Source organism: Centropristis striata, chromosome 7 (genome assembly GCF_030273125.1).
Source record: "Centropristis striata isolate RG_2023a ecotype Rhode Island chromosome 7, C.striata_1.0, whole genome shotgun sequence".
NCBI classification, from domain to species: domain Eukaryota; kingdom Metazoa; phylum Chordata; class Actinopteri; order Perciformes; family Serranidae; genus Centropristis; species Centropristis striata.
In genome coordinates this window covers 18057013-18187891 of record NC_081523.1, presented here as the reverse complement: position 1 = coordinate 18187891, position 130879 = coordinate 18057013, and the positions used below count along the sequence as shown (strand labels likewise).

The 130879-nt window shown below is 39.4% G+C and overlaps 5 protein-coding genes across 12 annotated transcripts; 1 reads left to right on the top strand and 4 right to left on the bottom strand.

Moving 5' to 3' along the window:
• Positions 1–230: 230 nt before the first annotated feature.
• On the bottom strand, positions 231–28179 carry LOC131974873 (pikachurin). 2 transcript variants are annotated; one of them, XM_059337369.1, is made up of 24 exons: positions 27831–28179; positions 21919–22028; positions 20282–20368; positions 19635–19661; positions 19246–19363; positions 19010–19145; positions 15458–15624; positions 11774–11886; positions 11448–11695; positions 10629–10816; positions 10423–10523; positions 10230–10330; positions 9093–9237; positions 8617–8806; positions 7607–7732; positions 6942–7185; positions 6733–6844; positions 6202–6318; positions 5803–5983; positions 3954–4032; positions 3638–3781; positions 3135–3218; positions 2005–2108; positions 231–1906 (listed from the first exon to the last, which is right to left on the bottom strand). In XM_059337369.1, the coding sequence occupies exons 1-24, from the start codon at positions 27934–27936 to the stop codon at positions 1755–1757; spliced, it is 3180 nt and encodes a 1059-aa protein (XP_059193352.1). In that variant the 5' UTR covers positions 27937–28179; the 3' UTR covers positions 231–1754. The 2 variants fall into 2 exon arrangements, with proteins under 2 accessions (XP_059193352.1, XP_059193351.1); XM_059337368.1 differs by lacking the exons at positions 5803–5983; positions 6202–6318; positions 6733–6844; ... (14 more) ...; positions 21919–22028; positions 27831–28179 and adding an exon at positions 4248–4267.
• Positions 28180–35780: 7601 nt separating this feature from the next.
• Positions 35781–38386, top strand: LOC131975021 (glial cell line-derived neurotrophic factor-like). The gene is made up of 2 exons (XM_059337548.1): positions 35781–36434; positions 37695–38386. The coding sequence occupies exons 1-2, from the start codon at positions 36203–36205 to the stop codon at positions 38261–38263; spliced, it is 801 nt and encodes a 266-aa protein (XP_059193531.1). The 5' UTR covers positions 35781–36202; the 3' UTR covers positions 38264–38386.
• A 16557-nt stretch (positions 38387–54943) lies between these two features.
• ndc80 (NDC80 kinetochore complex component) lies at positions 54944–64098 on the bottom strand. Its single transcript, XM_059337207.1, has 17 exons — positions 63948–64098; positions 63327–63425; positions 62237–62320; positions 61557–61683; positions 61008–61180; positions 60609–60711; positions 60372–60461; positions 59878–59971; positions 59095–59195; positions 58778–58922; positions 58045–58250; positions 57703–57852; positions 57464–57553; positions 57157–57249; positions 56757–56887; positions 56420–56522; positions 54944–55385 (listed from the first exon to the last, which is right to left on the bottom strand). The coding sequence occupies exons 1-17, from the start codon at positions 63953–63955 to the stop codon at positions 55257–55259; spliced, it is 1926 nt and encodes a 641-aa protein (XP_059193190.1). The 5' UTR covers positions 63956–64098; the 3' UTR covers positions 54944–55256.
• An 8196-nt stretch (positions 64099–72294) lies between these two features.
• Positions 72295–98850, bottom strand: nipbla (NIPBL cohesin loading factor a). Of its 4 annotated transcripts, none has more exons than XM_059336309.1 (49): positions 98421–98850; positions 96786–96857; positions 95205–95351; positions 94855–95020; positions 94424–94524; positions 94214–94325; positions 93725–93891; positions 92186–92334; positions 91176–91266; positions 90654–90875; positions 90210–90455; positions 89352–90097; positions 88071–88284; positions 87775–87951; positions 87469–87642; positions 86998–87159; positions 86794–86900; positions 86606–86692; positions 86205–86436; positions 84925–85076; positions 84748–84828; positions 84448–84548; positions 83958–84087; positions 83758–83840; positions 83371–83503; positions 82850–82993; positions 82669–82755; positions 82125–82345; positions 81891–81993; positions 81607–81705; positions 81252–81398; positions 80164–80298; positions 79864–79962; positions 79683–79736; positions 79477–79585; positions 79215–79345; positions 78838–78978; positions 78622–78715; positions 78196–78350; positions 77831–77921; positions 77463–77636; positions 77116–77306; positions 76663–76770; positions 75919–76119; positions 74897–75043; positions 74440–74795; positions 74141–74315; positions 73701–73898; positions 72295–73609 (listed from the first exon to the last, which is right to left on the bottom strand). In XM_059336309.1, exons 3-49 carry the CDS (start codon positions 95266–95268, stop codon positions 73247–73249), a joined length of 7620 nt encoding a protein of 2539 aa, XP_059192292.1. In that variant the 5' UTR covers positions 95269–95351; positions 96786–96857; positions 98421–98850; the 3' UTR covers positions 72295–73246. The 4 variants fall into 4 exon arrangements, with proteins under 4 accessions (XP_059192292.1, XP_059192291.1, XP_059192293.1 ...); XM_059336308.1 differs by having other exon boundaries at positions 95205–95354; positions 98421–98849; XM_059336310.1 differs by having other exon boundaries at positions 93731–93891; positions 95205–95354; positions 98421–98849.
• Positions 98851–101062: 2212 nt separating this feature from the next.
• On the bottom strand, positions 101063–117294 carry slc1a3a (solute carrier family 1 member 3a). Of its 4 annotated transcripts, XM_059336314.1 has the most exons (12): positions 117160–117223; positions 116805–116864; positions 116611–116669; positions 116324–116530; positions 115161–115298; positions 106391–106595; positions 106214–106256; positions 105113–105381; positions 104797–105030; positions 104363–104557; positions 103651–103785; positions 101063–102967 (listed from the first exon to the last, which is right to left on the bottom strand). In XM_059336314.1, exons 4-12 carry the CDS (start codon positions 116505–116507, stop codon positions 102760–102762), a joined length of 1611 nt encoding a protein of 536 aa, XP_059192297.1. In that variant the 5' UTR covers positions 116508–116530; positions 116611–116669; positions 116805–116864; positions 117160–117223; the 3' UTR covers positions 101063–102759. The 4 variants fall into 4 exon arrangements, with proteins under 4 accessions (XP_059192297.1, XP_059192296.1, XP_059192295.1 ...); XM_059336313.1 differs by lacking the exon at positions 116805–116864 and having other exon boundaries at positions 117160–117294; XM_059336312.1 differs by having other exon boundaries at positions 116324–116669; positions 117160–117222.
• Positions 117295–130879: the final 13585 nt, after the last annotated feature.

Below are 130879 nucleotides of genomic sequence, written 5' to 3'. Positions count from 1 at the left end.
AAAATCTTTTTAATACCAGAGTCTAAACAGGGTCAAACTGTGTTTTATTGATGTTTTTGAAATTCATAGATTTTGTGTTGTTGCTACAGTGATCTGTAAGATTTGCTTTTGTTTTTTCTTGTAAATATGACATGACTTGCTGTTTTGTTTCTTCAAATAAATGTAACCTTAATGAATAGAAATTGTGTCCATAAACTGTTTCTATGAAAAATACCATATGAAATGTATTAATTTGCCTTATAAATATGAACTGTTCAGGAATACAGACAGGGGGATTGTGATCGAACAAGTACAGTGAAACAGGTCAGTTCCTTCAAAAATCTTGTATTATCTGGCTTTAGTAAATGTTAAAGTTGGCAGCAAGCATAAACCTTTGAATGGATCTTCAGACACGTGCTCACATCACAGATGCTACACCAACATTTCCCTGCAGTCTATGATTAACAGCTATTTAAGATACATGTTTCAACAGTTAATATGTGCTATATTCTTTACAGTAGATGGCCAACCCATCTGATCAGCCACCAGTCACACAGTGTATTTCATTGACTGCACCTCGTTTAAAATGCTTGACTCGCTTGTTGAAAATGCCACAGACTTTCTTTTTTTCTCCACAAATAACTTCAAGATGTAGAGCCATGTAATAACTGACTATTTATTAGTGGATTTGTTCTGAGCTCAAACTTTGAAAGCAGGGTGTAGCTCTCATGGTGTCACTTTTGGAGGGCAACAACAGTTAAGCAATAATTTAAAAAAGAAATGCAAAATAGATGTTGGGACATCCGCAGAATGTCCCTTTTAAGAAGTAAAGTTTCGGCATGGAAAAGCACTAAATCTTGACAATCTTGCACTGCAAATGCTTAAATAACAGAAAAGTTCAATTTGAAGGCTGAAGTCCACAGGGCTGTGGTATGTGTCAGATGACAGACTGTCATGCACAAATTCTCCGGGATTTTGGCTTTTTCACCGTGTCAGACTTTCATGTGACTCTAAGAGTTTCAAATAAAGGAGTATGTAAACTAAAAGAAGAGCATTTAAAGACAGAAATATTGTGTGCAGATGGTATTTTCACCTTTCGGAACTAGCAACCTTAAAAAACTGACATCAATCAGACTTTAAAAAATGTTTTCTACAGACTGATAATACATCACGAACAAGAATACGATGCCACAACAACAGAAACAACAGAAATCCTCTAGAGCCACAACCAAAATCCTCTACAAAGAAGTTTATCTCTGCTAGCTGCTCTAGGTCAGTTCATGAAAAACTTGATAACTCTTGATCCCTTGGATCACTTTGTTCTTCCAGCAATCAAATAAGGATTTACAGTAGAAAAAATAAAGATACGATTGGAATCATCCCATGAAAAAAAAAATGTCCTTCAAAGACCGCCATTACCCATAAAGCTAAGCTTTTTTTCTCCTTTCACAGAGTACTTGTGCTTTGAAATATCCTCTGGTCGTTTTTGCTGTGTCCAAACTGTTTTTCAGAGCAATACATGTTGTTAACATTAAAATAAAATGTACAACTTGGCAGTTTAGAGTTAGTTTAAAAACTTTGCACACAGGAGCCATTTTAATCTTCTTGTGACTCAAAGTAACTTTGTTGTTTGTCTTTTCCCACTTTGAGTTCATACCGTGTCAGCCCTGATTTGGTAAAACCAAAATGTAATAGTTTAAGTCACTATTCAGCTGGTCGAGGTGTTGGCTCCAGTTGAAAATGTCAAACGGACCTTCGTGTATTGAAGCCATTTTTTAGTTAGAGCAGGTGTTGATGTTCTTGCCATCAGCAGCATCCTCCACCAGCGCTAAGTGATAATCAGTGGAGAGCGTGAAGTGCGACACGCAGCCCACCAAGCCTCCAACGTACTGTCTGTTTGTGTGAAGAGCTATTTCTTTCATGCCACCTTTAGGAAGAAGACATAGAAAGACAGACATCATTAAATGATTGTATGATCTACAGTACACTCACAGAACATACTGTACTGCTGTGAGCACCACCTACCAACATATAAGGGTCCGTTGATGTTGAGTTGTCTCATCTTTCCTGGTGACCTGCCTGTTTTTGCTCCATAATCATCCACTGTCAGCTTCCCTGACTGGCCATCCCTGAAAAAACAAGTGATCATGGTAAAGTTACTAATAAACCTACAGTAAGTGATAAAATAAACCACTTTTTAATTCCTTGAAACGTTGTCTTTATGTTTTCCAAATTTCCACATGGTTTGAATGTTTCTGTATGTTCTGCACAGGGAATGATAGTAGAAATTACTTTCCTTAAACCTGCAATCGACATTTGTATATCAACAATGGATCAAATTGGATGCTGGATGGCGTCCTATCAGTGTATAGCATCCTTTGAGTGCACAGGTATTGCTGTATCCATTGGCGACCACCTTAACCTCTTCATCTCCTGAGTGACATTGACGTCCTCAGATGATATTATTGTCCTTCAGAGCCTGTCAGTTTTAAAGCTAGAGTGAAGATACTCTTAAAACTAACTGGAAAATCTATATTAAGCTAGCTTGTCAGGAAAGAGACAAAATAGAGCTCTGAACATTTTGGCACGGAAGTAACTGGCATGCCCATTTTAAAAAGGGATCCCTTGATCTCCGACTTCAAGATATCTGGATAGAAATGGGTTCTATGGGTATCCACAAGTCTCCCCTTTACATACATGCTTTATGCTGATCCCATGCAGTTGGAGCAAAAATTATATGCAGTTTTTTGAAAGCAGTAAAAATGTGTTATTTTTGCCTATTCTAAATATTTCTGCATACTCGGGTCTCTTAACAGTCTTGGAATTGCACAAATTGGATATATCTTTAAAGCTGAGACTTTTGTGGATTCAATGAGCACATGTATTAATGTGTAATGACGTTAGTCCCCTTAGCATTTCAATTTCATTGTAGTGAGAGATTTTTTGAAACTTGACTTCATTCTATAAAACGTCACTGAGAAATGAGAACAACAGACTCTCAAACTGAGATTCCTTGCTTTAGATGTCAGCTTGTTCTGCTGCCCCCAAGTGGACCAATGAACCAATTGCTGCAGCTTAAATGTCTTGAGTTGTCAATTGAAACCAAAACATAGCCACAGGGTTTTTTTTTATGAAGTGAGATTTTCAAAGCTTACCTCACAGCTTTGACTCTGTGCCATTTTCCATCTGTAAAGGTCCCGTTGACAGCGATGTTGGCCGCACCACTGCCCAGGTTAAAACTACAACAACATGGAAGCACATACAAGGAGTTTACAAAGGGTGCAGTGGGTTCACGTTTGTATGGTGCTGCCCAGATAAATCCTGGCTCTTTTACAGCTTGTGGTACTGCTGCAGACTTCAGGTCTTTTTTTAGCTCTGCCTTTACTGGGTGCTTAGCTCACCCTGCCCCTTGGTGGGATCAGCGTCCTTTCCCATCATCATCATCCTCTTCTTATACTAAACTTTCTCCACCTGCTGAAATCTGCCCTTTTCTACCTCGCCCTAGTCTTGTTGAAGAGCAACCATGTAGCAAGGACTTGGACTTTGACTAGAAATACTTATTTGTCAGAGAATTATGTAAGTCAGAATGAGTAGATACACTTACATAGCTGTTGTTATAATTTTCCCTTATGTGATACACAAAAAAATAAACAAATACCTGAAGATAAGTGCACCATCCTGTAGCCCCATTGACAGGAAGTCACTGTTCGGTCTCATTGGACTGTCTCCTCGCCAAAGTAACAGTCCATCCTTAGCTGTGCTCTTAAAACGCATAAAAAGGTTTGTCCTGGACCCAGAAACCCTAAAAAAAGACAGATTTACTTGCAAGTGCAATCAAAACAAGGATCTTTAATTTCATGTCACAGTAATAGACATCATTAACATCTTCAGACCCCAATTCTCACTTAAAAGCTGATGCGAAGGCCCCCAAAAACCCCTCTGCAACGCTATTTTGCACTCACTTAACTACAAACCTTTTCAGGATGTCTCTGTTGTCATATGTCAGGTAACTTCGGCCGATGAACTGCGGGATCTCAATGGCTTCAGTCACAGCTGGGTAGAGAAAACCTTGTATTTACTTTAAATCACCACAAGGTGGAAGCACCAGAATGCATCTATTGAGTCAGACAAGCTAGAAGACTAAAAATGATTCCTGAAGGAGAAATGCATTATGGGAAAGGGGTAGATATATTTGCAAAGGTCATGTTAGATTATGGTTATTATGATGTGGAGGTTTTAATTTTTTTTTTAATGGAAGAAAAACTTACTGTTCAAACAGTAATTCCCACACTCTGTTCAGTGAAAGCATTAAAAGAGAGAAGGCATAGATAGGCTTAAGAGATTAGGTTGTCAAATACATCATTTTATATGACATTACATGATTACAGAAAACACAGTTAATCCCTGAGAAGACTGAAGATCATGCTACGTGGTTAAGGGGTTAAAGCCATATATTACACACGATCACAAACATTTTTAATTTCTTTACAAATGATTGAAAGTGAATTGACTCTTTTTGTTCTTCACTAAACGCTAAAAACCATTCAAATCTCTCAAAACTGACAGTTTAATGAGCAGTGTGTGAATCACACATTGCTTTGCATTAACTGTATCATCTGATACCTTTTTATGTCTGATGCTCTCCAATTAAAACGCACCAAACTTTGAAATGACAGTGCTTCTCCTTCACTTAATCAGTGCAGTGTGTCCTCAACTTGCACCCATTGTATAACTGTACTAGAGAGAGTATGTTAAATATGGTTAAAAGTCTCCCCTGCCTACATCCACACTATCCACCTGCCATGGAGGAGATAGAGGCGTGGATGAAGGTCAACTTTCTTCAGTTAAACAACACCAAAACAGAAGCCATCTTAGTTGGTACACCACATCAGCTCCGCTCTTCCGCCATCACCAGTATCACCTTCTCTGGCTGGCCAAAACATTCCCCTTTCCACATCTGTCACCAACCTGGGTGTTAAAATTGACCCACAACTAATCAGGACCTCTGGCAAGACCATTCAAAGATTGCAGTATATCCAAAACAGCGCTGCCAGGATCCTGATGAGGGTGCGAAAGTACATTCACATCACCCCCATCCTGAAATCCCTTCACTGGCTACCTGTCCCACTCAGAATTGAGTACAAGGTTTCCCTCCTCACCCACCAGTGCATTCATGGACCCCCCAGCACCCCAAGGTACTTGTCACCCCCCAGACCTCCTCACGCACCCTCCGTTGTGCAGCCACAAACACTCTCCAAGTACCCAGAACAAAGCTCCACACCATTGGTGATCGGGCCTTTTCCTCTGCCGCTCCGAGGCTGTGGAATGGACTACCTGACCACCTGAGGGCCCAACCGACTATCGATGTCTTTAAACAAGACCTAAAAACCTTTCTTTTTATGAAAGCATTTTTCTCAATGTCTTTCTAGTTTCTGCTTTTAATACCTGATTATTTTATTACTGTATCGTGCTCTTCAATGTTTTTCTTGTTTGTTTTTTATTCTCTGTAGCACTTTGAGATTGTTGAAATGTAAAGTGCAATACAAATAAAATATATTATTATTATTATTATTATTATTATTAGAAATACCTCAAACATACAGAAGGGTGACAATTTAAAAGAAAAAGTGTCTAATATGCAGATAGAAAGAAGCAGAGAGAAAGAAACAGAAACGCAGTCAGACATAACATCAGAGACATCGTTAAATAAATCTGAAGATAAATATTTTTATAATATGATTTGGTGTTATACAGACAGGTTGGAGAGCATTGTCTTACATGTTACTAAATTATAATTCAGTTCAGAAAAAAATAGAAACTGACCTTTCTGGCAGTGCCTCCCGTCGTACCCTAGGGGGCAGTCACACTCATAGCTGTCCCATTTCGGCCTGCAGGTCCCTCCGTTGGCACAGGGACTCTCCACACATGGGTGGGCTGAATTTGCTACATTAACTCCATCTGCGGAGCCAGTTGTTATCGGGATAGTACGGTCATTGAGTATCAGCTGGGGAGGTGAAAAGAAAAGAAACCGACAGGGACGAGGAGGAAGAGGAGACAAGACAAGGTTTAAAAATTAAATTGCCGTAAAGATGATTTGAATATTATAATTCACTCATGACCACTCATACTCATGACCAGTGTGATGAATTTTTAATAGAATGGTAAAATAAGTTTACCGCCAAATAAAAACATATATGTGTTTGGGTGTGGACATGGAAATACCTTCTGGATAACTCCAGTGAAGGGCTTTATTACACCTGCAGTCCTCTTGGTTTTATCATATTCTGGCACTCCACCGATATAAAGAGGAGAGCTGCAGTTTATCTGAGTGAAAGCTCCCTGAAGAGTAAATCAAACAGAAAGACATCAGTTAATTATGTCAGTTAATCATAAATGAAGTTAAAGACAAATGTTCATATAAATATAATAAAATGAACGTCATATATGTCAAATACTTTAAAAAGTGTCATTTCAATTTTGTCTTAGTAAAGGAGTTAAATTCATCATGCTCAAATCACAAAGTATAAATGTGTTCATGCAGATAAAGGGATAGTAAAGGTTGACATTTTATATGACATTTTTGACCACTAAGAACTGCATTTGTTTTTTGTTTTTACTTCCTTCTGTGTTCCTGCTATTACTCGAGCCACTAGTCCTTAAAACAAACACCTACTGTATATGGGTCAAAATAACTTAATACAACCCATTGCTGTCCTCGTGTGGTCAAACATCACATGATTGGACACAAAATACCTCAGCGATTCCTTCTATTGGCCTTTGGCTGTCCACCTGAAGAATACCGCTCTTTGCTGTGCGTGACACCCTCAACTCATGCCACGTGTCCAGACTGATCTGCTCTTCACTCCTGTAGCACACATTATCACACAAAGCATCTAGTTAGAAAACATACTAACAATGTGAAAGTGAAGGTGGAAGAGTAGTAGAGTATATTCATTTAAAACCTTATTGTAGCTCCTCCAGATCCACAGTCAAATCTGAACTCTACATATCTGTCCACCAGGTTGATAGCCAGGAAGTCTCCGCTGCCTGCATCATCACTGTAGAGCAACGTTCCGTCGGGCATCGAAGGCCGAAATGTGAGCTCAAACTCCATGAAGGACAGATAACTCTGAGAGGACTGAGGCCACGGGATGACAGCGTATGAAAACACTGTCTCATTAAAGAGAGGTGAGGACAGTAGGAAAGCTAAAGACATGAAAAGAGCAAGAATGAAAGACAGAAGAAGGCCACAGGGGAAGAAGAGGCGTGGGCATTAAGATGATTAACAGTGAAAAGGAGGACGAGGAAGAAGTTGATGAGGACAGAAGAAAGTGAGAGAAAGGACATGGGGAGGAGGAAGAGAAAGTGGAAGGTTATTTGTGTTAAAGCGTGTCTTGAAATAAATCCCTCTGCTGCTATATAAGACACAATAATGCTCATCTCCACCAATTTTCCTTAATAGTGCACTCAACTGGTCAGAAATTACCTTAAAAGGTTCGTATGCCAATTTATGACAGCCATCAAGTAAGACGAAATCACAAACCACATTCAAAGACACACAAAACATACTCTTGCCGACATGACAAGTGTGTGGTCTTTTGGGTGAGACAAAGGAAAGTTGACTCACTCTCTTCACAAAGAGCTCCCCTGAAGCCGAGCGGGCACAGGCAGATGTAGCCATCAGCACGGTTTGCAAAGCAGGCTCCACCGTTGGCACAGCTGATCATGTCACACACACTGTCGCTGCACTCACCTGCAGGCAGATATGAGCTGATTAAAGGGACAGTTCACCCTCAAGTCAATCTCTGTTAGAGATATAGGCCGTAGAGATGTTTACCTTCCCTCTAATATATTTCTATTTTTTACTTTTGGGTGAACTGTCCCTTTAAACACTTAAAAAAAAACATGCATCCATCTGGTTGTATAAATAAAAAGAATGAATGGTTAGGTAATGAATGCAGCATCATTTGCAAAAGTTGTCTGCTTCATGGCAACATATAAAAATGTTTGTTTGTCAATTTTTATGCTAATTTAATGGTCTGCCTCCAAAGAAAGAGCTACTGAGCAGCGGCTGTCACAAAGAGGCCAACAGCAGCACAGAGACAGCAGAGAGACAGCGGGGTAAAACATGTGTAGAGGTGTAGGTGAGATATTTTTACATCTCAGTTGGTAAAATTAAGTAGAAAACTGTTTTTGTTTTGGTGATTTTTATTTTGTTTCTGCCTAGTTTATTTAAGTGTGTCTTAGGGGAGTTGACAAGACACTTAAGCTAGTCTTAATTTAGAGTTAGAGAGAAACTTGAATTAAAAAGGTTTAGGTTTGTATTTTTCTCTTTCATAACGAAAATAGGTGGAAGAATATTTTATTTCTTGATATTTTCTCAATTGTTTCCTCAAATGTAAAAAAGAAATTGACATATAGTACATCCCTGCTTCCATTTAAATTTAAAAACAGCCCTTTTATTTTGTAACATTATATAAGTACACAGTTTAAAATAAGTAGTTTAATTCTATCTAATTAGTTTAATACAGAGGCATAGCTTCTCTTAAACTCCTTTTATCAGCCTGAGAGGAAAACCAGTGCATCACTGTTAACATGGGTAAGAATCATAACCTCACACACTGTATGTTTCCTTACCTATGTCAGCTCCACTCAGAGCTCTGCCCAGAGGCCAGGGTCTGATGTCTGTGGCCTTGTTATTGATGGTCAGACTCTGAATGCAGCCAAGAAAGCCACGATTTGTCCCTGTCGCCCTGACCAGCCAGTAAGCACTCGGGGATCCACCCACATACAGCGGGGAGCGGAAAGTGATTTTAGTGTACTGGCCCTGAAAGAGCAACGAGTGAAGAGAACAAGATGTGTTTGGTCCTTTATTACTGTAAAAAACACTTTGGAGCTGCTCAACTACCCACATGGACTGGAAGGCAATAATGCATCATGCAAAATTCATACAAACCAAACTATTAAAGTAATTGTTATTACAGCAAAAAGCTTCACTATTTTTTATTTTTGTACAAACCCCTCATCTACAAGTCTCTATACTAACCCAAATAATGTGTAAAAATAATACAGAGATGGTACAAGAGCCTTTATCCTCCATGTGTTATTGTTACCTGAGAGCGCCCAGATATGGGCGTGTCGTTATCCATTCGCAGCCAGCCGCTCATGCCGTCCCTGAAGACTGTGACTGTGTGCCACTGACCCACCACAATACGACTCTCACTGACTATTTGAGCTGCTCCTGTGCCACAGTTAAACCTGATGGAAATCACACCAATTATCCAGTTGTTATATATGCTGAAAAGACACTAATAATGAGCATATGCAACGGGTGAAAAAAGGAGCTGACCATTTTGAGGTACTTTTACTTTATGTGAGTATTTACATTTTATGTAACGTTATACTTCTACTCCACTACATTTAGCTGCCAGCTTTAGTTACTTTTAAGGTCAAGATTTAACATAAAAACATGACAAATTTAAAGTATTGTGAAATTTTTATATTAAACCTGCTTACAGTATATTTAAATGAGCCCTATCTGGACAAGATTAAAACACTGCTTACATAAATGTATTGATGCAAATAATCCAATAATATATTTAGAATATATAAAACTATCCGAGTGGGTTGATTCTACATAACAAGTACTTTTACTTTTGAAACTTTGAGTACATTTTGATGCTGATACTTTTGTACTTTTACTTAAGTAAATATTGAACGCAGGACTTTTACTTATAGTGGAGTAATGTCACAGTGTGGTATTGGTACTTTTCACTAAGTAAGGGAAAACTAATACTGAATACTTTTTCCACCACTGACATGGTGGCCGTGATGGCTTCACAACGGCTCTTGAGTAGCCTCTGGGTGACAGTCTGTAGTATATGGTCCAAAAGAATACTTATCTACTACTTATTTCCACACAATATCACATATCTATTTTCTATCTGCTTGTTCTAATATGTCACTAAAGACTTATTATGCTTACACAATCTGAAATATTTAAGAGACCCTTAAATGAAACGGTATTATAGGTATTAGCAGTGTTATCTTTACATCCCCTGCTAGTGTCAGTTCTCTCTTTGAAGAATTGTTTTCCAGCATAAAACTCTTTTACAATCCAGTTTCCTTTTAGCCAACAGTATGTGGCAGCTAACATTATATTAAAGTGTACTTTCTGTCCCTGCTTTTATTCACCAGCCGAACCTTTGAGAATCACGGCCCTTAAGTAAGCGAATCACTGTTTTCTTCACCTGTAGTGCAGCTTGCCTCGCACCAGAGCCAAAGAAATAAAGTCTCCGCGGCCGTGCTCATTTTCTCCACAGTAGAGCAACAAGCCGTCCTCAGAGTCTGCCTGTACCAAAGAGAAACAGTTTGAAAGCTCTTTTCATCCTTTTGAAAGAAAAAAAACATTCGGGGAAAGCAAGCAAACACATGGTGCTTTACCTTGAACTCTAAAGTGATCTGAAAGGTCTGATAAGAGTTCTTCAAGGGTTCAAAGGTCATATGAGAGTAGCCAAAGAACCTCGGAAAGTTCACCGACACCACTGAAGAAGAATAAAGTCATGATAACATTATGTTTGTAGCAACAAACGTTGAAAGTAACACAATTGAGAGCTGTCCCATCCCAACACTTTTACCAAATCTCTCACCCTCAGAGCAAGTGTCCCCTCTTCGTCCGAGGTTACAGTGGCAGCGGGAGCCTCCACCTTCATAATCGCTGAGACAGAAGCTGTCGGGGGGGCACACGGTATCATCGCAGGTCAGGTCATACACACGAGGCACCTCACCTTTCCAGGGGGACATGGTTGGGGTGGTGGTGGTGGTAGGCAGAGTGATGCTAAAGTGGATCAGAAAAGGAAGAAAGAGAAAGAAGTTTGTTTACAGTTCATAGTCAGTGGTTCAGCTAATAACTGTGCTGGCCTTTCAAATGCAATGTTGTCATGTATTTTACAGTTCTGTCTGTTTTTCCTCTGCATTTAAGGGGGAAGAATCAAACAGACCAAACAGCCAAAAGGAAAAATGTAAATCTAAATGAAATGCAGCAGTAGTTAAGAACAACCTAACATTTGCTGCAAGTAAAGACATGCTGCACATCACATCAAGGATGACAGCTTCAATTGATGTGATATTTCACTGCTCCAGTCTTCATACATTATCAAACTATTAAGTGGAACAGTGTGAAAAAAAAAGAAATTGTAGGTGGCTTTCAGGAAAAAGCAGAAAGTCGGGAGAGACAGCAATCTAGAAATCAAAGAGCAAGAGAAACCGCAATAAGAATCGTGATTTTGTTGATATAAAGGAAACCTTTTAGATACCCTGTATTCATCTCTCTCTATCGGGAAACATCTGTCACTTTACTTTGCATAGAAGAGAGAAGCCATTACCTCCTCCAGTTGCTGATGAACAGCAGTGACATTCGTCTAAAACAGATTCTTACAGATATCAAGGGAAAATAAGATAAATCTTACATGGTAGTGGTCAGTGGGGCAGTAGTTGTGGTGTCAAAAGTGGTACTGGGCTCTGAGGTGGTTGGAAAAATCAGATCAGTGAAGTCTGGGAAGACGGATGAGGTGGTAGTGGCTGCTGGAGAGGCAGTGACGTTGGGAGGAGCTATTGTGTTCATACGGTAAACAACGTTCCGACCAGATGGCGGTTCAGGGCGTGAACGGAGCTGGGACTTCCTGTTGTCCTGATTGATACCTGGGAATGGCTTCAACTAGAAAGAATATGATTGATTTACACGATCAAATAGGGCTAAAATGTATAAGTATCTCTATGGTATTTAAAAACTCACCTCTTCGATAAAGACATCATAATCAGAGTCATCAACGTCAAAGCCATCATCATCTTTGATCCCTGAATCTGTGATGTAACGCCCGTAATCACCACTGCCCACATCCGATGCACCTGTTATGGATGTCAATAACGACACATGATGGTTATCATAAGCTTTTAAATTCTAGTCTAATTCTTTAATGACAGATTCTTTTTTTTAAATCATAATGACTGCAGGTTGAAGGGTCAAACAATTATGGTCAAATGATGAAACACAATAATCAATTCTGGTCACAAAATGACGATGAAAATGAAAATGGCTCCAACAACAAACAACAATGGTGTCCAATACATATGAAAGTTGCACAGATGGAGAGATTAAAGAATGATGACCTCATCCTCTGTGGCTATGACTGTTTTCCTATGATGTGTGATCATGGTTGGGGGAAAGTAACAACATTTCACGGATGCGAACACACAGACATTAAACAGTAGTATCAGCTTCTGGCCTAGCAGGTCTACCTGTGAGCCTGTACCAAGGCTGCTGCACCACGTACTGAAATGTGTTTCCTCGATACCGAATGGCAGCTCAAAATGTACAGAGACAAAGCCACACAGTGAACACACATTTTTTCCCCTTAGCTACTGTAAGTGAAGCTGCAAAAAAAATCCTGTAAATGGGAACTAATTTTCAATGTATTTATGCCTAAGTGACTAATGGGAATAACAATTTTTTAAATTGGTCCAGTATTGAGTGAGAGCACTTCAATCGGCAGCTGTGAAAGGAGCAGTAATGTAAACGCAGGTGGCATTGTGTACTGTCAATGTACGTCCATGTAAAGTGCTTGTGTCTGAAAAGCATCATGGAAAGATGGAAGAGTCTCTGAAATCTCTTAAACGAACCCTTACATTGATAATGCGTAATTGCATTTGCAGCCCACATACATCATTCTCACTTACTACTGTAACAAACTGGTGTTCCCGTTAGTCAATGAGACACAAAATGTGGTGAAAAAGGGTCCAGGTTGAAAAATACTGAAGTTCTCGTTGAATTAATGAATGAATCAGTTAGTTGTTTATATATATATATATATATATATATGTATACTCTTCCTGTAAGTCGCTTTGGATAAAAGCGTCTGCTTAATGACTAAATGTAAATGTTAATATATATATATATATATAATTAGTTATCCCTCCCTTCATTTAAACATTTAAAAAGACCATAAATTATTGAATGTATATGTTGGATGATTGAACAGAATATGTAAAGTTAGCATTTGACTCTTGACAATGTTACATATATTTAGGCATATAAAAATAAAGAATTATAAATCTTAAGATGCTCAAAAATTATTTTTTCAAAAAAACTGTCCACAAAAAAAAAAGATGGAAAAACAAAAGTGTGCATGTTCAATGTGAAACCTCTACCACGACAAACCTTCATCTTAGTTTACATAACAACATCCCTCTTGTCTTCTTGCTCCTACACCCACCCACCCCCCACCCCCACCCCCACAAATACTTTACGTTTATGTAACGGCAAGTTAGGGGTTTGAAATATATTTTGTCATTGTAAATTGATATTAGACAACTTATAAGCAAACTATAAGCAACTTAGCATGTGTGTGTAACCTGTTTAAAAAATCAAAGATGTCATAGAAACTTGACTATTAAGTCTGAATGGATTCCAAGATTAAAGTGCTAATTAGCACAGCCTAATGACATTAAATCCTGAATACTCAGTGCTGGCATACAGGGGGGGAAGCCCTCAGGAAACTAATCTTCTGTTGTGTAACAATCCCCCTCAGTCCATACCACCCAGATTCCGACCGCTATAAACACAAACACACACATGTATGCGCGCGCGCACGCGCGCGCGCACACACACACACAGACAGAGTCGCAGAGAGAGCAACAAGAAAAGTATGTCAGTCAGTCAAGCTGACCCCTGCTGTGCACTCAAGCAGCGGTGCATTGTGTATGTGTGTGTGCGCGTGTGTCTATCTGTGTGTGTGTGTGTGTGTGTGTGTGTGTCATCAGGGGTATGGATGTGTAGAGAAGGGGTCTGGCATCCCGTCCTTAATCCTGTCTGATGAGACTCGAACGTAACCCGCTTTTATCCCCTGCTAAGAAACCACGCTTCTCTATCTCTATGTTTCTGTCCGTCTGTCTGTCTGTCTGTCTGTCTGTCTGTCTGTCTGCCTGTATGTCTGTCTGTCTGTCCAACTGGCTTATTTTATCCTGTTCCGTGTGTCTTTCATTGACATTCCTCCTAACAAGGTCTTTTGAATATTACCTCTCTTCCTGTCTGTCTTTCTAGCGCCGTCTCTCTGTCTCCGAGCAGTCTTGCAGGACTTAAGGGCACTTAATTCAATCAGAGCAGTTTACAACAGTTTGACAGCTAACATAGCGTGTGAAGCACAAGCCGTCTGGCCACATGGCTTTCTAGAGTCAACAGTGTGCTCTGTAGGTCACAGAAAACAGTCAGGATAATGTGATTGTATCTACATGGCTGTTTGATTTTAATAGTCATATACAGTCATACTCCTAAAGCCTGATCTGCACAAGCACCCACTCAAACAGAGCATAACATTATACCCACAAAGCTATAGGTAAATTATTTTAATGTCATGGTCCTACATCCATTAAAACATTGCGTGTGTGTGTGTGTGTGTGTAGTACACACCTGTGTGACTGTATGTTTGTGTCCTTTAATATCAATCAGACCAGACTGTCCCCCTCCCCCATCCCCAGCAGCCACAGCAGCAGACTACATCAAAAATAATAAAGTAAATGACTCTTTCATCCAAGGCTCCAGTGACACACTGCCAGGTGCTGTCCTACATTTAAGCTTAGTGAGGAAAACTGTGAGTCTGTGTCAAAATTAGAATAAATCAAACTAGAATCAACTGTATTCACCCAGTTGAGGCAGTTCTTTGAGCCTCCAAAAGACCAAAAAAACACAGAAAATATTCTGAATTTGAATTTAAAAACATATCCAAAATGGTAAGTTTGCAAGCCTTTGGTATGTATGAAATATTCACTTTTACTTTATTTTAACGATGTCGTATGATCTTTGAGAGTTGTGTCTTACATCCCTGTGCTTAGGGATGGGAATTGATAAGATTTTGATATCAATGCCACTATCAGTTCTGCCAATCGGTCTGATTCTTTATCAATTTCCTTATTGATTTCTGGTTAAATTCTGTTGGAGGAAGCCTACACAGGTTTTTGCTATTGTGGAATAACGTGTGATGAGACTTTTATAATGGCAGAAATATGCTTAAATTACTAGCTTTATATCTTCATTTAGAAAGGCAGGCTAGGAGAGGTAAAATTAGTTGAAATAATAAAGTTTGCATGTTATGCAGTCTTTATAGAAGATGCCTCGACTGTAACTCTGAAATACAGTATCATTGTTTAACATTGCTGGGAGAAAAACTGGACTGTCTCTACACTAATGTTTGGATTTATACAGTGTGGTTGAACATGATAAATGTTTTATTTTGAGTATAACTTTGGGGATGCAAAAAAATAAATGTAGTCTGTTTAGTTTTGTGTGGGTGTATTTTTGAAACTAAACAGAAACGGACTTTGTTTAGAGATGCGGTTATAACCAGACTAACGAGGGAGCTGAGACTGAGCTTTCCTGGCTGTCGCTTCACAGCACGTTGGCTCAGAGATCAACATTTAGCCTTACCCAGAGTGCGCACAGGGTTGTTGATGTGGCTGGGTGGGCTGACTCCGTACACGTTGGCCGCCCTGACAACAAACTGATACTCTGTTTCCGGTAATAACCCCTTCAAAACCATGGAGCTGGTCTCAATGGGCTCACGGATATATGTCCACTCCGTGTCCATTTCTGGCCTGTGAACGACAAGACACAAATTATTTAGGGTTTTTTTCAGATACTCTTATTAGAAATTTCACAGTAATTGTTTTGTTGGTAGGTTTTTGTGGGGGTTCTTTTAAAATTCTGACGTGATCTTTCACTTTATTGTGTTCCCCCTGCTGTTGTCGCTATGAGTAATTTAAATTCGCAAAAATGCAGAATAACTTTTCAAACAAAACAAAAAGAGCAACTGATTGAAATGTTGTTGTTGTTTTTTCTTTTTAATATTTTTATGTTTCTATTTTTGAGGCCAGCTAAGTCTTAAAGCATTATTTTCTGCTTTAATCAAAGTGTTGTTTTGAAAAGTAGAGCCAAAAAACAAAACAAAATAATGAACTCCTGAACTTTATTTTTTCTGCCTATCATCTCCAGCTGCCATATTTGTGTGCTGATTCTGTACGCCTGGAGCCACAACTATCTGTTGAATAGAGTCATCTTCACCCCCAATCAATGTCTCTCTTCAGCAAGGCCTCTTTTGATGTAAGGGGAGAAATATTTGCCTCTGAGATGGCCCTTTTGTGTGGAAAATGGCCCTGCATGCAAAAAAACAGACACTGATTCATGTCTACTCTGTCACAGCAAGTGACAGTTTCTCTGCATCCGTCTCTTTCTCTTTGTTCAGTCTCAGGGTGTTAACTCTGCACCATGAAGGCCAACACTATCATGCTGTTTAAGCTTGTTTCCTTTTATATCATTCCTATGTTTTCTTTTAAACAATTCGTATGGGGGCATTTCAAAATTCTATCTGCTTTCTTTAATTTGTGTCTGGCAAATCATCAGACTACTTGGGGCAAATGATTTCAGACTTCCTTGACATCGTAGCCCGAGGACTCGTCTGGACATGGGAGGTCCTTTGTATGTGTGTGTGTGTGTGTGTGTGTGTGTGTGTGTGTGTGTGTGTGCGTGCGTGCGTGCGTGCGTGCGTGCGTGTGTGTGTGTGTGTGAGGCTGGACACTACTATGGAGAGAAACTCCTTCTTTCTCGTTTCCCAACTGATCCTCATGTCAAAACACAAATGGTTGGATTAAGCAGACGAGAAAAAGCCTCACAAAATTCTCTGTAAAATAGAGCTCTGTAAACAGCGTAGTAATGTGCTGATGGGTGGATGCAAAGGATGTTATTATGGAGGTTGAATGTGCAACTACATACACCCATTAATGCATGCAAAAATTTCTATCATTTTAGAGTGTAAACGTGACCCTGTTGAGCAGTATCTCCATCTCCTTTGCATCCAGCCCACCGGCTGTAGTGAACTCAGGGGCATTAGCAAAGAATGGATTGCGGCTGCTGATAGCACCAAGGGCACACCAAATGTATGCATATTACCTCATTTATATATGTGCAAATAGAACCATAGCACCGAGATGCAATGTGCTTGGCAGTGCAGTTAGGGGTGCAAATCACTTTTTGTGGGTGTTTTGAGAATTTACACAGTTTGTTTTTGCCTTATTTGCACATGTTTAGCAGCCACAAAAGTCTTGCAATCCTTTTGAGAATTCACCCTTCAGTCTAGCATTTGAGCTTTTCTTAAAGCTCGACCTCGCTGTATAAAATGACCTTCTGTGACCTCTAAGATAATCACAGCCTCATGAGACTTTACAAACAAAAACTAGAGACCTGGCTTTCCTATGCATATTGACAATAAGGAGGTTTCTCAGCAGTTTCCAGAACAGAAATGCTCACCATCACAGAAATCTAACTTCTTACATTTAAACCAAATCACAGCATGGATTTTTCTACAGTGTTCTTAAAGTTTGGTGTCTTGATGTGGTATTCTGGAGGAATTGCTGCAACAACTTATGAGCCCTTATACAGCATGGCAATGGACTGCATATGATCATATTGTGTTGTTGTAAGCCCTTATACACTCATCCTCATTTAAATTAATTTAGATTCATGACTAGAACAATTTGACACAGTACTAAGCTGCATCTGAAGCTCTTGTATTCTGTGTAAGCTGGGTGGAATAACAAGAGGTCAGCATGCCATTATTTAGATCATTCAGGTGATCTGTTACATCTGAAACTCGTCTTCATGGAAGCTGGATCCTAGCGAGATCACTAGATCACGCGGAAATCCCCGGATCACAAAATCACAAGAAAATTCATCTTGTCAGGATTGAATGCATTTGTGTCTGAACCAATCAGCATCCTGTGAGGAGCTACTGCCAGTTACATGAAGCACAATTAAGATGTGTGTGATAACAGCACTGAAGGCTTTTCTAAATGGATAAGACATTTTCATTCCTCCTGAACATATGGTCTGTTGACCTGATTGTCAACCAATCAGGTCAACAAACCAATCAGCCCACTATAGGCAGATGGTTCAATACCCAACAAGTATTTTTATGACATTACCTGACCTTTTCCAAACAGTTTCCAATCACAGCTTCTCAGATAATTACGTGTAACAAACCATCTGACGTGTCAGGTTACTTGTCTCATATGTAATTTTTTCGCAAGAGTTTTCACAATCAGTATCTGTAGAAACCTTGTTATTATAATTAGTTTGATCAATGTTTGGCCCCACTACAGGCATTTACAGCTATGAAAAAAAATATTCGACCATCCTTGTTTTCTTCAATTTCTTGTTCATTTTAATGCCTGGTACAACTAAAGGTACATTTGTTTATATATGCTATGCCAAATATAATGCTTACAACAAAAATAGCTCATAAAGTTTAATTTAAGAGCTGGCATCTGTCCATTTTCCATGGTTTTCTTGATACTAACCAAAATCATCTGTGTGGTTGTAGAGCAGGCATGTCCAAACTATTCCACAAAGGGCCGTGTCGCTGCAGGTTTTCGTTTCAACCAAGCAAAAGCACACAGTTTGACCAATCAACTGTCTGAAGACTGAGATCAGTTGATTAACTGAGTCAAGTCTGGTGTGCTGCTGCTTGGTTGGAACGAAAACCTGCAGCCACACAACCCTTTGTGGAATAGTTTGGACATGCCTGTTGTAGAAGATACATAGGAGCAGCATTCTGGGAAAAGGCTATCTGAATTGTCCTCTTCATCAAGTTTTGTCCAAAGACAGATGGCATTTCAATTGAGAGAATGAACAAGAAGCTAAAAAACAGTCAGCCTTTTCCTATCCCTCTAATAGCCAATGATGGGACAAGGCTTTTCCACTTAAACCGGCTCTTTTCTCTCTGATGTATGTATCTGTGCTCTCTCTCCTTTACGGGCTGGGCTGATGGGGTTCGTATGTGTGTGACCTTTATGTAATTGAGTGCATGTAAAAATGTATACGTCTAAGTGCCTGAGTATTTGCTGCCGGTGAGGTCGTAAAAAGGTCAGTTTATTAAACATAAGCTTCAATAACTGCTTTAATGGAGCAGATATCTCCTCTACTTACCTGATGTAGGCCACGAGGAAGTGGAGGACAGGTGCACTTCCCTCACTTTCGCCTTGCTGCCATGACAATGCCAGCTCCGTGTCAGAGACAGCCATAACGACAGGCTGAGTTGGTGGCGATGGGGGCATGCACATGTCTAATGTCAGAAAGAAATTTAATATAAGATGTTAATAATACTACAGTAGAAATAAATGCATCTTGTGGGAAATGGATTCCTACTACTCACATATTCTTACCATGTGAAGCAGTGCTGATGTCTCTGGGCATGCTGGGTCTACCCTCCCCTGCCCAACCATACGCTCCTACGGTGACCCTGTATTTAGTGTTCATCTTAAGGTTACCCACGTCCACGTCCTAGAGGAGAGCCCATTCAGGGATACAGATACAGATAGATATGGATGAATAAGCGAGAGCATATCAGCAAGGGTGATTAGAGAAAAAAATGCAGTAAGAAAAAGAAAAAAGGATGGTAGGAGATGAGAGGGAGAAGACTGAATTACTGGTAAGGGGCTGTTTCACAATCCGCCAGGAAAGTAAGTAAAATCCAGCAATAAATGTCAAGTGTGATAAGAAAGCAGTCACATGATGCAATTCAGTCAAATAAATAAAGCATAATGATACTCACAAAGCTTGCCTGTCCATCAAATTGCCCCTTTAGAGAAAATAATAACAGAAGTCAGGAATGTCTGAGTGCATCACAGCGTGGACATGTTTGTAATTGTAAGGTCCAAATATACATATAACAGTCAACATACTGCAAGTACAGTAGTTTTATATTTTTGGCAGAAAGTAGAGGGAAAGGTTTTCTTAAAAGATTTTGATTGATTGAGTACCTGTCTGGTTTTGGAAGCCCTGTAATTCTTGTTATTAAAGTTTTCTCGTGTATTTAAGCCGACTTCTGATTTCACCTGCAACCGGCTTGCATGCACAATGGTGTGTGACACTCACCAAATATTTAAGGTTTCGGCTCCAGTTACTCTATATGTTTGCGGGATCAACTTTAAATAAACTACCCCATGAACTGGACCCATGTATTGTTATTGGTTTCTAGAATTTCACCATGAAATAGCCATCTGAATAAAGGAAGAGCAACCTAGAAGATTTTTCTTTTTGAACTTTGTGTTTCCTACCGAAGAGCACCTTTTATTGTTTTAAAACTTCCAGGTACTCCAGCCCCCCCCCCCCCCCCCCCCCCCCTTTAAATACAGTGCAGTGCCCCTGTTTATCATAATGAAGCAATATGTCACACAGGACAACTGTCAGTGTACTCACAGTGGTCAGCATGTCCAAGCTGAGAGGCACCTCCATCAAAGATGCTGTACCCATTGGGCGGCCATTCCTCACCTCTGTGTAGAAAACCTGAACATACAAAGAGAAAAACACAAACACATATTTAGATGAAAAAGTCAGATTCTTACTTTTTCATTAAAAGTCAGTATTGGGTTTGGCAGGCATTTATAAATTTCATGTTTGCTACGTTAGAAAACCATTTATTTTAACCTTTCAGCTCTTCTATTATCAAGTCATGGCTGTAACAATGAAAATTGCATAATTAAGAGGAAAATGCTACGAGGAAACAGGATTATTTATGAACTTCCACAGTGATTGGCCAAATGAATGCAGAAGTTTATCTGTGAGTCGTGGGGAAGCTAGGTAGCTGACTAATCCTCTTAGTGTAGACATATGGTCAAAAGCAGAGAACACACAAACACTCATACTGATCTACGCTTTGTTAATGGTTGACTCAAAACAAACATAAGAGAGGACGAAAGGAAGGAAGGAAGGATGGAAGGAAGGAAGGAAGGAAGGAAACTGGATTCGGGTGATATGTCATGGAAAAATAATTAAAAACATTAAACATACAGGATGCCATGGGCACTTAAAAGTTATGACAGAGGACATTTCATTTTCAAAATATCTGGGAATATTTGTTTTATGTTTGCCATGTCATGTAATATATAAATGTTATATTGTCAACGGTTCCATAATATTTGAACAAAAGCATCTGTTATGATATCTTTTCCAAAAAGTCAAAGATATAAATATAAATATAATAGTTTATAGTCTATTTGAAGCTTGAAAAAAGGGCAATTTAAAATGGCATAACCTGTAAGTCTATAGGCTGCATTGATGGTGCATCTAATGGTGCTTCAGTGACACTTGAAGGGATTGTGATTGCACCTCTCGTATCCAACTACAGCATGAAAAGCCACTTTTAGAGGAAAAATAGAGAAAGAGGTATAGAGGTATAGATACTCAACGTCCCTGATGACTTGCTGTCTATTCATTACCTAAAGCTTTAATGGAGAAAAAAATGAGCATAGAAGAAACCAAAATAAAACATAAGAGAGGACAGAAGGAAGGAAACTGGGTTCAGGTAATTGGGTAATATTATATGTAATTGGAAAAAAAATTAAAAACAAAATTAAATATTCATGAGGACGATGGGCACTTCAAAGTTTTGACAGAGGACATTTGATTTCCTAAATATCTGGGAAGTTGTGTTTTCTGTTTGCCATGTTGAAAACCTTTTGATCCATTTTGAAAGTGTCCTTGAAAGGAATCTGTAGGGGCGTATATTTAGCCTGCTTTTTGTAAAGATACATTTTTTTCCTTTCCTCTTGGTTTTGAACTGCTTTCAATGTTGGCTAAAATGTCTCTGAGTGGTACCCAACAAGAAGGCCATTACACAGAAATGACTCCTGGAAAACCATGATTTATGGAGCACCAAACCTTACTATTGTGGACAAAATGGAAAATAACAGAAATTGAAAATATATGTAACGATAAGACATTACCAATTGCTAATGTTATTGTAAGATCCTTTTGGTTCATCATAAATTTAGCCATCACATTAAAATGAATATAATACATATTTTTTTCACGTAAAAGTCACAGTTTGTGACTACCTTGTATCCGGTGATGGTGCTGACGTGTCGCCGGGGCATCTTCCATCGTACTCTGAAGGTGGTGCAGTTGACTGTCTCCAGCTGGATGTCTAATGGAGGACTTAGACGATCTGGTTTATACAAACACACAAAAAGACACAATGAGTGAGGGGAACGAAAGATGTAACTCGAGGGGGAACGTGCAAAAGGGCAGCCATAAACTGTTTGAACCACAGACAATTAATTTTAGATTTACATGCCAGCTTGTGACCAATATGTATAAAGTTAGATTATTTAGCATCCCAGTGTCTCAGTCTTGTGATCATAACATTTTAAAGCTAATTCAATTGAATAAAACCATTCTGATTGATATTCTTATAATAACAGTGGTTTAAATGTGAAAGGAAGAGAGTTATAAGAGACAATTATAACACAACTCTCCAGTGGTTTATCGAATATCAGCTCTGGTTTGGCGTTCTGGTTCACAGCTTTTGTTCACTCTCACCACTCTCATCAGCATATAGTTTTCGGCCCAGTCACCGGGAAAAAATGTTGTTCCTTTCTGAAAACCACAGATATGTTGGCAAGGCTGCTAAAGTCAGATGACAAGGCATATGGGTGTCACAGTCAGCAGAGGGAGGATAAATATTTTCCTTAAACTAACCAAGTAAATTTGTTTGAATTCACAATGTTCACCACATTTAACAAAGCGACACCAAAGAGTCCTGACAAAGCATCAGGGTGTGATGAGCTGGGAATGAGAACAGGTTGTAGCAGCACATAATCAATGTCATCGGTGGTATGGAGAAATGTACAATGCATTTTATTCTGGCGACTGGATTGCAGTTTCTTACAAAAAATACAAGCCACTAATAGCACCAACAGTAGAAGTGAGTGACGAAAGCTGGAGTCAGATATTTCAGGTAGAGGTGTTACGGAACCCTGAAACTAAATATAAGACTTAGATTCACCTGGTGGTCAGAAACTGGACTTCAAAAAAAGACTGATGTTACTCTGTAAATTCTAGAAGTCTATAAACCTCAGTAAAAAACAACTTCATCAGTGCAAATACTTGTTAACAGCTTGTTTCTGGTGCTCCCAACTTCAATTGTACACTTTCGTACACTCTTTTAGATAAAGTATATACAAAAAATAAATATAATATATAAATGTTATATTGTCAATTATAGTTCCATGAGGTTTGAACAAATCTACACTGTATTTCCCAATATTATCTATTTGAAGCGTGAAAAAGGTCAATTATAAATGGCATAACCTGTAGTTCTATAGGCTGCATTGATGGTGAATTTAATGGTGCTTCAGTGACACTTGAAGAAATTGTGATTGCACCTCTGGTACCCAACTACAGCATGAAAAGCCTCTTTTAGAGGAAAAATAGAGAAAGAGCTCTCGAGGTATAGCTACTCAACGCCCTGATGACCTGCTGTCTATTCATTACCTATAGCTTTAATGGAGGAAAATGAGCATACAAGGACCCTTATAGCCTCAGAGTCATACATTTTATGTCATAACATTTACTCAAAGTGGAGGATTGTTAAATCCAGACCACAAAAAAGCTCTTTTATGCTGGGAAACTAAACACAGTAGCAAAACCTTACATATTATGAATTCATTTTAGTTGAGACTTAATTGTTATGCCATTTCAGAGTATAGTTCTATATGGCCTGATCTGGAACAGTTGACCAAAGGAAATATTTCTCTGGTATGCACTGACACAAGGATAAATTGAAATCTCATGTAGCTATAGTGTTGCTCTTTTCCACTTTCCTTTTTCTCTCCTCTTTATTTCAGGTGACTCCCTTATGTCAACTTCACTCCTGTCCTCGTGAATCCTCTTAATGTCTCTTCTGCTTTCTCAAACCCTTCTCCCTGCTCTTCCATCCGAGTGGTTAATTCAATATGTCAGCTGAATTCCCCCGATCATCCATATCTCCCCAGGGGTGCAGCCCAGCGAACTTACGGGTGAGCTGTACTCACAGAATTAGAGCAGATAGAGAGGGAACTTCTTAAATCACCGTTTTTGTGTCCGTCAACATACATCGGCTTACAGTGGCGCCTCATCTGTTATGTACGGCTGGCTAAAAATCTGGCTAAAAATTTTAATACTCAGAGGGACTGGAGAGAAAATATGAATTTGATTCCTGAAAATCTCGACATAAACCCCTGAAACTGCTGGATTGTTTTTGGCAGATTGGCCTGGATTCTGTACTGCTCCTGTCTCTCCTCAGGTAGCCTTGTAGAAACCAAAGAGGTTTTTTTAGGCAAACAAAAAAACATTTTTTTTACAACATTGGCCTGAAGCTGGTGACACTTGAATAACACACTGAAAAAGAATGAAAAAATAATTAATTGCTACAAGGTTGATGTTAAAAACTCAGTTCTGCATCCAAAACTGGTGACCGGTTAATTCATGATCACAATGTTTATGATCAGCAGAGATGCTGTGCATAATTAGCCATACTGGATTGTTTATGATCAGCGGCGGACGTTAGTCCCGTTAGCGATGACGGCCACAGTTGCATCTCCCGTGTTGAATCCGTCGCATACGTGATCACGGATCACGGTCAAAACTGTCGCTAAACGATTACACGACGATCAAAAACCATATGTCACCTCCGGAGTCTCGTAAATCCCTCTGAGGCCTTTTTTGTAATGGAGACAGACACACAGAGTGAGCGAACATTTGAGAGGGCGTGGCCTGAGACTTTCCCAGCGGCCACTCTTCCCCCTAAAGGAAACACAGCTAATAATCCTATTTTCATCAGTCTCTTCACATACACAGAATATATGACAAAAAGACAGTATCAGAGCATTTTTTACAACAGAATCACTGTCTTTCCTCTTCCTGTAAAACCAAGGAAAACTAAAAATGTTTGATGACTTAACCTGCACTCAGAGGTGTTTACAGAAATAAATCAAGTGAAATGAGACTTTGGGCAAGCCACGCAGGTCATACAGAAATATACTTTACGGCTAATACAGCAATATGGAGAGAGATGTGACATCAATGGGCAAACACAGTGGCGCGATTCATCCATCTACACTGCAGTGATGTGGATCCAGTTGAAAGTTCAATTTCTCTCCTTCATCCTTGTCCCAATCTAACAACAGGTGAAGGAGATGTGTTTGGAGCCAACAGTACTTTGTGGCTTGTATCATGCTGAACTCTTAGCCCGCCCACTTTTTAACGCTCCAATCAAATGCAAAGGATTTGATTCAAATCCTTCTTGTAAATGCACACCACTCAAATATTCAGTTTCACTGGTGAATACATCACAGCACAAAAGATAAAGAAGCTCAAATTTCTGTTTTACTGGGACTTCAACATTTTTCATCGGATTCAGTTGACACATCAGCTGCCATTGCTACTGTGGCTGCCACTGTATAACCCTGAAACTCCACTCATCTGGGATATTGCCCAACCCGTATATGACTGGGACAGGTGAGGCCAAATCTCCCAGCTCAGGTGCAAACTTCTGCAATGTAGACTGGAGATCACTGTTTAGAAGAAGCCCACAAGGGGCCACAAAGTCAGGCAACCGTGCCCTTTAATGCTCTCTTGATTAAGAATAAAGCAACAGCTGCAGAATATGCAGAACATATCAAGAAACATATAAAGCTTTTTCAAACCCATCCAAAACAAGTAGATAAGATCAACATACTGCTATGATTACACACTACGCAGTTCTGTTTATTTACTTTGAAATTACTCAATACCCTCTAAATCTAACTTTGATGTATAGTCCAAATAACAACTCAACTAATAGTGATTTTTTTTTAATATTAAAACCTATCTTAAAATTTTAATCTTTGACATTTTAAAAAGTCAAATAATGGCATTGGCTCTTGGCTGAATGATCTGGCTATGCAAGACTACATGAAACAGAAGTTGTTGTGTTGCAACCCAGAACAGACAAACCAAACACTGGCTCCAGAGAGGTCCTTTTGCTTTTTGACATTACCTATAGACAAGCGTGTTGGAAAGGCAGTGGTAAGCAGAGGGGTATTCGGTTTGTTGCAATCAGTAACCTGCATGCCACTAAACCTTACACTAAACCTACACACTGAACCCTTGAAATACAATTTGTGTCTGTTTCAAACATGTAAACGTAGAGCCTTTTACCAACTGTTATGTGGAGTTAAAAAGAGCTTTCAGGCTATTTCGGGCATCAAGATTTTCATTCATGTTGAGGAAGCAATACTCCAAAAATCAAAAATGTGCTCTCATAATACTTGCTCTCACTTGATCAACAATGGTCCGAATTTCCGACATCTTCTTCCTGAGTAAAGCATTTTCTCTATCACTCAGATGTTACAACTCTAAGTGCTGCTCTTTCAAGGTCTGAGTCATCCAAAGGTGAATGACCTTGAAGCTGAAGAGCAGAAATACATGCTGTTTCCCTGCTCTTCAGCATGACTTAGGGTATGATAAAAATAAAAAAAACACTGAAAGAGAACACAGAACGTCATCTCCTGGAGATAAAAACTGCTTCTCATAATACATTTTTTAATCTATTTATATTTCCTTCAACAATATTGTTGACATGATAGAAATGGTTTAATTTAAAATGCAGGATTTTTATAACAAGTTAATGCGTTAAGAACCCAATACAGTAAGTGTAAGAAAAAAGCTTTTGAATGATTCTATAAATAATGCAATAGGTTGTTCTAACCGGGAAGAAAGCTGTCAAAATCCGGAAAAAGTAACACCACCTTTGGCGGAAACGTCACTCAATCTTAACCCTTTCCTGGTGCTACCAGCTTTGTTGTGTAAAGGCTGATGTGATTCATCTGGACACTGAGCCCTGTTGACATCCCCCCTCCCCGCAGAATAAAGCCTGAAAGACCTCAAAACAAAGAAACAAGTACAAATGTCACTGCAAGTCATGAGGACAGAACTACAGCCGTCCTCTATATGGCAGTCCCAACTGTGGTGAGTTTTCTGTGCTGACAGACAGATGTAATAGTCAGCCTGCCATAGCCTGTGGCTCCAAAACAGTGAGGAAGAAATACGTCAGACAGTCAGAGAGACTGACAGCGAGAGAAAAAGGAAGTGATAGAAAGAGGAAAGGAGGAGGAAAAGGGGCGGAAAAAGTGTTCAGGGTGACAGGATATGAGAGAAAGGTAGAGACAGGGGAGAGAGAAGACAGTGTGGAGATGACGAAATCAAAATCCAGGGATTTTCTGCCCAAAGGAGCATAAGTTTGTTGGTGGATATTCTGTTGGTCTGAGGCTGAATAATTTCCTTTCTGTCTTTTTCTTTTACAAAATGTACACATGCTGGAAAGTTTATATATATATATATAATATGTGGAGAGTTTTTATGAACATAAAACACATATTTTCACCATGTAACATCCTTCCAAAGTCCTGCCTCAAATTGATCAGGATTTGTAATAAAATAAGTGTTAAAATTTCAGCTAGTGTGGACAATTTAGTAAAAAGCACCTTACATATAGGGAGGTGGAGACGTTTTTTTAATAATCTACCTACCATGCTGTTTTTCATGTAGAATAATCACTTGAATTCTATGAATATGGATGAATTACAGATTACATTATCATAATAGTGTGTTTTCCAAAAAGCAATATTTTCAAGTCTTTATAGCAATAAACTAGAGCTTAAAATACTGTAGAAGTTAAAAATTGGTACTTAGATTAAAGTGAAGTAAAGCCTAAATATGAATGTTCATGTTATATGCATGTAACAATTCAAATGTGACGTGACTAATTTTAAAAGCTGGATTTACTGGTTTAATCAAACAAATGGAAAGATGTGCACACAAACATGCTGCCTTTATCCACAATGCCTCAACGTCAAAGTACTATCAGTATGTTGTTATTAATATTATTATTATTATTATTATTATTATTATTATCATTATTATTATCATCATCATCATTATAACTCACCAGATCTCCGAGCATTTGATCTTCTTGCACAAAGGCAAACGCTGGCTGTGCATATTGCAAAGAGAAGTAAGTATAAAAGAGTCCTTTCTTTACATGTAGATTCCATGTCTTCTTCTGGTCGAAAGTTTAAACGGTCAAATGTTCATTTTATCACACAGTTAACGCGCCTGTAACTGTCAATGTAACTAACTCCTTTGCTGATAAAAGTTTTCTATGATAAAAATCGTTTTTCTGATCCAGATTTAGGCGGAAACGCCATCCAAAGACAGGCAGAAACTGCCCGAGAGGAAAGGGCAGCTACGGTTTGACACTGATAAGATTACAGTCTGCAAAAGATCAGTGGGTTGGACACATTAGCGGACGGACAGACTGCCACTGTGCCCCCAACAGGCGCGCTGACAGAAGATGGAGACGGAGAGGGCTGTCCCAACGTTTCGCGCGTAACGCGCAACGACTAAAACAACGGAGTGGTGGGCAAGATCATTTTTACGCATGGATCTCGCTTTCGTGTCACGCTTCGGTCCGCGTCTTAGACAGCAGATGAGATGGACAGCGAAGTGCATGAACGTGGGGCCATTTAGAGCTAAGAGGATAACAAGCCTCTAATCCGCACACTGGACACAGATGGAGAGCATGTCTTGGTCTTGACGCAGAAGCAGGGGAGCCGCTCAGGCAACAGACACTGTACACTCACTATGTGTGTGTGTGTGTGTGTGTGTGTGGTGTGTGTGATTGGCTGTCTGAAAAACAATGAATCCATTAATTAATGTCCCCCAAAACAATTGCTGCACTCATTAATGTGTAACTGCCCAGCTGATTATGCGTTGTCCTCTCCAAAGTAAAGTTTGAACAGAAGAGAGGAGTGGTGAATGTGTGTAAACTCAAAATGTGCACGTTGTGTGTGTGTGTGTGTGTGTGTGTGTGTGAGAGAGAGAGAGAGAGAGAGAGAGAGAGAGAGAGAGAGCAGTGTTTGCAGGAGAGCTCAGCCATGTTTCTTATCAAGGAGGACCAAAGAAAGAGAGGACTGGGAACAATGGATGCACAAATAGGACTGGGCCCTACTAACACAAATAAAGTACATTTTCCAAGTTAAAGTCTACTAGGGATTTGGTGAAGATGCACGTTTATCTACACATCCCACACAAAATCAGAATCATACAAGGATGTAGCCAGAGACACATACAATTTTTTTTCTGAATTGTATTACATTATTATATTATTTTAAAAGCTACCACGGCAGGAAAAGCCTACCCAGTGACCAGGAAACGGGTTGAAGCTATTGTCATTTTTTACTCTGCTATCTACTTAGACTTAATTTCCTGAACCAGGCATATTTTACCTTCATACAAAACGAGAATATAAAATCCAGTAATTACTCAAGCCATCAATTTTGTACAGAATAATTTGAAAATCCTTTTATCTCTCTCTCTCTCTCTCTCTCTCTCTCACACGCACACACACACACACACACACACACACACACCAACCTACCATGCATGATTCCTAAAAGCAGTATATCATATTCAATAAACCGTACTTACTAAGTAGTTGTGAGCTGCATTAAGGATATTTTAATCCCTTATTGTTCTGCCTCCCTTTTATTGAGAATTGGGGTTTGTGGTCAGTGGATTTTTAGGGGGAGACAGCAGGTCAAGAATAACAATAAATGCCACATAGAAGTGGTGTACATCATCTGAAAGCTGGGAACCTGAGATCTAAAAATGACTTAATTAATCAATTAAGCCTGCAACAGCATCTGAAACTAGAAAATGGGAAAAAAAAATAAATGCCAAGGCTAACTGTTTATAAATGTATTTGGAGGCTAAATTTGTTTTTTACCCTTCATAGATGAGAAAACCAATGAGCAGTACACCTTGGTTTTACAGCTTGCTGCAGATGACCAAACCTAACAGCCAAAGCGGTACACCTCCCCACTGCAGATGTCACAGTGAGATACAGTGAGTGAAGTATCATGACTGTTTCAGAGAAACTCTACACTGTGTGGACAAACAGAGGCTGGTTTAATGCAAGATATTACAACATTGTTGATACATGCTCTAAAACAATCATGCTCTAAATCAGTGATTCCCAACAGGAGGGGCCCGACCCCCCAGGTGGGCCCCAAAGATCCATGGGGGGTCGTGAAGCCCTATTTTTTTTTAAGGGATGTAATAAATCTAATGTGTTAAATATAGATGAGTCAGCATTTACTTCATTAGTGGGACAAAAACAACTAAATAAGGGTTACATTAAACGTTTATTCATTTATTTAAATAGAAAAATCACTATAGAAAAGTTTAAAAATAAATGCTATATCGCGAGAATAAGGACATGTGTAACATCCCTCCTGCAGTATACACAGGCAACCTCACCTAGCGGTAACCTCACCTAGAGGTAACCTCAACTAAAAACAGAAACACAGAGCTAATGGAAAAATGGCGAAGCGTCAGGGAGACGAAGATACTGAATGTCTCAAAAAGAAAAAGAGAGGGTACCATGAAAGTCACATTGAGTTCGGCTTCATAGAAGCAATGGACAATGGGGGGGTCGCCAAAGTTTACAATGGTAAAAATGTGGGTCCCTCAAGAAAAAGGTTGGGAACCATTGCTCTAAATTATGTAACTTTCTCTGTTTGGACAAAAGTTACATTTTTGGTACTGACTGATCCTGTGTACTGTGTTTTGTAGTTGTAAAATTTAAAATATTTAACTTTATGATTTAATTTTAACTACAGAATGCATCTTTGGATCTGAAAAACTCAGTCAGATCAGCAGGACTGATTCACCAAACTATGGAGAGCTTTCAGGGATCTCAGGGAGGCTGACCGTGAGCCAAGACTGACACACGAAGGTTTAGTGAGATAATGAGCAGTGTCTGAGATGACTCACTGTGTCACCGTGCTGCACGAATGGACAACCCACTGGTTCCATCTCCTGGTCAAACAGAAACACACAGGAGGAAACGGAGAGGCTGAGGAGAAACAGAAACAGAAATCAATTAGTCACTCTTGCAGCCAAAATCATTTATTTTCACATAACAATATCACACAATCAACCACTCCATCTGTCTCCTTTTCTGGGGGACAGGCTTTCTCAAATGGGGAAATAAAAGAAAGCTTTCATATAAGCCTTTTTCAACTAAATCAATTATTTCTCACTTTTTAATTCAATTAAAAACAAGCAAATAAACCAGACTGATGGTTCAGAAAATTGTTTCAACAGCCTGTAGTCAAAGGCATGTGACATGATTTGTTGGATGTCTGGAGAAATAATTTGTTCTTTCTCACCACACTACAAAGATCATTAAAAAACACTAAATAAATTGATTTTAGTCTTTTTTTTGCTTCAGTAGTTTTGTTCTTTCGCACGCATTTATGTTATGCTGTCATAACCCAACCACAAAAACAAAAAAGTCATGTTTCATGTTTTAGTGCTGCACAAATATAAAGAATAGCAATTAATTAAAAACAAAAAACTGCATTCATTATAAGTCTGTAAGTTGTCATGATAAAGAAAGAAAAAATGAAGTGTAATTAATTAATTTGAGAGAGAAAAAAATATATTTTGTTCATTAGGGATTATTGCACACAAATACCAAAATTCTGCTAAAAACTAACTGTTAATATATAAGATATCGAATGAGATGATTGCAGCAAAACTCTGCAAATGAATTAGTGAGTGCTGTGTAAGGCTGTAAATGTGTAACACATTGATAATACCGGTGGTAAACAGTGCCTACTAGTGGCAGCATTTAAACCTTACATGCACATGTGTGTGAGCAGACAGCACATCTGGAGGTTTAGTGTTTTCAACCCTGTTTCTAATCTGCATTAAAAATCACTGAATATAATATTCTCCACTTGAAATCGGACATTTAGGTTTTACACAGCCACCTAGCGGGCAATAATGGCACGCACATTACAAAACTGGAGACAAACATGGAATAAATGGACTATTTGACGTCATCTTAACATTTGAGAGTCAACTCCCAGCGGTTCAGCTCACCAGACGACATCCACTCTCACAGCTCCCGTAGCTTGATCGCTCTCCCCCCGAGGCTCCAGCAGCACCAGCGTACACATGGTGTGGATTACTGTCTAAACACCACAGCAGCTTCCCACAGTGATCCAACCAACACACAATCTAAGAAAAGTGATAAAATCATTAGCAAGGGAACTTCTTACTTACTTAATTACTTTTTATTACCTCTTAAAAGTGTATGTCCAATGAATAACATGATAAAGTACACCAAGGTTATAGACTAGTTGATTTGCTAATGTCTGGGTTAAAGATAGCAAAATGTTAATTTAAAGCAAGTCCAAATCCTGAATTGAGTGAATCCAAAAAGTCCACCATGGTTAGAGCTGATGTTAAGGGGTTGAGGTGATCATTTTCTCCTGCCCTGAGCCATAACCCTGGCAATTTCTGGGGAAATGAACAAGCTAGCACTATTGTACATTTGCCTGGCAGAGCTGTAAGTTAAATGCTGGCATGCATAGGCAATGCTTACATGCTGATATTTAGCAGGTATATGTTTTTCATCTTAGTTTAGCAGGTATCACGAGTGGAAACGCCAAAAAACTGTAGTTCCTCCAATGAACACTTGAGGCTGGCTCCAAAGGCGAGTCAATCACCATCGACCCCCATGTTGAAATGGTCAATATTACAGCAGAAAACGTTTACAGCCTGGTACAAGAAGCAGTTTTGGTCTCTATAGCTAATTTCCTCCTTCATGACAATTGTTAGAGGGTTGAATTTTTATAGTTAACTGTGTAAACTATATTGAGGTTTAAAGTTATGCAAAGTTAAGTACAGGGCTGCTGTGAGTGAGACATCTGTGCCATCACAGGTGGCCGGTTTGAGCAACCAGGTTTCATTCAGCCCGCCTCAGCTCACCCAAGATCTACGTCTTTGCGTAGCTGGGGCTACCACATCGAGCTTTACAATGACTTTTTATAAAACTATGGCTGACGTCACTGAGAGTATGTCTATGTTTAATACAGTCTATGGTATTCATGAACAAAAGTATTGGAAAACATTTTTTTTGATGTAAAGGAAAAGTTAAGGAATCACTAAAATGAATTTTCCTCAAAATTTCATGGCAGTTCAGTCTGGACACACCGACCAACATGGTGGAGCCAGGCTTCTAGCTCAGCTAAAAACACAGATTCTCCTCCCCTCTGTGTGACATTAAAAGGTGCAAATGTAGAAAACAGGACTACTGGACACATTATCACCAATCTCCCCACTCTCCCTGTCACTGTGGAGAGTCAGGATATTCTTTTTTTCTGCTAATTACTACACCGGCAGCAGCGTCCCGAGTCAGACGTCCATTTCAGCTGTCAACTCCTCCCTCCCATAAGCCACTCTGGGGCAGCAGTTTCTTGCTGGCTGATAATGATGGGTGAAATGACCTGTGCAATTAGCCCCGTTACGTATGAGTCAAACTGAGCCCCAAAAATGGCTGACAGATTCAACTGCAGATCGGCCCCCGATTAGCCCACATGTCTTGCAAGAAGAGGAATGGACATCTGTTTGGTGTATTTGCTGCTTGCGAAGTTGTAATTGCTTGTGAGTGGGTCAGTGGGAAGGGAAGCCTCTTCTGAGTGATTAGCAGTCAAACTTGTAAAAACACAAGCGGAAGACAACTGTTATTCTGTATGACTTTACAGTTACAGCATATTCGTATGCTCAAATGGTTTTTGCATGTTCAGTGTAGTCAAGTGATTACAATACAATGTGGCTAACATGCAGTGACACATACATGATTCACTATGAAACACTACACTTCAAGGGTGCATGTGTGTTTATACATTTACACACCGTACACACGCATGTCCAGTATGTATTTCACATCAACCTTGCAAAACTACCTGAGAGGAAACAGCTCTATTAAGTTCTGCTGGAGAGGAAAAAAGTGACATCTCTCTTCTTCCTGGAAAGATTTTGCTGGAAAAAGGTTTTGTGCACCCGAACCACAGTACATTTTATCCACAATAATCACTGCAGAAGAATAGAGTAAGTGGGGGATATGGCTGCTTCTTAAGAACAAATGTTTGCAGGGATTTGATATGTCTTAGCGTTTGATAACTGAAGTCATCTTGCTCGTCTTCATATAACTGAACTGAACCTTATTCCATCTGGTCTCTGTATCAAATATGATCATGTGGCATACATTATCGTAGATATATACTATTTGTTCTGCTTACCCTGAACAAAACGTCTTAAAGCATTACAGCTGTGTGGGTTCAGTTAGTTTGCCTGTGCTGCTGACTAAAATAAAGGAGAACATTTGACACGTTCAGCCCTGTTTATAGAGACAGATACAGCATGAGAAAGAAGTAAAATCTCTCAACAATATTTCTGTTCTTCTCTCTTGAGTTTTCTCTTTTGTTTCTCTCCATCTGCACTCTGTTTGTCTTTCTTTTTCTCCCCCTTCACTCTTGTTTTCCGCTCCTTTAACCTTTTTTTTTACTACTTAAATAAGTGTATGGACCACCATTAGCTCAACAAGGAAATATGTCCCACACAAAACCATTCAAAAATCTCTCCTGGTCTATTATGGGCATTCAGACATGCATAATTTTGATTACTATATTTTACTAATATTTTTCTCTTAGTTGTGTTTTGAAATATAAACTTGAAATGTGGCTTTGACAAAAAAGAAATTGCTGTTGGTCTTAGCCACCAAATGTCACTGGTGTTTTTGATTTAAATATTTGATTTTGATGCCCAACACTTAATTTCAGACAAATAAATACATTTGGACCAACAATCAGCTGAGCCAACCTTAGATTTTCAGGCTATAGGGTGCAAATGAAGTTTCATCAGTGCATCAGTCCACTGATTTACACCAAACAAAGCATTTAATATTACACAACTGTAATGCAACTTTTATTTTATTTTTTATTTAATTTAATTTTCAAAAACAAACAACTGACAAACCTGTCATGATTTTTTATGTATTTATTATTAAGAGATTATTTGTGTAGCTGAATTTTGTGGTTTTATCTGGATACGATAATAGCTTATGTTTGTCGAAAGTAAGTGGACACCTGAATAAACGGTTCAGTATGCAGTAATAGGTGCATAACCTCCTCAGATTTCTTTCACTCATCACATGTCTGCCTCTCTAATAAACAATATAAGAGAATAAGGATGAACAACAATGGTATTTGACACACTGAATACATTAGAATATTGAATTTACTTACAGTCCCATTGACATTTTCACTGGACGCTGTTGGGGTGAAGCCAATCCCAGCTGACATTTGGTAAGAGGTGGGGTACATCCTGGAGGAGTCACCAGACTACCAGGGCAGAGACAGAGAGACAGACAACCATTCACACATGTGCACTTCATCCATACACAGTTTGTTGTGTCTCAGAAATATTATATCGTCATAACTCATAATAAAATGACACTCCACATCTTGGATTCTGCGAAAAAAAACAACCAAATTAACAAATCCCCCGAGTTAAACACCCAGTTGCTGTAATGGATATTAGCTCAGACTCCTTTAATGTTAAATCTGCACATCAACTGCAAAACAGTGTTGATTTCCAGCACTGTGGTTATAAGTAGCAACACAATCCACTCAGTCTGTTTTGACTGGCTGATTAGAAACACGTTTCCCATCCAATATCACCAAACAGAAAGCAGAATGGGGAATCATGGGTATTGTTAGTGGAAAGTGTGAAACTTCTCTCTCCCTCTCAGCCATCTGAGTACACAGACTGAGCCTCTTTCAAAACACAACTCCTCTACCCTCACCATTTTGGACCTGAAGTTCAATCTTGAATTTGGACTCCATCCCTCCGTGCAGTCTGCATGGGTGGAGACAGGAAGAAGCAGAGGATGGACCATCAGACGTCACCGACACTTCCCACCTCTCCTGTTAGACCTCTCCTCCTCACGGCTCAGTCAGGATTGATGGTGAGTGGGGATGTTCAGGAGTCACTATATTGTGCAATATGGACCGCGTGCACTGAATGACAACCTGTAGATTTTTAAACTGGGAGTATTTTTTTTTGTCTTCCAAACGTCGTTGGATTTGCAAACAACTTCTGAGGGAAGTCTGCGCTTTGCATTTTGCGCCTCTGCATTTGGTTTCGTGTCTCCTTGGATGTTGCGCCACGCTGCACAGCGTCTGCCAGCTGGCATGTGAGTGATAGCGTGCAGTTTACAGTGCACGCAGGCAATAACACATTGATCTTGACTATTTTCAGTGGCCGGAACCCGAGCTGATGAGTGCGCCCCACGTTTTCCTCTCCAACTATTGAACGTCTTCAACATGCTGTTAATCGCGTTTGCCAGATGATACCTGTTGATTTTTCATCGCGCCATGTCCTTCTGTCGGACTGAAGTGGACAATGAAGTTATGGGATAGCCTGACCACTTGTTTGATACTGCTGAGCGCCGTGCACGCCAGCCGGCTGCTCCGGAGCCGACCGCAGCCCACGACCACCAAGAGGAGAGGGCGCGCCGCCGAGGGTCCCCTGGAGCTCCCGCCGGTTCCGATCCGCCTGTCTGTCACTTCCCCGGGCATCAGCGCTGAGGCGGATACAGCGGACTGGGAAGAGACGCTGATCGGAGAAGGAAAATGTAAGAGCCTGTGGTTTTATACGGAGTGCCCAGAATGCCGAAAAAACACAAAAAAACTAAGAAGTACTTGTCTTTAATTATTTTTATTTCTGAAATAAATAATAGCATTGTTATCTGTGTCTTATAGAAAAAAATACTAAAAAAACAAATTAACTGCTTTATTGAAAACACATGTAGCTGGCACATTTTCACTCCAGAGAAAATACAATGTTAAGACTGAAGGTGATACCAAAACAGCCTATCTGAATGGAAAAAATAGATATGTTCCAGTTGTTCATCCTCCCTCATTCAGAACTAGTGGATTTTGATGTCACTACTTTCTTGATACATTTCCCTTAGTGTAACAACTATGCACTCGCATAAGAAATGTTAAGTAGTTTTGAATTAGAAACCGACCGTTATGGGATTTTAGAGTCCAATACAGATGGAAAAAATAATAGAATACTGATAAGGTGTCCCACAGGCTTGTCTATGTGGATTGTGTATCAGAATCACTCTGCGGGTACTGGCAAATAACTTTATTTTTGAATATTTAACATTATTATACATTATATCAACCAATTAGCTATTTGACACCATTTTAAATCAACCCATGTGCCATTTCCTGCTTTAAATATCCTATCAGAAAGATTTAAAAATCGCACAACATTCACACCAATACCAACAGATATAAATACATCAGCAATAAGCCAATATCAGCCAGTAACAGCAGGCCCAATATTATTTAGAAAATGTGTTTAGTTTAATAAATGTTATAATAGAAATGTTAAAATATCCGTCAAAATATCCTAAAGCCCAAAGTGACATCTTGAAATGGTTTTTGCCTGACTAAAACATTATGATACTCAATTTATTTATCCCAAAGGACAAAGAAAAGCAGAAAATCTTCACAACTGGGAAGCTGGAACCAATGAATGTTTGGATTCTTTGCTATAAAAAAGAAAATAATTGCCAGTAAATTTTCTGTGAGTTGACTTATTTAGCTCTGCATAGTGGCTGCTGTATCTGCAATGCAGCTAGTTCACTCAAATATACAATAGTCAGCTGTATAAATAAGAACATTTGTAACTCTGATGAATCATCTCAAATGGAATTCCTCTGCAGTAAAAAAAACCAAACAATGTGTACTATTTCCGCATTTGCATGTGACACAACGCTCCATCTGTTCAATAGCCAGAGTGATGAGTTAAAGTGAAACAATATGTGCTGTCCAATATGATACGCCCCTGTCTGAGTGCCATTTCTCTTGATGGGTTTCAGACACCATGGAGGAGTCCCCCCCAAACGAGTTTGAAGACGTGGTAGACTTCATCAAAGTGACCATCAGTAGAATACGTCGCTCCTCCTCCTCCACCATGTCCTCATCTACCTCCTTCACCACCACCTCCTCCCCCTCTGAAGAAGACTTGAGCAGCAGGACTCGACACAGACGGGAGAGAAAGAAGGGGGCAAGCCAGGACAGTGGAGGAAGAAGAAGAGCAAGAGGAGGGGAGACTAGAAAGAGGGTTCGGGGAGGAAGAGGTAACGGACGAGGACAAGGCTGCGCGCTCAAACAGATCCACCTCAATGTGACGGACCTCGGCCTGGGCTACCAATCCAGCGAGGAAATGATATTCAGGTACTGCTCCGGACCCTGCAGGAAGTCCGAGACCAACTACGATAAAATCCTGTACAACCTCTCTCACAACAGGAAGCTTCCTTCCAAAGACACGCCCCCGCAGGCTTGCTGTCGGCCAATAGCGTTTGACGATGACCTCTCGTTTCTGGACGACAACCTCGTCTACCACACCGTGAGGAAGCACTCTGCCAGGAAATGTGGCTGTGTGTAGAGAGCTGGTGTCAGGCTTGGTGTAGTTTAACATTCACTCCCACTTTGAAGTATGATGTTTTTTTTCTTCTTTTTCCCACTAAAGGAAACTTTATGTGTGACTTTAGTCCAGTAAAGGAGTGAGGAGAGTAGGCAGCGTCATTACAGTTATTACCCCAAAGCAATGATGCTCTTCCTCTCCTCCACGGCTCAATCAAAACGTCTACAATTTCCTTTACAGTTCACACTTTCCATCGCTAATATGTTCAGTGTGATTTTAAATGTTTCCATGGATACTCTACCTAAAGGACTGATATCAATCAGATGCAATGGAAGATTCAGCAGACTCATTTAGTCTACTGTACAGCACAGATATGTTACCTGGAAAAAGTTATACACATATGAAATGTATTTATGAAATTTATTAACTTATTGATATTTATTTTGTTTTTATAAAAGGAATACATGTTATTTATTACTGTAATGTGATATCTCAGAGTGTGCCAAAGGTTTAAATCAAAGAAGTTTATCATTTATTTCCATATAAAAGCAGTAAAAGACTTGGTGGTTTACAAAAGGATCTTTTTGGCCCCCTGTGGAGTTTTCTTGTAAACAGACAAAGCTATGTGCATTCAGTGGTTCTAACCAAAACACAATGTGTGTGTCCTTGAGGTCTAACAAAAGAGTTTAATACATTCTGGCCCTCATAAAACATTTGCAAAGTTGATTTTACATCATGCTCACATGTTCACTGGCTTGCTGTCTTCTTTGTCGTCTCTACTTTGCTACTTTGCTCATTACTGGACCCAACTGTCAATTAGCTCAATATGAAATTGGTGGCAGGACAGTATATTGCATCCTCCACATGCTCATAGACCTCAACAGTAACAGCCCACTTTCTAATGGCTCCAGTTACGGGAAGTGAATATCCCATTCATTCACTCCATTGACGTTTCAGAAAATCCTTGTAAAAGAGTTTCAACCTGGAACCAAGCAAACTAACTACAAGATGAATCGGGACAACAAAACATTGGATTCAGAGCAGAATAAAAAAGTGCTAGACTGTGAAAAAATGATCATAGACTTCAACAGTAGCAGTGACTATCAGTTTTTGAGGGTGCAGTTAACATTTTGATCAATTAAAGACGTCATTTCACAATCGCGTAGCTCTTGGTAAGTCTACATTTGATGATTATGTCATTATGGCAAAAAAAATTAAAATCCTATCTCAAAATATGAATGGGACTTTCACTTCCAGAACCTCATTGTTGAGCTCTTTGCGATACAAACAAAACAGGGTCCCTTCTCTTAAAAACGTAGCTCTATAGCACAACTAGTGGTCAGAAACTCCACAGGACCCCTTTAAAGTTTTTCTTCACAGTAAAACCTTCCTCAGTATCTAAGCGTTTACAATCTTGTTACATTTTGTTTAGTGTCATTTGACTGCATTATTTCCTGTTTTTCTTTTTAATTAATGAAGTGATAAAAGCTATATCAAAACATTTCGTTCTCATGTTCAGAAGGAAAGCTGTTAATCCACTGATAATCCCACGTCCTCCTCTCAGATGAATTGCTGTATTACTGAAGATTTCCTCACTTTAGAAACATAACTACAGCTTTATTTTTATACGGTATTCACTTTAAAATTGTCTCATTTAATTATTAATAAATGTATTCTACACAGTGCAATGTATTCTGAATGTAATTACTAACATGAAACTTGAGTGTTTCAGCCTTATGTGGATGAGTTTAACAGTCACGCTGTCAGAAATTGTCCATCTTAACGATCAACTTAAATTTCCAATATTACAATACACAGTTTTTACATAAACTTGATAGATTTGAAACAAGTTAGGTAACAGAAATGAATCATCCTATTTCTGTCATCTTCTGTGTTAAAGAGGGAGAGGAACAAGAGGGCAGTAGGGGTTTACCTTTGCAATATATAAAGGATGAATAGAATTTGATGTTATCAGATGACAGGAACAGGCATTAAACATAGACAGAAAGGAGTATCCTTACCTATAGGACAGTACCTATAAGAATAAAAGGTAAGGTGAGACAGTGAGGGATGGAGGATAGATAGATGAAAGATGAGTGTTACAACATAAAGAAAACAACATGGAAGAATGAGCCGTGGAGTTAGGAGCTAAAGTAGATGTTGGCAGAGAGGGAAGACAATGAAGAGGCAGTATGATTAAAAGGTGGCCAATATCCAGAGAAGACAATGAAGGAGCTGGAGAACATGAGAAGAGATGATGTGTCTTGCTTAACTAATGTGTGCGGTCGATATCTGATCCATCTCCTGCTCTCTCACATTTCACAGCCCTTCCTCTGCCTGTCTTCACTGTGAGTCAGTGCAGCCTGGTTCAACAACTACAGGGCAGAACGGGGCTCGCCAAGTCGGAATTATTATCTTATGCAACTCATTATCTCTATGGACGATACTGTGAGTCTCTGAGACATTTTGCAACTGGAGCTGATACTCAAGTCAAGCTCAGAGTCTGTGATTAATACAGTTTGACAGCCTGGGGTTCACTGTTAGACGTGTTCAGCTCTACAGGCACTAATATGTTTATGTCCCTGTGCTTGAAATTTTGAACTACTGTATCTAAGTTATATTACTATGGTAACATTGTGATAGTAAAAATCTGCAGATATGAAACTGGTTACTCACTGCATTAAACATTTCGAAAAGGATCATGAATTGAAGTGATTGCCAAGGTTAAATTTTATTTCAAGCTTCATTGCTTTCTGGTAAACCTAGAAATGCAGAGTGAGTCAACACTTTCCACAAGCATAACTTCTCTTTCTCCTACTCATTAGTTTAGTTTCCAAGCCACAGATGATCCAGTTGTACTGAAGAATTAAAGTAAGAAACCTAAACAGTTTTTGAAAAGATGTTTTATATCAACACCCACAGTGCGGTTTTGCCATAGCGCATCTAATGGTTACTATTGGGATCAATTAAAAATATTCCTGAGTTAATCATGGCAGTGCCAAACTGTTCTTGGACCCACTGTGAAAAATACACACATACAGTAACGTGTTCATTATCTTTAGCTGTGGACAACGGAGGAAACCATTAAAGCTTCCTGACAGTCAGAGGATATTGTCATTAGTCAGATGAGTCTACTGCTCTTTTGTTAACGGTGTCAGAGGAGCTTGTAATGAAGGATAATGTTCCACTGGAGTGTAACACAACACAAGTGTTAGCGGTTAAGCGGATGGTGTTCCAAACAGGTGCTAAATACTGGCAGAACTGTACGTGTTGACACATTCATGTCACATTAAAAACTTCAAAGGGCCACCTAAATTACAAAATGTACCTTCTCTCCTATTTGCAGAGGTGTGTGGATCTGAGTATAATGAGGGCGAATAGAATGTTTCTCTTGGTGCTGAACCTTTAAAAAAAGTTTGGAACATTCTTAAAACAGAGAAAATACTAGTTTGTGAACCAGAAAATGGCATTAAAATGTCAAAGAATGTAATAATAAACTATTAGATGAAAGGATATCTATTTGCATACTTTTATTGTATAACTGCTAGCAATGTTTCCTAATGGTTGATATGATATCTTACAAAAAATGACCATTCTATTTAATGTGAATGATGAAACAAACATATGATTGCTGTTTTACATACTTGACAGCTGCTGCATGTGCTTAATGCTGTAAAACTGAACTGCTTAGTTAGGTTTTAGCAACAAAACCACTTGGTTATGGTTGGGGAAAATATCAGGGTTTGGGTTAAAATAACTACTTCTATCTATCTATCTATCTATCTATCTATCTATCTATCTATCTATCTATCTATCTATCTATCTATCTATCTATCTATCTATCTATCTATCTATCTATCTATCTATCTATCTATCCATCCATCCATCCATCCATCCATCCATCCATCCATCCATCCATCCATCCATCCATCCATCCATCCATCCATCCATCCATCCATCCATCCATCCATACTAGTACAAAGGTATATAGGTTGTAATAAGATATGCCTCCTGGCTCAAAATTATGTGGGTTATCTATTAATTAGACAGCCTGTCCTCCTGTCAAAAACGTCAATATAGGTTGTGTGGACGGTGGACGGGTCAAAAAAGCTTTCACCTGGGAGAGCAGGGTCGCATTCCGTGTGAAAACAAAAGTAAACCATTTCAACTTATGTTACATTTTTACGTAAATTGCAGCAGTCACATGACCCTTTTAGCAACTTCATTTCCAGCATTTACGTACATTTATTTACTGTTTAAACTCTCATTTATAAAGCCTTACCAGAAGTTTGCCGTAAACCTAAGGTCAGTGGTTTTACAACATAAATCCACAGAAACTGCAGTCTTTTTTTTACAACCGCGGACTGTATGTGTGTGTTATATTGTATGTATTTTTGTGTGTAATTTTAGAATGTGTTGTTGTACCGCAAGTCCACGAGCCATGCTGCGATACGTTAATATGTGCCCTGAAACGCAAGCTGCGATACGTGCCCATGTGCCGTAATTTGTGGTACTGACACTCAATCTCTTCTGCCGTTTATGTTGGAGGACTTGTTGGAATTAGAGAGCATTACTTTTATAACTAACAGTAAATGAGAACAGAACTGAACTGCTAGTGAAGCAGAGCAGCCAAAGGCCTTTTGCAAAAATTATTGGGGTAAACATGACGAACATTTCTCCCATGATTCCCAAACCAATCTGGAGACGCTACTGTTAAAAGTCAACCTGTCAGACTTTACGTCTCAACATGATGGTTTCAATATTTACTTTATAAGAAGATCTCCTCGGTAGCTCAAATTCCCATGATTCAATTCAAATCAGTGACCAGCTTGTTTACAAGAGGAAGCAATTGTGGGAAGAGCCTTGTCCGCCACCATTGTGCCAGCTGGCGTGAGAAAAAATACAAATGATAACCTAAGTGTAATCACGGTTATATCAGACATGCCGCGGGTCTTCATGATAGATCTTTCAAACCACAAGAAGCCCTTTTGTGTCACTGCTCGGGAACCTGTCAGCGTGACTCAGGCTATATGACGAGTTAATTGTAAAGACAACCACAGAAGGAGGACATCACAGATTAAAACAATGCAGCTACCAATTCAAGATGTATGAAGACAGCATAATACTGATGCTGTCTCACTCTGTTTTAAGGATCAAAAGAGACTCCAATATCTGTTTTCTTTTTATATTCACAACTGATAAAAAGTACTTTTGAGTCTTTTAATCTGAAATTCTTAAAAGCTTGAAGGTCATAAACAGAAATGCAAAAGAACAAAGGATGTTTGGGGTTTTGGCGCCAAATTTCTGCTATATTAAAGTAGATAAGTTTAGTCATGATAGAAACAAGCTCTGAGCTGTAGTTTAAGAAACACTGCTGTGCTGTCACTGGACTGGCTGCAACACAAAGCAGAGGCACAGGGGATTAACGTGGAGCTCTAACCGCACTGCACTGATCATCGTCAACTGGCCTTTTGCCAAACCTCCAGTCTGGACCACCAGCCAAAGTCTCCCCACTCATCACTACTACCACACACACATAGACACGTGCTATCAGTCAGCGCTGTAGTGAACTGCAGATGGAATATACACTCGTTCACCCAATGACCAGCGTGACCGAAGGAGAGAACAATCAGCACCATCATAAAACACTACACCAGTGGTGTGACGTTCACAAAGACCTCTGTTTTTAAAAAGACAGCTTCTCTGGAAAAATCTTTTTTATTTTCCAGGGTTCTTAATATTTTGTTTGCTTTTTCGAAGACAGTGATTGTGGAAAAGGAGACTGAAAAAAGGAGCATCTGAGATATTTCTGCAGCTTTTAAACACGACGCAAGCATTTGACTAAGCCTGATAAAGACACACATAGTCCTTTGAGGGATGCAATATTTTGGCCTGCAGAACTTTTAGAGCTGCAGAGGGAAATGGCAAGAGGTGTGAATGTAACACTATCACCTGCGTGCTGGTGTGTGAAACGTGTTCGCTCAGATGGTTAAATATTCAGGTGGAATCTGAGAATGTGCATTACAATGCTCTGTCTCACCTTCACACCTGTGCTACATCATTGTGTGCGTGTGCGTGTGTGTGTGTAAAGTGTAAATCTCTATGTTTGAGTGGTGTGGCAAATGAAAGAATCAGTTTAAATAAGTTAATTGTAGCCTATAAATTTGTCTTTTTAATCTGCTTTAAAAGCCAGATGTTGCAGTGTCAAATTGCTACTCTGCAAATCTTCAAATCCTTTACAGCTATTATCCTTTTCTGTTTTTCTCTTGGGACTACGTGTGTAAACCCTTTTCCAAATGAACGACCTTGCACCAAGTAGGCAAAGCCAAAGATTTTGACAGGCTGGTTGATGACTTGATTCTTCTGTCTGTGAGTGTAACGATAAGAAACAGCTCACAGGCAGAGTGGACGGCAGCCCTGCTGAAGTGGAAGCTGTCCACTCCAATGTGACACACTACATCAAGTAAAGAGGAAACTGCTGAGATGATGTGACAGCTTGCTTGAAAAGGGTGTGATCCTGAATGACACCACCAAGACACTCAAGCACAAAGAGAGTTATATTTGACCAGCTAGGATTCACGTCACTAAAATACAAAGCTGCATTTATTTCAACAGAGGCTTAAATAATGTACTTGCTTCTGACTATAGACTGACTGGACGTATGACTTAATGACATTTCTATTTGTCTAATGTATAAGCAGCATTTTGTCTAAGATCGCTGACACTCGTTTCCATTGGTGGAATGTAACTTTAATACAATTTTGAGGTACTTTACGTGTGCATTTCCATTTATGTATCTATACTTCTACTCCACTACATTTTGAGGCAAATATTATACTTTTTTCACTACTACATTTAGCTGACAGCTTTAGTTACTTTTCAGGTCGAGATTTAACATGAAGAACATGATCAATTCAAAGTGATTATTAATTATTTTATAAACTAATCCTCATAACCATATACAAGTTAAAATGAGGAAAAAAAACCTTTTTGAAAAAAAAAAAATTTAAACACTGCTTTCACAAATGCATCAAAAATAATAATTCAATAATTATTTGGACTGTATAAATAAGGAATATATAAAACTATTTAAGTGGGTCCATTCTGCATAATGACTACATTTACTTTTGATACTTTTACTTTTACTTTGTACATTTGCTTCAGTAAGTTTTGAATGGACTGTTGGATTGGAGTAATTTCACAGTGTGGTATTAATACTTTTACGTAAGTAATGAATGGATCTGGATACTTTTTCCACCAGTACTTTTTTTCTCAGATCAGCTTCTTACTGTTGAACTATCTGGCAAGTGCTTCAGGATTTTAACAGTTTGATTCATGTCCTCATTCAAAAAAATTCTGGAAATGTTTTTGTTGATCTGCTGCTGTGGTTTGGTCGAAAACCTACTAAATCCCTAAATACAGCAATTATGATAAACAACATAAAACATAAAGTTTAAACAGCTTTAACAGCCATAACATTTTTTGTCCAAAAGTAAGCCTAATTAAACTATTAGTCATGTTCTTTGCTCCATGTGTCACTTAACATAAAAAAACCTGATTTTGGGAGTTACATGAATGACAACATGCTGCTGCCGTTCCCTCGGGGGATAAAAAGGTTTTAAATATAACAAAATGAACATAGCGTACATTGTCAATACATCAGTATACATTCCTCTCATCGTTTACACATATGGCTCTGAAGCACCTCTGCTACACTGAGGTACAGAGTGGAACTGCTATAATCTCCTTTGTAAACACAGTAGTGGTGTGTGTGTGTGTGTGTGTGTGTGTGTGTCTAAGACCCCAGGAGGCAAACCAGACCACTAACTCGCCATTCATTCTCCCCTCATGAGGAAACAGCAGACCTCCCTTTATCCCTTTCTTTCTCCTCACTATCCCTCCATCCTCCTTGTATCTTTCACTACCTCTTACATCTCTACATACCCTCCCACCTTTCCCCCTCTTCCTCACATCCCCCTGCATTTTGATGTCCCACAGCTTCATCCATTACTGTTTCCAGCCCTCCGTCCTTCTGTTTTCTTGTTCTCTTTTACCCCCTGTGAATAAACTCAGGACTTGGCTGGCTGTGTGCAGCTCGCTGTGTTTGTGTGTGTTAATCCACATGCACTCCTGTACGTGTCTGTGTCTCTCTATTCCCTGGTGTTAGAGGGAGGAACCTCTCACTTCCTCCATAAACACCTCGGTGGTATGCAAAGGATCTGTAGCGAGAGCCTCTGACTCTTTCACCCTCTGTAACTGCAGTTATGCCTCATAAATAAGACACATCAAAAGTTATTGAAATGTCTTGAATGGCTAATCTAGAAAAAACAGTCAAGTTCTTGGCCAAGCATTTTAAGAAAATTTAAGAAAATTAAAGAAAGGGAAAGGAAGGTAAGGAGAGGAGAGGAAAGGAAAGGAAAGGAAAGGAAAGGAAAGGAAAGGAAAGGGACTTTAACTGTCAACTGAAAATTTCAAGAGGTGACAATGTAAAAAGTTTAGGTGGTTTGCCAAACAGCACAAGTTGTAATGTAGAAACAGTAATATAAGTACCTTTTCTGTGTTCTGTTCTGTGTTTTTTTCTTTTTTTTTCCAGAAAGTAGTTGGCTGACGTTAATGTATATATACCAATATGCCAGGGATATTATTTGGTGGGTTAGGGTTAAATAAACATAAATAATAACATTATGAAATTTCTCAAGGTAGAACCTATAAATGTGACATTTTAATTATTATGTGGCTATTTTTGCTGTGATCTATTAGAACCTTATATAAATATAGTGTCATGAATCCTGTGAAACTGTTTCATAATAAGAAGTGCCATGAATGCACCAAAGATAGAAACTAAAATTCTTCTATGAAAAACTTTTTTTTTCCTGCTCTGTTGTCCATTTATGCTGTGAATTTATTGGACATCTCCACTTTTTTTTCAGTTACGTTTTTCTCTCTTATTTTCTGTCTTTCCTCATCAGCACAAAATTAAAATTGCGTCCTTGTTTATGTTTGTTTCCCCCCGTTTAATTTATCATTATAATCTATATGCAACAAAATTAAAGTTTTGAGAACTTTTTTTTTATATCTTTATCACTCTTTATTTGAAATGAAGACGCAGCCCTGTGCGTGTGTTTGCCTGAAGACCATAAATCTGATGAATATATTACGTAGGTTGGCTTAAGGATCTTACACTAAAACATACACACAGATAAAAACACACAGACAGTACTGGATCCTTATCATCTAACACAAACCACATCCATACTTTAACTCGTGCCAAATGGAAGAAACAACACTGCAACAAGCCAAAAAAATGACATACCACTGACCCATGTGTGTATACATAAATCTACAGCTCATCAGGGCACTGAGATAATATGGGCTTCCAAACCGTGTAAGCAAGCATTCCTCTGTGATAGCTGCAGTATTGCAAAGTGTTTCCTCATCTCTGTCCTTTTCACAACATGACAACAAAATGATAGGGATTGTTTTAAGTTAGGAAACAGATTTAAACCTCGTTGGAATCTAAATATTTGAGCTTCATTGTTTATGACAATGCTCATATTGTTTTTGCTTTGCTCAATAGTATGCTGAGGAAAGAAACAGGAGACGCTCCAAAGGAGGAGTGCTTCAAAGTGGGGGGGGGGGGGGACAGGATTTCCACAAAATATTGCAGTTATTAGCTCCTGATCAGATCTAAACATTAAGTGTTTGACATCCCCAAAATACCAACATGAGTATTTACAAGCCTCTGATCCTCTAACAGACATCTGTTTCCCCCCTGAGGTGAATGGACCCTGAAATGGATCCTACTAAGCCAGAAAATGACTCACAGAGCAAAAGCAGGGAGCGAACAGTTCAAACCTCTGACTCACAGCCCCTTTACAACCCCTCTATAACCTCTCATAGTCTACAATGACCTTCTTATGACCCCTCGTAGTGCCTTAATTTCCCCCATCCAGGCCTGACGGAGCAAAGACAGAACTGATGGAAACTTGATATCTGGTGCTCGGTTGCCCTGGTATTCAGTCACACACATCATCTCGCTCTGACAAAGATCCAGAGCTAAACTGGAAGCATTCAGACACACCGTGTGCATATGAACACACACACACACACACACACACACACACACACACACACACAAACACACGCACACACACACACACACACACACACACTGACTGATGTGTAACTGTTTTGAGGCTACTTTTTAGTGTGATCGAAAAAAAGGTGGAAAGCAGAAGGCAGATGACAACATGGCATGTTTATTTGCCCTTTGATTCATTTAAGTTGTGCCATATGGTGGAAAGTGCCCTACGCCACCGTGAAGTGGACACATTTTTAACAGAGATTACCACGACAGGAAATAAAACATTGACCTCTGTAATGTTTCTGCCATGCTCTAACCTTTGAGGTACACAGAACAACACTAACAGTCTAAAAAAACAACTCCTCTGGATAAACTAAGTCTCTACCACAGGCTACTTTGGGTACAGGCCAAACATATTAATTCATGCCTTTTTTTCAATAATTTTTTCCTGCAGCCTTTAAAAGACATTTAACCTAATAGCTAAACTCATTCATTAGATTCAAACAGATTCATTCAGTTTACCATTCACCAAAAAATGTGCATGTTTAATAAAGGGTTCTTTAAGAGCATGTTCATGCACAACACTGAATAGTCTTAGATATTTATACCATATGTTTAAGCATCTTATAATGTTTTATGTATGTTATTTTTAAGCCTGTGTGCATGGCTGCAACATAAATTTTCATTTGGGAAAAATAAAGGTTTAGTTGCAGTAATTTGTCTCTATATCTAAACGACCTACATGATTAAGTTAAACCACAAAACATGCTCTAATCCTCAGAAAAGCATAAAGTCCAAGTAGGTTTCCAGCTGTTTTTGCTTCTTTTTTTTGCGGAGCTCTACATGACTGTAGCATCACTGTGGGACACACGTCCTGTCTTGTTTTCTGGCTAAATCTGTGGTGGATCTTCCATACTGGGGATTCTGTAGATAAATTGTCCTGACACAAAAGAATAACATTTAAGAAACTGTTATGTTTCATGCCTAAGCTGAATTATGAGCGTGCTGAAATGGAAAAACCTGCTGTGCGTAAACGGGTCATTCATTGAATCTATTATTCAACAAAAGATACCCTGATTAAGGCTCTTCGCACCGAGGCTGAACACACAGGAAACTGTCAACATGCGCTGAAATCACACAGGACGCTGCCATAATGTCAACATGGCACGCTGTGATCAAAGGAACCATAACAAGAAGGAACCACTGGCCTCACACACACTTTAGGAGCAGTGGAAGAGCCCATGGAAAAAGCTATTGCACACACACTTGTGATGACAGAAGTACACACTTTATGCTACTTTAGTCAGCAGGTACACTTCAGTTAAGGGCTGCCCACTCTGTCCGACTTTTTTGTGACACTGACTGTTTTTTCAGTGTCATTGTGCTCTTACAAAACTAATCCTCTGCAATTATGACATTTGATCAGGGCAAGCTGAGGACCGTTATGGGTTTCTTAAAGAAGTACTCCAGTGATTTAGTATTGCACTTCAATAAGTGACAATCAAGAGACAATGTGAGAAAAAGTTAAATCAAAGAAGCAGAGACTGAGATGTCCCGGCTTTTAGACCATATGGGTCAAACAAAATGTGGTCCTGCAATTACCATAATGCAATCTGATTTATCAATCTTTTTGTGGCTTCTTTGCATGTGATGTCATACATCAGCATGCTTTCCAGGAGAGGGCAGGCAACTGGGGCAGTTTTGAGGCAACAAGCACCAACACCACATCAATACTTTTATTTTGTGTTGTATACGACTCTTACTATCAATACTACTGGAAAAAACAAGGTCTACTTTTGAGTCTCAAAATTAGCAGCACGTAAATAAAATATAAATAAAAAAGCTCACAGAGAAACAGTGGCAGACGTGGATCAAAAACCTCAGTCTGAAGTCTGATAAAACAGAGTCGACAAACATCAAGTAGATATTAAATTGTGCTGTGTCAACTTGTGTTTTTACTCACAACCCATGCACATATTTGAGTTAAAATAACACACAAAAAAAATTCTCAATCATCACTTGCCTCTGTTATTATGCCGTTAGTATATGGATTCATCACTTCCTGCCGTCCATCTGAATTTCAAGCAACAAAATATTCACATGACTGTAAACAAGCTATAAGACCCTCTCTGCCTGGTAAACACACACATCTTTCAAAAAAACAACCCAGTTTGTGAATTAAGTTGTCTTTATAGTCTCTAAGTCCAAATTGCATGACATAATCATGACATCATCTGGGTCAATTTCTCATATTTGACAAAGTTCCTTCAGAGCAACATCGGACACAATGCAACTGTTTTCATAGGCTGAGTAATTCTCCCTGTGATGACTAAAGTGATCAGTCAGTGGAGTGCCCCTTTAAAGGATGAATGAGCGGCTGTGACTGGAGTGAGAACAGTTTTGGATCTCCAAAGAGAGACTTTGTTGTAGAACTACTTGTGGTCTCCTGGTAAGAAAGTCCAGAATCCAGTGGCAAGTGGACGTGGGCAGACTAATAACGCACTGGTTTTATAAGCAGCTTAGTGGGCCCAATTGTGCTACAGTCCAACAAGAAGAGCACGCATATTGAAGTAGAAATGGGAGGAATCCTGTTTCATTGGTGCTCCAAAGTATACCTCCAGTCAATGCCAAAACGGGGAGCTAATCTTTCAAACACTGTCTAGACTTTAAACGGGAGAATGATTAATTGCACATGAATTGGGCATAAGAAGCATATATTATGTATTAAACACAAAATAACCAAAAAATTATATAATTGCCTTGTATTAAAGACTTTAAAATGTGTTCATTGGCAATCATACCAGTCAAGAAACTTAATGTGGTGGAATGTCTACAAGCCCGTCAATGCAGCCAGCTGCAGGTCACTGCACAACACAATCAGATGTAAAATAAATGATTTCCTTCTGAAACAATCTTGGGCTGAGATGATTCTGAATAAGATGCATATGTGATCTATCCTGCATTTCATATTTTGCATACAAAGCTGTCTGATCTCCAATATTTCCACGTCTGTCTGTAAGTTCTCATCTTTAATTCATGCAGACAAGCAGACATTGCCCATTCTCCAGCACACAAAGAATAAACTAACCTTAACCAAGACTCTGCTGCTGGGAAACCTGCACAAGATTTTCTCCAACATCAGAAATGCATTACACATCAGCTCAAACAAGCCATTTCGGAAGAGCTAATGTTGCATATGGTGCACCACATATTTGACAGCCAGAAAATGCATTATTATTTCTGTAATTGCTGTGTTATTGTTATTAATGGCTGGGCTAAAAGTCAACAATTGTCTGACATTAAAGGTTTTCAAATCTGAATCTTGTTCCAGCAGTTGCGTCAGTGCGTGTTTGTGCCACAGCTATACCCGAAGCTGATTTGTCTTCTAAATCTGGAGACAATTAGTTGCTGGAAGAGAAATCAAAATGCCAGAGCTAGTCATAATGTAGGTCTAAGGAAGACAGATTTCAGCTACACAATGGTGTTTTGACAGGGAGCTGGGAGACAGAAAATAGTAGAGAGCGTGGAATTAGAAGACAGAGCTTGCTTTCTCTCTATCTTCCCTTTTCTCTCTGCCCTCATTTCCCACATCTGTAGAACAGATTATTCTAGTGGCGGATGGGTGAGATTAACCCCTAATAAGTCTCCATATTAACACCTCGCCTCTCTACTGTGTCTGGCTGTCTCTGGTATGACAGATTAGCTGCTGAAAGCCTTGTGGTACACGGAAAGCAACAACACACACCTTGTCCGGGTCATGGAGCAAGGAAGATAACCTCTGAATTTCACTGTGTTTTTACATCTTGTTTTGAGTCTCTGTCTCATGTGCACACCACACATCCACACCATCACATACCCTCCTCCGTACATCTCCCATCTATTAGAGGCCCCGTGAGAGCTACACACACGATCCCTGGAAGAGTTAGGACTTTGCCCTCAGCCGGGTCACATTGACTTCCCCTGTGAGAGAGCAGGAACATACAATGTATTAACAATTCATGATCTATGATAAAAACAGGCCCGGGCAGGCTCAGGGCCACTGGAAACACAGAACAACACACACAGGACACGTAACATGTAAAGAAGAAAGGAAAAATACTAATACAAACACTGGTTTATGCGGAAACAAGCATGCAAATTCCTGCATGAGGAGTCACACACATACACATTCAGGCCACCATGTACATGCCTCTGGGGGTGCAAAGATACACAAATCATGACATTCATTTTCTCACACATGCAAAGACACACACACACACACACACACTCTGAAGTCTTGTAAAATGGCGTTTATGGATGCCACCTGTCCATATGGGATCTGATAAACACACCATGGTCCGTCCTGTTTAGTTGAAATAAGTCTCTGTAGCTGTTAAACACACGGCACCAGCCTTTCTCCTCTCCTTTAACTTCCTGCACACCCCCATCCAACACACACTCACAGGGCTTGCCTCTGCTAGTGGTGGAAGTTATCAATCACATTTTTCATTCCCTCTCTCCATGGAGCCCCTCACAATCACCTCATCTCTCCTCATCACATCTGCCAAAACATTTCTCTCACGCTTGCAGCATTGACGGTTTTCAAACGTTGCCCTTGTAAAAACTTCTTCCACTTTACTATATTGACACGATGTGGACTTTTAACTTGGGGCCATCGCCCAAAATCCCGGGATGACACTTCATTTTTGTTCACAATGCTTTTGAACAGAAAATATTTAATTGACAGATAAGTCTATAATGTTGAGTTATCTTGTAATACAACATTTCTGGATTGCAATGAATGGGTATTTTCTCAGATAATTATTTTGTTAAAGAGGGTCATAAAAAAGTGTAGAAAATGTCTGGTAGAACCAACACCCAAGGGGACAGTTTATGATTATTCAAAACAGAGAGAAGCAGCAAATGCTCACATCTGACAGACAGAAATGATTTAAACCATTGGTCTATAAACATAAGAGGTGACCACGGTTGTGGGATTAGAAAAATCAATTTTTTTCCAGAACTACATTCAAATGTAATCATATTTCTTATCTTGAATACATAATGCTAAAAAGTAAGCATTTTCCAAACTTTAAGACTTTGTAAAAAACCCTGTATACTGCTTACTGAAGGTCTGTTATTAACATGTTGCTGCAACAAAATTATATCTTCATGGAGATGTATTAGGTCATGTACAACTTGATTAGATTAAAAAATGCACAACCAAAAAAAAGAGCAAGAATTAACCCCAAAATGATATGTACTTTGTTGCAAGTTACAGGACTATTAGTATGAGGTTTTAGGGCAGATTCTGCCTTTAAAATGGAATAACTGAATTGGAAAAAGATGCACTTCTGTGAAACCATAAATCAACACCGCTGTGTCCAACAGCTGGATGTGAAAACAGACATCTTTATTTCAAAAAGATCCTATGGAAAAAAACCTGCTGTGAACCCTAAAGTTTCATAAGACACTGACAAAAACTGGATCATGGCTGATATTACAGGATACAAAAAGAAAATAGTTTTTTTAAAACGTAAAACACAATTGTGGTTTGAATTGTGTACAGATTGCCAAAGGGTATCTGGATTGAATCTCTGGACTGGATATAACTGTAAAAAAAAAAAAAAGTAATACTGCACGCCAAGCATGCAGAGCTCATTGGAAACATGTACAATGAGTGGTGTTGACCATGACATGGAGAAAGCGTTGCAGAAAGATACAGCCCACTTTGTTTGTGTCCTGACTGCCAACGTTGCCTCGGCCAAATGATTTTCAATAAAACACTCCTGCCATAAGTACAGAAAAATCCTAAAATAAACTCTTCATTTACTAATGAGCCAGTCAGTTTTATGGGCTTTGGCTGATATGTGGAACTTAAATGCTGTAATGTGTTATGAAAAAAGGATGAATGAGGCAGACACAAATGGAAACTATGTCTGCCATTTCATTGGTAACCAGTGTTTGCCTGAACCACAATCTAACTCAAGTTGTATTCTACAAAAGCCTTGATCAATGTATGAAAAGCAAATAAAAAGTGTGAAATTTGAAATATCACTTAAATGGTCCAAATTTACTGATTTCTAGTCATTTAAATAAAAGTTTGATTTAATGTGGCTGATTTGAGTACTTAATCTATATCTATAATTTAGTACTTTTTTTGTTCTTATGCACTAATACACCACAGAAAAGTCCTGATATGTGAGAACCTACTAAAAACTATTCTGATTCTACTACAACAGCTTTTGTGAATGTTTGAATTATTCAATAAAACAGCTCTTGGGGAAAAAAATTGGAACACTCCATAAGAGCAACATTAATACAAGTTTGGAGAATAGTTTCCAGAGGCAATTTGAATATATAGCAACCTGAACTCTTGAGTTTCAGTAACCAGATGTGTGTGCTGCCCTCTGGTGGCGATTTGATGAGGTACAATCAGACCACAGTGAAGAAGGACTGAGGATGTATACTGAACCCACAAACTAGGAAGTTTACAAAAAATAAATTCACACAATCTTTAAACACTATTTCTCTCTTTGTTATCCAATACAGAATCAAATTTATTTCCTGTCATTTTTTCCTCTGGTATCTTGTTGGCAAATATGAAACCGTTTTAAGTAAAGTAGAGGGTTTTCAAGTAATTTTCATTTTACATATTTATTACAGAAAGCTGTTAATAATACATTAAGAATGACAGAAGACAGACATGTGAACAGCTGGAGTGTGTAAACACCAGATAACTATAAGAACATGCGTGAAGACTTCAAAACCTCAAAATCAAAATCTTGATGACTTTGTATCAATAATGTATCTATGGTATTAAAACCCACAGCTGTTGTGATATAAAACAGAATAATTAGCTGAAAAAACTGAAAAACTCCAACACTTTAAAAATGTTTAAAATTATCTGCCTTCCCTGCAGACTGAAGGCCTCTGTCCTCCCACCTCACTTTACAAATTAGTTGCCTTGGACATGAAGCTCTTCAAAGTTTCCCGCAGCTTCTGTATAGCAGCTTCGTCCTCTTCCACAGCCTTGGAGCAGGCACGCTGCACTCTGCTGTGCAGATCCTCCAGGCTGTTCTGTTGAACCAAAACCACAGGGGCCAGTCGGTTAAATCACACTCAATGTATCACTGGCCCATCCAATAGGTCGCCCATGGGCCACATTCAGCCCAGAGGCAACCTCCAATTAACCCAGTGTGCAGAAATCTGATGGTAAAAAATATGTCACCCACCAATAGTGCATCTCCACAATCTAATTTAAGCACCTTTCAAGAATTTCAATGTGCAGTTTTAAGCTTTCCCAGCAGGTTACAGCTGTGGTTAGTAACATATACATACACACACGTTATTTTTATTTTTATATATATATATATATATATATATATATACACACACACACATATACACACATACACATACACACACAGTACATACACCACTCCACTGTTCATTTTATTTATTCACATTAAATTAGATGTTATGCTATAAATAACCAAATTATGTTTTGTGATAGCATTTGACAGAAATTAGACAAAACAAAACAAAGTTTCAAAATATCTCACCTGTTTGTCGGTAGACTTGGCATCCTACATAACCTATATTTCAGCACTTTATACAAACTCAAGCAAAATTTTCAAGAATGTCTGGCAGGACAGTAGGAAGCCTGATAGTGAGTGAGCCATCCCACTTTCTTCAAATCTCTGCTGAGAATTTCACACATGTAGTGCGGATCGGAAAGGATGTGGCTTGGATAGAGACACCACCAAGCATCCCTCAGTGATCAGTGTTTTCTCACTCAAATTGAGATCTAATTAAACAAAAATAAATCTAAAATAAGATCACTAAAGTGTATCTTGGCGGGCTGAAAGTAATGTGTTTGTGTCTGCATGATCAATGTTGGGAGAGATACTAGTTACAGTTCTTGCCACTTATGGGTCTGTGCATTGATAGTTTTTATTAAATTCACTTTCAACACTTTGTAATGTGCCTGGTTTAGATATGTGACCACTTGTTTTAATTCAAAAGGGGAAACAAATGTGCATTAGTTTGTTTGCTTGCTAAAACAAACTAAACTAAGCCAAGATATGCATTCTTCCTTGCAGTAGATTTACCTCTGTGATTGACATGTGGTGAGCAGCTGTCGTAAATACAGATGCAAGGTTGTTGGCCACTGTTCGTCTCTCCTCCCGTGTCTCCTGCAGCACCAGGTGGTACCTGAAGAAGACACGACGACAAGTGTTTACTATAAAACAAAAACTCTTCATTACAGAAACTTTGAGATGGGTAAAGTCCACACAATAGGCCCAATTTTAGAAAGATTTGGGCAGAGGCATCAAGATGAAACAGAATTTCGAAGGTCATTTAACCAAGATTTTTTCGGTGGCGACCACAGGCTTCAGCAGGAGAAAGTAAACTGCATAAAAATTGTTGATAAAAACAGTCACTTACTGTTGTTGCGCTGCCTTCAGTTGTTTTTCAGCGTCTTCGTAACCAAAATTAACCTTCTTCTCAAGAAACTTACGATGGTTCTCCATTGACTCCAACTCTGTTGCCCAGTGCTGTTCCTCTTGGAGCAGCTCCTATACACACACACAAACACACACACAGGAAACTACTGTTAGTACATTATGTCACAACAGTGAATTTCCTCTATGTCAACATGCTAAAATGTCTATTCATGTTTTCAGCTTAAGACAAATCGTTCAGTGCTAAACTTACATAATTTAAATTTAACAAACAAATTAACAAAGACAAATTTAATTCTGTCTAAATTTGGTTAGATCTGCTCAATGTATGCCAACAGGGGAATATAGTATAACAAAAAGCAGTCTGAACTATATAGACTTACCTGCATTTCACGATCCAACCGTTCATCCAGTTTACGGATCTGCTCTCTTAGCTGCTTCAGGTCATTGGACTTGTAAAAGATGTTTGAATTCACCTAAGAGACACACACGCACATACACGTGTTTAACAAACAACAAATGTGATTTTTTTTCTTCCTTCATCAAAACATGCGGCTTTGTAATAGAACAGTACGGGAAAAAGTTATTAGTGCAAAGTAAGTTCATTCAGCCACAGGGTCCATCTCATCCAGGTGCTAAAGATCAGTAAAGAGAAGATCTTCTCTCGTCTTAAAATATGGATTTAGTTACCTGTTCACTAGACTCCTCCAAGCTGAGTTTCATGTTGGCTAATCGACTGTTTTCCTCCTCCACGTCACTGACCAGCTTTCTCAGGAGCATCTACAACACAGCATCGATCAGAACAAGTACACAGAATACCAAAATAGAAGTCGTCTTCATACCGAATTGATTGGGATCCATCAAAATATGAGAGTCTGCTTTTACAAAGATTCAAATGTCTTGGAAACAAGATCATAAGCTGGAGGTACCTGTATCTGAGATTTATGCTGACCCATGCTGCCGGGTCCACATTCAAATGGTCTGATCTCAAAGTCATGACCACAGGCGTTTTCTGCAGACACTGGTATCAGCTTCAGTTTACGTGCCAGCTTGTGGTACTCTGTTACCCTCAGCTCTGCCTGTGATTGAGGTAAATAACAGGAAATGACAGACATAAGAGGGGTAAGGAAACAGGTTGAATCAAAGGTGCCAACAAGAAATCCTAGATTAATCCCAACGATAAAGAAGAAATCAAGCCATATGTCACATACACCATCTCAGGAAATTATTTACTATTCCTGCTCTATACATACTAGATGTTCATACAGTACCTTCTCGTTCATTTTGGCCAGAGCAATCTCTTCATTCCACTTGTGCTGTTCTGCATCTTCGAGAGACTTGCTAAGAGTGGCGATGGTCTGTTGGAGTTCTCTCTTCTCTCTGTTGATCCGCTCGACGTCAGCAGGAGTAAACTTCTGGTTCTGCAGGAGGCGTTGCAGTTCGTTTTGCTCATGTTTTAGAGACTCTAGATGACTAGCTGCAGAAAGGACAGAGTAGAAAAAATCAAAGCATGTATAAAATCAGACCCATTCCTCAGATTCTGATTGAGAAAAAAACCTTCTAAACTCATTGTAGAAGAAAACCCACTTCTGAAAACACAGGTGAGTATTTAAACACCTAGATAACCATGTGCTAATTTCAACCTTAATACTGTTTAGTTACTACAAAAGACCTATGCTGTTTAGTGGGCGTGTTCTTTCCATCCAACAATTACAGGATGACAGTATGAGACTGAATATTTGCACTCTGCATTGTCGGCTGTTAAAAACAGTCCCTAGGGCCTTATTAATTTAAAAAAACAGAATGTTAAAAAAAATGTTTTAGCAGGGACTCAAACTGAGAATGGATTTCCGCCAAGACGCAAGTCCAATTAAACCAGTTAATGCATAGCAGTAATTAGCAAAGAATCTTGATGGTGACTGAATATAGAGATCCAGACATCATCACATCCCCAGGGGATCCAGTGCATCCTGCCAGAGAGCTGTCTGAAACAGTTATATTTACCAGTGGCCTCCAGTTCATCACTCAGTTCAGAATCTTTGAAATCCAGGTTGGCCTGAAAGGACTCCAGGCTGCTTCGGTAACTCTGGAGTTTCTTGAGGTCCGCCTGCAGCTTCATTCTTTCCATCCTCTTGCTCATTAGGCGGTCCTGTCCAGCAGAAGTATACAGAAAATTAACTGTCTGATTTATTGTTGCCCACGTTAAGATTTTCCATAATACTATTACTATACTATTAGTAGTTACATGAGAAAAAGTAATGGAAATATCAACTTTTAAAATCTGTGCACATAGGGAGGTGACATTATAAAAGTCTTCTGACCGTTTGGCTCTCCTTCTCCAGTTTTTCAAGCTCATCACTGAGTATTCTGTACTTCTCCTCCATCGAGGCCAGCACGCCTTCATCAACATTGTACATTTTCTCTGTGAAGACAAATGCTTCTTACTCATTTTTTCTATATCAGTGGTACTCAAACTTAAAAACTGAAATTGAAAATAGCACTTAAATTAACATTAGGCTTGAATAAACATAGAAAATAATTTGTTCTTACAAAACAACACATTTACAGGGAGTGCAGAATTATTAGGCAAGTTGTATTTTTGAGGATTAATTTCATTATTGAACAACAACCATGTTCTTAATGAACCCAAAGACTCATTAATATCAAAGCTGAATATTGATCGTGAACAGATCAAAACACTGACAGAATCCATGGATGGCAGGCTTTTGAGTGTCCTTGCAAAGAAAGGTGGCTATATTGGTCACTGATTTGTTTTTGAATGTCAGAAATGTATATTTGTGAATGTTGAGCTGTTATATTGGTTTCCCTGGTGAAAATAAATAATTGAAATGGGAATATATTTGTTTTTTGTTAAGTTGCCTAATAATTATGCACAGTAATAGTCACCTGCACACACATATATCCTCCTAAAATAGCTAAAACTAAAAAAGCCCCACTCCAACCAAAAATATTCAGCTTTGATATTAATGAGTCTTTTGGGTTCATTAAGAACATGGTTGTTGTTCAATAATGAAATTAATCCTCAAAAATACAACTTGCCTAATAATTCTGCACTCCCTGTAATGGAGAGTCGTTGTGCTTACTTAGTTTATTGATGAACATGTCATCCAAATCCTCAAATGTGTCTTCACCCTGCATGAACTTGGAGTATGCCTCAGCTGTGTAGTCCAACAGGAGCTGCACAGAAAAAAAGGATTTAAAGAGAGAAATAAAATCAATTCCAAAAAAGTTGGGACACTGCGTAACACATAAATAAATACAAAAATGCTGTTTATTTTAATATAAGTCACAAAGAATTAGAAAATGACTGCATTCACTTTTGTTGTTTTTTACAACATCCCAACTTTTTTAGAATTGAGGTTGTAAATAAACGAACTCAATTTTTTTAGATTTAAACAGACGAAACAGATAACAGAAACTGTAACAGTTACAAAGCACAAACAATTAGCAACTATGCAACAAGAAGGTCTGATGTTTGATTTCAGCAACAGCTTTGTAGTACATCCTCTATGTCTCGATGTCTCTAGATTTTTTAGTAGTGGAGCGTCATTGTGCAGTTTAAAGAAGTCAAGAGTACCTTGTTATACTCCCCTCCCTCCTCGATATTATCAGCGTCTTCACAGAAGTCAGTGAACAGCAGATCCTGCTTACTCAAAGCCCAGTTGATCTGAGACACAGAATAAACACAACACTGGTTTTAAAAAGTTTCATTGAACAAAATTTACATTTAGTTTAGTTTATTCTGTATCCTTTGCAAATGGTTTCAGATGGCAACACTACACTGTAAAACTAAAGAGTGTTGTTTGCTTCTCACCTTGACTTGATCAATTAGCCACATGAGAGCACCAAGTGCCTGAGGCCAGGTGTGTGGGGCTCCAACGGAATACATTGAAGATTTGGAGAGGACAAATGGATACCTTAAAAGCAGAAACAGGGAGAAAGACAGACCATCAGCACTGTTTCTTAAACTACAGAAAGGAGGCCATCATGGAGGCTCGTCACAAATGGTAAGATACTTGCATGTACAGACTTCTTGGACTGTGATTTCGTTATATGCTGTAAACTTTTAAGAATTTCTCTACATTGTTCTTTCTTACGAAAGTGCCTTCTGAATACAGATAGCAAGGGCACCAAGTGCTTTCTATAATCAAAACATGCACTCAAGACTTTAGAGGCACTAAATGAAATGAAGAAATATTAATACATGCAATACCTCAGGGCTTTTAGTAGAGCTGGAACCTCTTCCTCAACTTTTGAATTTGGCATCTCAAAGGTTGGGTCCAGCTGACGGTAGATGAACTCAAACACCTTCACAAACTCCTTGGTAGAGGGAGACTGGAGGGTCTTGGCTGACAAAGTGCCAGGGTAGCCATGCTCTGTCAAGAACTGGAAGGACATAAGAGAGGTTATCAGGCTGGACCCAACTACAGGATGGATTCTCAAGTTACATTTTGATTGTACACACTGCAATAACATTGTAAAAGTGCAAATGTAGAAATACAAATAAATAAACAAAATACAAACCTAATATCTGCCAATATTGATTTTATACTAATATAGTGGTGAAACTATCACTGCAAGAACCAAAGCTGCCGAAGCCCTTAGAATAAATGTGTAAATACAACCACAGAGGGGCACCAGAGTCGTTCTTTTTGTCATCCCACACAGTGGATTTAATGTACTGAACATGAAGAGTGTGGCAATGTTAAAACTAACCAATCTATCGAGTGGAAAAAAATCACATGGGCTGATGCATGATTACCTCGTGCAGCTGCCTGATACATTGCTGAACAAAGGATTTATCGTGCAGAGGTCTGGTATCTTTGATCTTCTCAGTTCCTCCAAACCCTGACATGGTGCTGTTTCGAGGCATGCCAGCTCCACTAGTCCTGCAGACAACATATTAACACATCACCATGATATCAAATAACAACTTTGTTTATTGACAAGGAAAAATACTTTAATTTAATTCCATTTAAATAAATCCATTGTAACAGTTAGACAGAAAACTTATAATTGTCAATATTTCATGTTTGTCATGGTCTTTGATGTGATGAGATGCCGGCTGCAGATTTAATTTCCTTAGGGATAATAAAGTCAAAGTTGAAGATGGAAACAGAAACAATGAATCGGACAGATTTGAACTTAAATAGGATAACAAACTCTCCTCTAATTTACACATTTCACTACCTTTTACCAAATTTAAGTTTAAATCAAGTAAGTAACTAAAGGCTATGATGAGGATTTCACAGGGTTATTACTGACTTTGATTTTCACTACTTACTGCATCGTCATACCACTCTAATGTACAGGTGCAATCTGTGTCAGACAATTATAAATGAATATATACTGTATGTTGTCAGTTTTTTTATAGTTTTTACACTTCTATGTGCAGAACCATGGTAGGCAATTTTGTATATTTCTGAAAAATGATTTACATACCGGGCACCAAAGAAGCTGGTCCTCCTTTCAGAGGTTATAGACTGCGGTTTGGGTATGTTGAGCTTTCCAAATGAAGGCTGTTTACTATAAAGAAACAAAAACTGTTAATCACATTTGCCCTTTACCACATTTTTTATCTCTCTTCAGAGTCACCACAGGTTCACAAATATTGTTTAAAATATCACCCCATCACAAAAATAAGTAGAGGTCTAAACTCTGAAGCCTTTAATTAATCAATGCCCCATTATTTCTCCCAGTTTGATTTTACACATATAGGAAATAACAAGAAATTAAACCAAGCATCTTACTAGCTGCAGTGTAGTCCAAACTACTCTATTTTAAGGTAATATTTTGCAAACAATCCTTTTTAGTAAAATGCATTACTTGTGTGGGTGTGGCAAACATAAGGTTACACCAAAAATACATATCGTCACACTGTTAAAATAATATTTTTTTTTTTTTTTGCCTAAATCATCTTCTCATGACACCGGCCACTGGCTATGGTAAAATCGCCTACATCCTCAGTTGATCAGATCATGTGATTTTACCCCTTTAAGATAAAGGCCTATGTCAAGTGTCTGACTTAAGTGGATTTATTATGCCTAAGTCAAAATAAAATGTAACTTAGGCAATTTTTTGAACATGCCTTTGTAACTTAAGCAAGATATGGTAACACTTTATTTTGAAGGTGTCTACATAAGAGTGACATGAGCTTGTCACAAACATGACATGGGATGTGTCATTAACATTAATGACACTTTGAAGTAACATTAATGCTCATGATACTTGTCATGTCATGTTTCTGACAGGCTTGTGTGACTCTTATGCAGACACCTTCAAAATAAAGTGTTACCGTATCTTGCTTAAGTCACAAAGGCATGTTCAAAAAATTGCCTAAGTGCGTTATTCCTATGCCAATAGCCATCATTTGTTACATCCTTTTTGAGTGAACTGATCAATAAATCTCATATGTTACACTTTTGGTGAATTTTTTTGTGTTTCCTGCAATACTTGCATAGTGCATAGTATAGGAAAGCAGTATATCTGCCAACTGTACAATTAACTTTTCAAAAAGTGAGACGAAACTAACATCTTGGGCGTTGTGTACACCATGCTCATCCTGTTGTTGTCTTGGACTCGCAGCGGCAGCTCCGACAGTCTGCCGCTTGTTGCCCGGCTCATCCTTCCACTGAACACAAATTATCATAAAAAGGAAACAAAAGACACCAATTATCGTTGCCGTACCGTTTCACAAATTCCCAAAAACATAACTGCAAAGCAGCACCATAATGTTAGCTATGTTTTGAAATGAATGTCAGTAGATATGGCCACAACTAGCTAACGTCAACGCTATGCCTGTCAGTATCTGTTATGTGGTAGCTTAGTAGTTACGTAGCTAGCTTTTCGTTCAGAGACCGAAGTTAACTCGACAGAACCAAACACACCAAATAAGTTGTTTTAAAGCTAAATCTAATAGCCGTTGTTAGGAAGTGTAGCCGAAATAACGTCAATGTTACAGTTGGTACCATCGTTTGAACATACGGTAGCTAGCTAGCGATAACGTTAGATATGTGTAACTTAAGTGAAGTAACAATAACGGAGACAAAGTTAGCAGTAACTTAAGCCCTTAAGTCAATACATTTTGTTAGAATGTTGTTGGCCGATGACACAAAATTATATGAAATGGTTCTTCAGCAAATTCATGACGTACCGATCCATTTTTGCAGCAGGAAAGTTATTGTTTAGAAAATGAATCGAACATCCGAACCGACGAAATCTCAAACCCGCCCGCCAAAACAAAACGCTTAAATGGCGGTGACGTCACCAGAGTACGGAGGGCCATTTGGCCCAAAAAGGATCCGTAACGCGCTTAAATAATATTAATCGTCCACAGCGTCATTCACACACCCTGTTAAAATAATCGTCGAACCCATTTTTTTGCAGGAAACACAAAAAAAGTGTAACAAATGACATGTATTGATAATTTTACTCAAAAAGGATTTAACAAAGGATGACTATTGGCATAGTAATATGCTGTGTGTAAATTACGTAACTTAATAGAAACTAGGACTGCAAGCAGTATTGAACGGGCCCTCGCAGTACACGCGTGTTAGGGCATGCTGCCGTCGGGGTGTGTGCGTTACAGGGGCCAGTCTATACCAACCCTTTGAATTTCCTTGCCTTAAGTGTTATAGTGTGGCCACGGTACCAAATATGAAATTAGACAGCCACCACAGTGCCACCTGGGGGCCGATCAATAAAACCTTATAGGGTTATCCTCAGGAGGGCATTGACAATAATTGTACCAAGTTTTGCATAATAATGCACAAACTATCCCTTTAATCCTAATACAGTTTCTGAAGGAGGATTCTTAACTGATATGTATAAGTTAGAAGAGGCAGGTAGCAATGGTGGAAAGTAACTATGTACATTTACTCAAGTACTGGACTTAAAGTAAAATTTTGAGCTACTTTTATGTACATTTTATGTAACTTTATACTTCTACTCTACTACATTTTGAGACATATATTGTACTTTTTATTCCTCTACATTTATCTGACAGCTTTAGTTACTTTTCAGGTCAAGATTTAAAATGAAAAGCATGATACATTTAAAATGATTACCCATTTTTATAAATTAAACCACTTAAAAGTTTATTGTTAAAATGAGTCATGTCACAGTGTGGTATTAGTACTTTTACTGAAGTAAAGGATCTGAACACTTCTTCCACCACTGTCTTTTTTACTTCTTTACTTTTTTTTTAAACTTTTTTTTTTTACATTTATTTTTTTAATATAATTTTTTATTTTTTATAATTTTTATTATCTTTATTATTTTTATTATTTCTATTATTTTTATTTATTTTTTCTGCATTTCCGTGCATGCGCGGCATTCCCGGCTTCTGCGCATGCGCGGTCTTTTTTTTCGCTTCTGCGCATGCACGGCTTTTCCGGCGCTTCTGTGCATGCGCGGCTTTTTTGGAACAATGCGCAAAACTGCGCATGCGCAGTAGCGAAGAAAGACCGCGCATGCGCAGAAGCGAATAAAAAAGGCCGCGCATCCGCAGACGCAAAAAAGACGCGCATGCGCAGAAGTGCCGAAAAAGCCGCGCATGCGCAGAAGTGAAAAAGGTCGCGCATGCGCAGAACCGAAAAAAAAAAAAAAAAAAATACCGTGCATGCGCAGAAATGCAGAAAAAAAAATTAAAAATTTAAAAATAAAAAAAAAAAATAAAATAATGAAAATTAAAAATTATATATATAAAAAAAAAAAAAAAAATGTAAAAAAAAAAGTAAAAAAATAAAAAGTAAAGAAGTAAAAAAGACAGTGGTGGAAGAAGTGTTCAGATCCATTACTTCAGTAAAAGTACTAATACCACACTTTGACATGACTCATTTTAACTACCTAATAAACTTTTAAGTGGTTTAATTTATAAAAATGGGTAATCATTTTAAATGTATCCTGCTTTTAATTTTAAATCCTTTAAGTCTTTTTGACTTGGGCCCTCTGGCATTTTAAATCCTTTAAGTCCTTTTGACTTGGGCCCTCTGGCAGATTTTTTAAGACCGACTGTTTTAAATTTAGGTTTTAAGATGGACAGTGATTTTAAATTAGATCGTCAGATTAGTGCTGTTGTGAGGTCCAGCTTTTTCCACATCAGGCAGCTGGCTAAGGTGAAGCCTTTCCTTACGCACAAGCACTTTGAAACAGTAATCCATGCCTTCATTACATCCTGCTGGATTACTGTAACTCTTTGTACCTTGGAGTCAGCCAGTCCTCCCTCGCACGGCTCCAGTTAGTGCAAAACGCGGCTGCTCGCCTCTTAACTGGAGTTCGTAAGAAGGAGCACATAACTCCCATCCTGGCCTCCCTCCACTGGCTGCCTGTGCATTTTAGAGTCCATTTTAAGATTCTTTTATTTGTTTTTAAATCTTTAAATGGTCTCGCCCCACTGTACCTCACTGAGCTCCTCCACCCCTACGCTCCTGCTCGGTGCCTCAGGTCAGCTGATCTGCTGCTCCTGGAGGTACCGAGGTCTAAACGGAAGCTCAGAGGGGACAGATCTTTCTCTGTTGCAGCCCCCAAACTATGGAATGAGCTACCTTTGCACATCAGACAAGCCTCCTCACTGTCCATTTTCAAAAGTCATCTTAAAACCTATTTTTATTCCTTGGCTTTTAACCACGCATGAGACTCTGCTCTTGTTTTAGTGTTTTTATGGTCTGCTTTTATTTATTGTTTTTTATATTGTTTTAAAAAGCAATGAATCTATGTATTTTAGTGTTTATTCCTGTTTTATTTATTTTATTGTCTCTTGTTCTGTTTGTTTATGTACAGCACTTTGTTGCGGCTGTGGTTGTTTTAAAGTGCTTTACAAATAAAGTTGAGTTGAGTTGAGTTGAGTTAAATCTTGACCTGAAAAGTAACTTAAGCTGTCAGATAAATGTAGAGGAATAAAAAGTACGATATATGTCTCAAAATGTAGTGGAGTAGAAGTATAAAGTTACATAAAATATACATAAAAGTAGCTCAAAATTTTACTTTAAGTCCAGTACTTGAGTAAATGTACATAGTTACTTTCCACCATTGCTACCTGCCTCTTCTAACTTATACATATCAGTTAAGAGTCCTCCTTCAGAAACTGTACGAGGATTAAAGGGATAGTTTGTGCATTATTATACTAAACTTGGTACAATTATTGTCAATGCCCTCCTGAGGAAATTCATAGGGGTGGTATAGACTGGCCCCTGTAACGCACACACCCAGACGGCAACCTCTCATTGAAAAATAAAAACTCAGTCAACCAAATAGTAAAGTGGTCTAGCAGACTGATTGGTGAGCCACAGCTCAACGTGGAGACCTTGTACACAAAACAATTACAGCGCATTACTGGTTCAATTTTAAATGACAGTTCCCATCCATTGCACACAGAGTTTCAGCTCCTCCCCTCTGGGCGTAGGTTTACAATCCCTAGGTGTAGAACAAAAAGACACAAAAACAGTTTTCTCCCTGCTATGCTTTGCACAGGTGTTTATTTATTGTTGCTTTTATGTATGTTTTTACTATTTCTATATATACATTTTAACCTTTATCTACGTTTTTTACAACCAAAACAAGTTTTATTTTATTTTGCTGTTTTATTAGGGCCCGAGCAGGCAACGACCTGCGAGGTCCCTATTGTATTTCGAATTATTATTTTTTTCTTCCCAAATGATCGCATTTTTCACTGCCTGAACATACCCAAAAACTCATGAAACTTTAAATATAAGTCACACCTGGCGAAATATTTTATAATCTATTGTCATCCTGAATTTCCACTACAAGGTGGCGCTATAATAAAGGAAAGTGCGTTTTGGCTAATAACTCCCACATACTTTATCGCACATTCAAAAACCTTATATCCACGCATTCACTGAGTTGTGCTGAATCTCGTGATATAGGCCACGCCCATTTTCGCTTGGAATTTTTTTTCACAAATTTGCGAAATGTCGTAAACCTACTTTTTCGAACTCCTCCTAGGCAATTTCATCGTTTTGCACCAAACTTTGCACACAGCATATATGGACCCTCATAACAAAAAGTTATTAAAAGAATTTTGATAACCCAAAGAATAATCAAGTTATTAAATAACAACTTCCTGCAGGTGGCGCTATTATCAACACAAAACACGAAGTGTTGCATATTTCCACATTGGTGTGTCTGAATGACATGAAACTCAGGTTACTACTTCCCTATGAGCCCCTGAGGCTCTGTGCAAAATTTTGGCCGATGACCACTAGGTGGCGCTCTTTAAATTGAAGTATTTTATATCTCCAAATCGGTTGGTCGGATTAACACCAAACTTGGTATACTTATTGTCAATGCCCTCCTGAGGATAACCCTTGAAGGTTTTTATTGATCGGCCCCTAGGTGGCGCTCTGCAGTCTAATTTAATATTTGGCACTCTGCCCAGACCATAAGACTTAAGGCAATGAAATTGATTATCATTATCATGTTTTTTATCTCTTTATCTATGATATTTACTTTATTTGTACCCAGAGGTAGATTTTGTTTGCAGTATAGAGTCCTCATACACACACACACAAGAGGCACATATCATACATCATTCAACTTAAGACAGTGGGAGTTAAGAAATGGCAAGTTAAATAAAAAAATTAAGAATAATAAAATTAAGTTAAAAATTCTTAAAAGTTCTTACAGGTCCAGACTATACTTAGATATTGATGTGAACTAAAATATGAATAGCAAAAAAAAAAAGGAGACAGAAAAATAAACAAAATAAAACAGCAAAATAAAATAAAACTTGTTTAGGCTGTAAAAACGTAGATAAAGGTTAAAATGTACATATAGAAATAGGAAATTAATACATAAAAGCAACAATAAATAAACACCTGTGCAAAGCATAGCAGGAACAAAACTGTTTTTGTGTCTTTTTGTTCTACACCTAGTGATTGTAAACCTACACCCAGAGGGGAGGAGCTGAAACTCTGTGTGCAATTGATGGGAACTGTCATTTAAAATTGAACCAGTAATGCGGTGTAATTGTTTTGTGTACAAGGTCTCCACGTTGAGCTGTGGCTCACCAATCAGTCTGCTAGACCACTTTACTATTTGGTTGGAGTTTTAATTTTCCAATGAGAGGTTGTGGTGTGTGCTTTACAGGGGCCAGTCTATACCACTCCTATGAATTTCACTTTCATTTCAAGTGTTATAGTGTGGCCACGGTACCAAATATGAAATTAGACTGCCACCACAGTGCCACCTAGGGGCCGATCAATAAAACCTTAAAGGGGTACCCTCAGGAGGGCATTGACAATAATTGTACCAAGTTTTGTATACTAATGCACAAACTATCCCTTTAATCCTCATACAGTGTCTGAAGGAGGACTCTTAACTGATATGTATAAGTTAGAAGAGGCAGGTAGCAATGGTGGAAAGTAACCATGTACATTTACTCAAGTACTGGACTTAAAGTACAATTTTGAGGTACTTTTATGTACATTTTATGTAGCTTTATACTTCTACTCCACTACATTTTGAGGCATATATTGTACTTTTTACTCCTCTACATTTAGTTGACAGCTTAAGTTACTTTACAGGTCAAGATTTAATTTTTTTAAATTTTTTTAATTTATTTATTTTTATTATTTATTTATTTTTTATTTTTATTTTTTAATACATTTTTTTAATTAATTAATTAATTTATTATTTTTATTTTTTTTATTTTTTTTTTTATTATTTTTTTCCCCTGTGCTTCTGCGCATGCGCGGATTTTCGACGCTTCTGCGCATGTGCGGCTTTGTGGCGCTTCTGCGCATGTGCGGCCCCGTGGCTCTTCTGCGCATGTGCGGCCCCGTGGCTCTTCTGCGCATGTGCGGCCCCGTGGCGCTTCTGCGCATGTGCGGCCCCGTGGCTCTTCTGCGCATGTGCGGCCCCGTGGCTCTTCTGCGCATGTGCGGCCCCGTGGCGCTTCTGCGCATGTGCGGCCCCGTGGCGCTTCTGCGCATGTGCGGCCCGGTGGCTCTTCTGCGCATGTGCGGCCCTGTGGCTCTTCTGCGCATGTGCGGCCCTGTGGCTCTTCTGCGCATGTGCGGCCCCGTGGCGCTTCTGCGCATGTGCGGCCCCGTGGCGCTTCTGCGCATGTGCGGCCTTGTGGCTCTTCTGCGCATGTGCGGCCCCGTGGCGCTTCTGCGCATGTGCGGTCCCGTGGCGCTTCTGCGCATGCGCTAAAAGTCCGCACATGCGCAGAAGCGCTCAAAGGCTGCGCATGCGCAGAAGAGCCACGAGGCCGCACATGCGCAGAAGCGCCACGGGGCCGCACATGCGCAGAAGCGCCACGGGAAAATAAAGGGAAAAAATAATTAAAAAATAATTTAAAAAATAATAAAAAAATAAAATAAATTAAAAAAAATAATAAATAAATAATAAAATAAAAAAACGAAAAAATAAAAATAAAAAAATTCAAAAAGATTAAAAAAAATAAATAAATAAACAAAAAAACCCAAACATTTTAAATCTTGACCTGAAAAGTAACTTAAGCTGTCAACTAAATGTAGAGGAGTAAAAAGTACAATATATGCCTCAAAATGTAGTGGAGTAGAAATATAAAGTACCTACATAAAAGTACCTCAAAATTGTACTTTAAGTCCAGTACTTGAGTAAATGTACATAGTTACTTTCCACCATTGCTACCTGCCTCTTCTAACTTATACATATCAGTTAAGAGTCCTCCTTCAGACACTGTATGAGGATTAAAGGGAGAGTTTGTGCATTATTATACAAAACTTGGTACAATTATTGTCAATGCCCTCCTGAGGATAACCCTTTAAGGTTTTATTGATCGGCCCCTAGGTGGCACTGTGATGGCAGTTTAATTTCATATTTGGTACCGAGGCCACACTATAACACTTAAGGCAATGAAATTCATAGGGGTGGTATAGACTGGCCCCTGTAACGCACACAGCCCGACGGCAGCATGCCCCGACACGCGTGTACTGCGAGGGCCCGTTCAGTACTGCTTGCAGTCCTAGTTTTGTTTATTTTTCTGTCTTCTTTTTTTTTTTGCTATTCGTATTTTAGTTCACATCAATATCTAAGTATAGTCTGGACCTCAAAGAACTTTTAATAATTTTTAATTTAACTTGCCATTTCTTAACTCCCACTTTGGAGATATAAAATACTTCAATTTAAAGAGCGCCACCAATTACCAATATTACTGTCAACAATCAAACACTGATAAACTAAACTGATAGCTAAACAATCTCCCTCTAGCTCTTATTTGCTGGGTTCTTATCTGATGCCTATGAATGTGGCAAATTGTCAAAGAAGTGATGACACTCCACAGGTATGACGTGTTTCATTGACTGGAGGTCCTGGAACTTCCTCTCCTTGATTGGTTAAACATGTTGAAACATTCTGGTCCATTTCATTGGCTCATTTGGTACCTGTATCCTCTGTGGCAGTTCTTCCCACAGAGTCCTCCCCAAAGGACAGCTTGAAATGGACTTTGCCTTCACTGCTTAACTGAAGACCCCACAAGTGATACAGCCGGATCTTTCAATAATAAGACTAAACAACTTTGCAATATTCATAGCCTAGCCTTTACTAATAAGAAATAAATGTATATTATAGCTAAAAATGTCATCACTTACCGATTGGGGGCATGCTCTGAAGCATGGAAATTAGTTGTGCAATGGTAGGCTCCATCTTGGAAAACTAATAAAATTGCCAAAGTCACATTTTATTTTGACTTAGGCATAATAAGTTTGCTTAAGTCACACACTTGACAAAGGCCATTATCTTAAATGGGTAAAATCACATCTGATCAACTGAGGATGGAGGCAATTTTACCATAGGTGGCCGGCGTCATGAGATGATTTAGGCAAAAAAGATTTTTTTGACAAAAAATGACAGGCAATTATTTTAACAGTGTGACGATTGATAAAAATCTAGAAAGAGTAGTTCAAAACTTCTGTTTAAAATGTAAAAAATAAAACTCGTAGTTGTAATTATGAATGTGATCCAAAAAGCTATTGGAGGAAAACATGTTAATAACACTTTGCTGCACAAACAGAATACTCAAAAGGTTGGTCCTCTAGCAGTTTACCTGCTGTATTACCAATGACTATAATGATGTTAAGTGTCTCACAAATATTTACAAGTGACCACACCATTTATCTAGCAAATGCGGGTGCTATAGAAATATAAATTAAAAACAAAATAGTAACATAAGCAGTTACTTCTTCTGCAGTGGTCTAGACTGATTCTACAAAGGGCATACTTTATTTTTGTTTGAAAAGTGAAAAAAACAAGTATATTAAAATGCTATAGAAACAATCGAACCCACAAATGACTTACCATTGTGCTTTTTTGTTTTGAAACCCATGTACAGAAATACCAATAAAAAGGTTGGCAAAATTATGTAGATTCTCTTCCTCACATGTAAATGATCAACCCTCTTGGTCCTTTCAGGCCTGTCTGTTTTAGCAGAATCCAGATCCTAAACTTTTCTTTATTTATAAAATGAAAAGATCAGATTAACACTTTGAGCAGACAAGTGACAAAGAGAAGTAAAAAATTTATTGCAGTATTGGTTCCACCAAAAGGGTATGAATCCCCTTTCCTCTTATTACTAGGGTGACCTAATACAACAAAATCTACATTTACAAAATATCCTCCTGCAATAGGCCACATATACTGCATGCGTAGTTCGAAATAGAATAAATTATGTTCAGAGGACTCTGCCATTGTACAGCATGGACAAATAAAAGTGAACAAAAATAAAAATTCTTGTTTTTTTTTTTGTTTTTTTTCTTCTTTTTCCTTCAAATATCTAAAAGCTAAAAGGAAAAAAACCATCAGGGTGCTAGTAGTATAATAAACTCCAAAAACACTTTAATAAGAACATCAAAAAGACTAATTTCCAACATTCACTTAAGGTTTTATTCTTTTTTTACAGCTTTTTTGTCTTCAGAGATATAAACATTTTAGTTTTTTGTCGTGTTAAACTATGATACAGTGGGAGTAGAAATGAGCGACTAGAATCTGCTGCACAACAGCGAAGGAGCTCCCACAACAATGTTGACAAAACATTTCCCTCCAGGTCTCTTTTCTGATAGCCTTTTTAAGGGATAATTTGGGTGAATTATTCCTTTAATGCCTTCTGGATTCTATCCTCTGCACTTGTACACAAACAAAACGTGAGCAGTCCCTCTAATATAATAAGTCTTATGTTTTGTGTCATTTTCATTTTTGCAAGAATAACTCATGTAAAAGTATGTAGTGTCAAATATTCTTGCCCTCTTGTGTTTTCTTACAAAAATGAGGAAGGAGAGGAAGAGGGTAGGAATCCAGTGAAGTTTGGCTGTGTTGTTGGAGGTGTCAGGTTGAGGAGGAGGAGTAGGAGCAGGGAAGAGGAGGATTTTGATTAAGTAGAAATGGAGATGGGGGACCAAAAAAAAAAAAAAAAGAAATGAAAGAAAAAAAACAAAAAACACCACACGGGAGCCATTAGCTAGCCCCTCCTTCCCGCGCTGCATACAGTGAGCGTAAAGTCTGTACTACTTTGTTGCTCAGTTTGTGGTTGCTGGTCAAGGCAATCTTCTTGTAAATGATGTCCGTCTCCTTAATAGTGTCCACCCAAGGCACAAGTTTGCGGCCATCGCGTTTCTTGGCCTCTGCCCAGGGCCCCGAGTAGGAGCCAGCCATCCAGTGGATGTTATATCCATTGGAGGACTTCTGGATGACTCGAGCTATTTGCGGCCGGTCCTTGTATTTGGGGCAGCAAAGGGCAATCACATCCATGGCATCCACTGTCTCACTCATTCGGCCGGGGTCCGATGAGTCACCCGCTCGCCTTGACCTTCGAGAGGACTGCACAGAGGACAGAAAGACACAAAGGTTGCATTATTTTCCACCATGTTTTCAAACAGTATATAGTATTGTGAGCATATAGTTCCCTCACCCCTGGGGTCCTTTCGTCGCCATCACTGTAATCGTCATCCGTCTCTGGTCCTGCCTGATTTCGCGGACTGGGTCCTGAGAAGGCACCAGAGCCTCCCAGTAGGGCGTTTATGGCTTTGTTTCTGATGTTAGCGCTGGCAGACGCTTCTCCCTCCTCATCTTCCTCGTCTGGGTCCAGATGTTCCATCAGAACCTTGAACTGTGCGGAGTGAAGACGAGAAACTAACTTTGAGACACTCGTTTCACACAGCAGCTAAACATCGAACTCCAAGAGCCGTGACAGAACGGAGTTGGGGTAACCATTACAAACTATTGAGTAAGGCTGTACTGAATAGACATTTCATTCATCACATTGGTAGTAGAGCTCACATAAATATTTGAATGCTTTGAATGTAAAAAAAAAAGCAGCATTCGGTACAGCACTTAGGGTTCATTACTTACATCTAGGTATTGTCTGACAATCCGCCTCTTGACATCGTTTGTCAGTGAGGCGTGAGCCATGTTGTTGGAGATGAAGTCGATGGTTTGTCGTGGGTGGAAGTGAATGGTGCTTTTTCTGTTCACTGCCTTATCGTACACCTTGGCTGACTCTGTCGGTGAGTACTTCTGGATTTTACTGTTGGAAAACAAAAAGTGTAGGTTGTGAACATCTGAACTGTTTAAGCTAACCAACATGTAAAAATCTAAACATAATAATTTAGACAAAGGCTGTATACAGATAAAGATTATATAGATCTCACCCGTCAGAGAATCCATATTGGTTCTTCAGATGCTGTTTGAGCACCAGCAGCAACAGGATGCCCTGAACAGCATTAGCAAAGTCCAAGAGACCTGATGGATTATCTGGGAGGAGCCTCATTACTTTATCCACATCCTCCAAATCCAAATCGTCCAGATCAGATTCTGAGCTTTCCGAGTCTGCAACAGGTTTTCTGGCCTTTTTAGGCCGCCGTACCACATCGTCATCACCACTGCTTCGTTCCTCGTCGCTCCTGGGAGAATCGCAGTTCATCTTTTCCCCTTCATCCTCCCCATCTGACGTGTTCTTCCACACCTTTGGCTTCTTCTCCTTACGCCTCGGCTCCTTTAGGAGAAGCTGGAGACAACAGAAATAATAAAAATAAAGAATTTCTTCAATTCTCGGAAGGGCACATACCCCCAATACATGAAGCTACTTTCACAAACATGCTACCCTACCTCTTTGAAGGTTTGCAACAAGTTGCTTCCAGAAACAGACAGGGTGATGTCTATGTGGTGCATAATGAAGAGAGGCTCCTCCTGGCTCTGGTATGGGAAACAGGCGAGGTTGTCTGCTACAAACAACAGCATGTTTACTTCCGTCTTCTGCAGAAAGAAAGAAGAGAGAAGAAAAGCATGGTAGTGTCAGTCAGTGAGTTTACATGCACAGTTTAATTGAGCTATGCTTAAAATTCGATTTTGGTGTCTAATCGCACTTCTGTCCTTGTCCCAGTTTACATGCAAATGAGAAAATCGAATAACTGACGGGAACATGTCCTCCTCCTCAACACTAGGTGGTGATATGAGTCGTTTCAGCGGGTTAATATGGCCTCCTTTCCGGCCAAGGCGACCGGCTACTGCGACCGGCTTTCTTGAATGTTCTTGTTCCGGAGACATACGCCAGCGCGGGGGGTGGGGGGTGGAGCATGCGTTGTCTTGTCATACATGTTGGTGAAAATCCTATTACAATCGCATTATCTGGGTGTCCTAATCGGAGTTGGAGAGCTCCGGCATTAGTCGGACTAACATGTTTACATGCACTTCAGTTGTCCAGTTAGTCAGATTAAGGCAATAATTTGTTTTTTCAAGTGTCATGTAAACGTACTGAGTGCCTTGTACAAACTCACATTGCAGTGTCTGCTTATTAGAATTTTAACTATTTATACCTGGTCAGAAATAACCTACCCATTTTAAATTTGCGGGACAGTAAAATAATGGGATTTAACATCATTCAACCCCACAGCATTTATGGTCTCTTTATAAAAGGTACTGCTTATCAGTGTTGTCTGTTTAGATGTATAAAAGTCGCATTTAACACTTTTTGTGTCATTTCTTGCCAAGACACACTGTTTAGTTGGCAAATGTGTAAAAAAAACAGTAGACAGGAGATTTTCACTTGGCACGTTATGTTGTAAATGAGGAAACACTAATTTACACCAAGCAGTGCCAAGACGCTTTAAGATGAGTGCAGGTTTACTCACTGAACTGTCATCAAAGAGGTTCAGCAGTGAGATGAGAAAAGCCCTCCGGTGCTGCCGGTTCCCCCGGATCATAGTGAAGAGGTGGGAGCAGAGCGCCGAGTGCGTCTCGTCCTGTCTGAAACCTCTGATGATGGTCCTACGAGAAGACTCGATGGCCTGCTGCAAGTTGTATGACATCTTCATCCCAGCTACTGCCTTCATCTGTGAAAGAATATGTTTAAAAGGAGGATAAACTTTCAGACAAATTGTTGGGACAGCTGCTGCCATGAGAATGCTGCCAAACACCCCTAGTATTCAGACCATCTTGCATGTGTCTGCAATGCAGTGGCAAGCTTTTTGGCGTGCGTCTTTAACCAGTTCACACATATTACTCAAGCACCAATTTGCCATATTGGTGGGGAGCTCCAAAAACTGTTGTGAGTGAGAAATCAGGGCTTAAGTCATGTAGTTTGGATTAGGCAAAACGCCCATGAATGGAGGAATAAAGTTCTACCACAAACCATGCCATGCCGTAAAGCATGGAACATGACTAAATTAACCCGCAACTGTTTTTGCCTTTACTAAAAGATTTTGGCATGAATACACTGTCAGATCTCAGTTACTTTATTATATTTTAAAATCACACCATGTAGTTGGAAGTGATAGTTGGAATGTCTATCCAGGTTCAAATACATTAACTAACTTAAGTCACTGAGTAGTAAGACTTGCCATCATTTTAAAACTTAACACTAAACACAAACTCACATGGATGAATCCTGTGTACTTCTTGTCGATCTCCACCAGCTGCTGGTCAGATTTGTTCCTCATGCTGGGCTCTGGGTCTGTTCCCATTGCAATGAGGTAGGGTACACACTGCACAGAGGAGAGAGAAAAGTATGTCATGTTCAAATGCATGTGTTCATATTTCTGTAAATCAACAGTTTTTGAATTGAAGTAAATTGATGTTTGAGTTTACAATCAAATAAAAAATAATGGATCTTGGGTTTCTTTTAGGTATGATTTTTAGGCTTTAAGGTTCATAGACACAAGCACATAAAAAGGGATGGGAATAAAATTTTGGATATAATGACCTAACAGAACAATTGTTTGATATTGATATCTTATTGAAATATTACCAAAATCCTTTAGCCTAATTCTATCACAAAGACATGTTATTAAAGCGGGGTGGTCTGACACCTTCTGTCTCTCACATCTTACCTGTACAGGATGGATGAGACCCTGGTTGAGTGTGAGAGCTATGACGTTGAGAGCAAAGTGCCGTACACTGGACTGAGTGTGGAAGAACGCCTCCAACACCTGTTTTAGATAAAGCTGCATGATAGAGCTGCTCATCCCTGACGAGATGTCTCCCATCTCCTTCAGATCCTCCTGTTTGGACAGTTTTTTCCCTGCAAGGACACAAAATATGATATGCTACACCAACTTTTACAGTCAAAATGTCATTATACAGAATTTATTCTTCATAACCGATCAAATCAGAGGACGTTAACACTGGGGTGCTGGTTTAAAAACCTGTTAACAGCAACAACCAAAGCTTCACTTACATTCTCTGTCAGCTTCCTGCATCCGCGTGTCCTCCTCCTGAAGGTACGTCTGGAGGTTTTTGAGGATCTGGATTTTGAGGTTGATGGAGGAGGCACTGTCAGCCAGGATGCCGTTGTACAAAGTCTTCACCTCAGGCATGAACATCTGGCTGGGATGCATGATCACAAGGAAACCTGAGCAGGAGAATAACAGAAAGCAAAGACATGTAAGAAGAAGGAAAATCTGCCCCAAACACACCTTCGGCCTTACTAAGCCTGTAACACCCATTCCATGCTGTCAGTCTTTTTAAACGCTGATACTTACACACAATACATATGGTGACCTTAACATTTGTCAAACCTATCTATATTTAAAATGGTGTTCTTGCCTAAGCCGATGATGGCTTTGGTCTTGACCTCCTCGTCCTCATGTTTGGTGAAGTATAGCAGCAGCTCGAGAACTTTCTCCTTGATAACAACCTGGACACAACACACAGACACATAGTTCAGAGACAGTGTACATTTAATCATTTGTTATAGCTGAAACAGAGGTGGTAGGGCAATGGCTTTGGTTTCACATCATAGCCAATTTCCCTAACTTTACTTACAACACTTTCTTTATCAGTGGTCGTTTTCTTTCTGTGCCAAAAGGCCAAAATGAATATCAGGACTTGCACTTGCACCTATAGATTTCCACAACTTTCATTCAAATACTATTTAAAAATTAAAAAAAAAACACTGATTGCGATACTACCTTGTTGTTGCCCTTGAACTCCTCCAGATCAAAGTCAAAGTGCCGGGCCAGGGCACCCACAGTGAAGAGCGATCGCAACAGGAAAGGCTTGTTTGCTACCAACGTCGTGCTGTTGGGATCTTCATGATGCTGAATTTTCAGCTTGTTAAGTGCACCTGAAAAAAAGCATAGGAATTTAAAGATACTTCTAAAAGGACCTAGATAAATTAGTCTGTCCCATTAATTTCCTGTTGCAGTATTTATGTTTGTTTGTAGCGCTGATGGCTAGGCCAATCTATAATATACCCCTTTCTAAACTGTTTATAACTCATAGTTCCATGTCTTTGAATGTGGTAAAGGAGACACTTTAAAGCTCAATGCTGCAGACTTATTTTGTCCTTGCAAAAGCAGTGCATACAAGTTCAAAGTCCTAACTGTATATCTCACCATAGAATCTGTTGAAGCAAGCCCAGACAAACTTATAGTTGTGCGTGACTTTGTTGACAACAGCTCCAAGACAGCTCACACAGTGCTGGACCACCTACAGAAACGAAGAAAGACCATCATGTCATCTCTTTAGCACGCCGATTTCCTTTTACAGGGAAAACCCGGTTCTACAATTGCGTAGTCAATATGCTTTTCTAAAAAGCCATTGCCACGCACCGTCATGCCGTATTTGATGATGAGCTTCATGAGGTCTTCTTCGATGGTGGCGAGGAAAGTTTCACTGGGGTGCTCCATCAGAGGGACCACAAGTTCCAAGATCTTTGCCACGTTACAGATGACCATGAAGTCATTGGCAGTCTGCAGGCGAAACAGTAACACAGTAATTACCGGGGAAGCTCTGATAGACTAAGCACCAAAAAGAATTTGAGTGGTGGTCCTGATACTGAGCAAAAAGAAACATCATTGCAATCTGTGGAAAATCTGTATGTTCTTTTCTTCATGCTGATGTAAAGGATCATTAATTATGCAAAAAGAATGAATCACTTTCTTTAAAATTTGGTGATAACAAAATGGATTTAGTATACACAACTTACGTTACACTTTGTGGTCAGGTAGGGTTGCATGGTCATGGCATGTTTGACCATGAGCTGGGCCCTGATCTTGCTGAATAGGTACAAGGTGGTGATACACGCCACTAGCCGTGTTGAGTTCACACCTTTGTTCTCTACAGAGAAAAGAGGAAAGAAATTAATTCAAATCAAACTAAAAAGTACTGATTAAGTATAGATGGACATTCTAGAGAAAAATCAACTCCTAACACAGTTTAAGTTAGTGTCGAATGATAAACTTTCATACCTGCAAGAGACTCCTCATATTTGAGGATGTGCTCTACTAGATTGTCAACTAGCTGAACGCAGGCCTTTTTGGCTGGCTTATACGATGCATCCTCTTCAGACTTCAGAAGCTAGAGCAAGAGAGACAATGATTATTTAAAAAAAAAGGTTTTAAACAGCTAATTGTTCCCCACCAGTTGAAGCCTCTACACAAAATCAAATACTCACATTCTGAAGAAGCTGCTCAAACCAGTCATAGCCGGTGTCTCGACACGCCGCAACCTGAAGAAATCAGACGTGAGAATTAAAAATACTCTGGCCAAACCTCACCACTAGACAAAAATGATACAGGGTGAAGGTTGATGATGCCTTTTTGTGAATAATTCTGTGGATAATCAGTTAAACTCACCACATCAGTGATGTTGAGGATCTTTCTGGTCATGGTCTCTTTGTCGTGGGCTGGAGTCGGAGTAAACCACAACTTCTGGAATGTCTCGTTCACCAATTTCTATAAACAGCACAAGGTCACTTGTCATTAGCATGGATCTATACTGTGTACAAAGGTTTTGTGAAGAATATATATAGCAATACCAAGCAATCTATCTATAGAGAGGCATGATACAAATTATAAACTGAATAATAATGACAAAGAATAGAAGTCATATCTTAAAACAAAATTTTGAGGAAAAAAACATAAGTGGAGCCATACCTTGATACCTTCCTCGTCATTGACCCTGCGGATCATCCTCACACACATCTCAGTAATCTTACTGAAGGTCGGCTGCTCCAGACAGATGTCTCTGAGGATCTTGATCACCCGTTTTCTTACGCTGATACCAGTGTCCTGTGCACCAGAAGCAGTTTAATTTAAATGCTTTGTAATATTCTGCAAGCATCACATCAAAAAACTAGACTCTTGGTTTTATATACAAAAGAAACATCTGCATGGGATGCGATAGCCTTTTTCTGCCAATAGGTGGCATTGTAAGACTGTAATGAAGAGTGAACTTCTCATGAACCCTCCTGAGCATTTCCATGTCAACAGGCACAACAATTTTAATACGTTCACTTCTCAGATGCTGAGTACAAAGACCGAATACAAAGCTTGTGTGTTGGGCTGCATTTCAATATCAATAGTTTACATGACCAGCGACATCACATTGATCTGTGCTAATCCTTGACTGCATGCTGCTATTAAACTGGCTCCTTATTTAATTATTTCCATCATGCAGAAGTATACTTGAAACATCCAAAATGAAACAATTGAAGCAAATTTTCTTCAAACTCAATCCCTGCAGCGCTTCCCCGTGTAAAATCAGCAACCAGAAAAAATAGCCATCCCACCCCAGTGAAGGAAGTGGTCTGCTTGTCCTATTTGCATATGTATAAAACAGGTGCATGCAACAGCACCTTCATTTCACATCACACTAGCTTTTAAAACATCAAACATACTGCGGGAGCCAGGGAGTAATGTTTTCCACCAATCAAACTTAAAGGTGTAGAATGAACAGACCACAACTCAAAGAAAAACTCATGAAAAAGCTTCCTATGTAGGCAGCTCTTGATCAATAAGTGAGGGGTATTGGCCATAACAATCAACTACCAGTAGACAGTATAACAGTTAAGATCACAATAGTGACAGTGCAGAGACCATTTCTACCCAATACGTCTGGTTTTTGGCAGAGTAGTTCCTTATCAATGGACTGACAATGACCTGAAAAAGATCTGATCTGATAATCATAGTTCCAACTGCAGCATCACAAAGGCAGATTCTGATTGTCTGATTAAGCAGCTTACCAGTATCCTCTCTATGAGCATGTCATAGTACTGCTCAGTGAGTTGAGGTCTGCTGAGCACAAATTTGCCCAGCAGCTCTACAGCTGCCTCTCTCACACTGGTAGAGTTGTCCATCAAACGACCATGGACGCCACGCTGCATGTCGGACTGCAGAAATGGAGGACAGTGTGTCAGTATACAGCATGGGGAAAGTAGATAAGACAACAGAATTTTATAGGACAGAATAAGAAACTACATTTTGACAGAGCAAGAATGTGAGGCAAACAGAAGTTAAGACAGCAAATATCATGTACATTTTATGACGTTAATGTCCAATTCAGGCATGACGTGTTTGCAAACACAGATCCTAACATACCCTTGCCAGTATGCTGGGGTCCACAGCCACAACCTCAGAAAGACATTTCATGGCTTTAGTCCTTACAGCGATGGCACTTTCTCCAAGGACTCTCAAGATCTATGAAAATAAAAAAAATACACCAGACTGATTACACAAACTAATCTGTTTTCAGTTTACAAAACAAAGACAAACCAGTGAGCCCTGATCATACAGTGTGAACGACTTGCAGAATATTTTATTTAGATGCTGTGATTCATTAAAAAAAGACAAAGATACTAATGGTGAGAATAATCAAATCTTACCTGTGTTAAATAAATATCAAAGCTCTGGGCGAACGGCCTCATGGAGGCCAAATAACGCACAATCAGACAGGAGTCCTCATAGTCCACAGTGTCAGAGTTCATTCTGGAGAGAAGGGCAAAGATGACAGAATTATATGATTACACATTCATACAACAGAAAGGTTAAAAATGGTCAAATAAGTGTTTTATTTGAGTGACATGGAGTGCATTGCTGAGACCAACACAAATTCTTACTTCAGTGTGGCGAAATGAGCCGGCGTGGTCTTGATGATATTGCGCAAGAACTTCTTGCGCTTCTCAGCTCGCTGCATAATTTCACCGGTGGTCTCAATCTCCTTGGCATGTTGTGGTCCATCCGATGAGTCCTCATCCTTTGGGTTCTGGTTCCGCATGGACTTCTCAGCCTCTGTCGTGGTGTCCCGGAACCACTGGGCAACATAGAACTTTCTAGCAAACTAGAGGACAAAGAAAATCTCAGGATTAGAAAGAGTTGATTTACAGAATATAATTATTTATTATACTTTAGTGAGAAAATAATAATTCCAGTGATGCTATAAGCCAGTATATTAATGTGTTCCTTTAAAGTAGCCATTTCATTTCAAAGAAACGGGTGGAGTAATTTGAGAAGATAGTAGAATGAATGTATGCTTAACAGTCAGAGTTATGGTTGCACGTGGCAGTTTCCTATAGGTCGGTGCATGCACATAAATGCAATACAGCTTAAGTTATAACAGTGTTTATAGTGACCACTTGCACCGTCAGTCTAATGTAAACCCACCACCAGTGAGGCGTCTGTCTCAGCGTTCTCTTCCAAGTAGTCCAGTAGAGCTTTCTGCAGCTGCTGGGTCTCATCGTTACCTTGTGACTATATAAATCAGAGAGAGAAATGATTTATTCCGTTACTATAAACATCAGCTTATACGTGCAGTAGACAGTTATCTCCTAAAAAGTTTATCTACCTCTTGTAGGATTCGATCAATCGATCTCTGGTCCATCTTGCTGGTGACTGCGTCCTTCCTCAGACGGGCAGCCACTGTGCCCAGGTAGTCCAGGGATGCTACTCTCAGAGCCATCTCCGTCTGCTTATTACTGAACTGGTGTACCTGATGGGAGCAGAGAGCGAGAGAGAAATTAAAAAAAAAATGTTTTAATTATACCAACAGTGACTCTCACATGCAAACTCCCAGATAAATAGCTTTCTATTTTAATGCATCCCTTACTGTTAAATACTTGACAGCCACATATCAAGGAATTGTTCTATTGAAGATAGACGTCAAAAACTAGTGTCATATAACGTCTGAGGAGTGTGTTAAAAATTCAAAGAATTCAAATTCAAAGAACATGTCTCAGTGTTAACATCGTTCCTGTTTGTAAAAGGATGGTTACGCTGTCACTTGCTAATAATTTGGATCTATTTTTGGAAACACTTAAGCACAAATATTTTTAATTCCAGTTTAAAGAAAGAGCTGTCATTACTAACCAGTAGTCTGCCAAGCAGACTGAGCAGCAACTCTGCAGCAGGCCACTCTGGTTTGTTTACTGTTGAGAGCAGGTCCTGGACAAAGTTCTCAAACAATGGCCGGTAATCTTCTTCTCCCTGCTTACTGCCACACCTGAGGATGGGGGGAGACAAAGAATGTGGTAGGGGGAGAAAGGGAGGGGAGAATAGGAACAAAGAGAAAGCATAATAAGAAAGAATTAATGGAAGCAATAATCATCAGGGGCTGAGGGTCATGAAGCCACCATAAAATGAGGACATAGAAAATTAAAATGTGTAAAGCACAGTAAAGTGTTTAAGTACTTGACAGGCTTAGAAATCAAACAGCACACAGCCTTTATGAATGCAGTATGATTGAGTGGCAGTTACTTTTTGAGGAAAACTGAGAGGAAGTTTTGTGCTGTTCGCATTGCCGTCTCATACGAGTTGGTTATCAACACGTCTTGATCCACCTAATGAAAGAAAGGAAAAAAGCCTAGTGAGCAAATTATATGTCTTAATGGGTATTTGTAAAAATTGTAAACTTGCTTGTTTGTGTGATAGTTTTGTGTGTCTCAGCGTCATCTTACCTTGCTGTCGTATTCATCGAAACAGTCCTTGTCGTTGGGGAGGTGGACCACACACTGGATCAGCTGCAGCACCAGAGCGGTCACCATTTGGATGTACAACGGCTCTCCATCCTGGTCTGAGCTGTTCAGCCTGAGGACAGAAGAGGCAAGGATACATGATAAGTTACTATTAAGGGTATTATCCCAGAAAATAATGGATTTTGTGGGTTAGGGAACACACTTTTCACAATGGAAATGTTTCACCTGTGCTTCAACTATTAGTTTCTACATTAAAGGCCAGACAGTAATAAAGCCTCAATTTTTAAAGATATTTTTGGCCATTTTTAAGGCTTCATTGAAAGTGGATAGAGGGTGAGAGGGGGAGACAGAGGGGAAGACATGCGGGAAGGGGCTCTACGGTATGCGCTCAACCAGGTGTGCCCTCGGGGCAATAAATTCTTGCAACACCTTTTAGCCATAAATCAGTGTAAATTAATATAAAATGAATTACCTGAAATTCCTGAGGGAGCGTTTGCTGGTAGGCAGTCTGGCCAAAGAGGTGAAGATCTCCTCTAAGATCAGCTGCCGATGCTTCTCGTAACGTGAGAAAACCTGGAGACAGAAAAAAATAAAGGTGGTTAGACTCTATCCTTATAGTTCTGTAGTTTTGATTATACACCAGAAGTCAAAAGGAGCCATGAACTGTAAAAAATATAAATTTGTTTTCCATGCAAAGTGACCCAGAAAAATTCTGGATAAACACTAAATTCTATACATTAATCAATGAATTAAAAGGAACACGTAAACTTACTGCTGTTACTAGTTTAATGGCACACAGCTGCAGCTCACTGACATTCTCCACAAAGAACGGAGTGATTCCCATTGAAGAAACCTGAAATAAAGAAAAAGATAGAATAGCATAGATCAATATCTGGTTTGCCATGGATAAGCTGCAGTCGAACATTGTTTTAAGATACATGTTTTTTACCTGGAGGATGGTGGTGTCAGTAAGAAGCTGGATCTCCAGGAGCTCAGAGATGTTGCTGACGATATCGCACACTTTATTGTACAACATGATGATCACACGTTGCTTGTGTGTTGAGCATTTTGCACGCTTTGCCTTGGAGCTCAACAGGCCACCTAGATAGACAACAGTCACCCTGTTAGATTCCCTTGAGGTGTTTTTGTTCATGGACCATTATTTTACATACTAGCAAACATTCCCTGTTTATGAAAGAACATCTTGTAATTCAAATGGTCTGAGAGAAAACTAGACTCATCTTGGCTCAGTTTTCAGGCTTTAGAAAATCTAGCCCTTGATGGGAGACCTTCAGCCAATCACATTTAATTTCAGAGAGAGAACAGTTCCAGCTGGCTGTTCTATGAATGAAAATGCACCTACACATTAGAGTTGTCCCGATTCCGATACCAGTATCGGAAATTGCTCCAATACTGCCGAAAATGCTGGCATCGGTATCGGCGAGTACTGGAACCCAGGCACCGATCCGTAATTCATTAAATTAGCTTTTAAAACAGTGGCGCTGTGCTGCAACCTGCAGCCTGCTGTTTTAGAGGGACGAGGAGGAATTGATTTTTTAGCACAGACACACACGTGTCAGAGCAGGTTGACGCGAGGCTTGGAGCTAAGCTAAGTAGCACTAACATGTCTGCGGTGTGGCAATATTTCAAACTGGAATCTCCCACCAGCATGCACGCAGATGGCACTAGGGACGGAGGGGATATCACAGTCATGCAGGTGTAGTATGATATTTTTTTTTTATAACATACTGGTATCGGATCGGTACTCGGTATAGGCCAATACCCACAGCACAAGTATCGGAATCGGTATCGGGAGGGAAAAAATTTTATCGGAACATCTCCACTACACATCCCTCAAGAGGGTGAAAACCAATGGAAATTCCTGCAGAAAACATTGCTATTCCATCATGGCAACAACTGCCTACACTGCACAGCAACCCAAATGAAAGGATGAAAATGTTAGAAAGTCTGAATGAGAGTCTGACAATAAACAAAATAAAATGCGTGCCAATATAAGCAAAACTTTTCAGAGATGGGGAGAATATGCTGCCAATAGTTTAGCCTTCTGCTAACTTCAGTCAAAGGCTCCCGGAAGCTATGTCCTTGGAAAATTTTATGAACAAAGTCTGAAGGAAGGGTTTATCTCACATCAATCGTCACACAACTCAATTTAGGCACTTGTCAAATGAAATAATCAAATGAATAAGAAATTGTTTTCTTTATCCTCACCTCCGTGAGGGTCCACCCTGTAGACTGGGTCGTATTGTGGATACAGTGTGTTCTGAAGATGAAACTTGGTGTATTGTAGCACCCGCTCTATGACGTCTTCTATGTAGACAGCTTTCGGCATATGCGTTGAGGTCATGATGTTGAGAGCTGTCAGACAGGCATCTGCTGACTTTGTGACTCTCTCCATGATCAGATCTCTCCAAAGTTTCTCCTCATCTTCAGCATCTTGGTCCTGAGTTCAGAAAGGAAAGGAATGTAAATATTCATTCCAGCGAAGAAATCGTTTGCTACATTTTAACATCAAGTTTTCTACTTTTTCTGCCACTGGGTATCTTTTGATTTTTCTTTATGCATTCTATAGACTATAAAGAAAGACAGAAAGAGTAAGGAGGGGTGCTCACATGGCTCATCATGGTGGAAAGCTTGGACCCGTCCTGGATATTCTTTTCCAGTATGTTCAGCAATTTCACCAGCTTGTCTGATGGGATCTACAACAACAAAGATGGTTATTCAGACCTACTTCTGAAAAAACACCAACCATCCACAACAGTCAAACTTTCTTTACATAATAATATGCTTTGTACAGTACCCTGCTGGAGATGCCCATGGCCTTAATCTTGGCAGACTCGCTGCCCAGCTCACTCAACTGGTGTTTGCCAAGCAGAAATTCTTGAGGTATCTCATCGTCATCTGTAGCTGGAAAACAGTAAACAAAATCACATTTAATACAATGAAGTTTCTGCATTTGGATCTTTCAAAAAAACTGGCAAAGCCTGTCAGCACTGATATTTACCCATGGCAGTGAAATCCACATCCTCCAGATTCTCCAAGATGTTGTCAATGCTCGAGAGGAACCTCTTAAATGTGGACGAGTCCATTAACTCTTCTTGTGTCAATTTGGGTTCATATGCTTTCCGTTTCTTCTGCTTCTCCTTCATCTTCATTTTTCTGGCAACTGAGTGAGAGAAACGTTCATGTTAATTTGTAGCGCGATCTCTACAAGTAAATTATTTTAATAAACGGTCTTGTTTTTTGGTTTTGATTGATCACATGAAAAACAAAATATGGATACTTTATTTCCTTTAATGTTTTCTAATCTGCGATGTCATGTAATTTTCTTCAGTATTCTGTATGTAGACTACTACTTCCCAATGGAAGGTGGTAAAAGCTTTAACTGACCAAGCAAAGCAGTTCTCGATGGCCCATTGAGAAAGTAAAAAATAACCTAATTAGAAATGCTGTGGCAGGTGACCTGAACACAAACCTTCACTCATGCTGGGTGGCGGTGAATGTTCGTCAGAGGAGTCTCGGTAGCGGCTCCCTGAGCCTCGTCGGCTGTCTCGCTGCGCGCTTCTCCGATGTTCCCCTGAACCCCGTCGCTCCCTTTCTTCCACATCCCAGGTCCTGTCTTTGTCTCGGCGCTGCCTCTTTCTTGCAGCTGTAGACATTAGGCATAAAGAAATCAGGCCCTAAATCTAAACACTGATCCTTTAAGAAGGATATTTTATAAAGTAAAAAACTAAACCTGTAAACCAGTAAGAATTGACAAGAATTAAATGATTTCACTCACACTCTCCATTTGGGTCAAAGTCATCATCCGAGCTGACCTCAGCATATTTGGGCTTCTCATTAACAGTGCTTCGTTTTCTCTTGTTCATCTTTACCCGTTCACACAGGGGCATGGTCGACTCAATCTCTGCCAGCAGCTCTGGGGGCAGCTCCTTCAGAACTGCCGGGTCCATACCACCTGAAAATTTGACAATATTTTCAAGTTATTAACAAAAAGGTAATTTTGTGCAGTCAAAGGAGAGAGACTTGCTATGAAGTTTTTTAATGAAATCTGTCAAAACTGTTTTGTGTTCTTACTTTTGCCAGACTTTCCTGAGGAGATCCTGTTCTTTCCAGACTTGCTGTGCCGGATAATCCTCTGGATCTGGTCAACAGAAAGCTTTTTCAGAACCACCACAGGCTTGGGTCTCTTCTCAAAGTCCTTCACCAAACCAAGCCTCTCCAGTTTAACCTTGGGCTGTCCCCACATCGGACTTTCATTTAACCCACTGCTATCCTTATCACGTTTGATCTGAAAGAAACAAAAAAACAGAAAGGAGTCAGAAAGCAAGCTTTGGAAGTTTGAAGTTCAAACCAATAAAATCCACACATTAAAGTTTTGCACAGAAAAACATGGTGTTTACGGTAAAGAAAATCAAATCAAACAATGGATCGAACATACTGACATGACTATTGATTCTGATGTTAGTTTCCAGTATAGTTCCAATACCAAACACTTAAAGAAATAATCCACCGTTCTCCCAACATTATCTTCATGTTTTAAAAAGTAGGAGTAGTGGTACACTGTCAACACTGCAATGCCAAGGCAGCAACTGCTTGCAGCCACAAGGGGTGTCGGGCGGGAATGGGAGATTACGGTCGTGGATGTTTTTATTCGTCACTTTTCACAAAGCGAAATTTTAATAATAAATGTGTTATGTACCATATGCAATATTTCCGAACAGGCTGAAAGAAAATATAAGTTAATGTCTTATACTTGAATTAATTATATGCTGAAAAAAATTAGTGTAGAATTTCTCTGAATACGATTAAATTTAACCCATTCCAGCACAAGGAAGTGATAACTCCTTCCCTTATTTCACACTGCAAACATTACAGATGACTAATTTGCTGATGGATCATCAATAAACAGAGTGGAGCTCTGAAGAGACGAAAAAGATTGTTTCTGTTGTCTCATCTAATTCTTCCCGACCGATGCCAGTAGCCTTGTAACTGATCATAAATCGATCAGTCCAGGTTTTTGGGTTTCTTGACATTGACTGAGTGCTTTAAGTGGACATTTACCCACATGAAACATCTGGAAAACAGCAGTGGAGCATTTCTTTAAAGGTACTTGCTTTTGTTTACACACAGGATCAACATCCAACAAATTCTACTTTTGGCGGATGGTTAAGTGGGTTAATGTGTTAACAGAATTTTAAGACCAATCCCAGTAATAAATAAAAGGCTTACAAATGAGAAAAGAAAAACATAAACGAGAGTGAGCAGTGGTGTGATTTGGTTTTGTGAGATTGCAGGCAGTGAAAGTTGAATGATTGGTAGGTGGGTAGATATTTGGTTCGGGTCGGCCCAGATCACCTTAGGGATCTGGAAGTTCTTCAGTGCGCCACTATGCCCTCCCAGGAGCTGAGCGGGGAAAGAATCTGGAAGATTAGCACACGAGGCAGATGAGGCTGGTTTGGAACCATCATGCCTATTGCCGCTCCGACCAGGCTCTCCAGTGGAAGAAGCCCGGTACCTATCTCGGTCACTTCGGCAGCGAGAGTCAGGGGAGCGTCGGTCTCGACCAACAGTCTCGCTCCGATGCCTCTTATCCCTGTCAGATTCTCGGTCCCTGTCTCGTCCGTGTTCCCCTCGGTTTGATGACTTTGGCATTTCCCCCCGTCTGTCAGAGGACTTCTCCTCATGCCGGTGCTTTGACGACTCCCGACCATCTCTTCTGCTGTCATGTTTATCAACCCTGTTCTTGATGACTTCCGGTCGTCCGTCTGGTTTCAACCGCAAAGCCGTGTCAGAACCCTCCACTGCTGCTGGCCCACTAGCTGGTTCTTCAGGCCAGCGTTGGGCCTCAAGGGCTGGAATAGGGGCAGCCAGACAGGGGTCGAGCTGGCCATCAGCTCGGCCTGCCTGCTGGAGGTCGATGCTCACCATGAGGGGAGGGCGGCTGGCACCATTCCCAGCTGCGGTGGCCTCTTGCGGGGTCAGTTTGCCAGCATTGCCCCCTCCTGTTGATCCACTTCCTGGGGCACCTGTGGGGCCACCTGGTCCCCCTGCACCTGGCTCCAAGGGAAAGGAGTCCTGTTTTCTCTTCTTCAGTGGCTTGTCTGTAAAGAGAATAACATGAAGATATCTCTTCTTGTAAAACTTCCAAGTTATAAATTCAAAAATATTTGTTTAGCTTTTATCCACATGGTTATAGAGAAATATTCTACACACCTTTATCTTGCACCTCCTTGGAGCATTTCTCACTCGCCGTCTCTCGTTCTATCCTTTCAATTTCAGCGAGAGCATCAAGCTCTGCCTCGTCGTAAGGGGAACTGGGAGGCTGAAGACCACTGGCACCACCAGCTTGCTGTTGCTGCAACCGAGCTGCTAGATTTTGCTGGAGAACAGGCACCTGCTGAAAGGCCAGTTCTGCTTCCATATTGTCAGAGTTGTCATCGATACCCGGAAGGACATCCCCTGAGATATGAACAAAAACACTTTTACAGGGTTGTATTGGGATGATGGTTTTCAGTACTTTTCAGTTTCTTACCAAAGATTTACAGAAGAAGTACAGCAGCATATCTCTTTTTAATACTGCTGATCGATTTAAAAGGTGTGAAGGTTTTGGGAAACTGCATAACAAAAAAATGGGGATCCATCCAAAAGCTTCCTTACCTTGGGTATCAGACTCATTTGACTTGACCCTGGACAGCTTGAGGGTGAGTTTTGTCGAGTCCTTGCTTGGAGAGCTTACAATATCGTACATGTCTTTCTCCTCTTTCACAGCCTGGGCTTTCTTCCTTTGCTGGAGCTGCTGTTTCTGGTCCGGTCCCCCGTCCCTTGATGAGGGCGCATAGGGAGGTGGCGACTGCAGAATCAGCGGGGGACGAGAACCCGCTGTGAGGAAGCGACACCAAAAAGAGAAAGTTATCCTCTAAAGGCATGTACAAAAGAAAGTGCATAAAACCAGACACAGCGCTGTGATGACAACAGACAGGGCACTCTTTTAATATACAATGCATTTTTCAAAGTCGACCAATAAGACTGGTGAATGAAAATCCCTCTGGCCTTGTATCACTTTGAGGGATAATGATCTCAAACCATTCTCTTGCTGTGAAATTATAATTATGAGTTTAAGAGAGCCAGAGGCGGCCTTTTCCTAAATGAAAAAAGGTAGCCACTGTAGTGTCTCCTTACGTTTGGGCGTTCCTTCACTCCCTGCTGGGGAGCAGCCAGACTGTGGAGACCTCAGAGGGAAAGAAGGATTCCTCATGGTGGAGTCACCCTCCTGGACAACACACAGACAAGACAGATATGAGCTTTGCACTCGACTTTCAAACGAAAATCTGATAAAGTATTTTAAAACAGTTGACGGCAACTGTCACCAACAAAGATTCTCCTTTTGGGGAATTGGGCACAGATTCTTTCACACTAATCAGAACCATAATGTAGATTTAACTTAATTTCAAGTGCTTCAGCAGCGTGCAACAAAAACAGCTGTTATACGTTTGGACCAATGTTATCCCTTAATATCTCTTGCATTCTAATGGACATCTTCCCTCAATGAGGAAAATTGATTGTCAAGATTGTCTTCCTTGAAAAACATTCTGCTCCTGATTTTCTGAATTAACTGAGTTTAATTAATTAAGACATTTTTACTATGAATGCAAAATACCAAAAGAAAATAAATCTCTGAAGCCATTATGAAAGTTATGAAACCTAAACAGAACTAAAGCACACACGTGTATAACAACACATGGTTCGACAGGTTTTATTCAGAAAGCCCTTTCCTCGTTGGTTAGTATTACATAACTGCAACTTGCAGCTTTAGAATTACCTGTCTTCTCTTTAGTCTTAGGCCTTTTGTAAAATCTTGTGCCTGAATTCTTTCTAAATGTGCTCACGCTGCCTGTTGCACAACAGATATTCAACACTGAAGAAGTCTTTCTCATGTTTTCCACATCTGAATGCTCACTGTTCCTGGTTTTCAACCAAAGCAGTGATAGTGGGAACTTTCAAGTACAGTGGCATCCCATGCATGTCCTCTATTTGCCGCTTGTAGAAAATGTATTTTTGAAAGAAATTTCATCTGTTAAAAACAGCATTATTCAGCACACAACTTTGTTGTTTGCTCATAGACGCCTGTCTTGGTTGGGTATTAAGTATTATATTATAATGTGTTTATTCTTAGACTTTGTCAGTCATACCTCGTTGCTCAGTCGGTGTACAATGTTCAGGTAGTCCTCAGTGCCATGTCTGTCTGAGTGGTGGTTTGCAGCATTGGCCATCTGCCCTGACACTTTGCCGTCATGGATATTTCGGATGCCACCTGGAACCATGGGACTGGCCACAGACACTGTCAGATAAAAGAAGAGAGAGATTGTATTTATTAAATGATCCATGAGTGAGGTAATTTTAACCATGTTGATCATGACAGAAAAAAATTACCCCTCTTTTAAAAATTGGAGATTCGCCCAAAATGTGCTTATTTAATAAAGTCAATAGGCACTTAGGGGACCAATGATTTGTTTTGCATAAATGCAGCTTCAGTTCTTCCAGGAGTCACAGAGACAGAATCATTCACATTTTCAATTTTCAAAATTTAACCACCATACACAGAGAATGTAATTGAATTTACAGTTTGCATAAATAGTGAAAAATGTTTGTGTGAAAAATGTTTGTGTGTAAAATGCGAAATTATTTAGGTTTTTGGCTGCCTAAGTGTTCAAGAAGCTTACATCTGCAAATCAGTAAATTGTGGAAAAAAACCTGTTCCTCCTGTTATCAGCCTAATTCTTTTTTTTAACAAGTGAGCTAGAAGACCAATCAACTGCACCAGAGCAGGCCCTCTAAATGCAAAGTATCAACAACAACAACAACCAACTGCATTTAATTGTAGGACATAGAATGGCCACAGTCAAATGAATTGCCCTTTCTTTTATAACTTAAATCCTGAAAAAGTTCAAAGTATGTGATGTTGCTAGCTGCACTCCAATTTTTTTCCCCAAATTTGCCCACATATACAACAATGACCTCCTAAATTGAATTATTTCATATCAAACTGTACTATAATATGTTTTCCACATTTTTTAAATAAAATTTTGACTTTAAAGACTCACTGTTCTATTTTATATTTGAACTGAGAGACTGGAACAAAAATATTTTCAATCATGTTATTTTCATCAAAAATTCATGAAGTCCCTGGTTGTACATCTGAACAACCAGGACACAAAGCAGTTGGAAATATTTAAAAAAAAAAAAAAAAATCAGCAACTGAAGGAAGTGTTAAGTTTCTGCTAACACTGGCTTAACAAGGAAAACTAAGGATTTTGTCTCGCTAATCACATGAAACAATTCTCCAGCAATCAGCTCCAATTAAAAAGAGGCAAGTATTTACCATGTAAGAATTGTATGCTTTAGTAAACGCAGCGATTGTGCACAGTTTAAAACTCAATAAACCATGCAATGTTCTCATAAATGTCTAGTGAACAAAATAAAAGTTAGACTTGCACCCAAACTGATATTATGCATTAAGAGACTGTTGCACTGGACAGGTCAAAAATTTAGCTCAATCACGACAGATTACTCGCTCAGCAGAGTCCACAGTGACCGACAGCCCAACAGAGAGGAGTAGCAGGTGGAATTGGGTGTGGGAGTCTACCTGCTATCTCCGCCGCTAAACAGAGTCAAGGAAGTTTTTGCCACACAAACACTGTACACACAAGCTTGGAAGTACTGATACATACTCTCACCTTGTTGTATCTGTTGATGTTGGTTATAGCTGGGTGGCTGTTGGTGGGGGTACGGCTGTATGTAACCGGGGGCAGGGCTCTGAGGAGTGTAGGGGCTGGGTACTGGACTGTTCTGACTCATGTACCGACTACTGGAACCAGTCTGGGGCGCCACAAACCGGCTAGACATTGTGGAGGGGGACAGGGAGAAAGAAAGTGAGCAAGAAAGTAGATGGAGCTAGCATGCCTAAAATTAAAATAAATGACATATATAAACACAATATATAACTTTAATGACAATGAATTTGTATTATTTTTCAAGTAATTTATTTAACTACATGTACAAACAGCAAATCATCCATGGAAATAGATAACACTAAATGCAGCTGGGATATACCAAATGAAAACAGGAGAAAATCAGGAGAGTCTGTTAACAACACTTACTTTGTAATAGTTTTTAGTGTTGATACACTAGAGTAAGCTAAATTTTGCAGCCTGACTCACCTTGGTGGATTGGGAGACATTGCAGCCGGCTGGAAGTTTGCAGGCTGCGCGGGGCTATGCATGGAATTTTGGGTGATCTTATACGGCGGTACCATTGGCTGCTGCATAACGTCTGTTTAGAAATGAAAACATTTGTTTACTTTAAATACCAACATGAGCTGGTCTATGACTGTCTGCTTTTATGTCATAATGTGCAACAGGTATCCATACTTTTCTCCCTGAAGATGCCAGGGTTCCTGGCCAGCATGGTCTGCAGCAGCAGTGGTGCATCTCCCTCTGGCTCATCGCTACCAAGGTTGTCCTTCAGCTCTCTGAAAGCACACACATAAAATAAGTTCAGTCACTTTTTATATGGTAAGAGCAAGACAAGAGGTAGTACAATTAAAAGCAATAAGCAGCGATAGATAATAGTGATTACTGGTTAAAATCTAAACATGTATAAATGCAAATACTAATTGCACTAAACATGCATATGACTAGTTTTTAAGACACCTAGCCTACAATTTAGGGTTAGGGAAGATAGAACAATCTTCTGTAGGGCTAATCAATCTGGGCTAGATTTTTAAACCAGGAAATGTAGATGGGCCTGACGATTTCAGCCGTCTATTTTTTCAACTTTATCCTTTCACTCATTCACTCACATGTGCTCTGTGGAGACCTGGTTGAGGCCATGGGCTAGCTGGGAGGCCAGATTCTCATCCCGACAGCCCAGTAGGCAGGTAACTTCCTCTGCGATCCTCCCATTGTATAGGAGGCTCTTAGTGGTGGTGGCAGGGAGAGGAGAGGGGAGGGGCAGCTGGTTCAACACTGATATGAGAAGAGCAAAATGATTAGAACAGAAGTGTTCATAGAGAAATAGAGCGAAGCAGACAGGCTATCACAATTGCAAATTTACATCTGTTCAATATTTCAGCTTGGCATTTTACACTAGATGAGGAGACACAACAGAAACTGTGACAGTGTGTTTGGAGCATGTCAGTGTGTCACTCACAGTCTGTGAGGCTAGCGATCCCAGCAAGAGTGGTGATGGGAACATGAGGCATATCCCCATTCATGCTGAAGGTGAGGGTGGGGGAGTGTGTTGATACACAGGTAGATCAGGGGGTCGATGGACGACACCCGTCCTCACATCTCCTGGCTCCTAGGAGAAAGGAAGATTTGTCAGCAAGAGAAAATGCCAAAAAAGTGATGGACAGGAGAAAGAAGGCAAGTAAAGTAAAAGTAAAACTAGTAAAAGCGACAGAGAACCTACAGATAAAAAGAAATGAACAACAATGGAAATAATAAAATAATCAATATTATTAAGACACGTTAAAAACAAGGGCTCAAAATCAATGAATGGAGAAACATTTGCTGTATATACTGCCAAGTCTGCCCTGATGATAATAGTATGTTTTGTGAGGAAGAAATGGTGTTGGCTGCATCATCTGTAAGCCACAAATAAATGTGTCTTAATAGATCTTGTCAATCGAGATAAACTTCCATGGACCTAAGCCTTTTCATGTATATATTTGATATATTATTAGACACACGATCAGGAATATCATGCCACTACCATGAATGCAGGTTAGGTGTCTTACTCAAGAAATACATAAAACAAATACCGACGCACAGAGGATTGAATCCAGGTCTAAGGGAACAAGGTCACTGACTATTAGACCAACCTGCTCTTCATACATGCTGTTTTAAACTGGTACATACTATAAGCAGTACAGCTCAACAATAGACTATCCAGGATATACTGATAAAACAAAAACTTAAAATGCTTGTGATGGTTTTTCCTCCTGGAGAGCAAGCCATAGTTCAGGTTCAGTATACTGACTGATGCTTATTATGAGTCATTTAAAATTTGTCATGTCAGATTTCCCCTAATAGCACACAATAGGTTTCACACAATACAAACATCTTTCTGGCTTCCAGAAAAGTAAAAGACAATGCATGGAAAACATATTGTAAAATGGTGTAAACACAGCTGCACACTATTAGGTTAAATGACAGTAAGGGGCATTGTGGAGGAAAATGCATGATTATAAAATATGAAATGTGAAAACAAGTAATCAACTAGTGTGAATCTTTGTGTGACTCCCATGGAAGTCCTTCACTAATTTCAAACCACTGGGCTCTTCACTCACAGTTTATTATGATGGATCTGCACAAATTAGGGCCCTATGTCTCACCTTTTTTGTCTTAAATCCCTTTGCTAATTAGGTGTCCTTGATCTCTCAAGTACAACGGCACAGGAGGTCAAAGAAAAGAAAAGAAAAAAGCCAGCTGCAATGTTCAGAATATCAGCCCATACTTCATGGACAAGCCTAGTTGCTACAACAAACCAATAAAAAGCTAGTAGAGGGCTTATTTGTTATGTGTATTTACTCTTCAAGACACAAAATTATGAATAATGTGTTGACATACTATAGACACCAAAATCCACTAATTACATGAGCCGCAAACCCTACCGAAACAAGTTATCAAGATTCTCAGTTGCCTCAATTCAGAGTAAACAGGCATCACTCCAGTTAATAAGGACATGTCAATGTAATGATAAATGGGTCAAAGCATTAAAATAATATACCTTTTTGAAGAATTCTGTGCAGTCTCGGGTGGACTCACTGACATTTCAGATAAAAAGTCCTACTCCTTCAATCTGTTAAAAGAGAACATGACTCTGCATCAGTCGCTGTGACATGAAATTGCATTTAATTTTCTTTTGGGATCAATCACATAAGAAGATGTGCATACAGCAGTTAAACTATGAAACTAACTCAGCATCACAACATTGACTGTCACACATGCATTTCATATTTGAAATGAATGACTATTGCAAATATGCTACACAAAGTTCAAGCCTTGAATGCACTAGTATGCAGCACTGTGTTGACATTATGACAATTTTGATGACTTCTAAGGAAATGCAACATTTTTCACAACTTCTGCTGAATACTGATGCAAAGTAAAACTGTAAGCACGTTGTTGCAACCACACCACAGAGCAAGTCCGATGGTTGAGTTCTGATAGTATATACGTGCAGCAGCTTCTGCACGACAGAATTGTTACAGAGAATCAACAGATGGATATTGTAAACACTACATTAGCTAGCTGCAACGTTAGCATTCCCAGTCTATGTGCTCTTCCTCAGTACGCACGGTCTTGGCTGACAGCTGTGAGACTGACAGGCAGGAGGCAGCACAAAGGAACAGATGCACTGTGATGGTGGCGGCAGTAGTGGGGGGCTGCATCCTCCAGTAGCAAACAGCCATCGTACGCATTCTGCAAACTGGCTAACTGCAGAAAGCATTCAAACTGTATTTGTTGCGGTCAAGAAACCTAAATATATACGATTCTACTAACATTTGCATGTCAACCAAACTTCCGATAGTTAAGTTACTGTAGCTGAAGCAAATAGCTTGTGCTCAGCCTCTGGTGACTCAAAACATTTCAAAACAGGATAGCAACCAAAACCAACATTAGCCCTGCCAAAGGCTCCAGGAAACCAAAACCAACATTAGGAATTAAAAACTGAAATTAATGACTACCTTACAAATAGTTAACGTTTAGTGGATGTAAGCATTCATTAAATTGTTTATTTTAGTTAGCTGAATTGCCAGCTGCAGCCCGCTACTTGCGAACAAACCCATCAACGTTACACTGCCAAGAAGTTGGCTGCTTGTATTTTTCGAGCTAACCGCGAAGCTAGTGTTACCACTTACGGTAGCAGCTAAGATCACAAACGTTAGCTGCCTAACATTCGCTAACAACAATAGTCGTGTTTTAATAGCTAGCTAGTTGTGCTAACTAGCTCTAAGTGTTGTTGGTTAGCTTCTAACGCTGTTTCCCGTTCAAATAAAGGGAAGGCAATTCAAATAATACAAGGAAGCGCTTGTCGGGGTTGATGAATGTTAGTCAATTCTCATTTGAGCTCGGGAAAATGCGATGTGTTGGTGTGTATGGATGTAAAAGCAATCTAATTCCGTGGCAACGGCCCAATCCTCGGGCTCGACAGATGACATCCAGTTGAGGCCGTGCGCCTTGGCGGAGCAAAAACACACCTAGCTAGCTTGGCTGGCTAGTTCGCTAGCTTCCGTTACCTCCCGGTCAACGATCAACGACGCCGTAGGTGGTCTTGCAGCAGTACATTTTTTAATGTTATTGTTAATAATCGCGATTAAAAAAGTTTGTTGCATAAAGATAGATAGGTGATTATATTTACCTTCGGATGTTGCGTTCAAAGGGAGGGGAATGTTTTAGCTTGGTTTGTGTCCGTATCTCTAGCTCCCCCTTTCTTCTCTCGCAGCTCCTCCAGAAGGAACTCGATTGGCTTGCCAGCTAGCTGCTTAGCTAGCTTGCTAGCTATCAACAATAATCCGGGTCGGACTGATTCGTTCTTTTTCCGTCACTCAAGGGTGAATGTTTCAACGTACATTCATGGGGAAACATTCGTTCTTCGGAGTTTCAGTCGGTCTGCACCGACATAAACAATGAGTGCAGCCAATTTCGACAGTAAATGAGAAATATGACGATTGTTGCGATCATCAAGAGGCTCTCCTCTCGTAGAACAAAATGCCGACCGGAAGTTCTGCCGTCTGACTGACCAAAGATCTCAGGAGTGACTCCCTCCATCGGCGCCAAACAAAATGCCATGCAACATTTCGTGTTTGAGCCGCTGGAAGGCGCTGGATGACAACTTTACCCTCTCTGATAGTCTAAAGCACAATAACATTAACTTTTTTTTTTTTTAATAGAAAGAAATAGATTATATACATTATATACAAGCAAATCATAATTTTCTGGTGCAGTAACCATGGATTACTAGAAATATACACGAAACAACTATAAAACCATTACAGTTTCCTCTGGCATACAGGAACTATTAATACTAAATTAATTAAAAAAATATATACACACTACACACAGAAACTATTGTTTTTCATAACAACATTTTCTGTTGGGCCTATTTGTGCTGTGATAGAAGCACCACAAAGATAATACCAGAGTAGTGCAATTAAAAAAAGTGGACTACTTAATTGCAAATAGCCTAAAAGTTGTATTAGCAACATGTAAATAAAGCATCAAAATTACTCTTTCAGAATGATCCCTTTCAGAGTGTCCCTGTATTATTGGACTATTGATACATGAACATAACAAGCAGCATTTTGATGTTGTAGTAGGACAGGTTGGATGCAATTATAACTATAAAGGGTCACTGTAGTTGTTTTTCTAACAATACATAGTATTTTGAAGGTTGTTCTGTCCAAAAATCTTAATCTGCAAAGTAACAAGCTGTCAGTATCAGAGTTAAAAGTACAACATGGACTTTTATGGAGTACAAAAATAAATTACCCTATCATTACATTAAATCAGTGCAAGTACATGTACCTCAGAATTGTACTTAACTATAATTACGCAATGAGTAAATAGTAGGCTTCCTCCAAATACACATGTAGATGTGTCTTGTCCAGACAGGTTTATATGACATTAATACCTATGGTTTATATTAATTAAAAATATTGTAAAAATGTTAAGGATGCAATAAATATATGACTTGACAAATACTATATATATATATATATATATATATATATATATATATATATAGAGAGAGAGAGAGAGAGAGAGAGAGAGAGAGAGAGTTTAAAATGAAAAAGACAGAGACAGATAATTAGGGATTATCATGTAAATTGATTAAGTATCTCAACATGTGTTAACAGCAGATACAATTGTGTTTATGTGTCAAATATGACATAGTGCTTAATATGCTCAGAATAAAAGAGATATCGTGACCTTTCAGACTTGTCGTCCGCTGCAAAAGTTTAGGACTTTTGCCAAATTTGGAGACTTTTTTTTTCAGGAAGTGCAAGGCGTATTATTTTGAAGGAGATCAAATCACTGTTTGACCTCAAGGTGTCAGCATTGGCATTTGTTAAATATGATGGTGCTCAGTGGCCTATTCTGTGAAATAATGCTGTGTTTGTTAAAGAGGCAAACGCCTGGAGGAAGCTGCACTGTGGATAACGGTTCCTGGCATCAGTTCCAGCAGGGTTGGTAGAGAAAAACAAGATCTGCTCTCCCCTTCACCAAAAAACACCCATGTTACCTTAATTAAGACATTGCCTCCACCAATATCTGCATATTATATCCCCCTCTGCAGCTCTTAGGTATAGTTTATTTTCTTTCTTGTATAGTTCTTTCATGAAACTGCTCACAAGGTCTGGATTATCTTATTGTATATATAAATATTTACTATCTAGCTATAATATGGACATCCTTACTGTCTATACTTTTCATTTTTATATTTTATCTGTCTATTCTGTACACACAAAATCTATTACATGTCGGGAATGCTTTGTAGTTGCTCTTCCTGAAGTTTCTTCCTGAGGTTTTGGGGGGAGTTTTCCCATATTCAAATCCAAGGCAGATATCTCTATCGCTAATGTTTCCAACAGCAACTCACTCCAAAACAATCTAGATTGATATTGCACAAAAGGTAAGTATTTAAGTGTATTTTTGATTTTGTGGTGAACTGCCCCATTTAAACCAGTTCAAAACATTTAACACAGTCGCCAATAAAGTTGGAATAATTTTGTTTTCAGACACAATCCTCTGTTAATTGTGATTTCATTTTCATTGTGATATGTTTGGAATAGGTTGATTGATATGGTTTTAAGTAGATATACACTTTATCTGTCAAAAATAAATCACATTGTCACAATCATTTCATGGAAAGAGGTAAAAAAATATTTTATTTAAACTTTATGGGCGACCTTGTAATTTTAACAGATTAGAGACAGAACAGATTAGAATTCACAGATTACATCTTTTAGACAATAATGACAAAATGATAAACACACAACGTCTGATTTCACTTTTTTATTCATAAAAATCCATGCAGGATAAAAACTACAATTACTGTTCAGTCCCAGCTGTGGACAGCCACATGTGAATTCATGAGAGAAACAGTCATAATAAGAGAGACAACTGTAAACAAAGGAACTATTCCATTTCCTTAAGTGTGTAAAGGTAAAACCTTTGGTCCTTAAAATTAGCCAGTTTTGCATTTGTAAAAGGAACTAGAGGGATTGTTAGTTCGGTCATTGGAGCATGGTTACAACATCTTTACATACACAATCCTCAAATAACCTTTTACAATTTCAATCTACAATTATTGTACACATTTATCTACATTTCTCTATACAAATACAATATATTCAGAAGAATCTTCTATACAGAGCAGCTTCTATGTAAATGTTACACTTGGAATTAATGTAAAAGCTTAAGTACAAGCTAGCTAAAATAAAAGATGGGGAATTAAATGATATATGTTACTTTACAACAAGCATCCATATTAAAAATTAAATCAAATAAACATTAGATTTTTCTAGCTAAAGAAAGCAGAATTGAGAATTTGAAAACGATATATCCAACCTACTGACTACTATTTTACTAATTTATTATAAAGCAAATATTTTTTGCTGATCATTCAAATCATGATGATCATCTCATGATGATTTAATTCAAATCATCATGAGAATTTATATAGAATCATTCTTCCTATTGAATCATTATTGTCATTTAGTTAATCATGTGTTTTGAGATGGGTGTGTTTGATTTGGACTAAATTGTAGAGAAATTTGGAAAGTATTTTTGGTGCTTCTTTTGGTTGAAATATAAAGCTTAAAATTCTGATTGATTACATTTTAAATTCTCAGAGAATTTACTGGTAAAAACGTGGTTGAATGATTTTGGTTCTTCAGTCTTATTGATCGTAATGTTGTGTTTTAGGAATATGTGTAACAAAAAGACTGCCAAGATATTCTGACAGCTTTAAATAGCACTTCCTGATTTGGATGGTATGGGGACAAGGGTGTGCATGTGTGCCTTATGGTAAATGATCCCATTCACTCATTATGTAGAAGTCTGTACACCAAATCATAGAAAATAAAGCCACTAATGTCTGTACAGAAGTTTTGTAAATAAGCAGCCCTTTTCCCCAAAGAAGTTGGCCTGGTCACCCCAGTGTATGTGTATGATATCCAACACTTTTTCACATCAGTCTCCAAATAGGTTTTTTCACAACCATTTCACTTACATCTATCACACATAACACAGCTCAAAGAAAATAAAAAGCAACAACTTTAAAGCCAGAAAAAGTCTGCTGTGATGTAAAGGCTCAAAGCAACACTGGCCTTGAGTGGGTGAGATTAGTCATCACAGCTCTGAGAGGAGTTGGATATGGGACGCAGGCCATGGACCACCAGGCTCTAGAATAGTTCGGTTTTAATAGTAAACAGCTGCCACTGTATGGCAGATACACATTGTACTCTTCGGAAGCATTCTAGCACAAACCCTTAGGAAAAAAATGCAACAGGGAACCTTTTCAAGTCTATAGCGTGTCAGAAAAGCCCACACTAGACCTCACACATGAACTCGTCTTGGCTGAAATATATTCTAGCTGTAGATCAGTTTGCTTTGAACCCCCTAACTTTGTTTGAGAACGTGGTTCAATGCAGTGCAATGGTTTTCCTAAGAGCGTACGCAACCACAGCGAAAATCTACATTTTAGTCTCGCTGTCAGCAGGTCTGTTGTTATCATACTCGTTGTCCTGGCTGATGAGCTGGTACGGCTTCTTGTCTGCCTCCTCCACCACAGAGTTGCCCACCTCAGGATCCTTTTTCTGCAACTCGTGGCGAGACAGGTGTTCCACTATACCTGCACCGATGGAGTCTCCAAGGACATTGGTGATGGTGCGCAATCGGTCCCTAAGGAAAGACAAACAACAGGTGAGGACAGAAGGCACGGCGAAGACAAGACAAGATGAACAAGACAAAGACAAAACAAAAAAGACATGATATCATTAAACAAGAGAAGGGAGAAAAGACAAGAAGATAAGAAAAGAAAACAACAGAGGCAATACAAAACAAGAGATGGCAGAAGAGTATGAAATATTTCATTAAGACATTAAAACTTAAATACAAGTAGAGTTTATAAAAACATTTGTACATAAAAAAAAAGTTTGTAAAAAGGAGGAATAGTTTCAATGGCTCCAGGCAATCTTCAAACCACATTGTAGATACAGCCGGTAGATAGGAGGAAGTTGGGCTTTGCACTGGGCTTGACGCTGACCGAATAAAAACCAGATGGATTGAGGGACAAGGAATGTGAAGGGAGGGTCTTTGGAAGCTGTACTATAATCCACTCAAGAGTATACAGCACACCAAGCTGATCCCCCTTAACCCCTTAAAATCCCCTGGGTGAAGCTTAATTGAATTCATGCCACACTATACTTACACTACTACAGCGTAACCGCATTTACTCATGACTTAACCTTTTTCATTCATTCCCCTTTAAATCCAACATTTTCAGTGGTGCTGCCTGAGGAAAACTGTTGACTCTCATGTTTTAAGTAAATAGTTTAATAAGGTGGCATAGAGCCAATACTTACAGGAACCAGTCAACTGCAATGATGAGTGTGATGTCATCAGTGGGCAAGCCTACAGACGTTAACACAATCACCATTGTGACCAGTCCTGCCTGAGGGATTCCAGCTGCTCCAATACTGGCTGCTGTGGCTGTGATACTGATGGGAAAAAAGTGCACAAAAAGTGATGTTTTAATAATCTAAAAAATCTGTTGTTACAGAGCGGCTATGACAGATATGTCCCTGAATTGAACTCTCAATAATCCCTTGGCAATAGCATTGAAGAAGGTCACTTAAAATTAATTTCCTTGTTTGAAATACTATCCCCCCCATTTATCCTTAGTCAAAAAGCGAGGGTGGTGGTTAGATAGTCATTAATACAAGATGTAACCTGTGGTTTGAGGCTTGGAGATGCTTCACTTGTGGTTAAAGATGTATTTCTTGACATAATGTAAGACAGATGCAACAGAAATAACATCCAGTTCATTTATAATCTAAAAGTCTGCATGTGACATAGGAAGGGAGCCAAATCCAAATGGCTTGTTGAATCCCTTGTTTTCGTCAGCCGACAAAAATTGAGTTATTTCACAGTTTTTGAGGCAGTAAGCACTTCAGATACCCAGATGTATGTCCACAATTACTGAAAAAGTGTGTTTTTCACAATATGCCCCCTTTAATGGATGTTTGAAGAGCACCAGTTGTATTGCAAGTGTAATTCTTAGTGTGCATGTGATACCTGATGGTGAGAATCTGTCCAAAGTTAAGGTCCATTGCATTGACCTGAGCGATAAAGATGGCAGCCAGGGCTTCATATAAAGCTGTGCCGTCCATGTTTATGGTGGCGCCGACAGGGAGAACAAAACGGGTCACGCGCTTGTCCACATGGTTGTTTTCCTCCAGACATTTAAAAGTGATGGGCAATGTGGCAGAACTGAGAAAGGATGGAGGGAGAAAGAAAGTCAGCTATGATTAAATGATTGAAATTTGCACAATGAAAGATCTGTTATCTGTTTGTGTCTGTTTCTTTTTTTGTAGCAGTGAAGTAATGCCATTTTACTCCCCCATTGTATATAAGCGAGTGACAGTACAGTCTACCTTGACCTTTCTTTCAAGTTTGTGAGATTTTGAGTTGGTCTTTTGTTTGTAATGTTTGCAACATTTAATCCATACCTTGAGGATGTACCCAGGGCAGTGATGAGTGCCTGCAACAGCCCAGCAATGAAAACAAAGGGGTTCTTCCTGGTGACGACGAAGTAGAGTGTCGGCAGAACAAAGAGGGCGTGGATGAGCAGTCCACAAATCACTGTTATTGTGTACATTCCCAGCTGGCCACCCATGGATGTGATGTCATCCATCTCCACAATCTTACCAGCAATCAGGAACAGGATACCGATAGGGGCATACCTGGCGATCGATGAGAGTTATTGTGATTTTTAATCCATATCCAATACTGAATTCCATGTGAGGCCTCCCTCCTGGTACTCACCACATGATGATGGCGACCAGCCTCATAATGGCTTCATTGAGAGAGTCGAAGAAGTCCTTGAGGGGCTGTCCTTGTTCCCTCATGCTCCCGATGATCAGGCCGAAGCACATGGAGAACACCACCAGGCCCAGAGCATTGACTCCATTAACTGCCCCCGGCACAGGGATCATCTCTTCCCGAGTCATCTGCTGGCTCCCATTCACTGTGAATATGGTATCATTCACTGTCATCGTCACTTGGACCACTCTCTTGGCATACTGCGTCTTGAACTAGAAAGAGAATAAGTTAAATAGGAATCAGTGCCTTGGTCAACATTTTGTTAAAAATAATTTTAGTCATGGATAATATTTACAATTCGGCGTCATTGAGGATATGGCAAAATGTACAAATGGACCAGCATGCAGTTATTTATTTGTGCATTTATACATTTTTGTAGTTTTCCTTATCCCAAGCAAGGGTCAAAGGACAGAGGGTGTCGTATGCTGTAGAAAATGTAAAGCTCTCTGAGGTAATTTTGTGATTTTTGATATTGGGCTCTATAAATAAAATGGACTTTACTTGACTTTCAACTTCCTACAAAGGGCTACCATCTGGTTCACAGAATGTCACAATCCCACCAGAGTACCCCCATCTGCCAAAAATGTGCTGGAATAAGGAAGTGAAAGTGGCACTGAGGATAACAACTCGGCTGTATCAGGTGTAAATGTGGGCAGCTGGGCAGCTGATGTGTTTTTATATAGATGCCAAACGGCAGATTGCTGCGGAAATTCCAGTGCAACAGAGATCTCCGGTAAATAGTTTAATGAGATTATTTTTTATATATATATATATATTTCTATATTATTAATTATATAATGAATTAAAGGAGAATGCAAAAGAAAATTTGTATTGCCATTGAGTGAACAAATTCTAGCATAATTGTTAGCGTTATGGGTAGCAAAATGCTACCTGAGTGTATTTGTTAGTTGCAGTGAGATGCTGACTGCAATTCACTAAATGGCCACCGTTGGCCACCGATTTTAAACACAGTACCTTTAAAGAATAAAAGTTTTCATGTAACTGCAGGACAAAGGAAGAGAGAGGATGTGGTGGGAGGGTTACCTGTTTGGTGCAAGCCTCCACAAGGTTAGGAGGAAACATGTTTCTAGAAAACACAACAAAAGAGGTACATTTTTGTTTGGTTAACAACATTTCACTAAAAACAGACATACAATGCATAAAAGTGCTCTTGTGAGTGTCTTTTGTTGTTCAAGGTACATAAATGTGTGTGTAGTATACCTGATAAGGTCCAGGAAGGCATCTGCAGGGCTGACTTGCTCTATCTGCTGCGACTTATTGAACTCCTCCTTTGATCCTTTTCCAGGGTGAATAATGAGCACCATGACGATACCAATGAACACAGCAATGACAGTAGTGGTGGTGTAGTAGACCACTGCCCTCATACCCATTTTCCCAGAAGCACGGCTGTCCAGAGCGGCCATACCTGAAAGGACATATCATTTAAATGAATCTATATCAGGGCGAAAGGATTTATCCAAAAAAGAGCTTCTCAAATATTTATCCATTGGGAGCTTATATTATCAGAAGCATGTGTAGATTTCATGCTGGTGGAATTTCAAACAGTTCAAACAGTGTAGGGAGCAGCAGTGCAGCAACAGTGCTATAAACATCCTAATCTGGTGAAATGTAAAATAGCAACATCACGAGCCTCAGAGAAGTGTTCAGATGCATTCATTCACTGATTATTTCCCATATTGCTTTGTTTCATTTATTCATTTGCTTTACAATCCCACAGAACTAGCATTATGTTCATGAACTTTGAAAAAAAAGTCAAATGTTGTCTCAGAGTGAGGGAGTATTTCAAACAGAGTTCAATAAGCTTACAATTAGGTTAAAAGCCAATGCTGCATCTCTGTTGTTGTTTCTGATCATGGAAAAAAAAAACATCATCTTTGGTCATGTTGCCCCGTGACCTTAAAGTTTGCATAGATGTGTCATGAACTTCTGTTCCTGTGAGCTGACAGTTAGCCTGGGAAAAGGTGCTGTAATTATAGGTGGAATACACCCATCTGGATTATCTGCATGACTATCTTTGACAACAAAGAGCAGCAGGAAACACTATCTCTGACTCTGACCTTTACTGGTGGGAAAACAACACCTACTGTACAGCACCCAGGGGTAGATCTAATAATCTGTTTACATACGGTATTCACATATAGATGGTACATCATTAATTACAGCAGCAGAGGGGAAACATATCAGAGATTATGTTCTCAAATTGTGATTTTGTGCTTTTGGTAGTTTCGACTCACAGTAGAGCTGGCATCATTTAAATGTTTTATTTGATCATAAAACAGTGCCTTAGGCTATTTCCCCAAGTGTCACTAGTTTGTTGTGTAAACAGAGAGCAGACAGAAACCAACAGTTACAGATTTGACCTCAATAGAATATCTGTGTGAGAAAATACAACATACAGAAAAAGAAAATGTTTTGCAGCATGATTCAGAAAAAATAGCTGATGGTCGAGTTGCGTCTGTCAATCACCGTTGCAAGGAAGGCTGGATGATATCCTATGCTTTATTTTTGTCAAATGTTTTTTTGAATTGAGAACATGATGTATATAGACACACACATGACCACATATATCCATTTACATGCAATCAGATCTCAATATACTATTTTTCGTTTTCTGTAAAAAAAAAAAAACCCACAAAGATATGAAAACAACAATAAAAACAACAACAATAGAAACACTACAGTACAATTATATAAAGAAATGACAGAATGATGCCACCTACAGGCTGACATGCTTCCTGTTCCATTACCAGCCAGTTATAGAAAAAATCCAAAGTGCCAAGCTCCCTTCTCTTTTAGGTTTGCAATGTTTTTCTTGCCAATTTTATGTGTTTTGTAGTCCCATAAAAAGGCTCCAATTGAGAGTAACCATTTAAAGAAGAATTTGGCAAAAAAACACTGGAATATTCTGAAATAATGGATCTTATTAAGCTAAAAATATGTGGTGGGTTTTTATGTGCAGGCCTGCTGAGAAGCCACAAATCAATTTCCGGTTGCACAATAATTACTTTTCACACAGCTAGTTTCACTGTTTACAAAAGAATAGTTGATAAAGTTTTACATGAGCTAGAGAGTAGATTTTTTTAAGGGCGTCGCAGAGACTGGAGGCTAAACCGTCCTCCGCAGCTTTAAGAGCATTAAACAGACTTTGCCAGGATAATTGTGGTATAAAGAAACACAGCCATTCTGGATTTGGAAATAGACAAGCTGCCTCAAAAGACAGAACAGCAGCGTTGTATTTTCAAAGTGTCAGGTCCTATTATGGCCATTATCTTCATTCAGAGCTGGACACGGCAAAGCAGGCTTTGTATGACAGGAGATGTATGTGTTCCTTTCATATGTGGGACTTTGACACTGTGCATGTGTGTGTGTGTGTGTGTGTGTGTGTGTGTGTGTTTGTACCTACTGCCCCTGGTTTGGCCCCTCTGTTCCTCTTGTCTCAACATGCCCAGGACTTACGCTTTTATTCGGCTCTTTTTGATCCTCTTCCTCCCCTCCACATCCTTCCCTCCCTCTTTCTCTTCTCCCCAAATTCTTCACCTCCTCTCTCTACCACCCCTCCATCCCCACCTCTTGTTTTCACGGTGCCCCCCTCCCCTGCTCTTCCTCCCCTCCTATACGCCCAACATCTTCCCCCCCCCTCCTCCCCTTCTTGCACGCTGATCTTATTGCTGCAATCCCCTTTCATTGCCACCCCCTCCCTCCAATTCTCCTGCTCTCCTCCTATTCCTTTTCTGACAGCCCTGGGAAAACTTGTTGACTTAGTCAACCCCGCACACATACAATGATCCCCAGCCTGTTGTCCAGGCAACAACTGACGCAGCCTCACCAATTCCATCCTTTCAAAAGAACGAAAGAAACAAGATTGAAGGAGGGCAGGGAGAATGACTTTCTTTCTCATATGGGGAATGTTCATCAAACACAAAAGTACTTTAGGGGGGGCAAGTTGAAGCGCAGGGCATAGCAACTGCAAGAGGTCTGACCGAGGGCAATTAATAGCCACTGATGCTGGCCAAGATAAGCCTGTCAGTTTCAGATTTCAAATTTTGAAGCTGAATAGCTACAACATAAAATCAATCAACTTTCATAATCAATTTCCATTAATTCCAGATTCTCAAATGCATTGATTTGCTGCTTTTCTTCGTTGGATTCGATCATGAATATGTTTCATATAAGTAATTCAAAATCTCACGATTGGTTCTAGGAAAGGGGTGCCAATCTAAAGAGCCAGCATGTGAATGAGGGCCATTTTCACCTCACTGCTATCCACAAGCTTTGTGTAGACTCTTCGACCTTGTGAGGTTTGTGCCGTTAAAAATTAAATAGTTTGAGCTAAAAATTCACCTGTTATATGCATATGGCAGATCACTTTATCCCTGAGGTCAATTGAAGTAAGATTCGACCCTGTTTTGAAACCTTCTATTCTCCTCAACCATACAGTGTTTTTCCATCTCACTTCCATATTAAACTGCTGAGCTCACTAGCACTGACCTTGATGACAGAAGGTAATTCCTGAGACACTGTCCCCTGTGCCAGTAGAATTATTGTTAGTGAAAGTATTGAAATGGGCCACGGATTAAGTAGAATTCATGCATTTAATGTTACATTTGAGTGCCAATCAAAATGTTGCAGAGCCACCATTGGCCATTGGAGCACTTACACTCTAGGATTTTGTGATCTACATTTGTATTGTTTTCTAACATTTCACAGACAAAACAATGAATTGACTTATCAAGAAAGGTCAGAAATAAAAATCAGTTGCAGCAGTACAATAGTTAGTAATACATAGTACAGATAGAGAGGGATAAAGAGTGACATATGGAATTAAACATCAATAAAAAAATTTAAAAAACAAGTATTGCGACGACATGAACTTTGGTGTAGTCTATGTCGTCTGTACTGAAATTTAGATGTAAAAGTATGATTAAATAGTGATTCATTTTTGATTGAGAGTATGGAACTGCAACCCCCATCCCAAAATGTTGGGACGTTGTGTAAAAAAAAAATAAAAAAAGAATGCATCAAATTCAGCTGTGAATATCACTTTTAACATAAAATACATTGTTTGTACACTCAAAAATTATTAACAAATTAAACATTAGAATGTAGACATTGTCCCATCTTTTGTAGTTACACCCGAACTAACCAGCTTCTACTACTTCTACTTCTCATGAATAGTTTATGTGATATCTTGTGCTTCCACCAACCCTCTAGGGACCGCCACTGTTTTTATACTACATCCCCTGAATTTGTTTCGGGTTATTTAAGCATTTTAGAACATTACTTGTTATCTGAGAACTTGTATTTTACATTTTACTACCAGCTTCTTCATGGTTTATTTGAAAAATACTGGACCGTTTTAACCTCGCCATTATTTATTTTCTACCTTTACTTAACAAACACAGAAAATAATCTGTCCAGATATTTACTTTATCACCTGCCTTCACCCTCCTTTTCATTCTTGACCTGTCTAAACTCTTCGTCCTTGCCTACCTCTTGACTCCCTCCCCCTCCCACATTCAAGCTTCCCATCCAGCGAGCTCCTCTGTAATCATCCTCCTTTTCCTCTTTTTACTGCCCACATCCCCTCTCCCTGTCCAGCCCATTTCTTGGCTCTATCAGGACTCTGTGGTGGACTCTCAGCTAATGAAATGCCTGAAGACAATATGGATTTTGCAGCAAACACGTGTTGAGTGCTTTGTCTGAAGCCTCTCATAATCCTTGATGCTTAGTCTCCTGCCTATCTGTTCACTAGTCTTACTTTCCTTTACCTTGCAGGGCCCCTCTGGACTTTGCTCAAACTTTCTGATTCATAAATTCAACCTCACTTCTGGAAAAGGCTCAAAATTCAGAGACAAGTTATTTTTTTTCAACTGGGATAACCCTTTTCACATAGAGGCACAATTGAGCTTTAGGAGTGTGACAGTCAGTTTACATAGGTGCCTCATGTTGTGGAAAAGAAGTCATCAGAGCTTAGATATGATGTTCTTATCTTATCTAAAATAAACTCTAAAAGTCAAGCTCATGTTTGGAAAGCCATCACTCCTATAAAACAGTTGGGAAATCCTACCTTTGCTACAGGGTTAGAAACATGGAAAAACACAAGGCTAAATTGTGTCAAAATACTCTTCAGAATCAAGGGAAGCTGTTGTCCTCTTTCTTTGTTTCTTTTCAATTTAGGTCATTGTTTCAGAAGAAATTTGAAAAACTTTGTGAGGAAAAAAAAAATGTAATGTCTGCAGGCATTAAAAAACAAATGTCATAGCTTTCAAACTGAGTGTGTGTGTGTGTGTGTGTGTGTGTGAAAATAAACTGTGATAAACTATGATATCTCTGAAGTTATAAAATTAGTCGCAACTTGCACATAATGAGTGCTGCAATAATCTATCATGGAGGAGTTCATTTGGATACCGCGTGCTTGCATTCTTGCAGGGTGAAACCAGATCATGTCAACCCAAAAGCACATTCTGTGCCTATTTTGCTGTGGCAAACTGACAGGATCCAGCAGCATAAGCACATGACTTTTAGCTTTATCATTGATCTGCATAGTATTATAGACTGGCTTCGTCTGTACAACAATAAGTCTGTATGACAAAAGTTTCTTTGTGAGCTTGTGCCGTGGTCACAGACAGCACACAAAAAGCGGCCTTCTGGGTAAAAGTCCTTTGTTTGTTTCATGTGTTTGTTGGCTCTGTCCGTCCACCCCAACGTCCTCAACACATGGACTTTGATTACAAACATATTTGTGATACGTCAAAGACAAGTTCTGCTGTACGGAAGCATCATTTTCAGTAGACCAGGCTGAATAGAGTGGGCTAAAGAGCAGGTAAAGCAGTAAAGAGGAGGCAGCAGTGCACGAGCAATAGTCTTTAAAAGGACAAATGAGTTTCAGTGTTTTTAATGAAATTCTGATTATGGCTATTATACGACAATCTATAACTACAACTTTATCTATATCTATATCTTGTTGATTGATGCATTTACTGTGTTGGATTGGCTTTCTATGTTCAACAGTAAAATCAAACTGCAGAACCAAATTACTTTTCAATGATAACAGAAAACACAAACATGATATTCCCTGAAATAGATGGTTTCAAGTCTCTTGCTGGAAGTTGGAAAAACAACGTAACACTAATGGGTGATTCTCATGAACATGTTGCAGCTCATAGCAATAATTCAAGAGCAATGAAAACATATTTCAGTAACAACCGTAACAAGTTCTTGAATTAAAAAAAAAACAACCTTGGCAACCTTTTTCCTTGGCAAGCACTTAAATGTGCTCAAGGGTAGCTGGTATCACCAAAATGTATTTTATTAAAATATACAAGTTTTTAATGCAAACAATTCTATCATTACCGCAACATATAAAAAAAATTTCTCATCAATTTTCATTCAGATTTTGTTCTTTATACATTGTCAAAAACCATTGTTTGATTATATTCTGTTAAATTATACATTTCAAACAAATATATTTATTTTTATAAAGCTTATTAAATATGTATTGTATATAAGTGTGAGGAAACCATGAAATTTTTATCTGGACGCATTAAAGTAATTAAATTGTGAATCAAAAATATGTATAAAAATATAGACAATATTATTTTAACACAAAAAAATGAATTGTGCCTCATTTTGGTTATATTGTTCATTCATATAAAAGTGAAATATATTTAGTTGAACAAATTATGTCCTTATAATCTTCACAGACATAGCTTAGGCTGGCTTCATGAGAATCACCCACATGTCCCATGTGTTATTTATAGTTTTATAGTAGTTTTTCTTCTTTTTGACAACTTCACAGCAGATAACACTGCATCTGGTAACTTTGATAAGGGCACATGGACACACATGAGAAAGGAGCCATGTGCTGGATCACTTGGCTGCAGAACAGCCCTCTTTGTTGATTTCCACATGTAGCTGCGGTCATGTGACATGATGTCAGAGGATGCTGATGTTACGCCCCGCTGCAGCACAAAGCAGGTTATTATAGGACAACGCGTCTCTGTCATCCCTTCGGGAGACAGGCTTCTTTTCCTGTCAATCACTGCTCAGGGACTGGACATTTGAATCTCAGTTAGTCCTGCCTCCCTTTATCAGTCTCTGCTGCTGACCAGTGTTTTTGGAAAGTCACATGTTCCATGACTCTATCTATACATTTACTTCCATAACAAGGGGAGGCTCTGCTCAGTTACACACACACAGGCCTCTGAAAGAAAACATCACTGCGTGTCTGACTGGGTTTATGAACCATGTCAACAGTGACGAATGAGTTCACTATATCTCTGCATTAGAACTGAAAACATCAGTCATATGTTTGTGTTTTTCTTGATACATGTGAGCTGCAGCAGGTATGGGATGTACTAGAACCACACACTAATCCAGCACAGAAACCCTTTAATTAAAACACAATAAAGTTGGTATTGTTTTGGTCATATTGCATTACAACATTGGTTAAGCATGTGACTGAGACCAGTAGTGTGAGTTCAAAACATATCTCTTTCTCTGTCTCTCGCTGGCTCATGAGGTCATCCTAATCCCGTCCACCAGTGGGCCCAAAACCAACAAACAACGTCGACTGAACAAACAGCTGGCTCACTGTGCCACTCATGAGGTTGATCAGTGGAGCCACTGCAAATTTAACTCACAGAAAACTCATGCGGCCTGCAAAGTATGTAACTAAAATCTCATATAAACAGAGTCAGAGAGTGTTATATAATGATGTTAGGGACACAGCAGTAGGTGGTAGTTGGGTTTTTGCCAGATTGTGGGGTATTTCTATAGTAGCTACCAGAAATCTGCAGAGCCATGATGAGCACACGTATAAATGAAAATCTATAGGTTTTTGTGGTATTGTAGATAGTACAGTAGAGTCATGGATAGTTTACTGAATCGGCCTACAGAGCACAGGCCCAGGGACCCAAAGTGTCAGGGGCTCCCCTTTTCTTTACCTGCAATATGTTGCTGAAAGAGACATACCAACTAAGAAGAGACTCTAAATATAAACATAAAAACAACTGAGCAAGCAAAGAAATTCAAAACAGCTGTGGAGACACAAAACAATCACAGCGAGACACAAAAGACTGCAAAGAGACACAAAATAGCCAAAGAGGAAATAAAATGACCTGAAAGAGACACAAAACTACTACAAAAAGACACAAAAAAATCCCCATGGACACACAATTGACCAAACAAGACATAATTACCTCAAAGAAACATAAAACTACTACAAAGGGACATAAGCAACCACAAAGCCACACAAACTGACTTCAGAGACACAAAAAGACAAAGAAACACAAAATCGACATAAAGACACATAAAACCAGAAAAGATGCCTAACAACTGCAAAGACACAAAACAACAACGACAACAACAAAGGAGCCAAAACCACCACAAAGTGTTTTGCTCCTATGTATTAGAGATTGTAAAGCTTTTTGCATGTCTGTGCCCATTTGCCTCATAATGCCTCAACAACCATGCTGTGGTTGTTGACTAAATTGTTTGATATAAATTTAGAACAAAACACTGTCACACAGGCTTGAACTCAAAGTGTCGCTAAGTTGTGTGTGCTTATTTTAGATATCTGAAGTACATTTGAACTAAAAATAGCCACTAACACTTTTTACTGTAATGATGTTACAACCATGTGGGAGTGCTGGGTGTTAGCCTTGACACACCCAAGGCTAACACCCAGCACTCCCACATGGTTGTAACATCATCACAGTAAAAAGTGATAGTGGCTATTTTAGTTACATTTTCATATTATTTTGGGAACATTATTGATGCAATGAGTTACTAATTTCTGTCGGATTTATATGCATGGGAGATGTTTCAGTTTCATTATCAGTGACTGAAAAGAAAATGTTTAGACTTTCCAAAAAGAGTGTAAGACTGACTGGTAATATCAATGAATTTAAAAACATCCGACCCTATTGGGGGCTGTCCTGGTGGCACTAAAATGACCTGATGTTCATACCTGTGATGAGACTGGAAACCAGCAGGGGCAGCACCAGCATCTGAAGCATCCTCATCAGCAGCTCTCCAGGAAAAGAGAAGAACTTCACCTCCCGGTAAGACATTTTATAAGGCCGCAGGGCAAATCCCAGGATGATGCCTGCAATGAGGATCAGATGTGGAAGAAAAGTCAAAACTACCTTTTCAAGGTTTGTGTGTCAACACGACACAACGAGAGTCCAAGATTTGTCACCCGTAGTTGGACATGATCATAATACAGCTAATTATTGCATATTTATGAATGGATACTATGCCATAATATTAGTGATGTTTCTGAGTCCCAAAATAACACCTGAAAGCTGACATGTCATATTTTCTTATCATATGACTGCCTCGTAGACTCCTGAGTAAGAACAGTAGTTATGCCTACTCCCATTTTCATGAATAGGAGAGGTGGGGCTATGCTGTTAAAGGTTAAAGCATAATCATACAGTACAAAATCATTGTTTGGAAGACTACTTTGAACAGTAATCATTAGCCTTCTCTGCTATTTTTAAGTTGGAAAAGGTGTTGACTTGCTGCTGCTGTGGTCATGTCTAAACTTAATTGTCTTGTGAAAATGTGTGCAGAAGTTTTACTTCAGTCTAATCAAAGTCTTGCAGTTAATCCCCTGCATCCCCACCCCACCAACAGGGCCCAGGTGGCTGACTCAGCAGCCTAAGAGAAGAATATCCTTCATTCACCAAATCAGTTAAATGTGTTTGTCATGGCACGGTGTAATTCTAGCAGGGCTGCAGATGTGCAGGCAGTGGGTGGGCCTGACTCACTTCCTACTGAGTAAGTTCAAAGGTTAATGGTAACAGGTCAAGGGTCAGCTGCAGGTTCAGAAAAAAGGCCTGTGCACTAAGTTCATCCAAGGTCCCTCTATTCTCTCATCCGGTCAGTTTGTTTCTATTGTTTCCCTTCTTCCATCCTGCTAAAGGGCTGTTGGTCACAGCAGAATGATGGATTGCTGGTGTGAGGCAGAAAATCGTTTTCTTTACAAGTTTGAATGGAGGTGAAGTGGCGATAGAAGGAGAGGAGAGAAAGACAGTCTTCTTTATTGAACAACAGTCTTAAATCTCCTAATTAACCAATACAGTGCAGTGTGTGAATAGTGTCTTAAAAGAAGAAGTTGCCACTTACCAATAATGACAGCAGCAACAGTAAAGATCACAAAGGCATTTCTTAAGAAGAATCCTTTCACATCATCCCTCGTGATGTTCTCCACTCTCTTCTTGGCCAGCAGTGATCGGGACTGGATCCCGGCTCGGATCTGGTGGAGACCGCTACGGGTCCTCTGCGGGTTCTCCCCGTTACTCTGAGTCATAGCTGCCACAGTAGTCTTCAGATCTGTTATAAACGTGCAGGAACTTGAACTCCACTCAACTGTGATGGGAACACCTTAAAGGTGCTGCTGAATGACTTGTTACCTGTCGCTCCTCTTCCTCTCTGTCACACCCCTGCTTTACCTCGAGGCTTTACAAGTGTTCTGAAGAGTGAAAGAGAAGGATATATTGTGAGAGTTAGTGTTAGATATATGAGCCAAAAAAATAAGTGATGAAAGGTAGACAACCACTTTGTCACACTCTTAGTTCAGTCAGAAGATAAAAGTTATTAAAGTTACCTGAGTTGTGCTCTGTATCACTGCTCTGCTACACTCCACATGAACTGCCACGTAAAACTTCTGTTTGTTTACAAAGCTGATGATGTAATACTCATGCAAACCCCCCAAGATGCATTTAAAAAATGTCAAATACTCCAACTCTTCTGTTTGGAGCACGTTGTGCATGCACAGATGTGAAGGAATGCAGACTTCCTCATACGTATACTCGAGTTACTCCAACACACGTGGTTTTACTGATACAGATTCACAGGCTCAAACACAAGCATGCAGACACACACACACACACACAGCTTCTGGTAAAATGCATTTGCAAAAATATCAAATGGCAAAATACTGATAAAAGTTGTTTCTGTACCTTGTGATTTGAGCAATATCTTCCTCTGGAGTAATGTTTTCACGGGGATAGTTCTGATTAAAACCCCGATCAGCGTGAGAGGGACAGAGGAGCTCTTTGGCTGTGAGCTGGCTGGTGTGAGCAACCAGCAATGAAGAGAAAGAGGAGAAAAAGAGGAGAGGGGAGGAGAAAGGAAAGGAGGGAGCATCGGCGGGGATGAGGGAATAAAAGAGCCAGTGAGAGACCGGAGGCGGTGCCATAGTAGAAGAAAAACTAGAGTTAGTCACTCACACAGTGTGGGCTTGTGGGGAGGTGAGGCGGGAACTAAAAAAGTGAAGTAATTTAGAGGAGGGGGGTGCTTTTCAGACAGAAGGGAGCTTGAGGAATAATGAGCTTTCCGAGCAGGAAAAAGAGAAAGGACCTTCTTGTTTTCTTCTGTCCCTCTCAGGCTTCCTTTCAAATGGTTTTTCACGCTTGATAAGTTAAGCCTGATTGGAGATTCCTGTGGAGAGTGAGTCAACAGAGAAATAAAAGTCCTCCATCCATCAAAAAAAATATGGAAGTGGATTAGCCATTCATACATGTATTTTGGCACATCTCCAATGGACCCACTCATCAATCAATCTGCCTTCTTTTGCTGCATTGTAGTTCATTACACACTCACACCAGACAAAGGTCCTGTTTTTTTTCAAGAAAAACAGCGGTGTCTATATGGCAAAGCTAAACTGAGCGGGTAAATGTTTACCAAGTGCCAGAGGTGCAACTGGTGCTCTGCAACGTTTGGCTTTTAAACAAACAATCTGTTCAAACAGTGACGCCTGTTTTAAATCTGGAGTTTTTCGGCCGACTGAATACTGTGCTACTTGGACACTGAAGTACATGTATGACGTTATAAGCATAATGACTACCTGAGTTTCAGCACGGGAGACACAGTGGTTAGGAAATAAAAACACTTCCATCCAGGATGATCCAACACAAAGCTTGCTGATCACCGGGAGTTTAGTTTGGCAGCAAAATTCAGGAATTCATAGTTTGGCACGTGCAATGTGATGAATGCTGAGGGTGTGTATATGGAAGTGTGTGTGTGTGTGTGTGTGTGTGTGTGTGTGTGTGTGTGTCTGGGAAAAAGTGGGGGAGAGAGTAAGTGAGAGAGGTTGAGCTCAAGGCATCCTTTCTGAGTCATACTAAGGGAATCCATGTTTGGCAGAGATGTCTTGAAATGTTTCAGCCGTCAGTCCACACACACACACACACACACACACACACACACACACACACACACACACACACACACACACACACACACACACACGATTATATAACTTCTGAATCTGGTTCTCGTCCTTCACTATAAAGGAGAACATTTTTTAATAAAAATTATAGTGTAATGCATTAACAGTAGCTGCATGAGTGAAAGTTCACTCAAAGTGGATGGAACATTTTTTCTCAACCAGAATTTTTTCATATATATCCAAGATTTGTTGAGATTTGGAAACCAGACCTGCAGACTGTTTAAAGAAATTGGAACTCTGGCATTTGGTTTGAGTAATTCAAAATGCCAGATATTTCGGTTCAGCTTCTAGTTGCTCACAATAATCCACACTGTTTTGGACAGTGTCTTCCCTTTGTGAAGAGATAAAAAGTAGCAATCTTTTGATATAACTAAGTTCTCAATGAAAGTGTTTGCTGGGCAGCTGGCACATTAAGTTAAGATGGTGAATCAAAAATGGCCTGTAAATTAACATTAACCAGCACTTTAAGTCAGAAAACAAGCATTTGAGCACACACTGCAGATCAAGATGTTCGCAATCAGTGAGCAAATACTTTGAGACTGTAATCATTATTCATAATATGATGGAGCAGAAAAAAAGCACTGAGTTGTCACACTGAGTGTGAAATAATCGTTCCTCTGAGATGCTTGGATAACCATCATTAGCTTTGAACAAACAAGACAATTACTGTCTGAATTGCAGGGAGAGATAATGTTTACTGTGTCACGATCTTCCTCTGTCATCCCCTGGGTCTCATCGACACTGAACAGCTCCTCTCAACACTTTAGTCTAGACTGAGTCACTGGCTGCTTAGTGCACAAACTGGCTACCATTGTCAGGGGCTGCAACTCCAACATCACTGCTGTTACAACATTGGTTTAAATGAAGAAACACGGATGAAAATAGGTTGGACATCCATGTTGATCCAATCAGGCAACTCACTATTGAGAGTTTGATGATGATGTCATTATCATAGAGAATATCTGATGCTGTGCAGTAATCATTACAATATAAGAATCCTGTCGGGGTTGTGGAATGTCAACTGTTTTAGTGATTAAAAAAATAGTTCCTAAACACATTACTATTGTCTTATACAGCAGCTGGATTCTCTCAACATCACAAGATCAAACAAGAATCATGCAATTACATATCACACAAAAATCCATCTTGTCAGTCTCAAGCACTCAGGAAGAGCACCAGGCTTTGAAGCAAATCCCACATAAGGGATGTTTCCATTACAGTCCAATACCCGGTATGAGACGGGTCTCACTCACTGAAACGCCCCTAATTGAACATGAGCCGTCCCGAGCGGTCTTTTGACTGGATTTTTTTGGCCCTGTCAAAGAGCAGGGCCGTTTTTTCCCCCCTGAAAAAAGCCTGGTTGCTGATTGGATAGAACGCTAAGCAGGAAGTGATGTAGTTCTCAACGGCACAACAACATGCGCCATTTGTAAAAGCCGGCGAAGTAGCAAGTAGTCACAAGCCACAATAAACATAAGCCCCTTTCATAGTGAGGTCCCGCAAATCCCCGCTATATTGCTGAAAGATCTGTGCCAGCTCTTCGCCTTAGGGCATTCATAGTGATCCCACAAAGGCGTGATTTTCTGCCCTTTCATAGTGCAGTCTGGCGTTGCAGAACAACATGCACAGTTGCACAGTGTTAATAGGCTAACAGCTAGCTCTGTAGCAGTACAGTGTGTATGTGCTGCTGCTGCAGGAGGTGTTCACTTAGCAATCTGTGTTTGTTTACAACAAGCACTGGACACTCTGTGCACAGTTAGCGATGCAGGTTAATTCACGATGAAGATGTTTATGATCAGCGGAGACGCTGTGCATAATTAGCCATGCTGCTTTGTTTATGATCAGCGACGAATGTTGTACACAGTTAGCGATAGCGGCCACAGTTGCGTCTCCCATGTTTAATCCATTGCGTATGTGATCATGGATCACTGTCGCTAATCGGTTACGCGACGATCGAAAACCATACGTCAGTCTCGTAACTCCCTCTGTGGCCTTTTTTGTAATGGAGACACTCTGAGTGAGCGAACATTAGGGGGGGGGGGGGGGGGTGGCCTGAGACTTTCCCAGCGGCCACTCTACCCCCTAAAGTAAACACGGTTATTGTGGCCAAACAGTGGATTTACAATTTCCAGGTCTGAACAGGGTAGAAGGAGAAGGAGACCTCAGGCAGGGGGTATGGCAGGAGAGACGGGAATCACAGCCACCTCAGGTACAGGCTGGAGACTAGCAGGCCCAACCAGGGAACACTCAGGGAGCGAGTTGGCAAACTGCTAGACCACTTCAAATAGGTACTAGGAGGTCCCAGGGAAACAAAGCATCTAGAGGAGGCTAGTGGTGGCAATGGCAGTTCTTTCAGTGTACTGAATCATTAGAATCAGTTCATTAAAAAGAGTAGAAAAAATTTGTTCACCTTATCATTCAGTGCTTAACCGGAGCCATGGCCATGTATCACAACTCACTGAACAGACACACGGCCGAGCATTCAGTTCTGTTCGCCAAGTGAACTGAGAACGGCCATTCGTGAATAAGCCAATGAGCTGAGAAATTTGTTGGATAAAGCTACGGAATGCCAACTGAAAGCTGCTATAACAATCATATTTTCGCAACACCTAATAATTAGGGGGGAAGCTTGAACAACTGCGACTCTAACAGGGCTCGTGTTCACTGTACTCATACATTCAGTGAACGTATCACAGACTGACTGATGCTGAGGCACAGAGCCAATTAAGGGCTTCCATTCACTTTACTAGTGTAACCTTACTTAATGAAAAAATATGTTTTGGGTTATTATTATTATGTTTAAGTCGATATTACTAGAACCAAAACGCCGACTGACAATGCATTGACAGTAAATGGCAGTTTGTTCGGGAGCGCTAGGGCAGAATCAGGTGGTAATACACCTATTACGCTGGTTCCCGATCACCAGTAAAACACAAAAAGAATAAAAAAGAAAGCAGAATAAGTCTGGAGTGAGGTGCGGACTTGAGCAACTCTGTTCTCACACCATTTAGCACTTACAGTCTAGAGAGAAAGAGAGACACTAGACGGGACGGGAGTTCATTTGAAATCTTCTCCCCCTCTCTCTCTGTGAAACATGACGGCACTATATACCTTCTGCTTGTTATCGTAACCCTTTACGATGCACGTTATAACCATGATTGTTCACAAATATCTTCCAACAACCTGATACTTCGTCAGCTCTGCTCGAACTACTACTCCTGGTGCAGCTCACGTTGGTTCTGTTGACGGAAGTGAGAGGGAGCGGAAGTGAGAGGGAGAGGGAGAGGGAGGGGGAGAAGATTTTTCAGGAGTGATGATATTACTGCGCCGAGTCGAAGTGCTCCCAAGTGCTATTCCGCCATACATTATAGTTATCCTTTTTATCCGCTTAGAAAAGCGCCACGTTTTATTTTGTGTCGCCATACTTGGTCGTTTAACTACTTGTGTAGCTGTATTTAAATAGGGAAAATGTGGAGGAGTTTGGCCGCTTCTAACTGTCCATCTGTTTGGATCCTAATGAATGAACTGGGCTAAGCTAAGTGCTAGCCAAGTGGCGCCGCGCGCCAGGGCGATTGAGTGCACGCATTGAGACGCAAGAGGTCTGTATCAACTCGTCTTACAACGGTGGAGTGTTCCTTTAAGGAGGAATAACAAAAGGCAATCCAAACAACCAACAAACTAAGGGAGCAGCTAAGCTGTGAAAATTTACAAAAGAAAATCACTCTTATGAGGAGAACAAACTTGAAAACGAAGCAAGGCAGATGACTGTGGCGATGACAAGAACTGTGGTAATGTTGGTGAGACGAAAAACGACACACTGGCACAGGACAAGGGAGACACAGACTATTTAACACATGAGGGAGGGAGCACCAGGTGAACACAATTGGTAATTAGGGGAGACACTCAGGCAGGTGACACACACAGGGAGGGGCAGCTGATCTGAAACGAGAGGAGAGTTACTTTTCAAAATAAAAGCAGTGACGAGACCAAAACATAAAAAACCCAAGACCTCACCACGGTGTGACAAAAATATGAAACATACAATATATTCTTTGTGATTATAGAATCTTAATCAGTTTAAGCAAATGGAATATATGTATTTAAAGTAATCACAGTTTCAAAACCAACATTAACACACAAACATAATCATTGTATCAAAATCATATTGCATGATTAACATATAAATGCATAGAGAGTGATAGTACAACCAAGGTTAGTGGATTACGCATGCATAGTGACATTCACTACACAGAGACAGACAACAGAGACAGAAAAAAGAAACAGAATAATTCAAATTATTTTAACAAGACAGAATGATATTATTCCAACACATTTCTAGAGGAGGCAGTGGATGCTAAAGTGATTGTAAAGATCTCTGCCAGTCCAGGTAATAACTTAAAGACACTAAACGGCATGGGTCCTCAGTTTCCACAACAAATGAAACCAAATAAAGACACTGAGGCAGAACTGGGCGAAACAGGTTTAAAGTCCAGCATGAGACATGTCCAGGCAAGCAGACAAATCCAGACCATAATCAGGCAGCAAGTCAGAATACAGGGAGCAGAAAAAATTAATGATTAAACCATGATTTAGGAATATGAGCAGGTGGATGTGGGTGTCAGGTGAGCAGGATTGGTGGGAAAGTCAGAGGGCGTCTGGTGTACAGGCAGAGAACGGCAGGTCTGGAAAGTCCTCAGAAATGTATGAAGATCCTGAAGGAAGTGAGAATTGACTGGAGGCAGGGATGTCCCCCTCTAAGATGTAAAAACACTGGCCCCTCTCATCAAAGAGCAAACTATGATGAACAAACAGCAGTGAGGATTAAGTTAGCAACTGATATCACAGCTCTCCCCTCTGCACCAATATCGCTTAGTAAGTAAGGGAGCTGTTTCTTTCTTACAAATCATTGCCAGGTAGAGTGAAACAAAATCATGTAAAAGTAGTTTAAGTAAGTTAAATGTTAACTTAACAAATTTTTCAATCCATAATCTGATTTGTGTGTCATTGTTAATGTATCACTGCAGTCTTCAGGCTAACAATTATTTTATAATATTCCAATGAATACCTATAATTTCTAGTTAAATCAACCCAGAATAGTGTGTGTGTGTGTGTGTGTGTGTGTGTGTGTGTGAGTGATACCAATATTGACAGGCCAAATTCCTGGCTTCCCCATCTTGAAACCACAGCTCATCTGGAAAGCTTTAAATCAGCACCCTACCATTCCTCACCCTCACCGCAGCGACCCACAAGGCATCCCATCGCACAGCCATCCCAACAAGCAACAACAGACAACAGCCTCCTTTGTCTTGTTGTCACCGTGCAAAGCGAGGGATCGGCTGATGGGGTCAGCTGAAGAGCAGAACTTGTATATTGAAGAAAGGAAAAGAGAATCTGGCATCCTGCCATAAAACGCATTGAAACAACAGAGAAACAGGTGAGTGTGACACATTGCCATGGATGCTGGGTAGAAAATGCTTTTGGACTGTGTTTGTATATATACTTTTGTTAATCACATTGTGGGGACAAAAATGGGTTCATTATGAGGACCCACCATCCATTTGTGGACAACTTTGTGGTTCTCACAATATTGAAGGGCCCCTACAACCAATAATGTCTTTTGCTCATTGTTTGACATTAGAAGTTTTCACATTCATCTGCATAGGATTTGTTTTTCTGTTCCCACTTTAAATCTCTGACTCTTTTTGAAGCTACAATCAGCAGCTGGCTAACTTAGCTTAGCACAAACACTGGAAACAGGGGAGAACAGCTAGCCTGGCTCTGTCCAAAAGTAACAAAATACTGTATGTCTACCAGCACATCTAAAGGTCACTAATGAACATGTTATAATTTGTTCCGTTTCTCAAAAACCAAAGTGTAAAAACAGCAATGAGAGTGAAGCAGTAGATGTAACCTTATTTGATTAATGTATTAAGGGAAAATATCACTCTTATCAATTACAGTGACAGAGAATCTAAAAACAGAATAATTCCATTTCTTTTAGCAATCAAGGTAATAGAGTATGAGTAACTGATATACAAATAGTCATTTTAACGTTGAAATTTAATCTTGTGGATAAAACATGAGAGACAAAAGGAATTTTTTAAAAACAGAATCTTGACATGTATCTGAAGGAGACTTTTAATGATGCATTTTGTGGTAAAGACTGGTTGTGGCTTGGGCTGAGTTAGGATAAGGCTTGTTATAGTGGATATGGTTAAAGTTAGAGAATGAAAGGAATGGCAGTAAATCAGTGCAATAGCCTCCTTTTATCAATGAATTAATCCCTTTAGATTATGCACATCTTTTAAATTTTCTTTGGTTATAAGGCAGAATTTCCCTTCTCTTGAGAATTCTACTAAGGATCAAACAACTCCTCTACTGTTGCATAAGAATCAGACGTTTATGAGACCGCAGTGCCTTGAATACTTCAGTAAGAAGGCTGGTCTCAGTTCTGTTAAATAGATTACATGAGGAATGTGCAGCAAAATGGGTTTCTGTTTTTCCATCCTGATGCGACGACCTGATCTTTCATTGTTTCATTGCCATAGTATCCAATGATTTAATGGTTTTGCATGTTCTGTTAGGTTTGACTGTAAAAGGACATTGTGACAAACATGCTGGCATAAAGACTGAAATACATAAAACAGGCTGTGTCTGCCTTTTGTTTGTTTTAGCCTTCCTAAAAGAGGAAATAGTAATTGCCCGTTGCTACCTTCCCTCATCAAATTACATAAACATTTGGAGAAGGATGTTCGGCACGTTTCTATTGCTAGAAAGTGAAGAATGTAAGGCCATTAGTTTGGCCATTTCATCCCCTCTTCAACTTTTTTCTACTACAGTAAATGACATCATCAGCTACCTATAGGCTTACTTTTAAAGACACAAACTTTCCCTCTTGCTCTCTCTTTCACACACACACACACACACACGCACATCCACATTTTATACAGGCCATACCCTCAGTCTCAGCACCACTGAGTGTGTGCAACTCTAGCTGGCCCAGGCTGCTCTACCAGGCCAGTCACTTCAGATGGGAGTGGTCCACTCCCAGGGGAGTGATGTATCCAGGACAGGTTATAAGATCTGCGGTCTACAGTGGCCCTCTGGGGACACACAGAACTGGGGCCACATTGTTCACTGGCATCATTGTGCAGGAGGGTTTCCCATGGATCAAATGTTACAGACTTCAAACCCAGGGGTCTCAGCGCACTCATAGCTGTTGTTCAATGGGCACGATGGGAGGCGAGGCTGTTCACACACCGTTTCTCAATGAGGCTCTGAATGAGGCCACACTGGACGTTGTCCCAGTGGCTCGTCATCTGGATGTGCAGAATAAGGGAAGCGATGGTGGTGGGGAGTGAGGGGAGATGCTAGACACATGGATAAGAACAACTTGGGCTGAACTCTGAGGAGAAAGCGAGTGAGTGAAGGCAACGGAAGAGACAGAGGACGTCTAGACACTAAGGGACTCAGGGATAGTTTACACCCCTCACACACAAAACTTCCCCTGCTCACCAAAATGGGATCTCTTCTGTTCAACTGAGTCAAGAGCAGTTAATCATCTCAAGGGTTCAAACACATGATGTGCTTGGTGGATTGTGCACACATAATGTAACACCATCTCCTAGAATGATTTCTTGGATTAAATTAAATAAGTAAACCAACAATCAAACAGACCTGCATCTCCAAACTTCCTTGTTATCATTAATACTGTCATATTAATTCGGGAGGTTTTATAAATGAGGATTTGTTTGGCGGGTGGCATCACAGCTGCTTTTGGATAAGTCCATCTTGAAACCTGGTACATTTGAGATCAAAGGCAAATGTTGTAGTGGCATATTTACTGGGTAATATGATGTAATAAGTCTTTATTTTGTCATCACTGTTTTGATCTATGAAGGGACAATTGTTAACAGTCTGCTAACAATTTTAAAGTTATCTGAGCAGGTATGTACAGTACCAGTCAAAAGTTGTCTGTCCTTGTCATTTATATGTTTTTTCTTTATTATTACTATTATTATATTTTCTACATTATAGATTAATATTAAAGACATTAAAACATATTTAACTACATAATTCCATGTGTTGTTTCATAGTGTTGATGTCTTGAGTATTAAGCTACAATGTTCAAAATTAAAAAAAATAAAGAAAAACCATTGAATAAGAAGGTGTGTCCAAACTTTTCACTGGTACTGTATATCTTTGTATAACGGGGAAACTTCACCTTGTCCCTTGTGCTAGATATTGACTGGTTGTTATATAACTGCCACAGCAACACATAGTTCTGTCGCTGTGTTTTAACTTCTTCTCGCATGTTTTAGTTGACATAGTAATGCGAATGTGTTGTCTTAACTCAGATTTTTTTTTTTGCTTTAACTAAACCTTTTTCCTGTAGACATTGAAGTTTATTTTGAAAAGCCACAATGCAGATAACCAGCAGACACTCATGCCACCTCTAACCCGTCTTCACTGGCATTTGTACTCCAGAACGGTGAGAGGGCTGAAGGCTTGATAGCTGAAAACACTTTGTTGACTTGTTGTCTGGGAATTAAATGACTTCTCATCACTGAGTTCTACTCTGTCCAATGAATTTTAGAGGTTTGAGTTTCCCAAATTACCTGTGCCCCATGGTGCCAAGGGGAGTCACCAGAAACCTGCCCCAGTCTTTGTCAAAGATTTAAATATGACACCCTTCTTTTTTGTATCTTAAACAACTGGCCAAAGAAACCCATCCTTCTGTAAATAAAAGATAATAGTGATTAATGACAGCAGAATAAAAAAAGAGAAGACAATAGGATGAAGGAGAGATAGCTAGTGCCTCACCTTATCACAGTTCGGTTTCAGTCTCACATATTATTTAGGGTTGTTGTTTTTGTTTTCACTTTTTGATGCATTCAAGTATGATTTTCGGAATGAAAGGCTTTCCTTGTTTGAGGCTCGGTTGCATAAATTCCTCTTAGAATTCGGAGTATAATAAAAATGATAATCAGAAACAGAATCAACACGATAAACATAATCAGCAGCAGCGTATTGGCTTGAAGTACAATATTGTCAGTATCCAGCCTACTAGGATTATGAAACTGATTTGAGTCAGACAGGCTGGTCATGTGGGAAGATTTGACTGCTGTACTTTAAAAAAAGCACATTCAACAAAGTTGTCTATTTTTATACACTTGAGAGAAGTTTAACTTCAGCTACATTTTATAGTTAGAATAGACTAAAACTAATTTAAACTTATTTTTTATAAAAACAAAAACAAACTAAGAATGTGTTTTTGCATTTCTCAAGCGTCAAAAGGTAGACCCACCTCTGCTTCATCTTTTCACAAACACCTGGTTAGTCTTTTCTTGCTGAGCTGTGTGATGCTTAACATGTTTAAAGGAAAAATCATTACCTCCATCTAGTGGTGGAAAGTGTAAAATAGTAATAAAACCCCCCACTATATTCAATGCAATCTTTCTTGTTACAGTTTACCTAACATAATAAGTTAATTTTATAATTTTGTATAAATGTGAGTGGCAATAAGGGAAAAAAAATGCAGGATTAAAGAACAAAATGGCTCTCACAGTGTTCAGATCCAGTTAAACTGAGACTATGTCCCAGTATGTGTGGACATGAGGATACCTGTCTATATGTGAGTTAGGTGTGAGGAGTCTGATCCACAGAGATTAAGAATATAGGCTCAATTCAGTACTGAAGCTGAAAAAATGTTCTAAGAAAACAAACTAAAATCACTTAATCTCACAGGTTCATCAGTGGGAATACTGAGCATGGAATTAGGGCATTAGGGTCTGAATGGTCACACAGTTTATTACACCTACACAAGCAACAGAAAGAGATACAGAGAAGGGGTTAAAGGGAGAATCTAGGTTGACAGATGGCCTCACTAAGCACCTGCCAATACAGCCGGTTTTATCTGCACTCTAACTGTCTGGATCAGGGTAATTAGCCGAGCAGTGCGGAAACCACACGGCGACAGAGACACAGAGAGGAGTAATGTGAAGGAGCAATGGATGCTGCAAGTGGACTGACACAATAACGAGGAATGAACTACTGATCTATATTGAGCTTGATTAAACAGATTACCCAGATGGAGCTGATGGACAATATTCTGGAGGACTGGCCAGAATCTCTGGACATTTTCAGCTCAATTTGGATGGATGCACTTGGTGTGTCCAGAGTGGCTGAAGACTGGTCGGTCTGTCTGAATCTTATAGAACATCTTTGTGTGGACCTGATGAGTCAGATGGACTATTTACTGGAGCACCGAGCTGTATGCTTCGACCTGCTGGGCGCTCTGTATGCCGATGACCCATATGTGTGGATTTACCTCCATATCTGAAATTGATAGCTTTTCTTTCTCTGTTGCTTTTGTTTCAACTTTTGACTCCAAGGTAAAGCCAACCGTCTCATGGAGTGCAGTGTGTGCACTGCTTTGACACAAACTGACATTTGAGAGTGACAGGGGAGTTGGCAGCACTGGCACCAGTAAAGGATTTGATTTATTTAATGGAAAATGTGGGCTAAAATAGCTCACCTCCCTGGCTACATTTTGACAAATGAATTCAAATGATGTTTCATATTCAAAGTCTGGATTTGGGGGATTTACATCTGCAGACAGCAATCAAGGATACAATATCACTAATTCTCATAGGATTAAATGCATGTGGGAATTCTTTTGCATATTCAACCTGGCGAAAACTGAAACTTATAAAGACTAAAACAATCATCTGTCAGGACTCAGCTCTTTATCTGAACTAAAAGCCAGTTTGGAGAGCATCACAGGGAGTAATACGTAGTATGTATGTTTAACTGTGTGATACCATGATTCAATGTGTGTGTGAATCTGAATGAAATAAGAAACTGAAACAATAGTTTATATCACAGCAATAAAATATCAAAATGTGATCAAATCTGCCAAGTCATTGTGTCTTAAAGTATTCAGAGAGATCCTCATTTCACAGCTGTATATTATCACTGTATCCCCATGCATGGTTCCTCATAATAGTAATTCTGAGTTACCAGTTTTACAGTACAGATACTGATGTAGACACTTTTTCTGTATAGCCCAATATGCATGTCAGTAAACACATAAGGGTCCTGCTCAAAGATAGATTGAATGTAATAATTAGAACAGGTGTAGCTAAATTGAGCAAATTTTATTTATACAGCCCAACCAAAATCAAATTTGTCTCTGATGGCTTGACAGTCTTATCATAGGACATCCTCTATCTGTACTGAAACCTTTCATTCAAATAAAATTTATCCCGTTCTGTATCTAAATAAAATTAACATTATGAATATATATATTATATTCATCATATATATATATATATGGGTCATTTCAGAATTGCGGGTACATTTCGTGTCTCCCAGAAAAACCTTTGATTATTTCCCCCTAAAAAAGTATTTACTGGATCTGTTTTAAATAATATTGCAAATTATATTGAATGTTCAGCAATAATAATGTTTGGTGTGTATTTAAGGCACAATTTATATGTAAAATATTAATTAAATGATTCCCACCCACCAATTATTGGCTGTCTTCAGCTTGTGATTCACATGTTCATATTGAATTAACATAAAATAATTCATTAAAATTAGCAGTTTTTTTGTGCTAATTCTATAAATACTTATACTTACAGTTGCACAGAGTATTTATTTTCTCTAATACATGGGATTTCAACATTAAAAATGTATTTTTTTTATCTTTCCCTATGATCCGGTCAACTCTGTTATCTCTGTTATAAAACCATATAAAAAACCCTACAGCATTCAAATAAAAAACATGTGACCTGCACCCAGTGATGTCACTTCCTCTTGCAGAAAAGATTTGGAGGGAACTATGGAATGTTAAACTTTCTCTCTCATTAACTTGTACAAAATATTGAGAATACACCAACAGTAGATTAATTATATGTCAATTCTGTTACTATGATATTCTAGTGAATCTGTCATTTAAAAAAAAAACAATTATATGATGAAAATTCATAAAAGTATGGTTTTATTCATGACATGTGGTATCTGGTTTTAAGCTAGCATGTGGAGTTAAAGCACAGAATGGTGGAAAATGTCAACTCTGTTATCGTCAACTCTGTTACATGTTTCAAAGTTTCAATGATAACAGAGTTACTGTTTTGGCCTTTTACGCGTAGTTTGTCAACTCTGTTATTCATGTCAACACTTTTCACATAGGCGTCAACTCTGTTTCACAGTTTTGTTGAAAAAAATTCTAATTAAATATGTTTTATTGTTGACAAATTAACCAGAAGCTGTGTCACAACTAACATTCTCACCATACATGAAATTTCAAAGCATTTCATTCATTTTTGGAGCAATATTTAGAGAAAATCCAAACTGTCTTGGCAACTTTCCAATTAAATGTGTCACTGTTTTTACTCCTGAAAAAAGAATCTTTATCTTAGAAAATGTAAAGTTGAATTAGTGGA

Coding starts and splice junctions, on each gene's coding strand:
- slc1a3a (XM_059336313.1), bottom strand. CDS start 116,507: ATGACTCAGAGTAACGGGGAGAACCCGCAGAGGACCCGTAGCGGTCTC. Junction 105,382..106,213: donor TGGAGGCTTGCACCAAACAG/GTAACCCTCCCA, acceptor TTCTCTTTCTAG/TTCAAGACGCAGTATGCCAA. Junction 102,968..103,650: donor ATTGCAGTTGACTGGTTCCT/GTAAGTATTGGC, acceptor GTCTTTCCTTAG/GGACCGATTGCGCACCATCA.
- LOC131975021 (XM_059337548.1), top strand. CDS start 36,203: ATGAAGTTATGGGATAGCCTGACCACTTGTTTGATACTGCTGAGCGCC. Junction 36,435..37,694: donor GCTGATCGGAGAAGGAAAAT/GTAAGAGCCTGT, acceptor GATGGGTTTCAG/ACACCATGGAGGAGTCCCCC.
- nipbla (XM_059336309.1), bottom strand. CDS start 95,268: ATGAATGGGGATATGCCTCATGTTCCCATCACCACTCTTGCTGGGATC. Junction 95,021..95,204: donor GATCGCTAGCCTCACAGACT/GTGAGTGACACA, acceptor TTCTCATATCAG/TGTTGAACCAGCTGCCCCTC. Junction 90,876..91,175: donor GAGTGAAGGAACGCCCAAAC/GTAAGGAGACAC, acceptor GCTTCCTCACAG/CGGGTTCTCGTCCCCCGCTG.
- ndc80 (XM_059337207.1), bottom strand. Junction 59,196..59,877: donor CATGTTCATCAATAAACTAA/GTAAGCACAACG, acceptor TTGTCTTCACAG/AGAAAATGTACAATGTTGAT. Junction 57,853..58,044: donor TGGCCAAAATGAACGAGAAG/GTACTGTATGAA, acceptor CCTCAATCACAG/GCAGAGCTGAGGGTAACAGA.
- LOC131974873 (XM_059337369.1), bottom strand. CDS start 27,936: ATGGAATCTACATGTAAAGAAAGGACTCTTTTATACTTACTTCTCTTT. Junction 6,845..6,941: donor TCTGGAGGAGCTACAATAAG/GTTTTAAATGAA, acceptor TGTGTGCTACAG/GAGTGAAGAGCAGATCAGTC. Junction 1,907..2,004: donor CAACGGACCCTTATATGTTG/GTAGGTGGTGCT, acceptor TTCTTCCTAAAG/GTGGCATGAAAGAAATAGCT.